Source organism: Felis catus, chromosome B1 (genome assembly GCF_018350175.1).
Source record: "Felis catus isolate Fca126 chromosome B1, F.catus_Fca126_mat1.0, whole genome shotgun sequence".
NCBI classification, from domain to species: domain Eukaryota; kingdom Metazoa; phylum Chordata; class Mammalia; order Carnivora; family Felidae; genus Felis; species Felis catus.
The window spans coordinates 5,084,390-5,228,568 of NC_058371.1; the positions used below are offsets into that span (position 1 = coordinate 5,084,390).

The 144,179-nt window shown below is 39.1% G+C and overlaps 2 long non-coding RNA genes across 3 annotated transcripts; one reads left to right on the plus strand and one right to left on the minus strand.

Moving 5' to 3' along the window:
• Positions 1-39,779: 39,779 nt before the first annotated feature.
• LOC123384726 lies at positions 39,780-81,240 on the minus strand. 2 transcript variants are annotated; one of them, XR_006596206.1, is made up of 3 exons: positions 80,162-81,240; positions 62,355-62,439; positions 39,780-39,979 (listed from the first exon to the last, which is right to left on the minus strand). It is a non-coding gene; the product is annotated as an uncharacterized LOC123384726 (long non-coding RNA). The 2 variants fall into 2 exon arrangements; XR_006596205.1 differs by lacking the exon at positions 39,780-39,979 and adding an exon at positions 57,765-58,147.
• LOC123384727 lies at positions 52,038-57,397 on the plus strand. Its single transcript, XR_006596207.1, has 2 exons — positions 52,038-52,519; positions 56,989-57,397. It is a non-coding gene; the product is annotated as an uncharacterized LOC123384727 (long non-coding RNA).
• Positions 81,241-144,179: the final 62,939 nt, after the last annotated feature.

Sequence of the window (144,179 nt, forward strand, 5' to 3'; positions counted from 1 at the left end):
GACAGAGAGAGACAGAGCATGAATGGGGGAGGGGCAGAGAGAGAGGGAGACACAGAATCGGAAACAGGCTCCAGGCTCCGAGCCATCAGCCCAGAGCCTGACGCGGGGCTCGAACTCACGGAGCGCGAGATCGTGACCTGGCTGAAGTCGGACACTTAACCGACTGCGCCACCCAGGCACAGGTTCCCTGGGTGGCCCCAGTTCCCATTAGTTTAAAATGTATATTGCAACTTCTAGGAAAACCATTAAAAATTGTTTAAAAGAAGTATAAATGGTATGCAAAAAAAGAATAAAGTTAGGTTATATAAATGCTCAATTAAAACTTAGAATGCATAAGAATGCATAAAAAAGGAAAAATAAAAGACTTGGAATAAAATGTTACAAGCATGGAAGATATTAATCAAACCATACCGATGTATTAATTAGTTTTCTGCTGCTGCCATAACAAAATTACCACAATTTCAGGGGCTTGGAAATAATATGATTTATTCTCTTACAGCTCAGTAATCCAACCTGTGTCTCATTGGGTGTCAGGGGCACCTCAGTGACTTAGCCAGGTGAGCATCGGACTCTTGATTTCAGCTCAGGTCACGATCCCAGGGTTGTGGGAGCAAGTCCTGAATCCAGCTCTGTGCTGAGCATGGAGACTTCCAAAGATTCTCTCTCTCCCTCTGCCCCTCTCCCCTGCTTGCACGTTTCTCTCTCAATAAAAATAAAAATAAAAATAATAAAATAAAACATTTTAAGAAAATGTTAGCAGGGCTCTACTCCTTCCTGGAAGGTCTAGGGTAAATTTTACATCCTCTCTCTTTCCAGCTTCCAGTGGGCGCCTATTTTCCTTGGCTTCTGTTCCCCCGGGAAGTGTTTGTCTGTGTCATCAATCTGTGATCACAGGCCATCTTCTGCCCCCCTCTTCCACCTGTGATTACATTAGCAAACAAACAATCCAGGATAATCTCACTTCTCAAGGTCATTGGCTTAATTCCACGTTCAAACTGTTGTTTGCCATGTGCATTAAGATCCCAGTCAAGAGGCACTGGGACATGGACAGATGTGGGGAAGAGGACATTATTATGTTTACCAAAGTCTGCCCTCTGGGCCCAAAGATTCACATGTGTCTCACAAGCAAAATACACTTGACCCTACGCCTAGTCTCTAAAAGTCCTGATCCTTTCCACCATCACCTCAAAGTCCCAAATCTCATCTAAGTTTCATTAGCCTCAAATGCCAAATTCTTTCGTCTCCTTCCTCAAGATTAGAGATGGTTCAGGCTCTGCATATAGTATATCCTGGACCACAATTCCTCTCCATCCACGGCTCTACAAAACCAGACCATAAATTGTCTGCTCCCCAAATAAACTGGGTCTGACTTAGTGTAACACTTGTAGACATTTCTGTTTGAAAGTAGAGAAAATGGAAGGAAAAAGAAATCTTGGAATCTAGGAACTTTTGCAATCCAGCTGGGCAAACTCCACCAGATTTCAAGACCAATAACCATTCTCTGGAGCTGGCAGCCCCAGCTTCTGTGTTCCATGCTCCACCCCGTCACCCTGTCCTGACTGCACACTTGGGTTATCCTTCATTCTCAATGAAGGGTATCCTATGTTTTATCACCCTATACAATTGTGCGTGTTCAGTAGCCTCATTTCACTTGTCCTCTCTCTGCCTCTTTCAGTACAAGCCGGCATTGTTTCTGCTGATATAAAATTATCAAAACCTTGTGAGTCTCATGTAGCCCATGGAGATTGACTCTTTTAGACAAGAGATTCCACCAGGGATCTTTCCTAAATACTCAACTGTCTGCTTTGGCTGCTGCTGAAAATACTGGGGACGTCTATGTGTTAAATGGTGAATGCATTCGAAAGGCCTTTCATGTGATTGAATATTTTGACTTTTGGATATTTCTGAGGATTCAGCAAAAGATTATCATCCATCCACATCTTCAGCTTTTCCTTTAGAGCATGTCTCCTGACCAGGAATCTTAATTTTCATGGTGCTGCAGCCATGTCAAAAGCGCACAAGACCCACACGGAAAAGCTCCTAGTGAACAAAGCTGGAAGAATTTAAGCATCAAAATAAAATGGTATTGGTCTAGAGCCAAAAGGAAAAAGAAAATAATAAAAATAAATATTCATGACTCCATATCAATATAAATTAATGATTAAATAAGTAAATAAATGTGGGAGAAGGAACAAATCTTTGCAGAATAATGCCAAATAGCTCCTAGAGATACTCTCCTGTCAAAGAGATGAACCATAGCTCCGCCTCCATTAGTGTGGGCTGCACACAGTGATTTCCATTCAAGGAGCACAGCATGGAAATAGGGAAGGAAAGGAATTCACCAGATGGAAACCTGACAACCACTGTCTCAGCAGATTGTCAAGGTCAACGTCAATAGTGATGTATCGTGTTGATAGCACGCATGGTGTGATGAAAATAATGTTACTTCTGAGGTCTCCCCCCTCCCTAAAAACAATTATAAGTCCACATGGACCTTGAGGAAAATATCAGGAAAATCCCATCTGAGGGACATTCAACAAGATACATGACCAGATCTCCACAAAATTGTCAAAGTTATGGAAAAAAAAGGCAATTATGAGAAACTGTCATAGTCGGGAACTTAAGGAGTCCTGAGGAGTCAAATTTAACGTGACATTATGAATGGGATGCTGAAATGGAAAGAGACATTATGTAAAAACTAAAGAATTATGAAAATGTTGTGAATTTTAATTAATAATAGTGTATCAATATCATTTCATTAATTGTAACAAAGTACCATGTGTATGTTATTATACCGAAGAGAGAGAAAACTTGGTATGGAGTATGTAGGAATGTTCTGTGTTACATAACTTGAAATTTTTCTATCAATATTTTACTCTTCTAAAACATAAAGTTTATTAAATAAAACACAGTGCTATTGGGGTTAGGAGTGGTGACTGAAATTATGAAAGCCTTTTAACCTTAAAACAGAAAATGGTACATTTTTTTAGAAGTTTTTGATCAGTTGCATAGGGGCACTTGTACCCCAATGTTCATAGCAGCACTCTCAACAATAGCCAAATTATGGAAAGAGCCTAAATGTCCATCAACTGATGAATGGATAAAGAAATTGTGGTTTATATACACAATGGAGTACTACGTGGCAATGAGAAAGAATGAAATATGGCCCTTTGTAGCAACGTGGATAGAAATGGAGAATGTGATGCTAAGTGAAATAAACCATACAGAGAACAACAGATACCATATGTTTTCACTCTTATGTGGATCCTGAGAAACTTAACAGAAATCCATGGGGGAGGGGAAGGAAAAAGAAAAAAAAAAAGAGGTTAGAGTGGGAGAGAGCCAAAGCATAAGAGACTCTTAAAAACTGAAAACAAACTGAGGGTTGATCGGGGGTGGGAAGGAGGGGAGGGTGGGTGATGGGTATTGAGGAGGGCACCTTTTGGGATGAGCACTGGGTGTTGTATGGAAACCAATTTGACAATAAATTTCATATATTGAAAAAAATAAAAATAAAAAAAGAAGTTTTTGATCACTGTCAGTATGTGAAATATACTTCTAGGTAAGAAATGTAAGGCGTGATTCTTTAAAAAAAAAAAAAACAAATTTATTTATTTTGAGAAAGAGAGAGCATGCGCAGAGGAAAAGCAGAGAGAGAGAAAGAGAGAGAGGGAGAAAGAGAAGCCCAAGTGGGCTCTACAATGTCAGCGCAGAGCCAGACATGGTGCTCTATCTCGCGAACCAACCATGAGATCACGAGCTGAGCTGAAATCAAGAGTTGGACGGTTAACCGACTGAGCCACCCAGGGGCCCCAAGAGAGGTAAACTGTGATTTCTAGGAAACATGCTGGTCTCAACAACACAGCACACATCTGACGAATTTTGGACAGATAATTTAATGGTTGGTCTATACTTGGTTCAAACACACAATTCCGCAATGCACGGGGCACCTGGGTGGCTCAGTCGGTGAAGTGTCCAACTTCGGCTCAGATCATGATCTCACAGTTCACGGGTTCGGGCCTGCGTGGGGCTCTGTGCTGACAGCTCAGAGCCTGGAGCCTGTTTCAGATTCTGTGTCTCCCTCTCTCTCTGCCCCTCCCCCGCTCACACTGTCTCTCTCGCTCTTAAAAATAAATGAACATTACAAAAATTAAAAACAGAAAGAGAAATGCATTTTCAGGGAAAATTAATAGAAAAAAATAGAGGAAGTGCTATCCGTATCACCAACTCAGGGTCTCAAGGTAGGAGGCAACCAGAGACATCGGGAGAAATGGTACTGACCAAATTAGCTGCTCTTTTCTACTTCTGAGGATTTAGTTATGAAAATCTCATCTGGATAACTGAAACGTGGGGAGGAAACATAGTGGGCAAAACTCACGGAGATCATGATAATCAGACCACAATAAATCTGTGTTTAGTTCCTCAGAATGAGATGGGTAAAGTCAACTGCTGAGGAAATCATTCATGTCTGGTGCACTTTGAAGGAGAACATTTGACACAGTTAAAGGAGCCACTCTAATAGAAAATGAGACTTTTATTCTCATTTATAAAGAAGTTTATAAAAACTTTACAAAGAACCAACAAGCACCTGGAGTCCAACCATCAGAACATAAGCAGAAAAGAAAAATAAATAGGAAAGCTGTCTGCTAGTGAGACGAGATGCTTAAAAACTCAGAATTCAGAGAAGGAGACTACGAAGGTAAATTATGACACAATAAATATAGTGGAAAGTCAGTGGAGCATACACATATTTTTCTCTGTTGGAAAGAATAACTAAAGTAGAATTTAAAGTGGTAAAATACACGAAAATAGGGACTCTTTTGGTACTAAAAGGAGAACCTAAATCCGAAGATGTTCAGAGACTCGCTTTGTGTCAGGTCCCATGCACAGTAGTGGCAAAATGAATCAATAAATTTGAAGGAAAATAAACGGTTTCTTGAAACGCCCAAGTGAAGAAAACAGTTTATCTAGAAAGGAAAAGAAAAGCAATTCTCCATTTTCCAACAGGGAAGCCTTTGCTCTAAATTTGCCAATCACATTCTTAATGCTAAATGAGCTTCAAAACCCACACACTTACTATTTTTGGGTCTGTGTTTTAAGAAAAAAAATTAGATCATCAGTGGCAGAGTGGAAACCTCATGACTCCCAGGTGAGGCTTCTGAATTTCCCACTCCCTCCCCACATGAGATCCAGTTGATTATTATAGTGGCCTCTATGAGGTGCGAACCACCTGTATGCAATGAAACTCTGGGGTCCCCTCAGATTTTATATTTTCCAGCCAGGTAGCAGCCACTCAGGTATGTGAAGAACACCCATTTCCCATTACAGATACGTGCTATCAGTATGACTAGGCAAGTGCAAGCTCTTAGTACTCAACAATGTCTACAATGAGTTACAGATAGCAAGTTTCCATAAGATTCTCATACCCCAAGTCTCCAATGGAACAATTTTTTAAGTGTTTATTTCCTTATTTGAGATTGGGGAGGAGGGAGGGACAGAGAGAGAGAGAGAGAGAGAGAGAGAGAGAGAGAGAGAGACATACAAAGAATACCAAGCAGGCTCCACACTGTCAGCACAGAGCCCGACACGGGGCTCGAACCCAGAGATCATGACCTGAGCCAAAGTGAAGCAACTGACACCTAATGGACAGAACCACCCAGGTGCCCCTGGAATATTTCTTTTAAGCTAGTCAGGAAAGTTGGATTCAACTCAGGCTCAAATCCTCACATATCCCAGATCATAGGGAAGAAAGACTGTGAAACATTTTCCTTCTGCTATAAAATTCTGAAAGGAAGCATTTGAATTAATTCATTGCTTTTTTTTTAAATTTTTTTTTCAACGTTTATTTATTTTTGGGACAGAGAGACAGAGCATGAACGGGCGAGGGGCAGAGAGAGAGGGAGACACAGAATCGGAAACAGGCCCCGAGCCATCAGCCCAGAGCCCGACGCGGGGCTCGAACTCACGGACCGCGAGATCGTGACCTGGCTGAAGCCGGACGCTTAACCGACTGCGCCACCCAGGTGCCCCAATTAATTGCTTTTTAATAAAAAAAAATGAGAGAGCATGCGAGCAGGGGAGAGGGGCAGAGGGTGACAGAGATTCTTAAACAAGTTCCATGCTTCGTGTGGTGCCCAATGTGGGGCTCAATCCCATGAGCCTGGGATCCTGGGATCCTGAGCTGAAATCAAGACATGGAGGTTCAACTGAATGAGCCACCCAGGTGTCCCTGAAGGAAAATATTTGGACAAAGAATCACCAATCATAATGTACAGACTTGTACATCACTGTGTTGCACACCTGAAACTAGTATGACACTGCATGTCAACTATACTTCATGAAAAAAAAATCAGGAAAGAGTATGCCCTGTTGACAAAGCCTTCCAAAGCAGGTTTGAGAACCTCACACCAGAAAAATCTCTTTGGCTCTGGTTCTGGAAGTATGCTGCTGGGGTTAGTTTGAAACAAAACAAAATTCTAATAAAACTGAAGCAAGGACTTTGATGTGAGAAAAAACAGACATCAATTTAAAAGTTACTTGTGCAAAAAAGCTCACATTAGGGTGATTCAACAAACACTCCACAGCAAATGTACAGATGTCATAATTTAATGTATGCCAAATAGAGTACAACTGAAATAGAAATTGCTAAGAATAAGAACTAAAGGAGAAATTTCTGTTGACAAATATTAATGGGAGAGCTGAGCTTATGCTCATGTATAAACATGTCAAGCCAATAATATAGAGATTTTTGAATAATATAATTAAAATTTGCATGATATACCCACATACACATATTTTTTTTCTTACACATAAGAGAAGCTCACTTCCTCTCAAGCACCTTGAAAAATTTACAAAATGGCTAGGTTTTGGGTTTCCAAAGCAGAGAGCACAGATGACTGCAAAATTTATCATTCGACATTTTCTGTGACAGCAGTGTAAATAACAAAGTACCTAGAATAGAGCAGGTGAAGAAAAATAGCATGCAAAAAAGGAGAGCCTTGCACAACAGATGAAGAAAGCTAATGGTGGAGGAATTGTGAGTTCTAAAAAGAAAAACGAACAGAGAGAAGAGTTCCAATTCTTGTTAATATTTTTAGAAGTAGAAGAAAATATTCCCCAGTGGCAATAAAAATAACACAAAAAAATGAAAACAGAGCTGTATTAGATTACTGCTACTAAAGATAATAACTATGGAAGCATAGTGAATCAAATGAAATAAACAACAGTTTGACAGCATTAAGAGTCAATAGAAGAGCTAAGCTCTGAGACAAAAGGAATTTATAATAAAGTGTACTCTTCATTCTCGAGAACATTTTTCTCCTTGGAATGTGTTGGTATTTTCAGAGCATTGAGACAGGAAAGAAAGCAGGAGCCTAGAATGGGTGACGGGCTCACCAGGCTAAAGACCTAACACACTTAATCTTGTGGATGCCAACACAGTCAATCCTGGAGAACCAATATGTCAGAAAAAAAAAAAAAGAGAGTGGAACTGCTATTCCCTGTGCAATTTTCCCTCAAATCATCTGCTCACTCACAACTTATATACGAGGAAGATAACCCATGGGTAACCAAGGAACAGGATGAGGCTCGTAAGCCAATAGCCAATTTTGTCACCTCCATGGATCTGGGGAGACCCAAATTGAAGATCATGGTTCTCCAGAGAGAAGTGGATCTGGTAAACACTGCACGGTCTTAGCTGGGAACACTGGAAAGGCTACATCACAGAGCTGGGTCAAATGGAAATGGAAAAGCCTCAACTGGATCAAGCCACCTAACTCATACCCGGATTGCCTGAAAGAAATTTAAATAAGCTCTGGGAAAAGATAGCTTTATCTATAAGACTATCATTTTCTATAATTGAATGATCTAAAATACTATAGTTTTTCATATGTAAAGTCTGATATTGAATGAAAACATACTGGGCACAAAAGGACACAGTAAACATGCCTAAAAAAACAAAAGAACAGAGGATCAAGACAGATACCTAGGTCATCCAGGGAGTGAAGTAATAAACACAGAAGAGCAAAATAGATATGCTGAATTTCTTTAAAACACAGGTGAAGAGAGAGAAAATTTCACCAGAGAACGTCAGGATGTTTTTTAAAGGAAATTCTAAAACTGAACATTTAGCCCAGCCATAAATGGACTCAAGTGCTTTTAAGACTAACACTTTAAAATATTGTCTTATGAGCTTCTACTATCACAGCAACCGTCAAGAGACAACCAATCCTGGACTCACATTCATTTCCAACGTCATTTAAAATGACAGTCAAAAGTAGCCTTTAAAATTTTCACACCACATCATAAACTTAAGGAATGTAATTGTAAAAACATATTTTTATAAAAAGAGGCTCTCCCTGGCCTAATAGTGACCTAATGATATTCAAAGAAGGCAGCTTTATTGAGGTAGGGAGGTTTGAGCAAAGGAAGCCAGAGAAGCCAAGCAGATGAATTATTTTTATTAATACAGACAGAATTACTCTTTTCTTCTTTAGTAGTTGCCTTTGTTGTCTATATTTGTCTTTTGTTTTCTCTTTTAAGAAGAAAGTAGAATTTTTACTATAATTTTAGGGCCATGTGAAAAACAGGGTACCAGACCTAGAGTTTAATCTGGGTTAGGAAGACGATCTTCATTCCCTCAAAATACCAGCAGACCTGGATTAGTATATTCCTTGATTCCTTCAAAATAATTGACATTTTTCATGCTATTTGAATTGTTATAAAACTTAAGTTGCAACAATCTTACTTCATGTAAGAAAATCAAATGAAATAACTCTAAAACAAAATCTAATAAAAAACGGCCAGAATAAAGACACTTTAAAATATATCTGAATTAACTGAGGTGGAAAATTCTAGAAAAATAATATTAAATAGAATCTAGTAGATTAAATAGTAAATAACTCCCTCTATGAATTCAACAGTTCCATATGTGGAAAGGTAGAAAGCTAATTTTGCACGTGCTTTTTTATCCTTCTCTCTTCTGTTATCGTCCTCTTCTTGGGGGTCAGACTTGTTTGCCCCCAGCATTTTGCTTTTACCATTTTGATGAGTATGACCCTTTGCAATTTTCTCCAAATCTTCTCATGTTCCGAAATTTCTCCAAATCAGAAAACCAGCTCCACATTGAGAAAGAGTTAAAATGCAGAAATGACCAAGGGCTCAAGACAGCAGAAAACAATACAAAAAGCATGTAGGTTGCATCTTAGGGGAGACACCTCCAGAGTACTGTGCCTGGGGCCCATTGTGCTTAGAATCTCCAGAAATTTTTTACTTCGTCTGAAAGCAGAGGAGCTAGGACACACTCAGAAACAATGAACTTTTACATTAGATCCAACAGCTTTGCCTCAATATTGCAGAAGAATTTTAATGAAAAAGAAAAAAACAGCAAAGGATAATGGGAAGAGGGAGCCTAAGAGCTCCCTGATAATGTGGATTTTCCCAATTTTACTCTGAGGGAGTGTGAGCCATCAGTCATCTGAAAGGTGATACCAGTTCATTGGTAAAAACTGAGTCACTTTGTGTCCTTCTTACAGTAAGGGTCAGTTAACAATGCAACATACAGGCAGCCAACGAAACCCTGAAGGACAGTGAGTACAAACTCAAAAGGATTTTAAAAAATCACAAAAAGGAAACTACTGCTGATTTAATTCAGCATTTGAGTTAAAATATTAGAAAGATATGTGCCCCTGAAAAATACTGTGTTTTAAGTAAACTGAAATAGAAAGGAAAATAGTAAAAGGATAGATAGATAGATAGATAGAGAGATAGATATCAATTAAATGGGCAGTACTTTTAAAGGCTAAGGAAGGTGAAAATGAATCCAGTAAATGTGGTCAAAATAATTTCAACTGGTAAATGATCTTAAAATTATTGAGAAAAACGATGGCTTGTACATTTTTATTATTCAATCAGTTTCACAAAAATATTAATCTCAACATTTCAGAAATAGCCTAAACTTCAACTTATGATAATTATAAATGATAACTTATAAACCTCATGGAAAAACATATTCCACCCCTGCATAACCTCTGATAAATAATAAATAGAATGCACATATATTACAGGGAACCAGTCATGTAAATTAATTTCCTTTCAAATTAGTTACAGGAATGACAATGTTGAATTATTGTCTTTCTGCATGTAAAAAAAAAAAACTAAATATAATTCTGAAATATTTACAAACTGGTTAAGACTAAATAGGAAGTTTTTCAAAGACCATTGGAAAGTAATTAAAGTTCAACTCCCTGAGATTTATCATAGGAACCAAAACTCTGCTCTCACCTGCAAATAAGTGATGTATTAAAAGCTGTGAAAATGTGCACATCTAACTAGGAAGCCTTAAAATACACAGGAACCAGTATGTTAAGCAGAATAAAGGAAGGTAAGGCAGTGTTGTGCCATGAAGAACACTCGGCTATTTCTAGAATGTTAAACTACTTGAACTCCTAAGAGATATAGGACTTATTTTGGTCTCAAGATCTAATTTTCCTAATTAATGTTTCAGAATTCCTTGTGGGGTTTTTGATGCAGTAAAGATATATCTACTTAAAATGAACAAATTGTTTGTGTCCCTAATTCCTTGTGAAACTCTTCAACAAATTTTGTCAAATTAAAATACCATTGAACAGACAGTGGTTAATGAGATTGTGAATTTCATTATTTTATTCTTAATTAGTGTCACTATTACATAATAAGTCTGGGTATTTAAGCTATGTATAAGCTTAAAATAATCATCTTATCTAGTTGTAGACCATGGGTAAATATTTAAGACTAGCCCAATATTTTTTATGGTTTCCATCAACTCTATCCTGAAAAAATTAATATAGATGCTTATATAGTACAAACTGTTGCCTGAGTGTAATAAGAAAAGAAAATCTAGAAGTGATTATGATGAGCAAATTTCCCTAAGGGGAACCTGACTAATAAACTGAGGTGAGTTTTCCTTCTGAGATTAAATTTTTAAAAAACATTTAAAAAAATTTTAGTACATTTATTTATTTTTGAGAAACAGAGCGAGAGAAAGCATGAGGAGGGGAGGGGCAGAGAGAGAAGGAGACAGAATCCGAAGCAGGCTCCAGGCTCTGGGCTGTCAGCACAGAGCCTGACGCAGGGCTCGAACCCACAAACTGTGAGATTATGACAGCAGAAGTCAGATGCTTAAGTGACTGAGCCACCCAGGTGCCACTTTTGAGATTAACTTCTACAAATCATATATATGTATATATGTATATGTATATGTATATGTATATATATATATGTATATGTATATATGTGTATATATATGTGTGTGTATATATATATATATATATATATATATATATATATATATATATATAACCACTAAACTAAATGTGTCTCCATGACAATTTTATTTTTTTTTTAATTTTTTTTCAACGTTTATTTATTGTTGGGACAGAGAGAGACAGAGCATGAACGGGGGAGGGGCAGAGAGAGAGGGAGACACAGAATCGGAAACAGGCTCCAGGCTCCGAGCCATCAGCCCAGAGTCCGACGCGGGGCTCGAACTCACGGACCGCGAGATCGTGACCTGGCTGAAGTCGGACGCTTAACCGACTGCGCCACCCAGGCGCCCCACCATGACAATTTTAAAAGCTGGTGGATTTGCTGAAAACTATGGTGAAGTACGTATCTCAAAGAACAGTGTGATCTTAGGTAATAAAACATAAAAGAGGAGTAAGATGTTATTTTCTTAAAGGAAAGTAAAGGCCAAATCTTTTGGCCAAAAGAGAGCAGACTTGCCTGCATCCTGCAGGACCCGGCAGAGCGCCTACAGGAAGCAGAAAGGTTCCTGTTGGCTCGCGTGGATTTGGTACAGCCGTATCCCACACTGGAGATTCTACTGGACCTTCCCTACCAAATTACTGAAAACATTAATGGGACGTGGCTACTTTTCCATGGCGACTGCGTGGGGTAACACAAAGCACAATGTGCTCCATTACATCACAGACATTTGCACCAAAAGTTGTACAGCTGTGTCACAATGAACCCTCTTCTTTACTTCGTGAGGGAAAGAACATTCTGCTTGAGCCAACCATACCTAGAATGTATTTGCAAATACCTCAAAGAACAGTTGAAAGGGAATGTGGAAAAAGAATCACAAGTGCAGTGTTTTAATTGAAACGCTTGCGATGTTTATGAATACAGAACTAAGGATATTTTTTTTTTTCACTTAAAGCTTTTCAGAAAACTCTTAAATCTCTTGGATACTTCCTGCTGGCAAATGAATTGCTATTTGAAAAGGTGAGTAGAAACAGATCATAAGCATCCATATTTACCCACTGTTTGAAACACACTGGGCATTTTAACCGAAGTTGCCCCATAAATGGTCAAGACTATTCCCCCAGTCAGTGGTGAGTGACAGTTGGGCCCTGAACTCAAGTGGTCTGGCTTCAAAATTTGTCATCATTTTTGTTGTTGTTATAATTTTTAAAACTATTTATGTCTTTATTTTGAGAGAGAGAGAGAATGAACATATACGTGTGCACGAGCTGGCGGTGGGGAGGGGAGCACAGAGAGAGAGGGAGAGAGAGAATCCCAGTCGGGCTCTTCACTGTCAGTGCAGAGCCCCAAGTGGGGTTTGACAATCTCACGAACCGTGAGATCATGACCTGAGCTGAAATCAAAAGCTGGACACTTAACCCACTGAGTCACCCAGGCGCCCCCAAAACTTGTCATCTTAACCATTAACACTTTCTACACAGAATTGTTTTCTTAATATTAAGGCCTTCTTCGGATGGTGCACTGCGGGAGTACAGAAACACAACTGATATTTACGTGCTGTTCACAGTGCCTTGGAACTTGAAACTTTGCTCAATTTTTCAGCTTTGGTAGTTTGTTTCTATGTGTGAATTCTTGTTATATTCTTACCTTTACAAATCTAATGCTATTCATTTCAATTAAGAATATCCAAGGTCTTAACACATATCTTTCATATTTTTGTATATATTTTTAATTTTAAATGCTACATACAATTTACCTTTTTATTTTTTTTTTGTGAAGTCTGGATTAGAGTATTTATATAACAATAAAAGACCTGATAATAAGGAAAATCTTTAGTACCATTTTCAAGCATTAAAGAAATTAGGTGTTAAAGGCAAACAGTGCTATCATCCATTAAGACCAAGTAGCGACAATACATTTGAGACAAAAAATCTCAAGCCCTGTATTTGTTTTATACTTTCTTTTCAATCCCCTCCTAATTGTACATAGTGCCATGTGAAATATTAGGCATCTTCTGTTTCTATATTACTTACAGTCACTATGAAGATAACTTTTTTTTCTTTATCTGGCAGTTGGTTTGGGCTGGTAATGACACCAAAAGAAAGAAATCATCTGGTAGTATATGCGTGACGGTAAATCCAGTGAGGTAGCACTTCAAAAATAATAAAAGAAAAAAAGAAAAGAGAGGGAATGACAAATTTGGACAATAGTGTAAGTGAACTCTTTGTAGGTCACTATGGAAAATGGTGCCTTAGTATAGTTTAAAAATGAAATATTTCAATAAATATGCTCTTGTGTTAGAGGACAGTAAAAGAAAACACATGACTTGAAATTGCAGCATGAATGTAGAAACATTTAAGAATTGGTAAAATTCTGCTGTATCTTCTCCCTCTTTCTTACCATGCTTTTCTTTAACAGAATGTCCCAGAAGTCCATTCTGAATAATCACATACGCAAAAATCCTTGGCCTAGGCTCTGTTCCCTGGAGAAGGTGACTTCAGTTGATGTCATAAGTGTCACCTCATTTGTCATATTGTTATCCCTTGTACTGTTGTTTTCCAATTTCTTGTATAAAAAATACACTTTCTTAGGTTTATCATCAGCACATAAAAGATTTCACATTGAAAAAAATCTAAATATTTCTTACGCGTTTCTGAAACTATGTTGATATCCTTTATTATTATTAAATTCACAAAGAATGGTGTTTCTCTTTCCATCACATATTAGAAGAGGGTTCTCTTTCTCCCTTAGCCGAATGTCCTGTACCCATGAGGATGAATGGTGGTGACGTTCATCTGTTGACATCTTTCTTGTATGAAGTCATACACTGTAAAATGCTTGAGGCCATATCTTTTGCATATCATTTTATCCTCGGCATCCAACACTAGCTTAATGTACAGTAGCTACTCAATATATATGAATGCCAACATCAGTGAGACTCAGGGTTTCATCAAACTTGGTTATTAAATATACACATAAATGCATATTTTACTGGATCACAATTATGTCTATTTTCTAATTCCATTGGAATAACAACTATTTTTGCCTTCAAATATCACTTTGATAATGATATGAAGTACAGCTTACCAAGTATGACTGATTCAGAAACCTCACTGATCTAACAAGTGGCATGGTACATGTGGAAAGTCACGTCCACTACAAGTATGTGCAATGTTTTCCACACTCCATATCCATAACTCTTACCCTGCATCTTGAGTTGCATTGGATGACCTATCCTATGACACCTACCCCCTTATAGTTCTGATCCTGCTGCCCAGAGGAGTCCTATCCTCTGAATGGATAGAGAGACTGCTTCTTACAGGAGTTTCTTGCTATCTTGAGTAGCATTTTTCATGCCATGAAGGTTGTGTCTGTTCAGTTTTTCTGGTTGGTATGGTTTATGTCATTTTGAAATCAGAACAAAACGAATGATAGATGGGGTGGAGAGGTCCAGTGTGGTTCTATTAGTCCAGAGGTAATACAGGTCAAAGCAATTCGTCTGTTATTCTTAATAGCGTTGGAAATTCCAATGCTCATGCATATCTCATTCTTTTCTCCAGTGGAACACATAGGAAGGTTAAAAGTCTTTAACCCTGTTACAGTGGGCAGAGCCATGAGAACAATTCTGCATAATGGGTTTTGGATGAAAACGATATGCTCCCATATGTACTGTGATCTCTCTCTCTTCTGTCCTTGTATGGAAGATCTAGGATCCTAGTGTTGAAACAGTAGAGGCCCAATAGGCAGCAACCAATGGCAAAAACTTATCTAACCCCATGCTCATCCAACATACACTGGAAAGGTAGAATAAGTGAGAAATAAGTTTCTAATTTTTTTTTATTGAGGTATAATTTACACATAACACGATATAGAGCTATATCACATAAAGATCACCTCAATAATCTAGTTAGCATCTGTATCCATATAAAGTCACATTCTTTTCCTATGAGAATTTTTAAGATTTATAATTTTAGTACCTTTCAAATGTGCAATATAATATTATTGACTATAATCGCCATGATATACATTACATCACTATGATTTTATTATCTTATAACTGAAATTTGTACCTCTTGACCTCCTTCATCTATTTGGCCCAGCCCAATGTCTCCCCTCTTGCAACCACCTGAATTTTGTGTCTACATATATGTGAAATCACATGGTACTTGTCTTTCTCTTTCCAACTTATTTCACTCAGCATAATACCCTCTAAGTCCATCCATGTTGTTACAAATAGCAGGATTTAATTATTATTTTGTGGCTGAGCAGCATTCCATTTTGTGTGTAGGTGTGTATATGTGTGTGTGTATGTGTATGCCACAGATTTATACATTCACCCACTGATGGACATTGGAGTTGCTCCCGTATCTTGGCTATTATAAATAATGCTGCAAAAAAATAGGGGTGTCATATCTTTTCAAATTAGTATTTTTGTTTTCTTTGGGTAAATGCCCAATGGTTGAACCACTGCATTGTACAGCATTACTGTCCTATAATCTTAATTTTTTGAGGAAGCTCCATACTTTTACTACAGTGGCTTACAATTTACATTGCCACCAACAGTGCATAAGAGTTCTCTTTTCTCGATATCCTTGCCAATAGTTGTTGTCTTTTTGATATTAGCTATTCTGACTTGTGGGAGAGCATATCTCATTGTGATTTTGATTTTCATTTTCCTGATGATCAGTGATGTTGAGCTTTTGTTCGTGGGTCAGTTGGCCATCTATATGTTTTGTTTGGAAAACCTGTCTACTCAGATCTACCCATTTTTAAATCAGGTTGTTTGGGGTTTTTGATATTCAGTTGCATGAGTTATTTATACATTTTGGATTTTATGGCCTTAATGGATATACAATTTGCAAATATCTCTCCCATTTAGTAGGCTGTCTTTTCATTCTGTTGATTGTTTCCCTTGTTTTGCAGAAGCTTTGTAGTTGGATGTAGTCCTACTTGTTTATTTCCACTTTTCTTCCCTTTGCTTTTAGAGTCAGATCCAAAAAATCATTGCCAAGATTGAATGTCAAGGAGCTTACCCGCTGTTTTCCTCTAACAGTTTTGTGGTTTCAGGTCTTACATTCAAATCTTTAAACGGTGACTTAATGTTTGTGCATAGTATAAGACAGTGGTCCAGTTTCATTCTTTCGCATGTGGCTTCCCTGTTTTCCCAATGCCATTAATTAAAAAGACCCTCTTTTCCCCATTGTATACTCTCATCTCTGTCTTAAATTAATTGACCGATTGTGATCCATTGATCTATGTGTCTTTTTGTGTGTGTGTGCCAACACCATACTGTATTGATTGCCATAGCTTTATAATATAGTTGAAATCAGGTAGTGTGAGGCTCCCAGCTTTGTTCTTTCATAAGATGCCATTGGTTATTTGGTGTCTTTTGTGGTTTCATACAAATTTTAGGATTTTTGTTCTATTTCTGTGAGAAATGTCATTGGAATGTTGAAAAGGATTTCACTGAATCTCCAGAATATTTTGGGTCCTATGGACATTTTAACAATATTAATTCTTCTAATACATGAGCAAAGAATACTTTCCATTTCTGCCTTTGTCAATTTCTTTCATTACTGTCATAATTTTCAGTGTACAAGTATTTCACCTCTTTGGTTAAATTTGTAAGTGTTTTATTCTTTTTGATGCAATTTATTCTTTTCTTTTATTATATGAAATTTATTGACAAATTAGTTCCATACAACACCCAGTGCTCATCCCAAAAGATGCCCTGTTCAACGCCCATCACCTGCCCTCCCCTCCCTCCCACCCCCATCAACCCTCAGTTTGTTCTCAGTTTTTAAGAGTCACTTATGCTATGGGTCTCTCTCCCACTCTAACCTCTTTTTTTTTCTTTTTCTTTCCCTTACCCTCCCCAATGGGTTTCTGTTAAGTTTCTCAGGATCCATATAAGAGTGAAAACATATGGTATCTGTCTTTCTCTGTATGGCTTATTTCACTTAGCATCACATTCTCCAGTTCCATCCACGTTGCTACAAAGGGCAATATTTCATTCTTTCTCATTGCCACGTAGTATTCCATTGTGTATATAAACCACAATTTCTTTATCCATTCATCAGTTGATGGACATTTAGGCTCTTTCCATAATTTGGCTATTGTTGAGAGTGCTGCTATAAACATTGGGGTACCAGTGCCCCTATGCATCAGTACTCCTGTATCCCTTGGGTCAATTCCTAGCAGTGCTACTCTTGGGTCATAGGGTAGTTCCATTTTTAATTTTTTGAGGAACATCCACACTGTTTTCTAGAGTGGCTGCACCAGTTTGCATTCCCACCAACAGTGCAAGAGGGTTCCTGTTTCTCCACATCCTCTCCAGCATCTATAGTCTCCTGATTTGTTCATTTTGCACACTGACTGGCGTGAGGTGATACCTGAGTGTGGTTTTGATGTGTATTTCCCTGATGAGGAGAGACATTGAGCATCTTTTCATGTGCTTGTTGACCATCTGGATGTTTTCTTTAGAGAAGTGTCTATTCATGTTTTCTGCCCATTTCTTCACTGGGTTATTTGTTTTTCGGGTGTGGAGTTTGGTGAGCTCTTTATAGATTTTGGATACTAGGCCTTTGTCCAATATGTCATTTGCAAATATCTTCCCATTCCGTTGGTTGCCTTTTAGTTTTGTTGATTGTTTCCTTTGCTGTGCAGAAGCTTTTATCTACAAGAGGTCCCAATAGTTCATTTTTGCTTTTAATTCCCTTGCCTTTGGGGATGTGTCAAGTAAGAAATTTCTGCGGCTGAGGTCAGAGAGATCTTTTCCTGCTTTCTCGTCTAGGGTTTTGATGGTTTCCTGTCTCACATTCAAGTCCTTTATCAATTTTGAGTTAATTTTTGTAAATGGTGTAAGAAAGTGGTCGAGTTTCATTCTTCTGCATGTTGCTGTCCAGTTCTCCCAGCACCATTTGTTAAAGAGACTGTCTTTTTTTCCATTGGATATTCTTTCCTGCTTTGTCAAAGATTAGTTGGCCATACTTTTGTGGGTCTGGCTCTGGGGTTTCTATTCTATTCCATTGGTCTATGTGTCTGTGTTTGTGCCAATACCATGCTGTCTTGATGATGACAGCTTTGTAGTAGAGGCTAAAGTCTGGGATTGTGATGCCTCCTGCTTTGGTCTTCTTCAAAATTACTTTGCCTATTCGGGGCCTTTTGTGGTTCCATATGAATTTTAGGATTGCTTGTTCTAGCTTCAAGATGAATGCTGGTGCAATTTTGATTGGGATTGCATTGAATGTGTAGATTGCTTTGGGTAGTATTGACATTTTAACAATATTTATTCTTCCAACCCATGAGCACGGAATGTTTTTCCATTTCTTTATATCTTCTTCAATTTCCTTCATAAGCTTTCTATAGTTTTCAGCATACAGATCTTTCACATCTTTGGTTAGATTTATTCCTAGGTATTTTATGCTTCTTGGTGCAATTGTGAATGGGATCAGTTTCTTTGTTTGTCTTTCTGTTGCTTCATTATTAGTGTATAAGAATGCAGCTGATTTCTGTACATTGATTTTGTATCCTGCAACTTTGCTGAATTCCTGTATCAGTTCTAGCAGACTTTTGGTGGAGTCTATCGGATTTTCCATGTATAATATCATGTCATCTGCAAAAAGTGAAAGCTTGACTTCATCTTTACCAATTGTGATGCCTTTGATTTCCTTTTGTTGTCTGATTGCTGATGCTAGCACTTCCAACACTATGTGAAACAACAGCGGTGAGAGTGGACATCCCTGTCGTGTTCCTGATCTCAGGGGGAAAGCTCTCAGTTTATCTGCATTGAGGATGGTATTAGCTGTGGGCTTTTATAAATGGCTTTTATGATGTTTAAGTATGTTCCTTCTATCCAGACTTTCTCCAGGGTTTTTATTAAGAAAGGATGCTGAATTTTGTCAAATGCTTTTTCTGCATCAATTGACAGGATCATATGGTTCTTTTCTTTTCTTTTATTAATGTGATATATCACGTTGATTGATTTGTGAATGTTGAACCAGCCCTGCATCCCAGGCATGAATCCCACTTGATCATGGTGAATAATTCTTTTTATAAGCTGTTGAATTCTATTTGCTAGTATCTTATTGAGAATTTTTGCATCCATATTCATCAGGGATATTGGCCTGTAGTTCTCTTTTTTTACTGGGTCTCTGTCTGGTTTAGGAATCAAAATAATATTGACTTCATAGAATGAGTCTGGAAGTTTTCCTTCCCCTTCTCTTTTTAGCTTGAGAAGGATGGGTATTATCTCTGCTTTAAACGTCTGGTAGAACTCTCCTGGGAAGCATCTGGTCCTGGACTCTTATTTGTTGGGAGATTTTTGATAACTGACTCAATTTCTTCGATGGTTATGGGTCTGTTCAAGCTTTCTATTTTCTCCTGTTTGAGTGTTGGAAGTGTGTGGGTGTTTCAAAATTTGTCCATTTCTTCTGTGTTGTCCAGTTTGTTGGCATACAATTTTTCATAGTATTCCCTGATAATTGCTTGTATCTCTGAGGGATTGGTTGTAATAATTCCATTTTCATTCATGATTTTATCTATTTGGGTCATCTATTTTCTTTTTGAGAAGCGTGGCTGCTAGAGGTTTATCAATTTTGTTTTTTTGTTTTTTTTTTTCAAAAAACCAACTCTTGGTTTCATTGATCTGCTCTACAGTTTTTTTAGATTCTATATTGTTTATTTCTGCTCTGATCTTTATTACTTCTCTTCTTCTGCTGGGTTTGGGTTGTCTTTGTTGCTCTGCTTCTATTTCCTTTAGGTGTGCTGTTAGATTTTGTATTTGGGATTTTTCTTGTTTCTGGAGACAGGCCTGGATTGCAATGTATTTTCCTCTCAGGACTGCCTTCGCTGCATCCCAAAACGTTTGGATTGTTGTATTTTCATTTTCGTTTGTTTCCATATATTTTTTAATTTCTTCTCTAATTGCCTGGTTGACCCATTTATTCTTTAGTAGGGTGTTCTTTAACCTCCATGCTTTTGGAGGTTTTCCAGACTTTTCCCTCTGGTTGATTTCAAGCTTCACAGCATTGTGGTCTGAAAGTATGCATGGTATGATTTCAATTCTTGTATACTTATGAAGGGCTGTTTTGTGACCCAGTATGTGATCTATCTTGGAGAATGTTCCATGTGCACTCGAGAAGAAAGTATATTCTGTTGCTTTGGGATGCAGAGTTCTAAATATATCTGTTAAGTCCATCTCGTCCAATGTATCATTCAGGGCCCTTGTTTCTTTATTGACTGTGTGTCTAGATGATCTATCCATTGCTGTGAGTGGGGTGTTAAAGTCCCCTGCAATTACCACATTCTTATCAATAAGGTTGCTTATGTTTGTAATTGTTTTATATATTTGGGGGCTTCCGTATTTGGTGCATAGACATTTATAATTGTTAGTTCTTCCTGATGGATAGACCCTGTAATTATTATATAATGCCCTTCTTCATCTCTTGTTACAACCTTTAATTTAAAGTTTAGTTTGTTTGATATAAGTATGGCTACTCCAGCTTTCTTTTGACTTCCAGTAGCATGAGAAATAGTTCTCCATCCCCTCACTTTCAATCTGAAGGTGTCCTCAGGTCTAAAAGGAGTCTCTTGTAGACAGCAAATAGATGGGTCTTGTTTTCTTATCCATTCTGATACCCTATGTCTTTTGGTTGGCACGTTTAGTCCATTTAAATTCAGTGTTATTATAGAAAGGTATGGGTTTAGAGTCATTGTGATGTCTGTACGTTTCATGCTTGTAGCGATGTCTCTGGTACTTTGTCTCACAGGATCCCCCTTAGGATCTCTTGTAGGGTTGGTTTAGTGGTGACGAATTCCTTCAGTTTTTGTTTGTATGGGAAGACCTTTATCTCTCTCTCTATTCTAAATGACAGACTTGCCGGATAAAGGATTCTTGGCTGCATATTTTTTTTCTGTTCATCACATTGACAATCTTCTGCCATTCCTTTCTCGCCTGCCAAGTTTCATTAGACAGATCGGTCATGAGTCATATAGGTCTCCCTTTATATGTTAGAGCACGCTTATCCCCAGCTGTTTTCAGAATTTTCTCTTTATCCTTGTATTTTGCCAGTTTCACTATGATATGTCGTGCAGAAGATCGATTCAGGTTACCTCTGAAGGGAGTTCTCTGTGCCTCTTGGATTTCAATGCCTTGTTCCTTCCCCAGATCCGGGAAGTTCTCAGCTATTATTTCTTCAAGTACACCTTCAGCACCTTTCCCTCTCTCTTCCTCCTCTGGAATACCAATTGTGCATAGATCATTTCTCTTTAGTGCATCATTTAGTTCTCTAATTTTCCACTCATACTCCTGGATTTTTTATCTCTCTTTTTCTCAGCTTCTTCTTTTTCCATAATTTTATCTTCTAGTTCACCTATTTTCTCCTCTGCCTCTTCAATCCGAGCTGTGGTCATCTCCATTTTATTTTGCAGCTCATTAATAGCATTTTGTAGCTCCTCCTGGCTGTTCCTTAGTCCCTTGATCTCTGTAGCAATAGTTCTCTGCTGTCCTTTATACTGTTTTCAAGCCCAGTGATTAATTTTATGACTATTATTCTAAATTCACTTTCTGTTATATTGTTTAAATTGTTTTTGATCAGTTTGTTAGCTGTCGTTATTTCCTAGAGGTTTTTTTGAGGGGAATTCTTCCATTTCGTCAATTTGGATAGTCCCTGGAGTGGTGCGGGACTGCGGGGCACTTCCTCTGTGCTGTCTTGAATAACTTGTGTTGGTAGGCGGGGCCGTAGTCAGACCTGATGTCTGTCCCCAGCCTGACCGCTGGGGCCACAGCCAAACTGGTGTGTACCTTCTCTTCCCCTCTCCTAGGGGCGGGATTCACTGTGGGGTGGTGTGGCCCATCTGGGCTACTTGCACATTGCCAGGCTTGTGGTGCTGGGGATCTGGCGAATTAGCTGGGGTGGATTGGCAAGGTGCACGGGGGTGGGAGGCTCAGTTCACTTCTCCTTCGGTGATCTGCTTTGGGAGGGGCCCTGCCGCAATGGGAGGGAGTCAGACCAACTGGAGGGATGGATCCGCAGAAGCACCGCGTTGGGTGTTTGTGGGGTGCAAGCAAGTTCCCTGGCAGGAACTGGTTCCCTTTGGGATTTTGGCTGGGGGATGGGCGAGGGAGATGGCAATGGCAAGCACCTTTGTTCCCTGCCAAGCTGTGCTCTGTCGTCCGGGGCTCAACAACTCTCCCTCCCGTTGTCCTCCAGCCCTCCTGTTCTCTGAGCAGAACTGTTAGCATATAACCTTCCAGATGTCAAGTCCCGCTTGCTGTCGGAACCCACTCTGTCCAACCCCTCTGCTTTTGCAAGCCAGACTCGGGGGGCTCTGCTTGGCCAGCGGGCTGCCCCTCCACCCCGGCTCCCTCCCGCCACTCCGTGTAGCACGCACCGCCTCTCCGCCCTTCCTACCCTCTTCCGTGGAACTCTCCTCTATGCTTGGCTCCAGAGAATCCGTTCTGCTAGTCTTCTGGCGATTTTCTGGGTATTTAGGCAGGTGTGGGTGGAATCTAAGTGATCCGCAGGATGCAGTGAGCCCAGCGTCCTCCTACACCACCATCTTCCCAGAAGCCTCTTTGATGCAATTTAAAATGGGATCATTTTCTTAATTTCTCTTTCTGATAGATCATTGTTAGTTTATACATACACAGATTATTTTTATATATTGGTTTTCTACCCTGCAGCATTTCAAAATTCATTGATTAGTTCTAACAGGATTTTTCTGGTGGTATCATTAGAGTTTTATAAATAAATCTTGTCATGTGCAAATCTCGACAGCGGTACTTCTTCGTTTCCAATTTGGATGCCTTTTATTTCATCTTCTTGACTAACTGCTCTGGCTATGACTTCCAATACTACGTGGAATGAAAGCAGCAAGAATGTGTGCCCGTCTTGTTCCCGATTTTAGAAAAAAAGCTTTCAGCTCTCCATTATTGAGGATGAGGTTAGCTGTGGTCATGTCACACACAAAACCATACATGACCTTTATTACATTGAGCTACATTTCCTATATGCCCCTGTGTTGAGAATATTTGTCATATATGGAGGTTGAATTCTGTGAAATGCATTTAGTGTATCTGTTGAGATAACCATATGATTTGTCATTAACTCATTTTGTTAATGTCATTGATCATGTTCTGCCATCCTCACTTCCTTATAATAAATCCCAATTTCTTATATATGATCCTTTTAGTGTATTGTTGAAATCATATTCCTAGTATTTTGTTGAGGATTTTTGAAAGTATATTCACCAAGTATATAGAGATATTGGCCTATGATATGTGTGTGTGTGTGTGTGTGTGTGTGTGTGTGTGTGAGAGAGAGAGAGAGAGAGAGAGAGAGAGAGAGAGAGAGAGATTTGTGTTTGGTTTTGGTATTGGGATAATGCTGCCCACCACCTCCCAAAATAAGTTTAGATGTGTTCCTTCCTCTTCAAGGTTTTGGAAAAGTTTGAGAAGCATAGGTATTAAATTTTACTTGAATGTTTAGTATAATTCACTAGTTAAACTATCTGGTCCTGGACTTCTGTTTGTTGGAAGGATCTGATTACTGATTCAACCTCCTGACTAGTAATCAATCTATTCAAATTTTCTATTTCTTCATGACTCAGTCTTAGAAGATTATTTATCTCTAGGAATTTATCCATTTCTTCTAAATTGTCTGAATTATTGGCATATAATTTTTTCACAGTAGTCTCTTATTATCCTTTGTATTTCTTCAGTACCCTCTGGAATCTTTCATTTCTTGCTTTATTTGACCCCTCTCTCTTTAATTTTCTTAGAGAGTGTGGCTAAAAATGTATATATTGTGTTTATTTGTAAAAGATAGTTAGATTTTAATTTATTTGATCTTTTCTATAGTCTTTTTAGTCTGTATTTCATTTATTTCTACTGTGATCTTTATACTTCTCTCCTTTTCCCAACTTTGGACTTTGTTTCTTCTTCTTCTCCACCTCTTCCCCCACCTCCTCCTCCTTGTCCTTCCTTTTTTAGTTCCTTTAGGTATAAACTTAATTGAGATTATTCTTGTTTCTTGAGGTAGTCCTGTATTGCTCTGACCTTCCCTTTTAGAATTACTTTTGCTGCATCTCCCAGATTTTGGTATGTTGCATTTCCATTTTCATTTATCTTCAAGGTATTTTTTGATTTCTCATTTGACTTTTTCAATGACTCATTGATTGCTGAATAGCATGCTGTTTTCTCCTTGTAACTGATTTCTAGTTTCATACCATCACGGTTGGAAAAGACGCTTGATGTGATTTCAACCTTCTTAAATTTTTTGAGACTTGTTTTGTGCTCTAACATGTGATCTGTTCCAGCGAATGTTGCATGTGCATTTAAGAAGAATATGTATTCTACTGCTCTGAGATGGAAGGTTTTGCATATACTAAATCCATCTGGTCCAATGTGTCATGAAAGGATGGTCCAGTGTGTCAGTAAAGGTTACTTTATTGATTTTATGCCTGGGATGCCCATTGATGTAAGTGTGGTGTTAAATTTCCTTATTATTATTGTGTTGCTATCAAGCTCTCTCCCTTTAGGTCTGTTAATATTTCCTTTATATATTTAGGTCCTCCTACGTTGGATGCATAAATATTTACAAATATTACATCTTCTTGTTGGATTGACCCTTTTTCAGTATGTAATATCTTCTTTTGGAGGTATGTTATTATAGTCTTACAGACTTTTTTTCCCTATAATTATAGCTACCCAAGATTTCTTTGGGTTTCCATTTTATGAAATATGTTTTTCCATCCCTTCACTTTCAGTCTGTGTGTGTTCATATATCTAAAGTGAGTTTCCCGTAGACAGAAAATAAATGAACCTTCTTTCATCCACTCAATCACTCTATGTCTTTTGATTGAAGAATTTAATCCATTTACATTTAAAATAATTATTAATAGTTATGTACTTACTACCACTTTGTTCATTGTTTTCTGGATGTTTTTTACTTCCTCTCTGTTCCTTTCCTTTTTCCTTGCTCTCTTCCTTGTGGTTTCAAGACTTTCTTTAGTGTTATGCTTAAATTACCTTCTCATTATCTTTTGTGTATTTACTATCAGTTCTTGTTTTGTGGTTACAATGTGGGTCATATATAAAAGCCTATATATATAAAACAGTCTATCTCAAGTATATAGAAAATTAAATTTGAGGGGCGCCTGGGTGGCTCAGTCGGTTAAGCGTCCAACTTCGGCTCAGGTCACGATCTTGCGGTCCATGAGTTCGAGCCCCGCATTGGGCTCTGTGCTGACCGCTCAGAGCTTGGAGCCTATTTCAGATTCTGTGTCTCCCTCTCTCTCTGACCCTCCCCCGTTCATGCTCTGTCTCTCTCTGTCTCAAAAATAAAGAAATGTTAAAAAAAATTAAAACAAAAAAAGAAAATTAAGTTTGAATGTATTCTAAAACTGTACATTTTTACCAACCACAGTCACATTTTATGTTTTTGATATCACATTCTACATTTATTTTGTGTAGCCCTTAGCTAACAGTTGTAGTTATACTTATTTTTACTACTTTTGTCTCTTAATCTACATACTCACTGTACATGTGATTAATATATGACCTTTATTATATATTTAGCTTAACCAGAGAGGTTCTTATTTTGACATGTTTTCTTATTAATAATTTACATGTTTTCTTTTCCACTTAAAGAAGCCTCTATAACATTCCTTATAAATCTGGTTTAGTGGTGATGAACTCCATTAGCTTTTGCTTGTCTAGAGAACTCTTTATCTCTCTTTCAATTCTGAATGAATCCCTGGCTGGGTAGTTGGAATATTTTTTACATTCAGCACTTTGAATATATCAAGCCACTCCCTTCTGGTCTGCAAAGTTTCTGCTGAAAAAAATCTCCTTGTACTCTTATAAGGGTTCCCTTGTATTTAAAAGTTATATTTCTCTTACTTTTTAAAGATTCTCAACTTCTATTTAATTTTTGACATTTTAATTATAATGTGTCTTGGTGTGGATTTCTTTGGGTTCATCTTATTTCTAACTGTCCAGGCTTTCTGATCCTGGATATCCATTTCTTTCCCCAGGTTAGAAAAGTTTTGGCCATTATTTCTTCAAGTAAGTTTTCTGCCTTTTTTTTTTCTATTTTATTTCTTGGACCCCTATAAGGTGGATGTTATTCTGCTTGATATTGTCCTATAGGTCTCTTAAGCCAAACTGGCCTTTTAAAATTCTTTATTCTTTTTGCTACTCTGACTGGGTCATTTCCATTGCCCTGTGCTCCAGTTTACTGACCTTTTCTTCTGCTTCATCCAGTCATCTAGTTGGCTAATGGACCACCCAAATGTGTTTTTCAGTTCAAGTACTGTATTCTTCATCTCTGTGACTTTTTATATAGTAGTTTCTTATACTTTTATCTCTTTGTGGAAGTTCTCACATTCTTCTCTCAATTTTGGTGGGCATTTTTTGGACCATCACTTATCTCTTCATAAGGTAGGTTACTTCTCTCTCTTTCCTTAAAGTATTTTTCTAAGATTTTATCTTATTATTTTGTTTGGAACTTGTTCCTCTGTTTCCTTATTTTGCTTGGCTCTCTGTGTGTTGATTTCTATGCATTAGATGAAACAGCTACTTCCTTTCCTGGTGTTTAGGAAGTGGAATTGTGTAGGATATTAACCTTATCATTCAACCTTGCCCTAGATTTAGGTTGTCTTACAAACATTTGTGATTATGTCACCGGTCTGATTTGCTCTTATTAAGTCCTAGCTGGAGGGTGTGTCAACACCTGTCAGTGTTTCAAAGGTGGGGGGGGGGGGACTTAGAACCTATTTTAAGGCTGCTTGGAAGTCTCATGCTCAACACCTTTACAGTATGCAAATATATGCAATCCTGTAGGACTGCAATCATAAACCCTGCGGTCCTTCAGACCAGGCAATCTAAAGGTGTTCCATAGCTGACAGATGAAAAACTCGGGGCTACAGACTATATTAGCTCCATTCATGGTGAGCTATAATGAGGTAATAAAGGGAGCAAAGATGCTGTGCACTGAGTATGTTCCATGAAAGAACTTCTGGAGCCTCTAGATGTGTGGCAAACCTGAAGAATCCCCTCTCAGAATGAAGCCCCAGGACAAGTACATAGGGCTTTTTCAAGTGCACACTGCGAGAGTGTTTCAGTAGGCCATCTGTGCAGTGCCCTGGGGAGGTAGCTGCCAAGAACTGTCTTTTTGATTGTTACAGTCTCCTGGAGCCCATGAACACAAGCCCTCCTGGCCACCAGAATCAGCTGATCAAGAGACATCCCCTGTGTAGACTGCATGAATATGCCACCTTCAGGAAGATCTGCTGGAGAGCCCGGAGGGGCACATCCACCTGTGTTAATGAGGCAGTGGGAGAGCCAGGACCAGACTGAGCATTCTCTTTAGCAGGACATTTGGAGAGTGCTGTTACTATGAATGCCCACCTGCACCAGCAAGGCAGAAAAAAAGAGTCGAAGTTGCACCCATCAGCACGTCCATCCCCAGAGAAATCCCAACCCGCCCAGCCCCTTTGCCAGATGCTCTAAGATTAGCAACTCAATCTCCTTGACATGCTGTCTAGGCACTTTTCAAACTGCTGCTCTTATGTTGGGCTTCAGGGCAAATGAGTCTGCCTGCAAACCTTTTAAAAGGAGAATCTCAGTTCCTTGCAGTTCTGTGGGTATTGGGGACACAAGCCCTATTTATTTTCAAAGCCAGGCATTTTGGAAGTTTGTCTCTGGGGTGCACATCCATAGGGTACATGTGCCTGATATAGGATATGAACCCACTGCTCCTCAAGGAGAAGCTCCCTATTTGTGAGTTTCCTCCCAACTGTGGGTTAACAGTGAGAGGACATCTCTGTCTCTCTTCTCCATCTTGACATGGTCCTTTTATCTTTTTCTCTGGAGAAACGGTTTAGTTTTCTCAACTTTTTCAAAGGGAATTGTTGCATGTGTAGCTACAGATTTGGTGCATCCTTGAGAGAAGGTGAGCTCAGAATCTTCCTACAAAACCACTCATAGATACCCTCTGTTTTACAAGCCCCTCAGATTTCAGGTTAATTTTTCTCCACAGCATAAATGGACTTATATAATCTAAGTAAAATAGGGCTTTTCCAATTTCTTTAAAATAAAAAAAATCAATTTCTTTATATTTGACAAGATATAAACAAAATTATAAATAAGAAATAAATAATATACAAGACAAGAAAGAAATGGAAATTGTGCTAAGGCTTAGAGAAATCATAGCTATCCAAATTCCAATCAAAACACCGAAGTTGTGACCCAGGGCAGTCTAGATAAATCCTTACTAGCTGAGAAAACCATCACTGTTGATAAGCCTCTTGGGGTAGTGTTTTTCCCTCTTTTGATGTGGAGATAGGCAGGTTGGGGCAAGTGTCTTATATTGTGAGGACTGTCACACACTGACTTTCCTTCCTTCAGGGTCATCTGATTTGATATCTATCAGAGTGAACATAGTAATTTTGAATTTACTCATTTTGTCTTAAGGCTTTCACTGTGGTACAACATGTGCAATATTGGGGTTCTTGTGGGAAAGTCAAGGACAGGGAAGGATAATAGGCATCTTATAGTCAATGCAAACATGAGGCAGAGAAGGGGTTTAGAGACAAAATGTGTGCTAAAAGTAGAAAACAGCTGGGTAACATTTATATAAGGTCTTACAAAATGGCCTTACGCTAGCAATGACCATAGCAGATACCAATATTTATGTGTAAAATTTTAAGGAGATGGTGGAATTTTGTGTCTATTTTATAAACATAAACTATAATGTAAGTTTCTTTAAATTCTTTTCATGTGTTTGCATACATTTAAAACTTCCAGGACATTTTTAATAATCCTATGAGATTTAATCACAAGATATTACTCACAAGAAGGATAATTGCAGGGTAATTGCAACTGATTTGATATATATTATTTTAGATTTATTTTCCATAACTATATTTGAATCTGCAGAGCAACTGAATTTATTAATTTATTAAACAGTATACACACTCTCCAATTCTCAACAGTGTACTAAAGTTAATGAATTTATATAAAGACAGACCTGCTGGAAATGAAAATATAAAATTGGATAAAGTCTAAAAATAGCAAATATATTATGGCTTATTTCAAAAATGTCAGTTTTTATCAAGCAGAGATGGTCATAGACAAAATAAAATCTATTTTAAAATGGCCAGTCATGATTGGTAAGACATGGAAAAAATAAAATTGTACCAAACTAAAAATAGTAATAAATTTATTTATTTGAAAATGTCAGTTTTTATCTAGCTGAGCTCTTCAGGCAAGGAAAATTACAATTTCCTAAGTAGTTTGTGCTTCAAAAACAACTTAGCACCCTTTGAATCTATACCAAATTAAATAATCCAAAGCAAGATATTTCCTCTTTAGCACAATTGCCCATCACTACTTACACTATCTAGTTAGATCTTAGGCAAATGAAAATTCAAATCATCCCAAACTCTGCAATCTACAATAAAGTAGCAAAACAAACAAACAAACAAACAAACAACCCAGACTTTCTGGTTACTATGAAACAGTAAAACTTCTGAAGAAAATCATTTGTAAAAATACTTTTTAGCATAGTGATTATAAAATAACAGTATGGTGATGATGTCAAAGCTCTGTATCTTGGACTTGCGGCACGATCTCTGGATACTCGAGGTTTATTCCAACATTGTAAATGAAACAAGACATCCTGATTTTCTCATATTTGTGGGCAATGCAGACCTTCCTTGTGTGGAAGTCAAAGGAAAGGTACTCTGTGTCCTAAACATATGCTACCTGACTTTTCAAAGTATCGCTAGTGTTTCTAAGATGGGAAGTGATAGACAGTACACATCCAGTTTTGGTGTGTGGGTTTTTGATTTTCTTGTTTTGGTTGAGAGTGAGGGCACTTTATATTTGTGACAGATACAAATATGTACCATTTACACATGACTAATAAAGTCACTAAATGGAGTAAGCAGACGTTGGATGAAATTTCCAACATTCTTAATTTCTCTCTTAAAACACTGGTGGAACATCTGTTTCTGAGGATATACAAGTATATGTGTTCAGAGGTTTAATTCCTGAAATAGGAGTTCAAGTAACAAATGTACTTTTTTAATTTTTTAAATTTAAATCCAAGTTAGTTAACATATAGCATAATAATAATTTCAGGAATAGAATTTAGTGATTCATCACTTACATATGATACCCAGGGCTCATCCCAACAAGTGCCCTCCTGAATGCCCATCACCCATTTAACACATCCCTGCACCCAACACCCCAGCAACAACCATCAGTTTGTTCTCTGTATTTAAGAGTCTCCTATGGTTTGTTTCCCTCTCTGTTTTTATCTTATTTTTGCTTCCCTTCCCTATGTTCATCTGTTTTGTATCTTAAATTCCACATATGAGTAAAATCATATATTTGTCTTCCTCTGACTGACTTACATCACTTATTAGTATAATACATTCTAGTTCCATCAATGTTGCTGCAAAGGGCAACATTTCATTCTTTTTGATCACTGAGTAATATTCCATTGTGTATGTATTTACATCATCTTTATCCATCAGTCAATGGACATTTGGGCTCTTTTGATACTTTGGCTATTGTCGATAGTGCTGCTATAAACATTGGGGTGCATATGCCCCTTTGATACAGCATTCCTGTATGCTTTGAATAAATACCTAATAGTACAATTGCTGAGTCATAGGGTAGTTCTATTCTTAATTCTCTGAAGAACCTCCATACTGCTTTTCAGAGTGGCTGCACCAGTTTGCATTACCACCAGAAGTGCAAAAGGGTTCCTCTTTCTCTGCATCCTCACCAACATCTGTTTTTGCCTGGGTTGTTAATGTTAGCCATTCTGACAGGTGTGAGGTGGTATCTCATTGTGGTTTTGATTTGTATTTCCCTGATGATGAGTGATGTTGAACATTTTTTCATGTGTCGGTTGGCCATCTGGATGTCTTCTATGGAGAAGACTATTCATGTCTTTTGCCCATTTCTTCACTGGATTATTTGTTTTTTGGGTGTTGAGTTTGATAAGTTCTTTCTAGATTTTGTATACTAATCCTTTATCTAATACGTTGTTTGCAAATATCTTCTCACATTCTATCAGTTGGCTTTTAGTTTTGCCGATTGTTTCCTTTGCTGTGCAATTTTTATCTTGATGAGGTCCCAGTCAGTCATTTTTGCTTTTGTTTCCCTTGCCTCCAGAGACAACATATCAAGTAAAAAGTTGCTTCAGCCAAGGTCAAAGAAGTTGTTACCTGTTTTCTCCTCTAGGATTTTGATGACTTCCTGTCTTATGTTTAAGTCGTTCATACATTTTGAGCTTATTTTTGTGTATGGTATAAGAAAGTGGTACAGGTTCATTCTTCTGCATGTCGCTGTCCAGTTTTCCCAGCACCATTTGCTGATGAGATTGTCTTTCTTCCATTGGATATTTTTTCCTGCTTTGTCAAAGATTAGTTGGCCATACGTTTGTGGGTCCATTTCTGGGTTCTCTATTCTGTTCCACTGATCTGAGTGTCTGTTCTTGTGCCAGTACCATACTGTCTTGATGATGACAGCTTTGTAATACAAATTGAAGTCCAGAATTGTGATGCCTCCTGCTTTGGTTTTCTTTTTCAGGATTGTTTTGGCTATTCAGGGTCTTTTCTGGTTCCACAGAAATTTTAGGATTGTTCTAGCTCTGTGAAGAATGCTAGTGTTATTTTGATAGGGATTGCATTGAGTGTGTAGATTGCTTTGGGTAGCACTGACATTTTAACAATATTTGTTCTTCCAGTCCATGTGCATGGGATGTTTCTCCAGTTTTTCATGTCTTCAATTTATTTCATAAGCTCTCTATACTTTTCAGTGTATAGATTTTTAATCTCTGTGGTTAGTTTTATTCCTAGGTATTTTATGTTTTTCAGTACAACTGTAAATGGGATTGATTCTTTGATTTCTCTTTCTGCTGCTTCGTTACTGGTGTACAGAAATGCAACCTATTTCTATACAACAAACAACCAATATGCTTTTAAATAAACAGTTCAAGAAAAATTCTTTAAACAATCTATGGTCTAAGCACAAAAAGGAGCTGGATATTCAATGTTAGCAGGGTCCTGAGGAAGGAGATGGGGACCCAACTAGTCATGACTCTAGAGGGAATGCTCTTGCCTACAGTGGGAGACAAAGCCTTGGGCTCACCCATGTCGTGGAGTTTGAACTCCAAAGAAATCCAGAAGTGCAAGAATGATACTGTGAGTGCAGACATGGAATACAAAAACGTAAGGTATGCCCACTAACCATACGCATATGGGAGAAATGACTTGGCTCAAGAGCTCTGGCAAGATATTTTTTAAACTTAAAACATTAAAAAATAAGTCTCTTGCCCTCATATGAAACTATGGATCCAATGTATACTACAGTGTGGTGTGGCAAAATATTAACCTGAGAAAATAATTTAGATTATGATTTTTAGTGTTCTGTAGCACTGAATGAATTTTCATAGGGAAGCCCATCCAGGCCCCTCAGGATTTTCACAGGTATAGCCCGACCACATATGAGTTCACAATGCAAATCTACAAAACACAAAAGGAAATAAGCTACTACAGGTGAATACAGAAATTTAACAATAAGTAAATAAACACACAAACAAATAAATAAATAAAGATGGCCATAAAAGCCCAGGCATTAAAATTATGGAAATCAGACTCTAAAAAGAGAATAGTACTTTATTTTCTCAGTTTTAAAAGTTCTTATAAGCTCTTTTCCTAAATATATCCTTCATTAGGTTTTGAAATTGTCTTGTTCCTTTCTTGTGTATTACAGTTGTTCCTTGTACAACATAGGCTTGAACTGCACAGATCCACTTACATGTACATTTTTTAAATAAATGAACTACAGGCATAAGGAGAGAGGAAGATGGTGGCATAGGAGAATGCTGCGGTCACCTAGCGATGCTGATCACTCAGATTCCACCCATATCTGCCTAAATAACCCAGAAAACTGACAGAAGACTAGCAGAATGGACTCTCTGGAGCCAAGCATAGACAAGAGGCCCATGGAAGAGGATAGGAAGACGGGAGGGAGCCGGGGCGGTGGAGGGGCAGCCCACCAGGCAAGACAGAGTCTCTTAAGTCTGGCTTGCAAAAGCCCAGGGGCCAGACTGCTTGAGTTCTGACAGCCAGCGGGACTTAACATCTGGAATATTAAAAATCAGCAGCTCTGCTCTCTGACAGCGGGGAGGGCTAGAGCACATCAAGTCCTCCCTCTAAAGAGACTGTGGGACAAAGAGCCCACAGGGTTACCAGCTGGAACCACAGTTTGAAAAACACCTGGGGCCTATAGGAGGGAGAGGTGTTGAGTCCTGGAAGGATAGAGTTTGTGGGGGATGAGGGAATACTATAAAAAATTCTATGCCAACAAACTAGACAACCTGGAAGAAATGGACAAATTCCTAAGCACCCACACACTGTCAAAACTCAAACAGGAAGAAATAGAAAACTTGAACAGACCCATAACCAGCAAAGAAATTGAATCAGTTATCAAAAATCTCCCAACAAATGAGTCTAGGACCAGATGGCTTCCCAGGGGAATTCTACCAGACATTTAAAGCAGATAATACCTATCCTTCTCAAGCTGTACCAAAAAATTTAAAGGGAAGGAAAACTTCCAGACTCATTCTATGAAGCAAGCATTACTTTGATTCCCAAACCAGACAGAGACCCAGCAAAAAAAGAGAACTACAGGCCAATATCCCTGATGAGTATAGATGCAAAAATTCTCAACAAGGTACTAGCAAATTGAATTCAACAGCATATAAAAAGAATTATTCACCATGATCAAGTGGTATTCATTCCTGGGCTGCAGGGCTGGTTCAATATTCACAAATCAATCAATGTGATACATCACATTAATAAAAGAAAAGAACCATATGATCCTGTCAATCGATGCAGAAAAAGCATTTGACAAAATTCAGCATCCTTTCTTAATAAAAACCCTGGAGAAAGTCTGGATAGAAGGAACATACTCAAACATCATAAAAGCCATTTATAAAAGCCCACAGCTAATATCATCCTCAATGCAGAAAAACTGAGAGTTTTCCCACTGAGATCAGGAACACGACAGGGATGTCCACTCTCACCGCTGTTGTTTCACATAGTGTTGGAAGTGCTAGCATCAGCAATCAGACAACAAAGGAAATCAAAGGCATCAAAATTGGCAAAGATGAAGTCAAGCTTTCACTTTTTGCAGATGACATGATATTATACATGGAAAACCTGACAGACTCTACCAAAAGTCTACTAGAATTGATACATGAATTTAGCAAAGTCGCAGGATACAAAATTAATGTACAGAAATCAGCTGCATTCTTATACACTAATAATGAAGCAACAGAAAGACAAATAAAGAAACTGATCCTATTCACAATTGCACCAAGAAGCATAAAATACTTAGGAATAAACCTAACCAAAGGTGTGAAAGATCTGTATGCTGAAAACTATAGAAAGCTTATGAAGGAAATTGAAGAAGATATAAAGAAATGGAAAAACATTCTGTGCTCATGGATTGGAAGAATAAACATTGTTAAAATGTCAATACTACCCAAAGCAATCTACACATTCAATGCAATCCCAATAGAAATTGCGCCAGTATTCTTCTTGAAGCTAGAACAAGCAATCCTAAAATTTGCATGGAACCACAAAAGATCCGAGTAGCCAAAGTAATATTGAAGAAGACCAAAGTGGAAGGCATCACAATCCCAGACTTTAGCCTCTACCACAAAGCTGTAATCATCAAGACAGCATGGTATTGGCACAAAAACAGACACATAGACCAATGGAATAGAATAGAGACTCCAGAATTGGACCCACACAAGTATGGCCAAATAATCATTGACAAAGCAGGAAAGAACATCCAGTGGAAAAAAGACAGCCTCTTTAACAAATGGTGCTGGGAGAACTGGACAGCAACATGCAGAAGAATGAAACTAGACCACTTTCTTAGACAATTCACAAAAATAAACTCAAAATGGATGAAGGACCTGAATGTGAGACAGGAAACCATCAAAACCCGAGAGGAGAAAGCAGGAAAAAACCTCTCTGACCTCAGCAGTTTCTTGCTTGACACATCTCCAAAGGCAAGGGAATTAAAAGCAAAAATGAACTATTGGAACCTCATGAAGATAAAAAGCTTCCGCACTGCAAAGGAAACAATCAACAAAACTAAAAACCAAGTGACAGAATGGGAAAAGATATTTGCAAATGACATATCGGATAAAGGGCTAGTATCCAAAATCTATAAAGAGCTCACCAAACTCCACACCTGAAAAACAAATAAACCAGTGAAGAAATGGGCAGAAAACATGAATGGACACTTCTCTAAAGAAGACATCCAGATGGCCAACAAGCACATGAAAAGATGCTCAATGTCGCTCCTCATCAGGGAAATACACATCAAAACCACACTCATATATGACCTCACGCCAGTCAGAGTGGCCAAAATGAACAAATCAGGAGACTATAGATGCTGGAGAGGCTGTGGAGAAACGGGAACCTTCTTGCACTGTTAGTAGGAATGCAAACTGGTGCAGCCACTCTGGAAACAGTGTGGAGGTTGCTCAAAAAATTAAAAATAGATCTACCCTATGACCCAGCAATAGCACTGCTAGGAATTTACCCAAGGGATACAGGAGTGCTGATGCATAGGGGCACTTGTGCCCCAATGTTTATAGCAGCACTTTCAACAATAGCCAAATTATGGAAAGAGCCTAAATATCCATCATTGACAAATGGATAAAGAAGTTGTGGTTTGTATATACAATAGAATACTACGTGGCAATGAGAAAGAATGAAATATGGCCATTTGTAGCAACATGGATGGAACCAGAGAGTGTTATCCTACATGAAATAAGTCATATGGAGAAAGACAGATACCATATATTTTCACTCTTATGTGGATCCTAAGAAACTTAACAGAAGACCATCAGGGAGGGGAAGGGGTAAAAAAACGTTAGAGAGGGAGAGAGGCAAACCATAAGAAACTCTTAAAAACTGAGAATAAACTGAGGGTTGACGGGGGGGTGGGTGATGGGCCTTGAGGAAGGAATCTGTTGCGAGGAGCACTGGGTGTTGTATGGAAACCAATTTGACAAATTTCATATTACAATAAATAAATAAATAAATAAATAAATAAATAAATAAATAAATAAATAAATGTGCTACAGTACTCTAAATGTTTTTTCTCTTCATTATAATTTTCTTGGTAACATTTTATTTTCTCTAGCTTAATTTATTGTAGAAACACTGTGTATAATACATATAACATACAAAATACGTGTTCATGGATTCTTTGTTATTGTAAAGGCCTCCAGTCAACAGTAATCTATTAGTAGTTAAATTTGGGGAAGACAAAAGTTCTGCATAGATTCTGGACCACGCAGAGGGTCAATGTCCCAACTCCACATTGTTCAAGGGTCACCTGTATTTCTCAATTTTATCTTATCTAGCATTTCATTTATTGAAATCAAAAACTCATGAATATGTTAGGAGCATTTTAGATACAGCTAAAAAGGAAAATTCAACTCACCAAAGATAGTTTTAAAGAACTTATTTAGGCTGTTGCACAGAGTTTAATACAGAATTAAATAAAAAATTATTGCAGAAGTGGAAGAAAGAAAGAAAGAATCTGACATATGATTAATTAGAGTGGCAGAAGAATGTGCTGAGAAATTCTTAGGTTTGATGGAAACATAAATCTTCAGATTCAAAACCGGTAACAGAGCAAGTGGAACAAAGGTTTAAAAACATACATGTAACTATAGTTGAATAATAGATTAAAAACTAATATAGAGCTAAAACCCCCTAATGTGATTAAAAAAACCCAGATAATCTATAAAAGAATAAAAATAAGACTAAAGAATAAATTCACCAGGCACACTAAAAGCAAAAACCACAATTTGAACAGACAGGGAGGGCATCAGATCCAGAAAGGACAGGAATGTTACAATTATCAGAACAGGAATTTAAACAGCCATGAGTAGTATGCTAAAGGTTATAATGCATGAAGTATACCATATTTCAAGAACAGATAGGCAACAGTAGCAGAGAGATGAAAATCGTAAGAAAGAACCCAAAATAAATGCCAGATCTTAAAAACAGTAACAGGAATGAAGCATGCCTTTGATTGGACTTCTGAGTAAACTGGACATGACCGAGAAAGAATCTCTGAGCTTGAGGATATCTCAACAGCAACTTCTAAAACTGAAAAAGTAAAGAAAAAATACTGGAAAAACGAAACAAGAGTATCCAAGGACTGTGGGACAACTATAAAAGGTGTAACACGTATATAAAGGGAATATTAGAAGAGGAAAGAAAGAAAGAAACAGAAGAAGTACACTAAACACTAGTGACTGAGAATTTCTTCAAATTAATGTCAGATGCCAAACCACAGATGCACTAAGCTTAGAGAACACCAAGCAGAATAAAGGCAAAAAAAAAAAAAAAAAAAAAAAAAGAAAGAAAAAGAAAAAAGAAAAAGTCACCTAAGCATATCATCTTCAGAAAAATCAAAGATAAGAAAAAAAATCCTGGAAGCCAGAAATAAAAAAAAAAAAACCTTTCCTACGTAAGAACAAAGATAAGAATCTATCTTCTCAGAAACCATACAAGCAAGAAGAAACTGGGGCATAGTATTTTAAATATTGTCATAAAAACACCAACCGAGAATTTTGTACACTGTAAAATTATCCTTCAAAAGCGAAGGAGAATTAAGACGTTTATCAGACAAATATAACCATAAATATAAGGAATTTCATGCCAAAGACTTGACTTACAAGAAATGTCAAAAGTTCTTTAGAGAGAAGGAAAATAACATAAGTCAGAAATTTGAGTTCACATAAAGAAAGGCAGAGCATTAAAGTAGGAATAAGTGAAGTTAAAATAAAAACTTTTATCTCTCTTATTTTTAATTGATCTGACAGGTAACAGTTTATTCAAAATAATACCAACGATTTATTCTTTTATGTATGCTGGGGTATGTATATATCACATATGTGTATGTATATGTACGCTTATATAAGCTTACATATAATATAAATAACAGCAATGATAATAAACACAGAAGGGAGGAATTTGGATTATTTTGTTAATATACGATACACTACCTGTTCAGTGGAACAGTGTTATTTGAAAGCTGACTTGGACTAGCTGCAAACATGTATTGTAACCTTGAATGAAACCACTATTTTTTTTAAAAAAAGAGGTATGACCAATATACTAAGAAAGATGACAAAAATGGAATCATACAAATGCTTCACAAAAACCACAAAAGGCAGCAAAGGAGAAGACAAGAAAATAAATAACTACAATAAACAGAAAACAGTAACGAATATGATAGGTATCAATACAATTACGACAATAATCACTTTGAATATCAATGGCCTGAGTGCACAAAATTAAAGATTAAGACTGCCAGGGTAGCTTACAAGACAAGACTAAAAATGTGTTGTCTACAAGAAATACTCTCTAAGTGTGAAGACATACAAACTTAAAAAATGAAGTGGAAACATACAGCAGAATAATATTAAAACAAAGCAAGAGTAGCTATATTAATTTCAGACAGAGCAAACTTCACAGCTGAAAAAAAAATTACCAGAGATGACTAAGGGCATTACATAAAGATAAGGGGTTAATCTCCAAGAAGATATAGCAATGCTTCCCACATAGGTGCCTAATAAGAGAACAGTGAACTATGTGAGGCAAAACTAATACGATTGCAGAGAAATAAATCAATCTGTTATCATAGTTGGAGACTTCAACACCCATCTATCAGAAATTGACAGATCCAGTAGGCAGAAAATCAGTAAGGACACAGTTGAACTTGAAGAAGTCATCAATCAGCTTGATATAATAGGCACCTGTAGACAACTTCACTCAAAAACAGTAGAGTACATATTCTTCTCAAGCTCACATGGAACATTCATCAAGACAGGCCACTTTAGGGGCAATAAACACATCTCACCAAATCAGAAAACATAGAAGTTATACAACTGTTCTCAGAACACGATGGAATTTAACTAGGAATAAATGACAGAAAAGTAACCGGAAAGCCTCCAAAATACATGGAGACTGAGACAACAAACTTAGAAATAACAAACGGCAGTAGAAGAAATGTCCAGTGAAAGTTAACATTTTCACTTTCAATAAATAAAAATGAAATACGTACGTTAAAATCTGTGGGGTATAGCAAAAGCAGTGCTTAGAGAGAAATGTACAGCTTCGTTTCCATTTGCAGGCATCCTCTACTTTTTTGAAAGTCTGTGTTTGCTGCTTCTCTTTTGCAAAAGACTGTATTAGTACCTGTGTTTGCTAACTGAGAGTTTCAAAGAGGATTTTGCTGTTATAAAAAAAAAAAAGATGAGAACTGAAAATAGCGCTCAGTATTTGTTTTTCCGTGAGCTGTTACAGGGGTGGCACGTACCATGAGCAGACAGAGTGGCACCGTGAAACCCCTTCCCTGGGAAATACACTCGCTCTCTCAGCATCAAGCGGCCATAGCTTTGAACTGTGTCTGTGAGAATCTGTGTTTCACCTCAATTTATTTTGTGCAACCATTAAGTATCAGAAGAGTCCAAGAGAGGTTATTTTGGGGACCTGGGAACACTCAAAAATTTTTCCATGGAAATTAGTGGTAACTGCTTCTTCACTTTATGTCGTTTGGGCTCACTACAGATTCCATGGGGATTCTCTAGTTTAGGATAGAAAGGGAAACCTGTAATAGAAAAGAAGATCTGATATCAATAATATAAGTTTCCACCTTAAGAAACTAAAAAAAAAAACAAAAAAAAACAAAATAGAAAACAAAAATCAAAAAACAAAACCAAAAGCAAATTAAAGCCAAAGAAAGAAAAAAGAAATACTAAAAAGGAGAGCAGAAATAAATAGAACTGAAAACGCAAACTCAATAGACAAACTAATGAAACCAAAAGCTGGTTCTTCGAAAAGATCAATAAAATTGGCAAGTCACTAATCAGATTACTTGAGGAAAACTAACATGGGACACAAATTACTAACACTGGAAATGCGATAAGGGGCATCACTATAAATGCTATGACATTTAAGAGATAATTGGGGCGCCTGGGTGGCGCAGTCGGTTAAGCGTCCGACTGCAGCCAGGTCACGATCTCGCGGTCCGGGAGTTCGAGCCCCACATCGGGCTCTGGGCTGATGGCTCGGAGCCTGGAGCCTGTTTCCGATTCTGTGTCTCCCTCTCTCTCTGCCCCTCCCCCATTCATGCTCTGTCTCTCTCTGTCCCAAAAATAAATAAATGTTGAAGAGATAATAAAAGAATACTACAAACAACTCTATTTCCATGAAGTTCATAGCCCAGATAAAATGGGGCAAATCCTTGAAAGATACAATTTGCCATAACTAACACAAGAAGAAATATGCAATCTAAATAGGCCCAAGTAAATAATTATGAATCAACAATTAATCACTTTCTGCAATAGAAAGAACCATGCCCAGATGGGTTCATTGATGAATTCTACCAAACATTTAGGATAGAAATTATACCAATTTTAGGATAGAAATTATACCAATTTTATACAATCTCTTTCAGAGAAAGGCCACAGAGGAAATATTCCCTGACTCATTCTATGAGGCCAGCATTAGCCTGATACCAAAACCAGGAAAAGCCATTATAAGAAATGAAAACTAAATACTAATATCTCTTATAAATATGGATGCAAAAATACTGTTTAAAACGTTAGCAAATTAAATCCAGCAATGTATAAAAAGAATTATACACTACAACTAGGTGGAATTTATCCAAGGTATGCAAGCCTGTTTCAATATTCTAAAATCAATTAATGTAATCCATCATGTAAATAGGAATAGAAAAGTCACATGATCATATCAATTGATACAGGAAAGGTATTTGACGAAATCTGAAACCTACTCTTATTAAAAAATCTTTGTAAGCTAACATTAGAAGGTAAACTGAGGCATACTCAATTTTTTTTTCCAAGGATTTATTGAGAATACGTTGATTCAAACTGAATAATGCAAAAGCAAATGTGGTTAGGGGTGATCCAGTGACAGGAGCCGGAGACAAGGCACTAGAGACAACACACTGAAGTAAAGCAAATAATCATAATCATAATCATGATAACAATAACTAGTTTTGATTGTTTATACTCTAAACAGGTACCTTATTCGGCAAAGCCTTGCTGGCTGTTTATGATTGGTTGCTCTTATGGTTCACTTCTCATATTCTAGTGAGGTGGCCTGATTTATATTTTGGTTTGTTTCCATAGGCAATAGGGCCATCCCAGTATAATGACCTCCTTATTTAAATATTTTTCACACTCAGAGGAAAAATTCTTCAATTTGATGAAGAAAATTTATAAAAACTGACAGCTAACATAATACTTGATGGGAAGAAACCTTTACCTCTGAAATGAGGCACAGGTAAGGGTGTTTCCTCTCACCATTCTTTTTCAACATGACATTGGAAGAACCAGCTAATGCAGTAAGATAAGACAAAAAAATTTAAGTGGTACAGAGTGGGAAGGAAGAAATAAAACTTTATTTGCTGATCACATGATCATGTATGCAGAAAGAATCAACAACAATAAAAAGTGTCTGGAAATAATAAACAATTATAGCAAGGTTGGAGGATACAAGATTAATATAGAAAAGTTAATGTCATTCCAAAACCAGCAATGAATAAGTGGAATTCAAAATCAGAAATTCAATACCATTTACATTAGCACCAAAACCCTGAAATACTTAGTTATAAACCTAACAAAATTTGTATAAGCTCTATATGAGGAAAACTTTAATGAACAAAATCAATAAAAACTAAATAAATGAAGTTCATGTTCTCGGATAAAAGAACTCAATATGTTAAGATGTCAGTTCTTTCTAAATTGATCTAGAGATTAAATGAAATCCCAGTAAAAGTCCCAGAAAATCATTTTGTGGATACTGACAAACAGATTCTAAAGTTTACAAAGAGAGGCAAAATACTCAGGAAAGCCAACAAAATATTAAAGGAGAAAAAGAAATTTGGATGACTACCTGTACCTGACTTTAAGACTTACTATAAAGCCACAGTAGTCAAGGTAGTGTGTAATTGGTGAAAGAATAAACAAATAGATGAAAGGAACACCATAAAAGCTCAGAAATAGACCCCGATAAATATAATCATTTGACTTTGACAAAGGAGCAAAGGCAATACATATAAGCAAAGATGCTCTGTTTCCAACAAATGATGCTATAACGACTGCATATCCACATGCAAAGGAAAGAAAGAAAGAAAGAAAGAAAGAAAGAAAGAAAGAAAGAAAGAAAGAAAGAAAGAAAGAAAGAGTAAAAAGAAAGAATGTAGACACAGACCTTAACACTCTTCACAGAAATTAATTCAAAATTAATCAAAGTGTTTACTGTAAAATGCAAAAGTATAAAATTACAAAAAGATAATATAGGAGAAAACCTAGAGATAACCCTGCATATAGCAATGAGTTCTTAGATATAATACCAAAGACATTACCCATGAAAGGAATAATTGATAAGTTCAATTTTATTTAAAGAAAAACTTAATAGTCTGAAAAAAGACAACGTGAAGGAAATGAGAAGACAAGCCAGAAACTGGAATATATTATTTGCAAAAGACATATCTGATAAAAAAAAACTCTATCAAAAATAAATAAGAAATTCCTAAAACTCAATAACAAAATAATTTTTAAAATAGGACAAAAATCTTTTTTTTTAATTTTTTTTCAACGTTTATTTATTTTTGGGACAGAGAGAGACAGAGCATGAACGGGGGAGGGGCAGAGAGAGAGGGAGACACAGAATCGGAAACAGGCTCCAGGCTCCGAGCCATCAGCCCAGAGCCCGACGCGGGGCTCGAACTCACGGACCGCGAGATCGTGACCTGGCTGAAGTCGGACGCTTAACCGACTGCGCCACCCAGGCGCCCCAAAATAGGACAAAAATCTTAACAATACCTTACTAAAGAAGACATATAGATGGCAAATAAGAAACAGAGGAAAAGCTGGTAGGAGTCAGAGAGGAGGGAGCTAATGGGGTGGGCAAAATAGGTGAAAGGATGAAGAGGCAAAACTTTCATTTATAAAATAAGTCACAGGGAGGAGAAGGACAGCATAGGGAATGTAGTCAATAATGTTGTAATAACAGTGTATAGTGACAGATGGTAAGTACACTTTCATGGTGAACACTGGGTAATGTATAGAATTGTCAAATCACTATGTTGTATACCCAAAACTGATGTAACATTGGATGTCAACTATGTAATAATAATAATAATATACACAACATACACCATCAGGGGGATGAAAATTAAAACAACGAAATACCATTACATGCTCATGCTTATTATACTGGCCAAAATCTACAACACTGGCAACAGCAAACACAGATGAAGACTTGTGGCAATAAGACCTCATTCATTACTGGTAGAATACAAAATGGCACAGTCACTTTGAAGATAGTTTGGTAGTTTCTTAGAAAATGAAATCCTACCAAGTGCCCTCCTTGGTTTTTATCCAAAGGAATGGAAACCTTATGTCCACAAAACTCTCTGTGCATGGATATTTATAGCAGTTTTAATCATAATTGCCAAAACTTGGAAGCCACCAAAATTGACTTCAGCAAGTGAATGGGTAAATAAACTAAAAAGAAATAGGTATTAAACCATGAAAAAACATGAGGGTACCGTAAATGCATATTACTCAATGAGAGAAGCCAAACTAAAATGGGTACAAATTTGTAATTCCAACTACATGATATTCTGGAAACAGGCAAAAGTATGGAGAAAGTTCAAAAGAAAATCCATGGCTGGCAGAAATTAAAGGGGAGAGAGGGATAAATAAGTGGAGAACAGAAGATTTAGGGGCTGTAAAATACTCTGACACCATAATGATGAAACACATCATTATACATTTGTTCAAACTCATACAACGTACCACACCAAGAGTGACCTTGATACATAGTATGGACTCTGAGTGATAATGATGTGTCACTGTGTGTTCATTGATTGTAACACATGTCCCACTCCGGTAGGGATGTTGATAATGGGAGAGGCTGTGCCTATGTAGGGGCAGGGAATCTATGGGAAATCTCTGGACTTTTCTCTCAGTTTTGCTGTTACCTGAAAATGTCTCTAAAAAATAAAGTCAAAAGGTTTTTAAAAATTAGGCTGACAGCAGCCTTCTCAACATCACACAATTATGGAATGTATGAAATAAGAGTTATATCTAAATAAGAATTCTATAATGTGTAAGAGTCCAAATAAAGACAGAAGTAAAGGTGATTCAGAAAATAGATCATTGCCAACATATTTCTGTTAGATAAACTTTTAAAGTAATAAGTGGAAAAAGACAAAGAAATATTGAGTAGAGAAAGGATGGTTATCTAATATACGGGGATGGGAAAAATAAGAGAGAAGCAAATCATTGGACAAAAATAACATATGGGATGAAAGTCAGTGATCGGAATTAATATATTCTCAATTCATTTTATAGGTTGCGATTGTAAAAGAGGTACTGAATAACTTTGGATTTTTACATTAGTCATTCTTAAATAATATTAAAATATTACATTTGAATAGGATTATAACTTCAATGAGAACTAAGGCATTTGAAATGAACAACACTTAAATTTCCAGATATTGTTATCTCAAACAATATTTCTATTGAAATCTGCTAGAAAATTTACATTTCTTGTATAAATATTGTATTTTACGTTGCATTACTAAGTTGGTCAAAATTGAGTGACTAAAAATAAAGCAGAAATGTAGAGGAGGTAGATGTAACTATGTGCTGGGTTTTTGGTTTATTTTGTATGCATTGTTTAATTGTCCTGGGAGTACTGATGTGTCCAGTGATCACCAGGTATTCCTTTGAAAACTGAGTGGGTTGGAAGGACCTCAAAGGCAAAGTCCATGCTCTGTGAATATGGTAATTCTAATTAAAGACTCTCTATATGGTTGGGAGTGTATAAGTTAGCCAATGGAAGTTTGAAGCTAACACACAGAAGAAAGCAGAAAAAAATGCATTTTGACCTTGGTTACTTGTAAAGCTATAATTTTTTGGTGAGAGAATCTGTACTCACAGGAGAATCCTGTATGGATTTGCAGGTATAAAGCATACTACCAGTATAGAAGGAAAACCATAGGCTATGAATATTTTAAGTGGTGCCTCACAGAAGCAAGTGTAAATCCTCCCTCTAGAATATACCTACAATCCTGGATTCAGAGATTGCAACAAATAAACTTCACACATGTGTGCGCGCACACACACACACACACACACACACACACACACACACTCTGTACCAGAATGGGAATAAGTGTCAGTTCTTATATGTTTTAAAATCAAAGAAGAAGTGAAAAATATGAACAGGAAAATAAGTGTTTTAAAGTTTTTGGAAAAAAAATAACCATGCTCCTTGCACAAATGAAAATATCTGCAATCAATAGCATTAGATATTAAGGGGTAAAATTTTTACTTCTGCTCTGGACAAAGAGACCCTAATAAAGAGTTTCTCCTGAAAATGACTGCTCTAAATATTGTACCTAAGCAACAACAACATAAATCTGAGGATGTTGGAAGCTGAAAACTGTATGTATATTTTAGATAAGATGTGCAAGAGGAAATGGCATGGAGTGAATGCCCCATTTTTAGTGGCTTTTCCACAAAAAGACAAAGAGGTGGCAATTGAGAGTAAAATTAATCTCTTTCCCCAAGACTGGGGGTTCTATGCAGGCAGGATTTACATCTGCTTCCTACATTCTCTTATGTCCACTACTCAAAACAGTACCTGGTACATGGTAGTTGTCCAATAAATCATTTTGGATGGACATATGAATTAATTAACTAGGAGGAAAATAATACTAATTATGCAGGCTATCAATCGGATTTATAGTGAGTACAGTAGCTAACAAATATCTGTTGTGTACTATATGCACTTTTAATGTGATGGCATTGAATCCCCCTAACCCTACGAGTCAGACAGTCCTTAAGTCCATTTTACAGATAAGGATACTAAGGTAAAATAACTTCCTGCAAATGGCATATCATAGACAGGAGTGGGTTTTGAATCCATGTAAAGTCTGCATTCTTCACCAATATACCATATGATACTTCACTTATATATATCCACATAGATAATCCATTGTCCAAAACCATTGCCTGATTGGACCATCCCCTCCACATTGATTTAAAAACCCACCTCTGTTTCCTAGTATGTATGAGTTTATTCCTGGGCTTCCCTTTCTGTTTCACTAGTCAGCTTGTCTTTCTCAGCAAGGAGTCTCAGAGTCTGAAGTCCTAGTATCTGGTAGAGTAAGTTTTCAACCATATTTTTCTTCTAATATATCTTTAGTATCATTGATCCTTTGGTTTCTAACTTGAATTTTAAGATCTAATTGTTGAGACAACCAAAGAAAAAATGTAAAAACCCGCATTGACATCTGTGTTGGCAGTAACAATGAACATACAGGTTCAATGAAGTAATTAAGAATTTCCATTACTGGGTTTTCTGAACTGAATCCTTTCATAACAAAAAAATAAAGAACATCTCCTCTTTTCTCTGCTCTTATTTAAGTGGCAATCAATAGAAAGCACACATATGCATATGTAAACACATACCTATATATTATATTAATACATGTATGTGTGTTTATCCTTAGGTACTTTAGAGTCTTGGTCAATATTGCAATTGAAACCATGTTAAAATTAGTTTTAGTTGGATTCAATGGGACAGAATTTTTTTTTCCTTTTTTTCTCTTTGATCTCATATACTAAGGTGGGAATAAATCTTACTCAGTTCACAGTACATTAGTATTTATCCATGCCAGGCCCCTTTCTATGTCATTTATTTATTGCTTTTTGTCACATTCTCTATCATAGTTCTTTTCTCTCTCATTATAGACCACTGTATTAGTCAGGATTCTCTACAGAAATAGAACCAATAGAAGGTAGGTGTGTGTGTGTGTGTGTGTGTGTGTGTGTGTGTGTGTGTGTACAGTGATTCATTATAAGGAATTTGGTCATGTAGTTATGATTCATTCCATGATTAGTTGTCTCCAAGGTAGACACCCAAGAGAGTCAGTGGTTGAACTCCATCCAAAGTCAAAAGCCTGAGAATCAGGGGAGCTGAAGATAGAGATTATAGTCAGGATCTGAAGGCCTGAGAGAGATTCAGAAGCATTGAGAAGCATTGAGAGCATTGAGAAGATCCACATCGCAGCTCAAGCAACCTGACAGGAAGAATAAAGGGAGAATTCCTCCTTCCTCCACATTTTGTTCTATTCAGGCCCTCAAAGGATGGGATGACACTGACCCACACTGGGGAGGGTGCTTTACTGCGCCCACCCATTCAAATGCTAATCTCACCCAAATATATCCTCAGACACACAAATAATGTTTAGTGTGGACACCCTATGGCCCAGTGAAGTTGACCCACAAGATCAACTGTCATAACTCCTACATTCATGAGAACGGGAGATGGGAGTCTGTTCCCCATCCTCCTGGTGACAATTGCACTATCCCCTTGCCAATGGGCACTGTGGAGGTGTCTCTTGCAGACTTCTGTGAGAATTTTTGGGGACTTAGATCTAAGAACAGATCATTTAATAAACGTGGCAGAAAGGTGGCCTCTACACTCCCAACAGTCACACGGAGGGCTCAGCCTTCCCAAATCCTCTCCAACACTCGATGTTGTCAAGCTTTGTGGGTTTTTGCCAGTTGAATAGGCACAGTATGATATAGTACTTTTGTTGTATTTTTTTTATCTGAAAGCAAATAATTTTGAGTTTCATTAATATGTTTTCATGTTTTTGAATTTCAAACTCTGCAAATTCCTTGTTGATATCCTTTTCCTATTTTTTTTGTTTTATATTGTTCCCATGCATTTCCCTCTCCTAGCTCTCTTGCTTACCATTTTACATGTACTACTTTATACACATATTAGCTACTTGTCAGTTTTCAATAATGAGAATGACATTCATTACTGAATCTCCATTATTGCATAACACATTATTGCATATAGTAGGTACTCACTAAGAGTTGTTAACAGATAACAAATGGATGAAAATACATACTTGACGTTCAGTGTGTTTGTTGAACTAAACTGAAATCAAAAGATGAACAATTAACGATATTTGGGGTTGTATTCCATGTGACTCAAATCGTAATACAGATTTCTGAGCAGAAGTCTCAGATGACTCATTCTCTCACCTTGATACATAAAACTGGGAATTATCCAACACAGTTCAAAAATCTGATTAAATACTTTCTTCCTGGTTTTCAGAAACGTCGACTAATTTATCACAGAAAGTTTTACAAAATGTCATAATATTCACGTCTAGCAGCGTGACAGCGGACACTCTTTGATTCTCAGTTCTCTGATCCACAAAATGAAAATAATATTCATCTCAAAGAGTTTTGGAGGTATCACATAATAATATGTGAACTGCCTATCACTGTGCTGGACACAAAATAACTACTTAAAATTGTTGCATCCGTTTCCCCCTTGGATGTACATAACAGGGAAACACTTTACACCTTAGCTTCGTTTACTGGTGTCTGAATTTAACCGTAAAATAAGAAACGTAGTTTCTTCAACATTTCAATTCTCTAAATAGGAATTGAATGTGTTAGTTTTCTGGGGAGAAAATCCAGTCCACAGAGATTTCTTATTCAATTATTTAAATTGTGCTTGGTTTCTTGGAATCTCACGTTTAGGATCCTGGGGAAAGTTCTTTGCTCACCTGATTACCCCCCTTTTATTATCAAATAAATCCCAGGGACAGTGGGAAATCATTGCAAGCACAGTGCTGAGATTTAGCCAGCACCTACTATAAAAAACCATGTGCCCAAGTCCTTCAGCAGGATGACAGAATAACCAGCAATGAATAACACAGATATAAATGTAGCCATCATCTTCAATTATTAGAGAGAGACATAGGTGCCAAGCCTACTTTTATTTTTTTTTAACTAGATTTTGTGCTTGGTATTTTTTCAGTCATAAACTACCCCCTATTGTGGGGCCCAGTTTGGGGTAATGGTTGAGAATTATATTTGGGTTCAGATCCTGGCTCTATTAAAGGATGCATTGTTTTAAAAATTTTTTACAGGGGCGCCTGGGTGGTTCAGTCGGTTGAGCGTCCAACTTCGGCTCAGGTCATGATCTCGCAGTTGGTGGGTTCAAGCCCTGCGTCAGACTCTGTGCTGACAGCTCAGAGCCTGGAGCCTGCTTCAGATTCTGTGTCTCCCTCTCTCTCTCTCTGCCCCTCCCCACTCATGCTCTGTCTCTCTCTCTGTCAAAAATAAATAAACATTAAATTTTTTTAAATTTTTATAGAGCCCTAGATACTCACTCATAAAACATGTAACAGGTCCAACATGAAATGAGTAGCTAGAAGGTAGATGTAGTTTTGTTGGGGTAATATTCAGTTCACACTTACCCCATTAGGGTGAGTCACAGAGCAACCTCTCAGAGATAGCCTCATCCCAGTTGATTCCCTCAGCAATAAATATTCTGATCACATGTATCCCAACTCCTATGTAATTCTACTTGTCCTAGGACTTCCTAGAGAGCCCTACACTGTATGCCTCATCTTGCACGTCCATACTTACAATGAAGCCTCTGACTCAACTGTCTTCTTCCATTCCCGGGGGGGGGGGGCAGCAGAACAGATATGGTGGCTGTCCCAATCCTTATCCCACACCTACTATATCAAGGATTTTTTTTTTTACTTTTAAAGACTATTATTTTAGAGGAACTGAAGTTAATGGCAAAATTAACGAGATGCTGCAAAGATTTCCCATATATTCCCTGCTCCCCACCATGCATAGCTTTCTCCATCAACAACGTCCCCTCTGGGATGATGCATTTGTTATAATAATGAATGTACGTGGACACATCACTGTCACCCAGAGTTCAAGTTTACATTAGCATTCACTCTTGGTGTTTTATATTCTATGGGTTAGGTGAATGGATAACAACCTGCATCCATCATTATGATGTCACAAATAGTTTCACTGCCCTAAAAATCCACTGTGTTCTGCCCCACTCCAACCCCCCACCCACCATCCACAGCCTCTGGAGACTATTGATCTTTTCATTGTCTCCACGGTTTCGCCTTTTCCAGAACGTCATACAGTTGGAACCATATAGAATGTAGCCTTTTCAGATTGACTTCTTCCACTTAGTATATGCATTTAAAGTTCCCCTATGTCTTTTCATGGCTTGGTAGCTCATTACTTTTTAGTGTTGAATATATGCCATCATCCGGATATAATAAAGCTTGTCTATCCATTCACTACTTACTGGTGGTTTCCAGCTTTAGGAAATTATGAATAAAGCTGCTATAAACATCCACGTACAGGTTTTTGTGTGGACATGAATTTTCAATTCCTTTAGGTAAATACCAAGAAGTATGATTACTTTATCATAGAGTAAGAATATTTGTATTTTTGTGAAAAACCACCCAAGTGTCTTCCAAAGTGGCTGGAGTGTTTTGCATTCTTGCCAGCAATGAGGGAGAGCTCCTGCTGCTCTGCAGTCTCACCAGTATTTGATGTTGTCTGTGTTCTTTATTCTGGCCTTTCCAATAGATGTGCAGGGGCATCTCATCAGCTTGCCAAGCCTCTTTGTAGGCATCGCTGGCAACCTTATGTCTTCTGACATCTGTGTACCAGAGTGGGCACCTGTCCCTTGTGCACACACCCACTCATTCCTCCGGAGATTAAGCCTGGCTGTCTCAAAACCTCCTTAATCCTTGTTACCCACGGGAGAAGCGCCAGGTTGGGAATGTGAACATCATCTGCGTGACAAGCTGCATAAGATTCCAGCCACCCCTTGCACGTGTGTCCAATCCTGACTGAGGATTCTTTGTGGTCTCTTAAGGTTACATGGTTGAGCGTGTCTTTTGCAAAGGACAGGGAGTAACCTACCAGGTCACACGGCAGTCCCTCACGGCTCTGTTTTCATTGCTGTATATATTGGGGAGGAGATAGAAATGGAGACCATTTCCACTACCTCTCAGCTCTTACTCCAGGGGACTGTTTGGTAGCTTGAATGTTTTTCCTTAGAAAATGAGTGTTTTAAGTTCTTATTGTTTTTAGCCTGGGATCTTAGGCTCAATACCATAAGAAATAGGAAAACTCTTATTTAATATTTGCATATATATATATATATATATATATATATATACACACACATACATAATTTTGTACATATGTGCATTATATGTGTGTGCATATTTCTCCAGATCGATCTATAATCAGTTATTTACATATATATGTATACACACACACACACATCAGTTTTTCTCTCCAGCTCGTAGCCTAGGGCTCAGTATATTATGGCTTTATTCATCCATTAAATTGCAACATGTATACTCACTATTCAGTATCTACTACATACTTAGCCCTATTATATTTGTCATCTCATTCAGTCCTTATATTACCACGCTGACAAATAGGAATTATTACTTCAAAGAATGTGCATGAAGCAAGGAGGTTGAAATTTTCCTTTTATGAATTGTCTTTGATTTGTCATGCTTCTCAACCGATCAGGTTACAGAGAATAAAACGAGGCTGAAGGAGATTAAGGAATTGCTCAGTGAACACAGCCTGATTCATAACTAGAACCTATTAAGAAATAGGACGAGTGTGAGACACACCCCTCCTGATGGAACGGCCAGCTCGTAATGAAAATTCTCCTACGCTGCTCTCCTTTATCACTGACTTCAGGTGGCCAAGAGGAAGCCTAGCAGAAGTCGGTGGCAGCTGTCACTCCTGCAGCTTAAGGGATGTGTTTTGGTCTTCTGAACAACCTACCTGAGCTAGCTCATCAAAATTCCACCCACCAGCTGCTAGGGGAAAAAATAGCACGCAAATGGCTGTTTGTGGCATCAGGTTCATCAGAATGTCGCTAGAACTCTGAGCATCATAGGGGAGCGGTGGAAGGAGGCTTCGTCCTTAAAAGAGAAGTCTTTCTTTTCTTATCAGAGCACACAGGAGCTCATGGTCTCACGTGAGGCATCTGTGATCATTCTTTCATCTTTTAGAGTTGGCCTTTAAAAATATCTGTCTATGCCTAGACGGGACGGACACCCATTGACATTTAAACGTCAGAAAACGACGCAATATGAGGAAATAATTACTGATACATTAGTGGCTCTGCTCAATGGCTAACGAAGCAGCTTCTATCACAGCCTGCTAGGGAGCTGCCCATCACTGTTTCTGAAGGCTCGAAACACTTTCACAATAAGGTACGTTCTGTATGTTTAATTCTCCTTTACTGGAAGCCTCCCTCTTTACATATGTAGGTATGTGAGTGTATATACACATAGACACACATTTTTGCATCTGTATGGATAAATATATGTATATGTGTTTATATATAATTTACAGATATATACTTATATATTATATATCATATATTTAGTATGATATATGTATACATAATGCATGTTTCATATACCATATACACGTATAATTTATATTCTACATGTTATACTAGGATACTGTTTAAAAGAAAAGGAAAAGCTTATCATTCGAGATCCTTTTCAGAGACACAACAAATCCCAAATGAGGATTTTAAAGAAAATTAATACAGAGGCCATTTTCAGAGGTGGGGAATCATAACATACCGGTCAGGTTGCCGGGGACCAGCGGCAGTGGGAAGACATTACTACCCTCTGTCACGGGGTCAAGTGGACTGAAAGGTTGCACTGGGGACAAAGGTCAGGTGGAATTCTGGAAGGAGAATATTCAGAGTGAAGGTAATACTTGAGGAAAACGAAGGAAAGAGAAGGTCCCGAACTCTCCCTTCACCGACCGCCTGTGCTTCTGATACTGTTTCCCATGGGCTGACGTCAACAGAACGTCTGACGGCAAAGGAGTCCAACGGAAGCAGGATGTGCGGCAGCCCTACCCCTGAACCGGGGCACAGGGCAGCGTGCAGAACAGCAGGGCAAGACAGGGCTGGAAAGCGATGAACAACCACATCTGCTTCATACAGTTAACCAGTACGAACGCTTTCCTCCCAAATCAGACAGAGGTATTAATATCTGCTTCCTAGGGAAGCTGTCAGGATGAACTATGGCAAGCTACGTTTTCCGAAGTCACAGAAGAAAATGAATGGAAAAGTAAGAATGTGAAACCAAGAGCTGTGTGAAATCCCACGTCCCCGCTTCCTGAACAGGAGCACCACACACGATGGCTGCATCACCGCCGCCTGTCTGGTACGTGAGGAGGAGAAGTGTGAGAAGCCCTATACTCTGGGATGTCCATACCCAAGGGATGTCCCGACCAGGCCTGATTTAGGTGAAAATGTTACAGACTTTAACCTGATATTCTATACAGGATGAGACTTCTGAGGGTCATGAGAAGGAACAAGTCTTCTAGTGGGAGGGACATGAAACATTAGAAGACAGAAGACAGACAAGACAGTGTAACTAGCCTCCAAGATGTCCCCTAATGGTCACTGACACCTGGTATTCAAGCCATCTTATGCTCCCCTCCCAGAGTGGACCAAGAATGGTCTGGGTAACCAATAGAATGTGGCCGATACGGTGGTTTACAATTACAGACATTAGGATACAAAACCAAACCAACAAGCAAAACTTCTTTCAGGTTTTTTCTCTCATTTGGATCACTAGCTCTGTGGAAAGCTAGCTGCCATCATGAGTATCCCTTATGGAAAGAAACCATGAAGAGTTTGTGATTGAGCCTGGAGGTAGGTGCTAGTCCCAGTCGAATCTCGGATTATCACAGACCCAGTTGGCGGCCCCATTAAGAGACTCTAACCCAGAATCCTACAGTGAAGTTACTCTCAGATTCCTGCCCTGCACACTATGTGAGTTACTGTTTGTTGTTTCTAGCCGCTAAGTACTGGGATAATATGTAATGCAGCAATTTATAACTAATATATTAATAGATATACATACATGAGTGCTCTTGCAAAGGTAAAGTAACTGAAAGGAAATTTCGGCTGCCATGCAACACAGATAATCCAGAATTTGCTATTTGAATGTAATCAAGGTAAGCACCAGCTAAAATATCAGTACTCATAAGAAACACACGACATAAGCAAAAGTATAATGTATCATTCACAATATGAAGAATACAACCCAAAATTATACAACACAGGAAGGACTAGGAAACTCTATTCTCAGAACAACCCCCCAAAAAGTTTAGATATTGGAATACACAGAAAAGGATTTTTAAATAGTTTTTATTACCATAGTTATATATAAAGAAAACATAACGAATGAAACTCATAATGAATAAAAAAGGAACTTTCAGCAGTACAAAGAAAACTATAAGAAACAACACAATCGAAATTCTAGAATAAAAATGAATTTAAAATAAAAAATTAATAGCAAATGAGACATAGAAGAATTGATACATTTGAAAATGGCTTATCAGAAAAACCTAAATTGAAGAACATAAAGAACAATGATTTTAAGACATAACAGAGTGTCAAGGACATCTGTGACAATATCCAAAGGTCTAAAACAACAGTTGGAGCCCCAGGAGGAGAGGAAAATGGGAAAGTGGCTGACAGTATGGAAGAAATAATGTCTATCACCCATATCGGGGGAATGACATAAACCCTAAAGTTCAAAAAGATAACTCAACCGCAAGGACGATAAATAGAAAGAAAACCTGACTCAGGCATCTCGCCGTCAAAGTGCTGAAAGCCAAGTACGAAATGAAAATCATGGCTGCCGCCAGAGACAAACAACATGTTATGTAGAGGGGAACAATCTGAATGCGTGCTGATTTCTCATCAGAAACAATAGAACACTAACTTTAAAGTCCTGAAAGAAATACAAAATAAAGAGCTGCCAACACAGAATTCTATTTACATGGAAAATATCATTGCAGAATGAAGGCAAAATAAAGCATATTCAGTAAATGAAAACGCAGAGAATTCACTGCCAGCAGCCCTTTGATGTAAGAAGCTCTAAAGGATGTTCTAGCTGAAGGGAAAGAATATTGGATGGGCTACAAGTGACGAGCACTGGGTATATAAATATAAGGGCAGATGCATAAGACTGTGTTTTTTCTCGTTAAGTTCTCTAGCATACAAATTATTATCTATTTTTTTATCTATTTATTTATTTAAGTTTATTTATTTTGAGACAGAGATGGGGGAAGGGCAGAGAGAGAGAGGGACAAAGGGAGAAAGATGATCCCAAGCACGCTCCACGCTATCAGCGCAGAGCCCGATGCGAGGCTTGAACTCACCAACTGTGAGATCATGACCTGAGCGGAAGTCAAGAGTCAGACGCTTAACGGACTGAGCCACCCAGGCGCCCTCAAATGATTATTAAACAGACATTCTAACACAGCTTTATGACGATTACAACATATGTAGATTAACCACGTACTGCATTGCTACAGTAAAGGCCACAACAGGGTGTACACAAACCTCCAGTGTTGAAAAGCCTCCTACTTTATGCATAGCAGTGAAATGTTAACTCCAAGCATTCTGGAAAAAGTTCATGTGTATCGTAATCCCTACAGTGACTACCAAAATTCTGTAAGGAGTGCTAGTTATAAAGCTAATAGATAAAACAGATATCGAAAAAATAACAAAATAATTGTTTTTAAAGATTTTTTTTTTTTTTGGTAACCTGCACACCCAGTGTGGGGCTCGAACTTACACCCTCGGGATCAAAAGTCGCATGCTCTACCAACTAATAAGCCAGCTAGGCACCCCCAAAGTACTGTTTGAAAGGCAGGAAAGCGGGAACAGCAATGACAAGAGACAAGGATATGTTTGATTTCAGTATTTTAGCTTGCTATCTGTCTGTATGAGCTTATGTGACTGGCCCTGGATGTAATGGCCCATATCTTCAGGAGATTCGTAAGGATTCATGGGTGCCGGGCTCCCCATGGGAAAGTCCTGGCAAACTCCACAAAGGCACCTGAAGGGATTCTGAGAGACTGAGGAAGATGTGGGCAGGGTTGAGACGTAGCACCTGGGGACTCAAAATAACAGAAGCGTGTTCCTCCTCTGGGCCTGCAGGAGAGGGGTGCTGCACAGAAGGAAGCATGCGGAAACTACCAAACCGAGTTCATCGCGGAGGGAATGAACACCCCTGCCTCTCTGTTCTCTTGCCCTGCATTCCAGGGCTTCTCCACAGGGGTTGCAATGATGCACTCTGGGGGCCGATATTCCCAGGGCACAGAGCCGGGCAGGGAAAGCGTGAGCACAGATGTGGAGGAGAAAATGGAACAGACGTCCATACTGCCCGGTGGACTCCTAGCTTGCATTTGGATTCACAACACGAGGCTACCGAGAAGGAAGCTGATGGACATACGTGTCTCTGTTGTTTGATGTAGAGAAGTAGTTGATTTTTCTAATCCTGGCAGGCCCTGAATTGCTGGACATTTAAATATCTTAGATTGAAAGCCGAGATGAACTGGAACACAGCTCTATTAAAGAATTTTCTCTGCCTACAGTCTACAAACTGGCTAACATTTCTCTAATTTTAATTTTCTTTCAGTTCCAGGCTGGGGACATCAAAGAGCGGTCCGCATGCAGCAATGTTCTATAGTTTTTGTTTGATTGTTTTTGTTTTGTTTTGTTTTGTTTTTGATTTCTATCCCAAAGCCAAAAGCTTGGATGGGAAGGAATTTACTGAGGCTGGCAATTTTACCAAATATTTGCTAGAGCAATCAGTCCCAACACTGCTCTTTACCTTCTGATTCCTTCCCTTTCCAGTTGCTTCAGTAATTACCCCACCGGACATTAAGCCATCCATCCTTGGTGCTAAAGACCTCGCACGAGAGACCGCTCAGCGCAATCTTTATGGCTGTTAAGGATGAACTGAGCTAATGTATCTGAAGCAAGTATAAAAGTGAAAATGGATGTATCTGCACAATCCACAATCTCTTTTGATAAAAAAAAAAAGAGAGAGGAAATTCAAATCCCTTATATAAAGCAATTTCAAGCCTACAGAACGAACAGAAATAAACACATGCGATTCCTGAAGGAGAGATAAGAAAGATGTTTATTTCCAGGGCACAGTCCTGTCCTAATGGAGCCTTTATGAAGATCAATGTTGGAATTTAATCTTGGTTTGTCTTACCTTCCATAAGTGAAATAAAATTGGATTGTCATTGGAGGCTTACACAATTATTTCATTATGAAAAATGATTTGACTGTATATTTTCAGCAGACCTATATCTGCCCCGCTACGTGCCATGCCTTATGATAGGCACTGTCTTGTATATATGAGCCAGAGACAGTCTCTGTAGGTTGGTCCCTGCGTTACTTATATTTCACAGCAGGCAAAGACCCTTGAAGCTCAAAACCCTGATCACACTGAATTTAATTTTTTTTTAATTTAATGTTTATTTATTTTTGAGAGAGAGAAAGAGCGTGGGGGTGGGGGGCGGGAGGGATGGGGCAGACGGAGAGGGAGACATAGAATCTGAAGCAGGCTCCGGGCTCTGAGCTGTCAGCACAGAGCCTGACACGGGGCTCAAACCCATGAGACCACGACCCGAGCTGAAGCTGGACGCTTAACCAACTGAGCCACCCAAGTGGGCGTCCCCCAACTGAAAATTTTATATGTCCAGTTGTGTTAAACATATCCCAGATAAACAGATACTTAGCCATTTATAACTATTTTGCATACTTTACAAAACTGCAGCCTGTATCTACGGGGCATAAATAAGATAGTCTGTGGTTGTGTAGGTTCCCAGCCAGTGTTGTCATTCAGACCCTGACACAGAGCTCTGCCATGAAGGTGAGAGTCATCTCCAACACTCCTCTTCTCCAGGAGTGCCCTTGCCCTCCTCCTCTTCGGGATGTTGGCCTCTGAGCATATAGCCTCGGGACAGACACAGCCTGTGAGGGATGTCCCTTCTCGGCACACCTGTCAAAGCAACGTTCAACACCGCTGGTGTGTACTACCGTCACCTAGCGGGGGATTTCAATCCCCCCTGAAATCCTTGAATCGCCTCGCACACTGGGGATATGAAGACAAGTATTACAGGGCCCTTGCCCTCAAGTATCCTACAGCCTGATGAGAGGGTAAGACTGATCTTCATTTAAATATGACTTTTATAAAAAGTCAAGAAAAAGAAAATGCAAGTCATTTACATAACCAATGTGAATTACATCAGAGGTCTTTCCAATTCTCTTTAACTTGTACATACGACAGCTTTGGAGACGATTTTTCACCTCACACAGAAAACATCCATGATCTTACATCAGATCAAATACATTTCAGGCACGAGGCTGGTGGGTCAGTAACATCCGTGTAATTCCAAAGTACAGATTCAGAGATTAGGACTACAGATACTAATACTCAAAAATATTCTAAAAATCATTTAACGTTTACAGAACAGATTCCTGATTTTATGACACTATGGGTTGAGAAAATCTGGATAACTGCACAGGTTATATTTTTTCCCCATATAGATGATTATGTTTACTTTCATATCAAAAATCCCCTATTCAAAAATATATTTGGATTGACTTTTGCCAGTTGTCGTCTTAAAAAACTCACATTTAAGACAGTCTAAAAACGATCTTAATTTTACTCTTTGCAAAGAATGCATACTGATTTAACTTTCACTTTACTGTATCCATTTGTAGGGAAAATAAGATCCGGATGCATTTTTCTTTTGGGAGAAATGGCTGCAATTATAAGCAGCGAGAAGAGCTAATGGCATGTTGGTTAATTGCATGCGTGTTATTTAACTTTTTCAACATGTATATCTGAGAAGCACTTTGCTTCTAGATTAAAATAAAACATAATTTTACTACCACCTGAAATGTTATTGTAGGTGTACAATATTTTAAGAATTCTACAACTAACACGGCTTTAATAAGTGCTGATTCCACTATTTGTTCATGTGACTGTATTCAATTATACAGACAGCCAGAAGCAGACTCTTTCTGCCCCATGTTCTTTACCTGAAGCTTTGAGAAGAGTCTCGTTATGGCAAAGGTCTTGCAGACAAATGCCAGTTCTTCCCCACTTGCTGTAGCTTGGATGTAACAGCTCAGGGTATTATGTGAGCGGTTCTTCCAAATCACTAGAGCCCCCAAAGATTCACAGCCTTTGTGTATTCTACAGAATGCCGTTGTGCTGTGCTAACATTCAGGAAGATTTTCATCCGATAGAATGCGCCCACACCACTCATTATTAATTAGATCTCATGAAATGTTGAAAATACACCATGGGGAGTCCTCAGATCCTCATAAAATTTCAAGAAATATATCAGAATTGGGATATTAATGTATCTAAATGAATTTATAAAGGAAGACAAAAATACATGACATAAATAATACTTTGCACCTAACCGATAAAAATGCCACCTACAAAAATCAGTGTAATTTCAACTGAAAAAGTACCGTTCAGAAGCAAATATTTATTGAACTTAACGTATAAAATTCGTGTTTTATTATCCTTAAATATAATAAAACAAACAATCCCAGAAGAGGCGAAACCTGGATGTACTACTGTTTAAATAGAGAGGGTGTCACAAATGGATGAAGGCAGTATCACTTTCAAAAATAACAAAGCATTTAAAAGGAATTCACACCTTAGAAATTGTACCCATGTACAATTGTACCCATGTAACTGACCCATGACCTAATTTGAGTTTTGCCCCCAAAATACTATGGAATTTTTCTGATGAAAACACTAAGCCTCCTGAATATTTATCAAATTTTAGCAACAATTATAACTCGAAATAGCAAGTTGAGCCAATAACCAATCAATAGGAAAGAAAGATGTTTGGAACACTAGAGGAGGGCAAGATAGTCTCCAGTAGGCGACTAGAGAAAGGTGTCATGGAACAGCCGGCAAGAGCACTCTTTGCTGCCAGTTAAGTGAGATCGGTTATTTGGATTTGAGAGAACAGGTTCAGAGGGCACACGAACGGGTAGAGGTGGACAAGGCAGTAAAGTGAAGCAACTCGGGATTGAAACTAGGAACATGTGCACTGAACCCATCTAGAGGACACCTGAAAAGCCACTATCAGGTCTGGGCTTTCTTTAATGAGAAATCAAAGTGTGCTTTGCTTTGCCTTTTTTTTTTTTTTTAACTTAAATAAGGAAGCTGCACTATAACATTGGTGCTTTAGAAAGTTTATTGCCGGGCACATAGAGAATTAAAGAAGAAAGACTTAACTTCAGGGAGATCAGCTAGAGAAGCCTGTGTGCTATTTGATGCCGTAAGTAACGAAAGCCTGCACTTCGGTTCTGAGAAGACAACTGTGGACAACAGTGCGGAGACACCCCGGGGAGCTCTGATACTGGATGCAGCAGGAGAGAGGCAAAACAAAAGGCTGGACCATAAGGAATCCACAAGTCTGTGGATAGACACCATGTGTCTACTGCTGTGCTGAGGCTAAAAGTTCTTTCTTTCTGATTCAGAAGTCTCAGGTCTTCTTGCTAGACCCATGGTATTCAGGCAGACTAAATTATTAACTTTGCAAAAATGGCGAATTATCAGACTCTTCAGAGCTCCTGACTCCCAAAGGTGCAGAGATTTTAAACTCATCAGAGAGACATCACTAAAAAATATTTATCAGCTATCTTAAGATGTTGGTTCTTTGAGTAATAATGTATAAGCACAAAAACTGGCTCTCTGTCCTTCATGAGCCTAAGCGCGACATCCTTTTTTAACATAACACAGGTTTCGGATAATATACAATCACGCATAAGTATTAGACCGTGTTGGACTGCATTTTGTGGTTTTGCTGATAAATCTAGAACTGAGTCTAACACTCTGGTCCATTGGGTTAGCTGCTTGGTTGGATTGGAGCATTTAGGAAAGCTGAACATGTATCTAAAGTGATAGGAGAAGGAAGACATTCAGGAAATAGGATGACTATTCTATTTTGGTGAGTCTACAGGATGCAGAGACACGAAGTGACTAAAGCATAGAGCACTTTTTGGGAAACAGTGACAAATAAGTGAAGAGACACAGCTCAATTCAAGAGCGAAGGCATAATGCTTCTTAAGAATGTTGCCCTTGATCCAATTAAAAACACTGTAGTTTGAAATATTATTGTGAAAAAAATACCAGCAGGATTGAGATGCAGAGAGATTGTAGTCATTTAAATGTTCAACCTACAACCAGGAATTTTGGTATTTTGTATCCTATGTTATCAGCAAGCAGCCAGCCATGTAGCAAAGACCTCTTGAATACTTCAAAACTTATTTATACATAATTAGAGAACTTTTGTCATATTATAATTCATCTGATTAGCTTGCCTGCCCAAAGCAACAAGACCCCCATTGGCTGAGACATTCTGCCATTCTTCTATGGATACTTGCATATGTCCAACAGATTCCTAGGCTGATCAATAAATAGACATATTCAGTCCTCGGTGTGTACCTCTAAAATACTTCTGTAAGGTTTAGTCTCTCCCCAGCTTCCCTCAACTTCAACAAACAGGTCAATTACTCTTAGGCAGGAACTCGTTTGAAGCCTCACTGAAAGCCATATACTCTTATATCTAAATACTCACTTATTTTCCTCTCTAAACATTTCACAAGCTTCAAGCATTTTTTTACACAAAAATACCAACCAGTTTGATGAAAGTGGAAAAAAAATCCTGAAAATATTTAGTTAGTTGAGAGAGAGAGAGAGAGAGAGAGAGAGAGAAAGAGAGAGAGAGAGAACGAACATGAGCAGGAGTGGGGCAGACAGAGAGGGAGACACAGAATCTGAAGCAGGCTCCAGGCTCTGAGCTGTCAGCATAGAGTCCCACGTGGGGCTCAAACTCACAAACCATGAGATCACGACCTGAGCCGAAGTAAGCCGCTCAACCAACTGAGCCACCCAGGTGCCACCTATTTTATTTTATTTTTTAATGTTTATTTATTTTGAGAGAGAGAGAGAGGAAGGAAGCAAGCAAGCAAGCAAGCAAGCAGGGGCAGGGCAGAGAGATAGAGAGAGAGAGAATCCCAAACAGGCTCCACACCATCAGCGCAGAGCCCGATGTGGGACCAAACTCATGAACGGCGAGGTCATGACCTGAGCCCAAATCGAGAGTCAGGTGCTTAACCAATGGAACCACACAGGCGCCCCCTGAAAATGTTTATATAAATTCAGTACTCACATGCCACGATGCTGTTGAGGAGGTCAGGGACAGGCAGGAAGAGCACGTTGCTCCGGGGTTCACAAAGGCACTGCTCGTGGGAAATCTGCACACAAGGGGAAAATCAATACCGCTGATGAGGCAATGCAAATGATTACTGAACACAATTACCAGGAATGCTTATAAATCCAACAGCAAGCCTAAGGAAAGTAATGGCAGACACGACATCCATTTGTGTACAATGGGAATCACACTAAAGAAAAGAAAACAAAACAAACCAGAAGACGAGGGTGATACTGGGGATTTTGTGTAAAGGGATAAAACCTGAAAAGAATCCAGAACTACTCCAAAACAAAATTTATAAGGGGAATGAAAAATGGATTGCTTAGATGTATTTTAGATCTACATAGCAGAAAAACAATCACACAAAACACATAGCTTTTCAAAAGCCTGGAAAGAATTAGGAATGGTTTAGTATATAATGTCTTTACAGATCAACTATGTCCTTCGGATTATTCTCAGTAGGGGTTTATATTTAATCATTTTCCAGCTTGACACAGTACTTAAATAGACTGAAATTAAGATCAACACATGCTGATTTATTTATGTCTTTTTGCTTTGTGTTTGCATATTTTTCTTTTATTTTGTGACTTCATTCCACTTAAAAATATATGCAATATTACTGTCAAGTTTTATGGGAAATAATGACTACATGAAGATGAATCATTGGATAAATTACAGCCATTTTTTTTTATTATTAGATCCTTTCTAGAGCTCAGTAAAACGTAGTGATCAAGATGTGAAAAAGTACTAACTTATGCTAGATATAATCAGTCAGTGATTACTCTCAAGTACAATGGCAAAAAGAATCATTAAAAAGTTCATCCATAAGAGATTCTTCCATAGAGAACAAACTGAGGGTTGCTGGAGGGGGGATGGGTGGGCAGATGGGCTAGATGGGTGACGGGCCTTGAGGAGGGCACCTGTTGGGATGAGCAGTGGGTGTCGTATGGAAGCGATGAATCACTGGGTTCTACTCCTGAAATCAATACTACACTGTATACTAACTAACTTCAATTTAAGTAAATAACTTTTTTTAAAGTGAATATATAACAAAGAGGTAAAATACTTGACAAATGCAGAAGGAGCCAATAATCAAAAGAAAAGAGAAACAGGCAGAACAAATATCAAACACAATTTCAATGAGGTACGTAAACCCAAATATATCAATAATTACATTAAAAGTAAATTAACTCAGTACACTAAATGATAAAGACTTTAATATTTATTTAAATAACATGCTCCACTTCATGCCTTTTTAAAGTGACATATCTTAAATACAAAGACACAGAAATGGTGAAAATGAAGAAAAATGCAAGACAGAAAAAGATATTCATTGCAATCGCCAATCATAACAAAGCTGGTGGGGCTATGCAAACCAGACTATAAAACACAAAGCATTGAACAGAAATAAATAGGGACATTTTAGACAACAAACAGGAAATACACCAAACATAATATTTCTATAATTACAAGCAACTGTAATATAGTATTACATAAAGCAAAAAATGACAAACTAAAAAGAAAAAATACAAATACAAATACAAAATCACAATGAGATAAGAACAAACTAATATCCTTCTCTTTGTAATAGAAGGAAAAACTAGGAAAAAAATAGAGCTAGAATTTTGAATTAATTAAAAAACACATTTGACTTGATTGACTTAAAGCTGCACTCAACTGAACTCAATACAAGTAGAACCTACTTTGAAATGAATATGCATAATTTTCCCAAATGAATCATATCTTGGGGAAATAAATTAAGTCCTAGAAAGTTTCCAATAATGGATTTAAACATAGCATGTTATCTGACCACAGCACAAATAAACTAGAAATCGGTAATAAAAATGTAATTAGCAATCATCAATTTAGAAATTAAGTCATACACCCATAAATAATACAGTGGTTAACAAAGAAGTCAGGCTAGATCAGGATAGATATAGAGAGCATTTTAAATAAAATGATAATGAGAATATGGCCTGAGTTTACTGGTGGAATGTAGCTAAAGTTATGCTTAAAGAAAAGATTTAGTGTTGAAAGGATACTTTGGATCGCTAACAGTTTCCCCAGGAACTTGGGAAAAATAGTAACTTAAATTTGAGGACAGGAGAATGAGGTTAGTAACATGTGTGAGAATAAAGTTATTAAATAGAAAAAAATGCAAAAACGAAAGGTAACATAGCAAAAGATAATTTCTTAAAAGTAACAAAATATATAATAATCAAGAGAAAACAAGAAAAGTCATCAAAAAAACCAGAAGAAAACAATCGGCTAACATCCTGTGTCTTGCAGACATTTAAAATAAGAGGAGATTATCAATTATATTTATGCCACAAGGTTTTCAAATTTAGTTGTAGACATATTCCCAGAAAAAGCACAAATGAAGAAAACAAAGTAATAAATACAACTGAGGAGCCCAATAATCTGTGAAATGGACAACGCAGTTTAACCTCCTCTACAGGTGTTGCGACTTCACTGGTGACTTCTTTAAACATTTTAGGAAGACATAATATTCCTTTTACACAAACTTTTCTAGAACCTAGCAGAGGGATAATTATTTTTCAACTTGCTTTATGAGAACAACCCAATTCTCCTGCCAAAACCTAACAATTACCTTATAGAAATGAAAATGATAGGCCAGGTTGCTGATGAACATAGGTATGAGAAGCACAAAGAAATATTAGCAAAACATTTCAACTACATATAAAAAATAATTCATTAATACCAACTGGGTTTCAGTCACAGAAGAGAGAACCCTATTGAAAGAAAGAAAAGGCCACTGAAACATAGAACGTATCTTTAGTGAACATAAGGAAAAAGGATAGTATGTAGAATATAAATATCACTCTTGTAAAACAACAACAATAAAACAGTCAATCTACCAGAAAAGTGGGTTAAAGACCCAGATATCACACGTACATATGCATCTGTGTGGGTACATACACAACATCCACATGATCAAGAAGACATAAAAAGTGCTTCAAATCATTAATAATCGAGAACACACAATTAAAATCCAAATTGGATATCACTACAAACTCACCAGAACTGTGACATTTAACAAAAAGAACATGGTAACACATCTCAGTAAGGATGTGGAGAAACCAGAAGAGTCATGTGATGTCAGTGGACACGTAAACTGGCAAAACTACTATGTAGGGAAATTTTAGTGTGCCCTAGTTCTGAATATATGATCATGGATGCCCAGTAGAAATGTGTGAGTAAATGCACCAAAGGCAATTTCATGAACGTTCAGTACAGCATTGTTCGAAATAACCATAAACCATAAACAAATCAGGTGTTCATCGTTGTTATACCAGCAACAAAGAATTGTGGGATATTCATGCAAAAGTGTAATGGCTTTCACAAGTACATTTTTCATAGAAGCCAGAATAAACAAGAAAAACATAACAAAACAAATGGAGGGAGTTAGAAGTTAATTGCATCGTTATCCTTTGGAAGGTGGATGGGATAATGGGAGGGAAGAGATGTATGTAAATGGGTCACAGGATAATGTTCTGGTAATTTATTCTGGGTGTTGGTCATATGGGTGTGTTTGTTTCATGAATATTTATAAGACATGCTCTTGTAATTCACGAACTTTTCTGTATATATTTCCACAGATGTATGTATTTCACATGTATATGTATATATTTAGTGACATGGTTAACACGAGAACATAAGCACTGAGAAGGCAGAAGTCAAAAAAGCGTTTGCTGTTACTTTTCATACACAAAATAACAATATTTCAACAACACTGTCTACAAAACGCTTTTCCACACTTTATATGAACCACACAGATATATTTCTCCCAGGTGCATCCTTTCGCTATAATTTTGAGGTAAAATTTATGAGAACAAAACGTGGTGATGTATTGTTGATGCAAACAAAAAACACAACAAATAGATAGCCTGTGCTCATAACTAGCATAGTTTGATGCTCGAGAATAGATAATATATTACTTAAATGGGCTATCATTTCAAATGATATTTGAATAAACATACATGTATATGAATATGTATATATTGCATCTATATGAAACTATCCAATAATCTTTCTTTGTTTTGTTGTTTTTGTGGAAAGAAATAACATGTTAGCTTTGAGTTCTCCCACCCTATGCCTTTATCCCAAAAGGTTTAGAATATTATCAGGAGCCTCATCTTGAAAACAGCTGGATGTTTGTATATGAATGCTTTATTTCCTTCTGCAATGACTAGATTTCTTAAAAACTGTAAACAAAGGAAATTTTCACACCACCCGCAATCTGCATAAATGAGAAAAAAGCAGATGGTGGTGAGAAATACCTTAGATTGAAACTATGGCCTAGCAATGCACGTTGTATCACGTGAGGTATATATGGCCGCCTGAATTCGTTCTTGATGTCTCTGTGTAACTGAGGAATAGTATAGACCCTATATATGTGCCACGCAAGGGGTTCCCTTCCATTTATACAAATCAGGTATTGTCACTCCACAGTGCTTTGAACATTTGGAGAAGAAAGGGACGGAGAAAAAAGTAATACTTCTTTTTTAATACACATACATTCCAGATGATTGAACTTGGTGCACCTTGATGATGGTGAGCTTTCTGTATTGAATTAAATCTAATAATTGTTATCACGTGTTTTTAAAAAAAATTAACAAATGTGTATCAGGTAGTAAAGAGGACAGGGAAGATACCATATCCTACTAAACTAGAGCAAAGGAATCAAATGTTTTGGTGACTACTCACAACATAATAGACTTGTTACATAGTAGATTTACTTTTTAAAAATATGATAAAGTATGTTTTTCTCCTCCTGGGAAGAGAACATTGGGATCTAGGATTATTAAATATGTCGCCTAAGGTTAGAAAACCAGTAAGTAGTCAAAGTGGGTTTCAAACTCAGTTTTATTTCAAAGCCATATTTTCCACTGGTATCCCACTGACTTTAAGGTTAATGTATAATTGACTAACTCACTGAATGAATGAATGAATGAATGAATGAAAAGTGAATGAGTTACTCACCTAGTAGTAAGAATATTATGACTGGAAAGTTTTACCATTGTCATTTTGAGTCACCATATGAAATGTTTACACATAATTTTATCCTTACCATTTCCATCATATGATATGTTGGGTGCCTCTTAGATGTTTATAGTCTAGCTGGCCAGAATAACAAGGCAAAGTAAAGTGACGCTGACTGGAACCTGCGTGAGAACTATAATGTCACTAAGGACACCTATGCCCAAGGGAGAAGAAGAGACCAGAGCTCAAACCATGAAGACAGGTAGGTCAGCCAGTATAAGTGCTTCCTGGTCAGTTGTTCTAAAAGAAAAAGATATGGAGAAAGAACGTTCCCCGCCAAGGGTTTGCAAGAAATAATCGACTTCCGTGAAAATCACATTCACATATCTTTAACACAAAGAGAAATAAACCGTTGTTCATTGTCAGGCATACGGGATTTGACAGTTTTCCTACCACAGAATTAGGAGGAGGGGATTACTCATAAATAATAACATGAAGCAACTTATTACTAAATCTGATGAAGAGAGACTGGTTTCTTCAAACACTGAAAAGATAAACATGAATCAACATTGTCAGACACCTAACAAAGTTCTTTCCAAGTATGCTTGTATTGTTCGTAAATAAAGCATTTTCAAAACTGCAACTGATAAAAATTATGTTTGGTTCAATATATTTTATTAAAATGTAAAACAAAAAAATTGCAAATCAAGGACACTGGGAATGTTGACTTCTTTTATGAATAATTATTTTTTGTTCCTTAGAGCACTAATAGAAATATAGTTATATTCCCTGGTTTCACGTTGAATAAATATATGTATTATATATAATATATACAGCATGTATATGTTATATATGTTAAATTTATATTTGTATAAACATGTATATGTTTAATTGTTACTATGTACAAAGGTCTTTGTTAAACCTTACTGTGAATTTCAGGATGGGTATGAAAAAATTCATCTCTTTAAGCTGCTGAATACCACATTAGGGTATGATAAAATATCTATGTGCATGTATTTAGATATATATGTATTAAATATGGGTATATTGAATACAGGTATATAAACTGCTCATTATTATTGTGATTTGTGATTCAAGAAAAATGTAAGATGTACAAAATAAGATGTGCTTGAATTGGCTTCCAAAACTACCCTCCCATTAATGCTAACTCATATTTCCACGCATGGTTTCTGAAACTAAATATTTGGAAGTATTAGTTACTAATTGAGAATTCTGTCTTCATCCCATTTTCTGATTGGGCATATCCAGGACAGGAATGATAACCACAATTCTTTATAATTCTGCCTCCACTCCTAAGTCATGGATATTGGTATGAGTTACGTGAATTAGGTATGTGGCGATGAAAATGTGGTGTTACAAACAACGGTCTTTGTGGCTACAACACACTTATTTCTCGTTCACAAGTGTTTAGCTAAATGCCAAAGTTTTCACTAAATGTGGCTGACCCTCAGTTCAAGTTTGCTCTGTGTGTAAATGAATCACACTATCATACTCTATACAAGTTCACATCTATGACTCAGTGCAGAGGTTCTGCAGGGGTTTAAAGAGATGGCTGTTATTTAACTGCTGAGCAAACTTTTGGTATATTAAAAAAAAACAGGAGAAACTTTCAGATATTCAAAACCATTATCATCTGCTATAAATGGAGAGTCTAGCCTTTGGGAAAAGAAAAAATAATTCAGAAGTCAAACATGCATCAAATGCCCTCCCTCCCTCCCTGCTCTTGACCTTTTAAATGCATATGTGTACTTTGCATCCAGAGAACAGGTTTCTACAATGAACACAGAAACCCTAGTAGAGATAGGGTACTTAATGTGCTATAAGCAAATATCTTGTCATTTGTAACTGGAAAAACACACTGCAAGGAATGCTGTTTCCATTATTTGCGGAGGGGGGGCTTCATGTACAGTTCACACACAAAGACAGCAGTCAGTAGGAGACTCTATCCTACTCCAGAGGAAGGCAGCTCTGAGAACAGAGGCTGTTACTCCTGCTCCTGGGAGAAAGACTTGGAGGTTAGACTGCATCTTCTAATACACTTTCTAGCTCAAACAGCAAATTTACCTATAAAAACTGTCTCCAATCTTCAAGGAAAGTTCAGAATTTAGAATTAGAAAGTAATTTACATATAATGAACTCCACTATGTTTTTCACCAGATAATTCAATTTGAATCTCAGATTTTTAAGAAAATGTGCCTATATGTCCCATGCAATACTTATACTAAAAAAGTATTTGTGAAACACAGAGGGAAAGCTTAATGATATTGGTCTAGGCAATGGTCTCTAGGATATCTATCACACCAAAAGCACAAGCAATTAACAGCAAAATAGACAAGAAGGACTATATCAAAAACTGGAATTCTTCTGCACCGTGAAGGAGACAATCAACAAAATGAAAACACAACCTGCAGAATAGGAAAAACTGTACTGGCAGAACATATATTTGATAAGGAGTTAATATCAATGTGTATGTGGAACTGTTACAACTCAATAGGTAAAAATGACGTAGCCTGTTCAAAAAATGGACAAAGGTCTTGAGTAGACATTTCTCCAAACAGGACACAAGATGGCCGACATACAGAGATGCTCCACATCACTGATTATCATAGAAATGCAAATCAAAGCCACAGTGAAGAATCCCTTCACACCTCTTACGACGGTTATTATCGAAAACCCAAAATAAGTGCTATTGAAGTGGTAGAAGAATTGGAATCCTGTGCACTGTTAGGGGGAACGTAAAATGGTACAGCTCCAGTGGAAAAGAGTATGGAGATTCCTCAAAAAAACTAAAAATGAAACAACTAAATGAGCCAGCAACCTCACTGCCGGCTATACATTCAAAAAAAACTAAAATTAGGATCTTATAGAAGTCTCCATACTCCATATTCACCACAGACTCATTCATAATAAGCAAAATAGAGAGGGGCACCCGGGTGGCTCTGTTGGTTGAGCGGCTGACTTGGGCTCAGGTCACGATCTCATGGGGTTCTTCGCGGGTTCGAGCCCCGCATCAGGCTCTATGCTGACAGCTCGGAGCCTGGAGCCTGGTTCGGATTCTGTGTCTCCCTCTCTCTCTCTGTCCCTCCCCTGCTCGCTCGCTTGCTCTCTCTCAAAAATAAACAAAAAATGTTAAAAAAAAATTAAGCAAGATAGAGAAACAAGCTAAATGTCTATCAACAGGATAGATAAATGGATAAATACAAGTTATATACACACAGTAGAGTATTATTCAGGCTTAAAAAGACGGAAACTCGTTTACAACGACACGGATGGACGTGGAAGACATTATGCTGAGTGAAATAAGCCAGTCACAGAAAGACTGATACTACACGATTTCCCTCACATGAGCCATCTACAATAGTCGAATTCATACAACCAGAGTGGGATGGTGGCTTCCAGGGGCTGGAGAAGATGGGGAAGGGGAGTTGCTGTTAACCAGCGTGAAGTTTCACTTATGACAGATGAGTACACTTGTACTTTACAGTATGGTACCTCCAGCTAATAAATGTTGAATACCAATCGTTAATTTAAATACTTTAATATTTATTTCATAAATATTTACTTATAAGTATTAAATATTTATCAAGAGGGGAGACCTTATGTTAAGTATTCTTACCACAATAAACAAGGAATAAAGTAGGCTGAAAAACTGTGCTTACTGTGTCATTAGCTACATAGCCAAAAATAAACCAACCCAAACTACATTAAAATATGACGGAAATAAAGTCACCAACCTGTTCCCTGTGATGCAGTTAGGTGAAGAGAATTTAGGAATTCCTTTTTAAGAACTTTTTTCTATGCTTTGATATATTCCCATTGTGGACAATAAGCATTTATTACTTTTAGGATTCATCAAAATATTTATGAATAAAAGCAGGTTGAAAAAAAGGCTTTTGTGAAATCACAAATGATCAACTGTTGAAGACCCTTCTTAGTTATATTAATAAAAAGTAAACATTCAGAAATAGTGTTTGTGCTTTCCCTGAGATTCCTCTATTTTACCTGGCACCTCCTCAGGCTGGACCCCAGGAGTAAGCCAGGGTCACCTGACTTCTAAGTTCTGCAATGTCTTCCCAGTGCTCTCAAGATTTGATCTTGACCCCTTTCCCTAGTTTCTCTTCCTCTGCTTTCTTTCCCAGAAATGGCTCCTCCCATTCTGTCCCACCCTCTGTTCTCTTTGCTTCCTTTTACTACAGCCTGTTTGGAGATAGCTTCCTTTCCCAAGTTACAACTGATGCTGGGAGTACTGAGGATTGTGTGGCTAGCACTCAGAGCGTAATGCTTCAGTTCCTTGGCATGTCATCGCAGGAACTTTAAGGTGGGTCTCTCAATTCCCTTTGAGCCGCACCCCCCAACATGCACACAAAAATCCTAACTGTGCTGTATTTGTTCCACGCCTGGCTTTGGGCAGGGTCTCTGGAATACTCTGAGTCACAGAATAAGAACACATAACAAGCATTCAACTGAAGCCAATAGGAAATATTTATTGAGCACTTACTTACCATATACTGAATTAACTAACCAGTGACAAAAAGGAAAGAAAATATAACTTTGTTTGGGTATGTCACAATTAATCCTCCTTTTCTGTTCACACAACCGAAACACTGATTTCTTTCTACACTAATAAAGATATTGTTCACATGTCTTTGACTCATATTTTAATCTAGATGACCTTTTCATATGCTCTTGCTGGGAATAGCTTTGGTGAGATTAACCCTGAATTGCATCCCTATTTCCAAGAGAATTCATTTACTGAATATTTACTGTGTGTTAGACGTATACACTAGAGACAATATCGTGAATAAGACAGAATTGGCCACTGCCTCAGGTTTTATAATTTTAGTATTTCTGGACTGTCATCAGTTTTTTTTAGATTTATTTTTCAGAGACAGAGAGAGACAGAGCATGAGCAGAGAAGGGGCAGAGAGAGAGAGGGAGACACAGAATCCAAAGCAGGCTCCAGGCTCCGAGCTGTCAGCACAGAGCCCGACGCAGGGCTCGTACCCACAAACCGTGAGATCATGACCCGAGCCAAAGTTGGACGCTCAACCCACTGAGCCACCCAGGCGCCCCTGGACCGTTATGTTTTTGAAATAAGCCCTTAAAAACACATCTATAAAATTACCAAACATATACCTAGGATAACACGGGCATTAATAATTTCAGAATCCCATAGAAATTCTATCTAAAGATCAAACCTAGGAAAAATCTTCTAATCATGGGATAAATTTCAGAAAAATCACTAAATTATTATACTTCAATTTCAAATGTTAATCAAATGGTTTTAAAAGTACCTTTTGCCATTTAGAGTAAAAACTGAAGATTAATAATTATCTGTTTGAGTTTCAAATTGATGCAGTTTTTTTTTAATTTTCTACAAAAACATCAATCTCAAAATTTTCACATCTTTTTCATCTGGAATTAAAAATCTCTGTAGTACTCTTATGTGGATCCTGAGAAACTTAACAGAAGACCATGGGGGAGGGGAAGAGGAAATAAAAACGTTAGAGAGGGAGGGAGGCAAACCATAAGAGACTCTGAAAGACTGAGAATAAACTGAGGGTTGATGGGGGGAGGGAGGGAGGGGAAAGTGGGTGATGGGCATTGAGGAGGGCACCTGCTGGGATGAGCACTGGCTGTTGTATGGAAACCAGTTTGACAATGAATTTCTTATAAAAAAAACATCTGTAGTAAAGACAAAAAGAATGGCCATCTTTCCTGTCTCTCTCCCTCTCTCTGTCTCTCTCTCTCACGCACACACACGCATCTACATACAAAATTTCTATTTGTCATAACTGTAATATGGAGCCAGTTAGGCTAATTTTCTATCAAAAGTCAACTATAAGATTAATCATTTTGTTTCAAATGCTCTGGTTCAAAGTGTTTATTAAACTAATATTTAATATTAATGATATTAATCTATTAATAATTTACTTTCTGCTGAACTCCCCAAGCCACATGCGGAATCTGCCAGCTCACTCGGGGATCTTTGGAGAACTTTTCACTTCCTTTTGACTCATCTTCATTATATTTATCCCGAAGAAGTGACTGCGGTCCACATGTCACCTCCATTCAGAGGCAGCAGAAATGAATGGGCTGGTCCCGAAAAACAGCCCTTAGGAGAGAGGTGTGCTGCGGTCCACTGGGCGAGGTGGTACTGGCTTCCCCTTCACAAATACAGCACAGTACAGCCTTGGATCGTGAGCAACTCGTCTGGCAAGGCTTCTGCAAGACGAGCAAACATTTCTAATAAATTTTAACTTGACAGACGAGCAGTGTCTTGCAATACGAGTCTTACCTGCTGCCAAACGTGATCACCACTGAGCCAATGGCTCCTTCTCGTTCGCGCGCTCTCTCTCTCTCTCTCTCTCTCTCTCTCTCTCTCTGCGGGACTGTGGGTGATCGTCTCCCATACTCGGATGCTCGGTCTCAGGCTGCAGTGTTTGTAGAAATCATTAATTTTTCAGAACGTTGGGAGGTGCCCACAACGGGCACTCGTGTATTTTCTGTCACTTCCAAGCACCCGTGGACAGGCCTTGGCTTTTCCATCCAAGAGGGAGCTTAGGAATGCTCTGCTTCATTCTAGGTCAGGCGCCTGCAGGTATAGACCCTTTCCTCTGCTGCCTGATTGCCGGTTCCATTAAACACAGCGTACGACGAGAGTTTATTAACACTGGTCTGTAGTCAACATCCGTGAGAGCGTATACAATGGCCCCCATGCAGAAAAAGATCCCATGGAGCCAGTAGACAGCCGTGATTCTGTTAGTGAGAGTGCAAGTCGTCCTACCCAGTGACCCTCCTCTTTCTGGCCTCCCTCACACGAGCCACGAAGGTTTCCAAACGGAAGTGCAGGTTCATTTGTTTATTTCTCTTTGTATTTTGTACTTTCTTTATTATTTTGTATTATATTACTGTCTTGTAATCACTTTTATACAAGTGATTTTGGGTTGTGGAACAAATTGTCTGAGTTACCATTATTTCTTATGGGGAGTTTCACTTTGATTTACAAGGGCTTTGGATTACAAGCGCGTTTCCAGAACGAATTATGCTCACAAACCAAGGTTTTCCTGTATTTCCTTCGGACTCTGGCTCATCAACAGGAAGCACCTAGGAGCTGCCTGTACCGCTTGAGCATCCTACCTCGTGATTACGTCCTACAGTGATTAGACCCACAAAATACAATTTTTAAAATATGAAGATGTTGACGTGAATGGGGCATTAAAAATGTAATTATGGCAAAATGGCCACAAGTAGACAAATGAGAAAAATAGAAAAGTCAGCGTGTTTTATCTTCGCACACCCGGCACCTAGTCAGAGCTTACAAAATTTAATTTTTTTTTCAATAAAGAAAAATAAGCTAATAAAAGAAATAAATTATTTTAGAAAGAAGATAATATTTAACAACCAATTATTATGCAAAAGTTGTTTTACATATTTCATCTGAAATTTTTGCTTAAAACATAACAGCAATCATTTTTGAAATTTAAATGCTAGGCAAACCAAGCCTCAAAGCACAGACAGACAGGCACACACACATATACAATTTTTTTTTAATTGAAAAAAATAGAAGATGATGGCATAGACTTTTCAACAAGATTTCTCTGATATAGGAGAATACATCCTTTCCCCTATACGACACTATTTACATCACTATATAGACAAAGAGATTATTAAAATTTATTAATTTTTTAACTTTAAAAACATCTTTGCGGGGCGCCTGGGTGGCTCAGTCGGTTAAGCAGCCGACTTCGGCTCAGGTCATGATCTCGCAGTCCGTGAGTTCGAGCCCCACGTCGGGCTCTGTGCTGACAGCTCAGAGCCTGGAGCCTGTTTCAGATTCTGGGTATCCCTCTCTCTCTGACCCTCCCCGATTCATGCTCTCTCTCTGTCTCAAAAATAAATAAACGTTAAAAAAAATTTAAAAAAAATAAAAAAAAATAAAAACATCTTTGCATTTTTGATGCTATCCTTCATAATCTGTAAACTGCAAAAGTGTCGACTTGTCAAGAAAACAAGAAGTTATGCATTTATCCAATATTTGGAGTGCTTACCCCTGGATTATACGTACGCCTGGACTCATGCATCCCTACAGTACCGACCCTATATCACTCCACTTGAATTTCGAATTTCTAAATCACTGCCAATTAACGTATACATGGCAGGGCTGAATCATTTCAAGTTGCAGAAGGTAAGAAGACCATGAGATCTACAAACAAAAATCATAAAAGGCTAAATTCTAAAGTTGTTGATTTCTAAGCAACTAAACCCTAAAATTGTTGATTTCTAAGCACTGAGAGATACAACTGCCTCGTGGCCCACACAAGTTTGCAGGTCTACTGTGGCAGCAAGAGAAAAAGCCATGAGCTCAGGTGACTCTTCAGCAATTGCCTTAAATCTTTATCTTTTTAAAATAATCTCTGCACCCAACGTGAGGCTCGAACTCACAACCCCAAGATCAAGAGTTGCGTGCTCCACCAACTGTGCCAGTCAGAAGCCTTTCTTAAATTTTTATCTTAACACTTCTATCATGATTGCAATAAGAATTTCATCACGAACCTAATAATTTCCTCTCTGTGCAACATAGTCTAAGGCTTAACAAGTCAAAAGAAATGACAGAATGCCGTGGACGCCTGGGTGGCTCAGTTGGTTAAGCATCCAACTTTGGCTCAGGTCATGATCTCATGGTTCGTGGGTTCAAGCCCTGCATTGGGCTCTGTGCTGACAGCTCAGAGCCTGGAGCCTGCTTCAGATTCTGTGTCTCCCTCTCTCTCTGCCGCCCCCCCCCCTCCCATCACGCTCTATCTCTCTCACAAAAATAAATAAACATTAAAAAAAAAAAAAAAAGAAATGACAGAATGCCTGGAAGGATTTGCAAGATAAAAATATCAGGGCTGGTTTTAAGCAAAAATCAACATAATGCAATATGGAAGGGTTTTGTTTCCCAATTAGAAAAGACCATCCAAATTCAACATTTTGAGGAGATTTGGGAGAAACAGGGACTGAACTATTAAATCATACAAGGTGTGGCTGTACAGAAGAAAGCTCAGTTGCTTAAACCCAGAACCTGAGTCACCGTGCAGTTCTGTAACACTGGTCAAGCTACTTCCTGGTGTTAATTTCCTATTTGGAAAGTGGAAGATTGATTTAGGTGACCTGAAAAACCTCTAGCAACACTGGATGTTTCATATTTAATATAAGGTCAAGAAGTGTCAGAAAAGCAAAGTTAGAATGTGTAATGGCCACACAAATGTCAGAATCTTTATACTTAAACAGATGCTTTGGAATGCTAATTTGTCTCACTGACAATTTAGAAATTTTGGTTGGAAAAACTAAGAAAGAGAGATTACAATAAGGACACAGTGTGCTTCCCTTCAGATATGCAGAACAGAGGAAAGCCTAGATGAATTTAGTATAGCTTTAAGAGAGAACTTCGATTTAAATGGTTATTAACAAAATAAATGCATTTGACAGTGAAACACTGTTGCCCAAAGTGCTACCCATATGTAATCATACCAGAAGTGATACTAGAGACCAACTGATTGTAAAGCAACTGGACACAATTCAAGATTAAAAAAAAAAAAAAACGAAAAATAAATACATAAATAATGTAGCAATTAGAGAGGGTTTGCACGCACCCACCTGGATTGGCGAATTTACTGTGCAATCTACTCAAACATTTGAGCAGCTAGAACGAGAATTATACTGAGCTGAGCTACATTAAATATTTGGTCATGGAGCTCACTGAAATTTATACACAATTACCAACCTTCAAGGAAACCAACTCTAATTGGAGAGATAAGATACGAGTGTTAAATTAAAAAATAATAAAAGTAAATAATAGCAAAGATGTCCTGGGACATTTTGGTATTGATTTCTTGAGCCACATGCTAAGTGCTTATACTGCCTTTTGGAGAGCGGTCACGTGGCCCACATGCTGCAGACACCGGCGGAGGCCTTAGGAAGCAGACAATCGGTACTCCGTCTCGGTCCCCTTGTTGGGTCCAGGTGTGTTCCACTCGAGGCAGCCAGCCACCAAGTGTTTGCAGGACACTCAGCTCAGACTTGCTGGACCCCACCCGCCTGTATACAAGGAGAGCTGGGACGGCTCCCCCTGCTGGCTTCTACCAATGATTCCCAGATGCAGAGGCATCACATTCCATTTTCCTTCCTAATGACTTGAATAAGTATCTCCTAGGTTGTCAGGAGTTCTCGCCAGCATTAAGCCAAGTTTCTGTGGACTGGGCATAACCTTGTATCCTTGTTTGGCTGTCTCTGCTTCCCTGGCCCACTTGCTCACGTCTCTACTGTTTTCTCCTAGGAAATCTTCCTAATAATTCCCTTTCACAAGAAATTTTCTTTTAGGGTTTCCTTCTGGGGACCCTAGGACACCTTCTCAATATCCACTGTTTTAGGGGGAGACACACAGGAGAGAACATGCAGCACTAAAAACCACAATTTACTGCTTCTATTAGCTGGACGTGGCCATGTGACAAGGTTCCAGAAAATGAAAGGTAAGAGGGACCCTGTTGGATCCTTGAGGGGAAGTTCTGCTTTCCCGATGTAAAGGTTGTCCCTTTCTCCCTAAAGCATCCTTCTTTTTCCTGCCCCGTGTATCTGCAGGAGGCTCGAGGCAAGCAGCCAAGAGGTAATCATCAAGACCAAAGGAACCCATAGACGAGCACAGAGCAGAAGGCGAGAGGAACACAGCCCAGCGCTCAGTGCCACCAAGGATCCTGGAGGACCATCACCTCCTGTCTAGACAGCCTACCTGCAGACACAAATAAGGTAAGCTAACATAAATACAACTCTTTTTAAAAGCTGCAGACTGTTCTATTTCCATGTCAGTGAATACAATCTCTCAATGACCCTGTGCCGATGGACACAGAGGACTCCACGACACCTGTTGGTTTTTTTCAATAAATGAAAATGATTTTTTCAATTTTTTCAATGGAATAACAAAGACCCACCTCCAGTGATGTGGGCTGGGATGGAACCATGCTGAAGTAACCCTCAGGAAATCTGCTTGAGGCTGCAGCCTGGCTTGGTTTCCAGGCCCCTCTTGAACAACTCCCCCTGAATTAGCAACAGGCATGTTCACCACCTCTGAAAACCCTCAAAGTCAACCAAAATCAGAATGACTAGAAGCGAATCTCAGCTCGACACCTTACTAGGTAACTGATCTTGAGCAATGGTGCTATGTTTCATCAACTGCAAATGGTACAGAATATCACCTCCACAAAGGTTGGGTGTATGGATTAAATGTAAAGTACTTAGTCTGTGTCAGGCACATGGTGTTAATTTTAGAAGAAATTAAGTTCATTAATTTGAATTTACTACAATTCAGGATTCTGATTAGAGCAAGAAGAGAGGCTTTTCAGATGTAATGAGAGTCTATCTCAAGGGAAATTTTAAACCTATAAGATGTCAGAAAATTCAACATGTATTAATGTTTATATACTGATACTTTGGGGTCATTCAAAGCCTTACATCAAACTGTAAATATTCCAATGAAAAGCAATATTTTAAAGTTTGAGAGAGAGAGAATCCTAAGCAGGCTCTGCACTGTCAGCGCAGAACCTGACATGGGGGTTGATCCCACAAACTGTGAGATCATGACCTAAGCGGGATGCTTAACTGACAGAGCCACCTAGGCGCCCCAAAAAGCAATATTTAAAAGACATGCACAGACTTCCAGCTGACAGTATGGTCCTGGCCACGGAAGGAGAAACTTCTGATACACCAGGAGATCAGCAATGCTAAGGTACATACACAGAGCCATGCGGGTTGGGCATCTCAGTCGTGAACAATGCGTACCTGCAGATTGCTACCAGGAGGATATTTTGAGCCTCCACGTAGGCAATCCGTTGCTGTTTGTCTGTGGCAATACTTTTGCTTATCTTGGCCCAAAGGTAAAATTGCTTCGTCACTACTTATCTCTTCCATAGGTCCATTTAGTCCTTCACGAGAGAGGGGGAATATTTCTGCAACCCAGATGTTGGTACTGGCCCCAGGGACTAGGAGATTCCTAAACACAGCTCTTGGGGCTTTCATCGTGCAGATTTCCAACAAGTCAATGGCTCTGAAATCTTCCCCTGGACGCTCGACACTAAATGTTGGGGCTAAATTATGAAAACAAAAGGGCTTTCTTAGTTAACACGTTTCAATAGCTACCCCTAACGTGCTTGGGGTTCTTGGAGATGGAAGGAGACTCATCTCCGGGGAAGAGATTTACAAATTTTGACCTATGGAACCATGGCAGATGATTGTGAGGGATCGTATTTAGGAAGATCTATGCCCATCTCGCTCCCAACTCCCCACGGGTGAGGTTCTTAAAAGACACATCTTCCTCCTGAAATAGGGTCACAGTGATGAAAAACTAGAGGGCCAGGTGTGAGCCTCTGTTCATCAGGTTCATTACCCAAACTTGCTGATTGCAAGTCATCAGCAGACAGGTGATTTACAGAAAAAGCAGAGATGTGATGAACATGATAATGCACAGAAAGTTCCCAGGCAGCTCCTTGCCTGGCCTATAGTATCAGCTCCATAAAAGCTAAGTAGCAAGATTATGCACGGAGTCCTAATATGTTACTAATATTAAACAGAGTAAAACAAAACAAAACAAAAAACGAAACAAGGCAAACAATAAAAGAAACACACCTGAATTAAGCAAAGATGAAGGGAGGCAGGGGAAAGATTTGACAAAGGAAAGCTGTAAGGAGGAATGAGTTATAAAAACCTACAGTCCTAGGGCGGCTTCCTTTCCTGCAGAGACAGGCGCCCTCTGAAGCGTGGGGTCCCTCTTCTCTGCGGCTGGAGGTGGAGGCAGGGTCCCGAGGGAGTCTGCGTTCAGGGACTTCCTTTTATACCCGTGGACTCTCCAACAACCTTCCCCAGGTCCCCGAGCCGTTGATGAAGAAGTATGTCAGCACCAACAGTAGGTCATCGACCTGAGCGGCAGTCACCCAGTTTCCGCAGTCCGGGCAGTGGTTTGTCAGGTACTGGACTCCCTTCTGGGGAACCAAAGAGAGCCCCCTGGAAGGCCCCTCCTGCTTGACACGGAAGCTTCCCAAGTCTGAACTGCAGCCCCTGACCTTTACTACAGGTGTCAGGTCCGCAGGTTAATTTGCCCCTTACTCCCCACTTCTGCTTTCTTGAAGACTGAAGTTAGGATCATGGCAACGCCTCTCTCATGGGGTGGCCATGAGTATTAAAAACGGCGGTTTAGGCCGAGAACATAGCAGGAGGACTGTCCCACGGTAAGCCCTCCACCAACGCTGGCCAGATGTACCCCCACTTGCTTGCGTAGACGGCTTGGGAGAGAGAACGCAGGCAGGGGAGAAATGGATGCAGCTGTTCCGGATGGGGCAGGGAAGGTCGGAACTAGAGTGAGCTTTCCCACCGGGAAACAGGCCTTGTTGGCCAGCTGTGCCCCATCAGCAAGGGAACGCCACCAAATCACAGAAAATGATGGGGCCTCATGAGCACGCGTGGCTGGAGGTAAGGAAAATGGATGCACGGAGCACGAGGCACCTGAGATTTGCCGGTTGACTCTGGCCTCCGGAGACTGCAGGAAACCAGGAAACATTTAATACTGCAAATATCCCCATCACATTTTAGGAATCTGCTTTCCACTTGGGGACCCAGTGCGTGTAGTATTTCTGCACATTTCTTTTTCTGGTACGTAATCACTTTGCCTTGTAACTTACTTTTATACACTCAAGTTAAAATGGATTCCAAGGACACTACATATTGCCAATAACAGTCCTGTTGAACTGTTTTATGGGACAATAATCTAGCATCCTGGTGGTGAAAGCCAGCCATCAACCTCACAGTTAATTCACTGGGGAGGTGTATTATTGCTTCATAAAACATTGCTGGGGTATTATTATGAATAAAAGCTAGGTAAAGCTTTTTGGTATTTCAATTGTTATTTAACAAATATATATAGAGATATACATAAATATATATATATATATATATACACACACACACACATATATATATATATTTAAAGGATATCTGCTACCCTGTCATATATTATGTATATATAATATATATATTTCCCCTCTAGTGGGTTTAAAATACTGAAGCCCCAAATAAACCTGTAGTTTATGCCTCCAGCAAAGGTAATTAAGTTGTAAATGCTGATCTTGCTAATGCTAATGAGTGGTTTACTAGAAATAAATTGCACTTAACTGCATTTAGAAAGCAATCCACACAGTCAGAAATGACTGGCAAATTAGCACCAGTCAAAGCTATCAGCATACAGTAAGGATGGCAAGTAAAAAAAAAGAAAAAAAAAAGCTCTTGTCGAATTCATGCGTGTGTATAAGAAAATATCAAATCTGAACCCCTCAAGTGGTACAATGAGTCTAAGAGACCATTTCCTTCATGCCCCTGCTTCCCTATAAACCATGCAATTTCATGAGCTCTCTTGGCAGTGCAGTCTGGTGGCTCCGAGTCTTGATAAAAGAATGTTCTTTTTTAATGTGTAATCTAAATCCCCTCTCCTGTAATATAAGCCCATCTCTGATTTGCAGTCTCTCAGCAGAAATGAACTTGAGCTCTTCACCTCCAATCCCGTGCGGCTTCCTGCCGCCTTCCAAACACTCAATTCCTTATGAATAATATAGAACCATGGAGCATATGCCAAAAGAGGTAAAGCGTAGGTGACGGAAACGTCAACAGAGAGCTTTTATTTTATTCTATTCTTTGCTTCGATGCCTTCGAGTTTTAACTAGTATTGCTTATTTTTTGAAATAATATCCTTTTGACATAACATCTGGAATGTCACAGATATGGCTTGGCTTTATTTTGATGCTTATTAAGATCTAGGTGGTTTTTTTTTCTTAATTTTTCAGATGCTACACCTTAAGAACATGGCTGGAACATGTGCAAATGTACTGACAGGCATGTCATTTTCTGTCGATGTAAATAGGACACCTGCCCCTGTGTGTGTGAAGAGGGAGACAGGGCCAAGCAAAAGAAAAAAAAAGGCTGAGGAATCTCCATCTTCCTGCGAAGTACTGGATTATATTTTCAGATGTACACTTAGCATGTCTGAAATTAATTGCAGTGAATTACTATATTTATTTTGCAGCATTCAGATGCAACATGTAACTATTAAAAATTAATCCTTTTTTATTTATTCAAATCTAGATCCTGGTGAAGTTAAACTTATCAGTGATCTATTTCTCTCTGCCATGCACTCATATTCTGTAGAAATGCATGCAGTATCTCCTGTGAATCGCATGCTGCTCGGTGACTCCCGTTTAAATACAATTCTCTAGGGGCAGCTGGTGGCTCAGCTGGTTAAGCATCCGACTCCTGGTTCCTGAGTTTGAGCCCTGCATCAGGCTCTGTGCTGACATTGTGGAGCCTTCTTGGGATTCTCTCTCTCCCTCTCTCTGCTTCACCCCTGCTCATGTGCACACACACACACACACACACACACACTCAAAATACATAAACTTAAATTTTAAAAAATGCATAGAATTCTCTAGACTAGTATCACCTACTAGTACTCATTCTTAGGATCACATGACTTCTGAAACCTTGTTGCTATTTCTTGTGTGTGTGTGGGTATGTTTACCGTTTTTTGGGGGGTATAAATCGCAAACCATAAAATTTGCACACTGTAAGTGTACAATTTCAGTGATTTTTAGGATATTTGCAGAGTTGTCGGGCCATTGTTACAATCTAACTTTACAACATTTCCATCACTTTAAAGGTACCTGTTTTATACAGTTGGTAGTCTGTTTAACATTGTTTGCATTGTGTAATGACTTCTTTTTAAAACTGTTTCATCCAAGGGAAAATTGGAAGCTGTCCAACACATTAATTCAGCATGTGTGATACTGAATATATTTTCTTACAAAAACAAAGCAATTTTCACATCAATAAAAGTGTCACATAAAGCATATGTATGTGTCTTAGGTCGTGCGGACAGCCGTAACAAAATCCCATTGGCTGGATGGTTTATAAACAACAGAATTCTTTTGCTCCAAGTCTTGGAGGCTGAAAGTCTGAAATCGAGGTGCCAGGATGACTGGGTTCTGGTGAGGTCTTTGTTCTGCCGTTGCAGACTTATTGTATCCTCACACGGCAGAGAAGGCTGGAAGTTTGTGAGGTCTTTTTATATGAGAGCACTAATCCCAATCATGAGGGTCCCATTCTTGAGGTCATCTAATCACTTCCTGAAGGACCCCTCCCAGTACCATCACCTTGGGGGTTAAGATTTCTGTGTAGAAATTTTCAGGGAGACACAGACATACAGACCATAGCTGTATATTTTGATAACAAAACCAAAAAAAAACAAACGCTCATTATTTCAAATATACTTCAAATAAAAAAAGATTGGACACAGATTGTGACCACGGAGAGATCAATGACATGGGAGAATATTCAGTTAGACTGTGGTCTCAATCTATAGATTTCTCTGCTCCATCTTGAAAATGGGATCTAGCTGGCCAGGTTTTCAGGTCCCCAACCCTGCTTTGTTAGTGACCCCAAAGTCACACTTATGTACACTTTTCACAAGAAAGTCTCTGATGCTAACCTCCATGGGAACAGAGACAGCCCCATTAACCCACTTGAGGATATTACAAATTCTAAAGCGACTTACTATGTTCCTACGTTAATGGTACATACTCTCTAGTCTAGGGCTATGTAATTTAGATGGTGTTACAGCTTGTACTTTAAACTAAAAAAGGCCATAAATATTACATAGTTTAAGTTGTTTCTCTGGATGAAATTAGGTAAAATTAAATATAAATGATGATCTCAAGCATCTTTAAAGCATACCCCAGTTATTTTTCTATATATACTTAATTAAGTTCAATCTAGGAAAACTAGGTTGTAATCTTTACTGGAAAAGTTCATATATATACATATATATATATATGTATATATATATGTATATACATATATATATGTATATACATATATATATACATATATATATGTATATATATATATATATATATATATATATATATATAATCTGCATTAGTGAAGAATATGGACTCAAGAAATCTACAAAAAGGAAGTCAGAGAAGTAAGCATGATGAGTGTGTTCCTAGAACTATCTAGGGTCAAATGTGCTAGCGATTTTGTGTGGCAGATATACAAATGCCTTTATTAAGAAGATTTGGGGGTTTTTAAACTTTATTTTTGAGGGCGGTTGGGTGGGGAGGGGAAGAAGAGAGAAAGAGAAAGGAAATCCCAAGTAGGCTCAATGCTGTCAGCACAGAATCCAACATGGGGCTTGGTCTCATGAACCATGAGATCATGACCTGAGCTGAAATCAAGAGTCAGATGCTTAACTGACTGAGCCACTCAGGCACCCCTATTAAAGAGAGTTCTCATGTAGAATGCTTTGATGTCATTGGCCAATAGGATCATACCACTAGTACTCTGATATGATTTTGTGGTCACCAACCAATCTTTTTCATAACTTTTATCATTTACTTGGTATCTATAAAGAGAGACAATATGCCCATTGGTGAATAGAAGTTGACATTTGATAGTTATCATTTTCAGTATCAATTAAGGAACAATATTCACATATTAGTACAAAAGTTTATTTGGTTATGCCAAATCAAACTCAATAACCAGATGATTTGGGAGATCATGAATAATTAAATTTCTAAATCTAAATGCTAAAGAGTAGTCTTTGGGAAGTCCCGAAATTATCAAGAAAATTCCTTGGAATATGGTTATCATATTATGATAATACCACCTGAGGCGATCTGTTGAGGTAACACTGCTCTGCACTCACCAATTTCAACTTTCTTTCATTTCAAAGTTCAATCATTAAAGTGGAGTGCTCGGGGCGCCTGGGTGGCGCAGTCGGTTAAGCGTCCGACTTCAGCCAGGTCACGATCTCGCGGTCCGGGAGTTCCAGCCCCGCATCAGGCTCTGGGCTGATGGCTCGGAGCCTGGAGCCTGTTTCCGATTCTGTGTCTCCCTCTCTCTCTGCCCCTCCCCCATTCATGCTCTGTCTCTCTCTGTCCCAAAAATAAATAAATAAATAAATAAATAAATAAATAAATAAATAAATAAATAAATAAAGTGGAGTGCTCATCCATGCAGAGGAACATATTCCTTTCTTATGTGGGCATGGGAGATTAAGGGACTCCACTTCTAAATCCTCTCCTCCCCAACTTTGTCTTTCCTAACCTGAGTTCTCAGTTTGAAGTTCTTCTTCCAACATCCAATCTCCCATTCCCATTTCCACTTTCCAAAGGTATGCATGCCTCTCACTCACCTGGAATCTTATTACGGTTCCTTGCCTAGAGTGGAATAATACACAGGCAAACCAAAGAGGGAAACCTTTCAGAAATCATTGTTCCTAAGGGAGACCCCATTGAGAGCAAAACAAAGAGAGATTCATGTACAACATAGAAATGGAAAGTGGTTGAGTGTGGTACTGGCACAAAAATAGACACACAGATCAATGGAACAGAATAAAGAGCCCAGAAAAAAAAACATGATTATATGGTCAATTAATCTTCAACAAAGGAGGTAAGAATATGCAATGAGAAAAATACCATCTCTTCAACAGATTCTGTTGGGAAACTGGACAGCAATGTGCAAAAAAAATGAAACGGGACCACTGTCTTACACCACACACAGAAATAAACTCCAAATGAATTAAGGGCCTAAACGTGAGACCTGAAACCATAAAAATCCTAGAAGAGAACACAGGCAGTTATTTTTCTGACTTTAGCTGCAGCCACATTTTTCTTGATATGTCTCCTGAGGCAACGGAAACAAAAGCAAAAATAAACTATTGGGACTACATCAAAATAAAAAGCTCCTGCACAGCAAAGGAGGCAATCAACAAAACTAAAAGGCAAACTACAGAATGGGAGAAGATATTTGCAAATGATATATCCCAAAAAGGGTAGTATCCAAAATATACAAATAATTACACAACTTAACACATGCGTGGACATGCGCGCGCGCACACACACACACACACACACACACAATAATATAATTAAAAATGGGCAGAAAACATGAACAGACATTTCTCCAAAGAAAACAAACAGATGGCCAACACACACATGAAAAGATGCTCAACATCAACCATCATCATGGAAACACAAATCAAAACCACAATGAGATGTCACCTCGCACTTGTCAGAATGGTTCAAATCAAAAACCCAAGAAACAAGTGTTGGTGAGGATGTGGGGAAAAAGGGAACCCTCATATTCCATTGGTGGGAGTGCAAACTGGTGCAGCAACTATGGAAAACAGTGTGGGGTTCCTCAAAATAATGACAAATAGGACTACCATATGATCCAGGAATCCAACTACTGGGTATTTACCCAAAGAATATGAAAACACCAATTCAAAAGGATATACACACTCTTATGCTTATTGCAGCATTACTTACAATACCAATTATGGAAGCCGCTCAAGTGTCCATTGATAGACAAATGGGTAAAGAAGATACACACACACACACACACACACACACACACACACACACACACACACACTGGAATATGACGCAACCGGCAAAAAAGAATGGAATCTTGCTATTTGCAATGACATGGATAGACCCAGAGAGTATAATGCTAAATACTAAATGAAATAAGTCAGGGAGAGAAAGACAAATACCATATGATTTCACTCATATGTTGAATTTAAGAAACAAAACGTACAAAGGGAAAATCAAGACAAACCAAGAAACAGACTCTTAACTATAGAGAACAAACTGATGGTTACTAGAGGGGAGGGTGGTAGGGTGACGGGTGAAGTAGGTGAAGTCCCCTTCACCTTAAAAGCAGACTTATCATGATGAGCACTGTGTAATATACAGAATTGTTGAACCTTTATATTGTATACCTGAAACTAATATAACACCATATGTTAACTATACTAAAATTAAAATTGAAAGAAAATAAATGGAAAGTAGTTTATTTTATGTAGGCAATGGGGGCTTGGATTTCTTGCAACGACTCATTCATTCACTCATTCAACAAATATCTGTGTCTACTATGAGTCTGTCTCCATTCTAGGCATGATAGATTCCTCCTTTCCTCCCTCTCTCTGTCCCTACTGTCCTTCCTTCCTTCCTTCCTTCCTTCCTTCCTTCCTTCCTTCCTTCCTTCCTTCCTTCCTTCCTTCCCTCCTTCCTTCCTATGTTTAGACCCATGGTTTCTGATCTCTCAGTAAATATATTTCATTTCCTTGAAGGGAAGTCTGAATTGTGAGTGCCTCACAACCAAGTCAAACACATTTCTATTTCATAAGCATCTGATTTTAGGAAGCATAGGGTTTTTGCCACAAGGCTGTGCTCCATTAAAAAAGTATATTTTAGTTATCATTGTAAAAACAAATAATTACATTTTCATTGCTAAACTTTTTAACTTAATTTATGATAGTACTTAGAATGTTTTTACATTCAAAAGAATGAACTACAAAAGCATTACCTTATTCAGTGAATTGAATGAAAAAGAGGAAAATTATTGGAATTAATGGATACAAAACTGACATCACTTAACTGTGAAGTTATTCTTCTAATGGAGTCAACATATTAGCATCTGTGACTTTAATACTTTTTGTATATGCACAGGAAAACATCAACTCCAAAATGAGGAACATTAATTTAGAACAATCTTTTGATCTAAATGAAATATGCTTTCCAGAGTACTGGGCAAACATATTTTATGCAGCTGCATAGGCCATATAATCTTTTGGGCACAGACTTCTTAAAATAATTACCAACCTCTAAAGGTGGAATAGAAAATGGAATCTTATTAAAGGCACACCAAATTATTCTCTTGCAGCTATTAATACATACATCATTAAACACTGAGAAATCCTGAGAAAATTCTAAACCTGGCTGTGTACTAGGACAATGGTTATAAACCAAGTGATATGGCCAACATAGGTAAAAACTTTATATCGCTTTACCATGTTATCATGGCGCTATGTGTTTGATGTTTTTCTTAAGTCCGATTATATTATTGCCAGAAAATAACTCTCATTTGGATGACAACTCTCACAATTAGACTAGCTTTGTCAATTAAATTACCATATTAACTCATGTGTAAGGTGTACTTTCTCTTTTTAAAAAAAAATTTTTAATGTTTATTTATTTTTGAGAAAGAGAGACAGAGCGTGAGCAGGGAGGAGCAGAGAGAGAGGGAGACACAGAATCCAAAACAGGCTCCAGGCTCTGAGCTGTCAGCACAGAGCCTGATGCGGGGCTTGAACTCAAGAACTGCGAGATCATGACCTGAGCTGAAGTCAGACGCTTAACTGACTGAGCCACCCAGGCGCCCTACTTTCTCTTCTTTCCCAGTTTCTCTGATATCTATATTGTGTCTTACTAACTGCTCAGGTAGACAGCAATAGTTGTCAGTGGGCTGAGGTGGGAAATCACTTGCTATCCCTGTATTATGACTGGAAAACTACATGATGGAGTCAACAATTTAGTATCATTTTAGGAAGGGCTATAATAATTGGATTGTCTAGATTTGCTCCATTGACACTCTCTGGGAAAAATCAAGTCCATGCAAGCATCAGCTAACCACTCAGGAGGAATCTTGGAGTTGACTATAGAGCACTCTTAAGAAATTCCACCTCACTATGAATGCTTTGAATATAGCAAAGGATGATACACCATGAAAAAGAAAAGAAGGAGATGGCCCTCAGTGGAAGGATAATTGGATTTGTGTTGAGACGGTTGCACAGGGAATGTGGAAACTTACAAACAGTAAGTGTTCATATCACTAATACTTTCTTTTTGATAAAGCACCTGAGAAATAGATAATATATAGGTAATTTTAAGAGATCGCTCTCAAAGAACGTAAAGATTCAGATGAAAAGAAGTGATGGCATCATTATTTTTCTTTCGTCTTAACATATAAACATGTGTCTCCTCTTATCCTTATGGTAATATGTCAAATTTACTTTAAATCCTCGCTAGTAAGTGTGGAATCTGAATGTAGTGCTCCAATGATAGCAACTTGCAAACTTTTATTTGCAGTGCCTCGTAAGGCCCCAGAAACATAAGTTGTCACTTACTAATAGTTCTTAAACTAAAGGGAAGACACACTCAGGATGAAGCAAGACATGTAAACCAGAGTTTGTAAGAATTCCCATTTCTGTTTATAATACTTGGCTTTTTTGTGTATTCATGTTTTTCTTCTACATTTTTCCTCCTCCCGTCTTTTGTTTCTTCCCTTCCTTCGTCCCTAACTTTCCATAAATTTGTAATTTATCCTATAAGGCAATGCATAGGAAGTGGGCAACTTAAATTTCTGGAGAATCTACTGAAGTAATAATATGACAGTGTTTCCTATATGGCACCAGCATGGCAGGACCTGTCCTTCCTAGGCTTTCCCTGAAGGGATAAAGGAAACTCCAGCCTGGCCATCCATGTCAACCAATGAGGTTGTAAAGGCAACTCAGACTCTGTTGCCCACTCTTTCACACTGGGAACAGCTCCCAGAATTAACTGTTGGATGGCAAACATCTTTAAACTCATACAATTTTATGTGTGTATAACAATCTAATACATTTTCAGTGCTGATAAGTTTCAGTCTTATAAATGTACTAATTGGGATATGTTTGAATTTAAAAAGGGAAGAAAACACAGGGTGCCTGTATGGCTCAGTCGGTTAAGCAACTGATTCTTGATTTAGCTCAGGTCACAATCTCACAGTTTGTGAGATCAGGCTCCAAGTTGGGCTCTATGTCGATAGTGCAGAGCCTGCTTGGTTGGGATTTTCTCTCTCCCTTTCTCTTTCTGCCCTTCCCCTGAGCTCTCTCCCTCTAAATAGATAAATGTTAAAAAACAAAATAAGATAAAAAGGGAAGAAACTGATTTCCTTGCCTCCTGCTCCTAATCAGATATGAACCAATGGTGGCCATTTTAAATCAAGGTGTAGCCTTTAACCCCGTAAGAGGAAACCCCCAAGTAAATCCATCCGACTTCAGATAGGCTTGCTGGTGTGTGAGAGAAGAAAGTTGAACATGTTCAAGACTTGCATAAAATGGGCTGTTTGGTTGTTCAGAGTAAAACCATTCTGAGCTGCTGCTACATAGAAATATAACATCAACCCTGTTTCTGATGATCTGCATGGACAAGTATGACAAAGTCTATGAGGTGTAATTCTAGGAGGAGCAGATTTGTTCAGAGGAAACACTTGGACAGGAAAATTACCACAAGAGAAATAAAGAGTTCTTAAAAAGTGAGAACCCTTACTGGAAATGGCCAAGGGAAAGTGGAGCTAAATGGCTGTAATTAGCTCTTCAGAAAACACCCTCCGTGTCTTCTTACTCCCTGACCTCCTCTTGCCCCCATGTTCTTGTCATTTCTCCTAATTCTTTATTCACTGGGTTTGCCTTCTTAATATTCAAACGCTCACCCAGGCTTTCTTTCTCCTTTCTTTGCAGAGTATAATTACTTTGCGAAATTTACTGCATTTTGAATATACACAAATGGATATTTATAACTGTGTCAGATTTCTCCCATTTTCCCTTCACATTGTCCTATCCCCAGGACCTTTCTGGGATTCATAGTCAGGGCCTCTGACCCCTTGGCTTCTAGCTGTATTCCACCAAGTGGAAGCCCTATGAAGAGATCGGGCAGAGGAAGGACATTTAAGACAGGCTGCTTATTCTGCTAGTTCCTTCCATGTGATGTTGCTTTTGTCCCTTGACTCAAAGACACGGTACTTCTCATGGTAGCTCCTTTCCTTGTCTCTATGCTTTCAGATTTCACCTGCTGATCTTTCCCTCTTGTCCTTCAGGGATGGTAACAACTTAGCTACCACTAGGCTAAATCTGTGCTATGTCTCATGGAGAATCCATGCCCATGTCATTCTAGAGAGTTCACTCACAAACACTCCCGGTCTGAGAGATCTCTATCTCGGTATCAAGAAATCATTGATAAAATGAACCCCCTTCTATAAAAGATACAAAATGTACCTTTAAAACCCCACCCCAGCCCTCCTCCTCCCTCGCATAGCAGAGGAATTGTATATACCATACATCATGTATCCTTTATACTGTTGATGAACATCTGGACTGTTTCCATAATTCGCCTGCTACATATTTTCCAGCTATGACTCTGCTAACACAGGTCCTCTCAGCTAGTGTCTCTCTAAGCTAAGATGGGGACATCTTCAATTTTACCAGACAGTGACAGGTTTTTTCCCAGTAACAAAGCCATTTTTTAAAAAAACTCATCTGAAGGACAGAACAATCCAAGAATCCTACCTCTTTGCCACTACCTGATACTGTCCAACTTTTGAATTTTTACACATTTCGTCCATGTTTTTATTGCAGATTTAATTGGCAGTTCCCTTGATAACTAATTAGGTTGCAGATTGTTTCATATGATATTTCTTCAGGTCTCCTGCGTATTTTTTTTCTAGTGAATTGTTGACACTCTCATTGATTTGTAAGACTTTTATTTTTAATGTCCTGGATATAAATCCCTTTGTAAATCATGTTTGATGGTCTCCTCTTATGAAACTTTACTTTTTCCTCTCTTTATGGAAGGTTTTGATGAAGCTAAGTTCTTAATTTTAATGTAGTTGAATTTAGAACTCTTGTTCATTCATGGTTTGGAATCTTTATATCTGACTCAAATATATATATTTCCAATCATAACATAGTCTATTTTGTATTCTAAAATTTTATAATTTTGCCTTTCTTTAACCTTGAGAATTTTATTTTTATTTTTTTATTTTATATATGAAATTTATTGTCAAATTGGTTTCCATACAACACCCAGTGCTCATCCCAAAAGGTGCCCTCTTCAATACCCATCACCCACCCTCTCCTCCCTCCCACCCCCCATCAACCCTCAGTTTGTTCTCAGTTTTTAACAGTCTCTTATGCTTTGGCTCTCTCCCACTCTAACCTCTTTTTTTTTCCTTTTTCCTTCCCCTCCCCCATGGGTTCCTGTTAAGTTTCTCAGGATCCACATAAGAGTGAAACCATATGGTATCTGTCTTTCTCTGTATGGCTTATTTCACTTAGCATCACACTCTCCAGTTCCATCCACGTTGCTACAAAGGGCCATATTTCATTCTTTCTCATTGCCATGTAGTATTTCATTGTGTATATAAACCACAATTTCTTTATCCATTCATCAGTTGATGGACATTTAGGCTCTTTCCATAATTTGGCTATTGTTGAGAGTGCTGCTATGAACATTGGGGTACAAGTGCCCCTATGCATCAGTACTCCGTATCCCTTGGATAAATACCTAGCAGTGCTATTGCTGGGTCATAGGGTAGGTCTATTTTTAATTTTCTGAGGAACCTCCACACTGCTTTCCAGAGCGGCTGCACCAATTTGCATTCCCACCAACAGTGCAAGAGGGTTCCCATTTCTCCACATCCTCTCCAGCATCTATAGTCTCCTGATTTGTTCATTTTGGCCACTCTGACTGGCGTGAGGTGATACCTGAGTGTGGTTTTGATTTGTATTTCCCTGATGAGGAGCGACGTTGAGCATCTTGTCATGTGCCTGTTGGCCATCCAGATGTCTTCTTTAGAGAAGTGTCTATTCATGTTTTCTGCCCATTTCTTCACTGGGTTATTTGTTTTTCGGGTGTGGAGTTTGGTGAGCTCTTTATAGATTTTGTATACTAGCCCTTTGTCCGATATGTCATTTGCGAATATCTTTTCCCATTCCGTTGGTTGCCTTTTAGTTTTGTTGGTTGTTTCCTTTGCTGTGCAGAAGCTTTTTATCTTCATAAGGTCCCAGTAATTCACTTTTGCTTTTAATTCCCTTGCCTTTGGGGATGTGTCGAGTAAGAGATTGCTATGGCTGAGGTCATAGAGGTCTTTTCCTGCTTTCTCCTCTAAGGTTTTGATGGTTTCCTGTCTCACATTCAGGTCCTTTATCCATTTTGAGTTTATTTTTGTGAATGGTGTCAGAAAGTGGTCTAGTTTCAACCTTCTGCATGTTGCTGTCCAGTTCTCCCAGCACCATTTGTTAAAGAGGCTGTCTTTTTTCCATTGGATGTTCTTTCCTGCTTTGTCAAAGATGAGTTGGCCATACGTTTGTGGGTCTAGTTCTGGGGTTTCTATTCTATTCCATTGGTCTATGTGTCTGTGTTTGTGCCAATACCATGCTGTCTTGATGATGACAGCTTTGTAGTAGAGGCTAAAGTCTGGGGTTGTGATGCCTCCTGCTTTGGTCTTCTTCTTCAAAATTCCTTTGGCTATTCGGGGCCTTTTGTGGTTCCATATGAATTTTAGGATTGCTTGTTCTAGTTTCGAGAAGAATGCTGGTGCAATTTTGATTGGGATTGCATTGAATGTGTAGATAGCTTTGGGTAGTATTGACATTTTGACAATATTTATTTTTCCAATCCATGAGCAGGGAATGTCTTTCCATTTCTTTAAATCTTCTTCAATTTCCTTCATAAGCTTTCTATAGTTTTCAGCATACAGATCCTTTACATCTTTGGTTAGATTTATTCCTAGGTATTTTATGCTTCTTGGTGCAATTGTGAATGGGATCAGTTTCTTTATTTGTCTTTCTGTTGCTTCATTGTTAGTGTATAAGAATGCAACTGATTTCTGTACATTGATTTTGTATCCTGCAACTTTGCTGAATTCCTGTATCAGTTCTAGCAGACTTTTGGTGGAGTCTATCGGATTTTCCATGTATAATATCATGTCATCTGCAAAAAGCGAACGCTTGACTTCATCTTTGCCAATTCTGATGCCTTTGATTTCCTTTTGTTGTCTGATTGCTGATGCTAGAACTTCCAGCACTATGTTAAACAGCAGCGGTGAGAGTGGGCATCCTTGTCGTGTTCCTGATCTCAAGGAAAAAGCTCTCAGTTTTTCCCCGTTGAGGATGATGTTAGCTGTGGGCTTTTCATAAATGGCTTTTATGATCTTTATGTTCCTTCTATCCCGACTTTCTCAAGGGTTTTTATTAAGAAAGGGTGCTGGATTTTATCAAAGGCCTTTTCTGCATCGATTGACAGGATCATATGGTTCTTCTCTTTTTTTTTGTTAATGTGATGTATCACGTTGATTGATTTGCGAATGTTGAACCAGCCCTGCATCCCAGGAATGAATCCCACTTGATCATGGTGAATAATTCTTTTTATATGCCGTTGAATTCGATTTGCTAGTATCTTATTGAGAATTTTTGCATCCATATTCATCAGGGATATTGGCCTGTAGTTCTCTTTTTTTACTGGGTCTCTGTCTGGTTTAGGAATCAAAGTAATACTGGCTTCATAGAATGAGTCTGGAAGTTTTCCTTCCCTTTCTATTTCTTGCAATAGCTTGAGAAGGATAGGTATTATCTCTGCTTTAAACGTCTGGTAGAACTCCCCTGGGAAGCCATCTGGTCCTGGACTCTTATTTGTTGGGAGATTTTGGATAACCGATTCAATTTCTTCGCTGGTTATGGGTCTGTTCAAGCTTTCTATTTCCTCCTGATTGAGTTTTGGAAGAGTCTGGGTGTTTAGGAATTTGTCCATTTCTTCCAGGTTGTCCAATTTGTTGGCATATAATTTTTCCTAGTATTCCCTGATAATTGTTTGTATCTCTGAGGGATTGGTTGTAATAATTCCATTTTCATTCATGATTTTATCTATTTGGGTCATCTCCCTTTTCTTTTTGAGAATCCTGGCTAGAGGTTTGTCAATTTTGTTTATTTTTTCAAAAAACCAACTCTTGGTTTCGTTGATCTGCTCTACAGTTTTTTAGATTCTATATTGTTTATTTCTGCTCTGATCTTTATTATTTCTCTTCTTCTGCTGGGTTTAGGCTGCCTTTGCTGTTCTGCTTCTAGTTCCTTTAGGTGTGCTGTTAGATTTTGTATTTGGGACTTTTCTTGTTTCTTGAGATAGGCCTGGATTGCAATGTATTTTCCTCTCAGGACTGCCTTCGCTGCATCCCAAAGCATTTGGATTGTTGTATTTTCATTTTCGTTTGTTTCCATATATTTTTTAATTTCTTCTCTAATTGCCTGGTTGACCCACTCATTCGTTAGTAGGGTGTTCTTTAATCTCCATGCTTTTGGAGGTTTTCCAGAATTTTTTCTGTGGTTGATTTCAAGCTTCATAGCATTGTGGTCTGAAAGTATGCATGGTATAATTTCAATTCTTGTAAACTTATGAAGGGCTGTTTTGTGACCCAGTATATGATCTATCTTGGAGAATGTTCCATGTGCACTTGAGAAGAAAGTATATTCTGTTGCTTTGGGATGCAGAGTTCTAAATATATCTGTCAAGTCCATCTGATCCAATGTCTCATTCAGGGCCCTTGTTTCTTTATTGACCGTGTGTCTAGATGATCTATCCATTTCTGTAAGTGGGGTGTTAAAGTCCCCTGCAATTACCACATTCTTATCAATAAGGTTGCTTATGTTTATGAGTAATTGTTTTATATATTTGGGGGCTCCGGTATTCGGCGCATAGACATTTATAATTGTTAGCTCTTCCTGATGGATAGACCCTGTAACTATTATATAATGTCCTTCTTCATCTCTTGTTACAGTCTTTAAAGTCTAGTTTGTCTGATATAAGTATGGCTACTCCAGCTTTCTTTTGGTTTCCAGTCGCATGATAAATAGTTCTCCATCCCCTCACTCTCAATCTAAAGGTGTCCTCAGGTCTAAAATGAGTCTCTTGTAGACAGCAAATAGATGGGTCTTGTTTTTTTTATCCATTCTGATACCCTATGTCTTTTGGTTGGTGCATTTAATCCATTTACATTCAGTGTTATTATAGAAAGATACAGGTTTGGAGTCATTGTGATGTCTGTATGTTTTATGCTTGTAGTGATATCTCTGGGACTTTGTCTCACAGGGTCCCCCTTAGGATCTCTTGTAGGGCTGGTTTAGTGGTGACAAATTCCTTCAGTTTTTGTTTGTTTGGGAAGACCTTTATCTCTCCTTCTATTCTAAATGACAGACTTGCTGGATAAATGATTCTCGGCTGCATATTTTTTCTGTCTAGCACCCTGAAAATCTCGTGCCAATTCTTTCTGGCCTGCCAAGTTTCAAAAGAGAGATCAGTCACGAGTCTTATAGGTCTCCCTTTATATGTGAGGGCACGTTTACTCCTTGCTGCTTTCAGAATTTTCTCTTTATCCTTGTATTTTGCCAGTTTCACTATGATATGTCGTGCAGAAGATCGATTCAAGTTACGTCTGAAGGGAGTTCTCTGTGCCTCTTGGATTTCAATGCCTTTTTCCTTCCCCAGTTCAGGGAAGTTCTCAGCTATTATTTCTTCAAGTACCCCTTCAGCACCTTTCCCTCTCTCTTCCTCCTCTGGGATACCAATTATGCGTATATTATTTCTTTTTAGTGTATCACTTAGTTCTCTAATTTTCCCCTCATACTCCTGGATTTTTTTATCTCTTTTTCTCAGCTTCCTCTTTTTCCATAACTTTATCCTCTAGTTCACCTATTCTCTCCTCTGCCTCTTCAAGCCGAGCTGTGGTGGTTTCCATTTTGTTATGCATTTCGTTTAAAGCGTTTTTCAGCTCCTCGTGACTGTTCCTTAGTCCCTTGATCTCTGTAGCAAGAGATTCTCTGCTGTCCTGTATACAGTTTTCAAGCCCAGCGATTAATTTTATGACTATTATTCTAAATTCACTTTCTGTTATATTATTTAAATCCTTTTTGATCAGCTCATTAGCTGTTGTTATTTCCTGGAGATTCTTCTGAGGGGAATTCTTCCGCTTGGTCATTTTGGATAGTCCCTGGCGTGGTGAGGACCTGCAGGGCACTTCCCCTGTGCTGTGGTGTATAACTGGAGTCGGTGGGCGGGGCCGCAGTCAGACCTGATGTCTGCCCCCAGCTCACCACTGGGGCCACAGTCAGACTGGTGTGTGCCTTCTCTTCCCCTCTCCTAGGGGCGGGATTCACTGTGGGGTGGTGTGGCCCGTCTGGGCTACTTGCACACTGCCAGGCTTGTGATGCTGGGCATCTGGCGTATTAGCTGGGGTGGGTAGGCAAGGTGCACGGGGGCAGGAGGGGCAGGCTTAGATCGCTTTTCCTTAGGTGACCCACCTCAGGAGGGGCCCTGTGGCAGCGGGAGGGAGTCAGATCCGCAGCCGGAGGTTTGGCTCCGCAGAAGCACAGAGTTGGGTGTTTGCGCGAAGCGAGCAAGTTCCCTGGCAGGAACTGGTTCTCTTTGGGATTTTGGCTGGGGGATGGGCGGGGGAGATGGCGCCGGCGAGCGCCTTTGTTCCCCGCCAAGCTGAGCTCTGTCGTCCGGGGCTCAACAACTCTCCCTCCCTTTGTCCTCCAGCCTTCCCGCTTTCCGAGCAGAGCTGTTCACTTATGACCTCCCAGACGCTAAGTCGCGCTTGTTGCGGGAACACAGTCCGTCAGGCCCCTCCGCTTTTGCCAGCCGGACTCGGGGGCTCTGCTTGGCCGGCGAGCCGCCCCTCCGCCCCGGCTCCCTCCCGCCAGTCCGTGGAGCGCGCACCGCCTCGCCGCCCTTCCTCCCCTCTTCCGTGGGCCTCTCGTCTGCGTTTGGCTCAGGCGACTCCGTTCTGCTAATCCTCTGGCGGTTTTCTGGGTTATTTAGGCAGGTGTAGGTGGAATCTAAGTGATCAGCAGGACGCGCAGTGAGCCCAGCGTCCTCCTATGCGCCATCTTCCCTCCTCCCCTCCTAACCTTGAGAATTTGAAATGACCCCACAGTAACTGCTATTTGTGTTGTGTAGGAGGAATCCAATGCCTGTCATTTTCTTTCTAAATGAATCATTTCTTGTGACGAGATAATTTACTGAATAAAGCTTTCTCTCTTCACTGCTGGGCAAAATAAACCATCGTCCATCCAGGTCTCCTATATTCATGGTCTATTTGGGGGTTATCTTTTGGTTTCACTGGTCTATTTTTCTATTCCTGCAACACAGCCATGCAGTTCTAAAAAATACTTTTTATTAAAAGTCTTGATATGTGGTAAGATAAGTCCCCTCAACATGATCCTAGTGACTTATCTATTCTTGGAACTTCGAGCAACCATGTAAATTTTAAGGTCAGCGTGGGTAGTTACACACACACACACACACACACACACACACACACACAGACACACACACATACTATTGGTGTTTTAATTGGAATTTTATTAAATCTAAAAATCAATATGGGAAGAACTGTTATCTATATTGATTTCCTAGAGCAGCCATAACAAAACACCACAAACTGGGTGGCTTAAAACAATGGGAATGTATTCCACTAACAGTTCTGGAGGCTGGAAGTCTGCAATCAGAGTGCCAGCAGGTCCATGATCCCTCTGACCTAACGTCTCTAGAGCAGGATCTTCTCTGCCTCATCCAGGCTTCAGTTAATTGCCACCAATCTTTGGTGATCCCTGGCTTGTAGATGCCAACTTTTTTTTTCATATGCTTATTTGCCATCTGCATGACGTCTTTGGTGAGGTCTTTGGTCCATTTTTAACTGGGTTGTATTTTTATTGTAGAGTTTCAAGAATTCTTTGCCTATTTTGAGTAGCAGTCCTTTATCGGATCTATCTTTTACAAATATTTTCTCCCATTCTGTGGTTTGCCTTCTCATTCTCTTGATATTGTCTTTTGTGTAGCAGGAATCTTTAATTTTAATGAAGCCCAGCTTATTAGTTATTTCTTTCATGGCATGATGTGATCCATTTTGAGTTAAATTATGTGAAGCCTTCAAGCTTCAAGGTCGTTGTCCTCTTCTCTTCATCCTCCTCCTCCTCCTCTTCGTCCTCCCCTTCCCTCCTTCCTTCTTCCTTCTCCTTCTTCTCCTTTTTTTTTTTTTTTTGCATGTGGATGCACTGTTGTTTCAACACCATTTGTTGAAGACAAACTTTGCTCCATTGTGGACTATACTTATGGAAGTCTATTTCTGGGCTATATATTCTGTTTCACTGATCTATTTGCCTGTTCTTTTACCAATAACTGCTTGTCTTGACTACTGTAGCCTTATAGTAAGTCTTGACATCAAGTAGTGTTGGTCCTCTGACTTTGCTCTCCTTCAATATTATGTTGCCTATTCTGGGTCTTTTCTTATTAGTTTTTGTCATTGTTTTGCTGTTACTGTTTCTCTCAGCACAGTAAAGGCATCATTTTCAACATAATTAGAACATAATTACATTACTGAACACATAATTTTCATGAAAATATAATTACTACTGAAAAGCCATTTATCCGTTTTTCTTTACAGAAATTGTTCATTGTTCATGTTTTCAGTCTTCTCCGCTGGGATTCTTAAAATTTACTACTATGTGCCTACATATGGAACTTCTTTCCCTTCACCTATGTTGGTACTCACTGGGCTTGCTAGATCATTTAATTGGTATTTTTAATCCCTCTCAAAATTCTTAGCCAAAATGTCTTTCACTATTGCTTATATCCTTTCTCCTTTTGGAAATTCAGGTAGATATCTACGATACCAGTTCCCATCACCCTTCAGAACTCTACTTCTCTTTCATATGTTTCCACTGTTTGACTCTCAATGCTAATGCACTGAGACTCTTTCTCCAGATAGCTTCCCAGTCTGCACATTCTCTTTCATAGTGTCCAATCATCTGTTTAACCCAGCCCCATATTTTAATTTAGGGTATTCTACTGTATACTCTTAGAAGTTTTATTTATTCACTTAAAATACAATTGTTAATTTTACAACCTTATCTTTACCTTCTCAAAGTACTTATTCCAGATGTATGACTAAAGTTTAAACACTTAAAACCACTGTAAATGCATTCTGGTGTGCATCCTTTGGGTGATTCTTGGCTTGTGCCATATTTTATTTTTGTTTTGTTATTACTATGAGCTAGTGTTTTTTAAAACTTTATCTTTAGGGGATATTTGAGGAAAGAATTAAAAGAAGCCTACTTTGAACCTCCATGCCTTCACCAACAAAGATCACCTGCATGTAAATCTGGGCGTTAGATCTCCCCGGAAAACACAAGTTACACAGATGAGGAACACAAAGTCATGTGAAGGTTGGCTGTGGTGACAAATTCCTAAGGGAATATTTCCCCCTTCTCTCAGTCTGTCTCAGAAACACACAGACATCCTTGTTGACCCATTGTGGTGAATGTGATGGCTTAGTCAAGCCTTTGATTTTTTTTTTTAATTCAGTATTTGAATGAGTATCACATTTAGATGGATCAAAGTTCATCAAGATGCAGAGATACATGCACTGGAAAGCTGTCTACCACTCTAGTCCTCCAGCCTCTCAACACCCCCTCCCCACAGGAAGTTCAATCTGTATGCATCTTTTTGGAGACATTTTCTGCAAATGTAAGCAAATACTCCAAAAGATTATCAACTTGCTGCCTTTTACACAAATTCCACCATATGCAATCCATCTTTTTAACTCACTATAACTTGGAGATCTTCTTTGGTAGTAAAGAAAGAGCTTCCTCGTTCATTTTACACAGCTGCATAGTATTCCACTGTGTGGATTCATTCATTCATTCATCTAGGCTCCTACTGATGGGTGTCTAGGGTGTTCTCAGTGTTTTGCCATTATTTAAATGCTTCATTGGATAACCTGATACATCTTTCTGTACATGTGTGTCTGTGTTCATTCATGTGATTACTTGATCTTATGCATAAGGGTGCAGCTCTTTGGGCTCTTTATTCTGGGGATCTCATGTGAGGCTCCTAACTTGGTGAGGCACCTGTCTAAGTCAACAGAACATAAGCTTAAATTCCCTGACCTTTAGCCTATGTAGATGCTTCCATGTGAAAGCGGCTCCAGCTGTTCCCGAACACTCTGGATTCCTTCCTAGCTTGTTGTTCTTTTTTCTTTCCCCTTAAAGATTTTCTATTCTCTTTCCAGTTAAATGGAGCCCTTAAAAGGTTTTTAAAGACTTTTACCATTTTATTTGCTTTAAAGTGGAGAGCTTTTTTTTAAATTAATGTTTATTTTTGAGAGAGAGTGACAGAGCACGGGCAGGGGAGGGGCAGAAACAGAGGGAGACACAGAATCTGGAGCAGGCTCCAGGCTCTAAGCTGTCAGCACAGAGGCCGACGTGGGGCTCGAACTCACAGACCCCGAGATCATGACCTGAGCTGAAGTCAGATGCTTACCCGACTGAGCCACCCAGGCACTCCTAAAGTGGAGAACTTTTTAACGTATCAGATAAATAATGCTAGTAACAGATGTCTAAACCTTTATTTCAAACTGCAAAAAACCCATGTCATATTCAAAGAATGTATATAATATTCATATTGAAAGAAAATAAATGACACATCCCTATATTCTACCTATTTCTAAATGAACTTGGAGTATTAATTAGAAACTGATTCTTTCATAAGTCAGTGTGACAAATAGGTTTTCTACCAACTTCTTTCTTTTCATCAGCTCAGGATCAGGTTTTGTTGGCTGTCTAAGTGGTTGGCTTAACCTTGAGTTTTAACAGTCAATTTGGAAGATGAGAATTTTGAAATAAGTTTTATTATTTAGAGAAATACTATCACACAGGTTTTTGCCAATAATTTATCATAATTCCCACTCATTTTTTGGGATATTGGTAGTTGTATCTTAAATATTTCATTGGACTGACATTAAAGGAAAATCAATAACTATTACTGTTAAACTGAAAAGAAACATAAATGATCAAGACTCAGTGAAATTAAAAAAAGACACCATAAAACAAATGCTTTTCAAAATGCACAGGTGTGTCTCATATTTCTGCATATAATAAACTTATAATTCTTAGAAATGAAAGGAACTTGTAAATTGTATACTCTAGCTCTCTCATAATTAGTGGGCACTGTTTTTAGGGTGAGAGTCAATCATGAAGTAATCTTAACCCTCCTGTGTCCCAAGTGACATTATCTCTGATATGGTCAGAGGTGAATAAGCTGGATAGATTTACAACACACACACACACACACACACACACACACACACACACACACACCCTTTACTTCAGTCAACAACCAGGTTCTCGGGTATTTATTGAGAATCTAGTGTGTGCCTGTCATGTTACCAGACAGGGTTATCGTGGTGGCAACTCCAGAGAGTGAACAACTTAGTTGTTAACTACCTAGTTGTGTCCCACTGCGTGCACACACATGTCAAAATAGACCCTGAAAGGAAGGAAGTCTGCAGCTAGGGACATTAGCGAAAGCTTCAAGAAATGCAGGGTTAGGGCACGCAGATGCCAGACATATGGGGAAAAGAGGCATGCAGGTAGAGAAAACAGCGGGCACAAGACTGGAGCTGAAACAGTCCTGGGGATTCGACCCCATTTCTGCTAGATGCCCCTTCCTAGAGTAACTGGACGCATTTCATGGCGATTCGTTGTTCCTTGCTCCACCTACCTTTCCGTGCACTCCATTCTCCAGCTGTGAATTACCCTCTACTCCCTCATTCTCACATTCTGCATTTCAGCAAATGGCATTATTTTGTTCAACAGAGATAAAACCCTACCCACTTTTCAACAACCTACTCCACACCCTGACCAAATACCAGCTCGGTTATGAAGTTATCACTCACTCCTCACTGTGATTGTTTTTCCCTTCAAAAAATCTGCATGCCATGTTCCTATAACTTGGCTCATGTAGCTTAAAGCATTCCCCATTCATGGAAAGAGATGTGGCAGAAAACAGCTCGACATTTTGTTTTACTCCCTACAGTAACTTGCAGAGCATCTCAAATAATTTAGAAAATTTTAATGTTTATTTTTTTGGAGAGAGATGATCATGGGAGGGGGAGGGACAGAGACAGAGGAAGAGAAGGAATCCCGAGTGGGCTCTGCACTGACAAGGGGCTCGATCCCACGATGCACGAGATCATGATCTGAGCTAACATCAAGAGCCAGATGCTTAACCAACTGAGTCACCCTGGTGCCCCTAAAATAAAAAGTTCTGAAGGACAAAGAGACATAACTGGTGATAAAATGTAGTTTTTCCCCCTTTTTTCTGTATGCCTCATGATTTGATACTTCATGTATGTTACCTTATTTATATATAGTTTCATTGTAATTAAGCTCTAATTAGGTATTATTATTTTTTTTCTTCCACATGAGAAACAGATACATGTCACTTATCCAATCTCAAAAACATAACAAGGCAGCAAAGCTGGGATTAGGATTCAGACCAGACTCTGAAGTCCAATCATTCCCTGTAATAGCATGAACTACAAATGACTGACAGAGCATGGCCCTTGCATAAGGTTCCTTGCCTTGACCAAGAAGGCAGAAAATCTAGAACAGTATAGTTTTAGTATATTTAAGCCATCTTAGATAAGGGGGACCCACCAAAAAGAAATAGGCTTTTCTTGAATGCACACAATGTATTCCTATTGTGTCAGGTTCGTGATTCTCAGTAGATTTGAAGGCGACTTAGCGGATTTGGCTACAACCACCAAGAGACAAGTTGAACCATTCATGATGAATCATAGAATATTAGGCATTGCATGGGTCCCCAATATTTGTTGAAGCAAAGAAACAATTTAGCAATAATAATGCTGTTTAACATTAAAGACCAGACTAACTAGATGACAAATAACCAGAAAATTAACGTCTCCTTTTTAGAAATTAGTATTTCTTGTAATACCCATCTGAGGAAATTAATAGGTTAATTTAATAAAGTACAGTAAAAACATACAGAGGCCCGATGTGAAGGTCATTTAGCAAATGGAAAAAAGTTTAAAAACTGTCAAGAAATCCTCAAGCCATTCACATTTTCTGCAACCGTAACCCTCCTCACCTGTTGATTAATTCCACACTTTAGCTGTCATGTCACTCCAAGAGTTAGTTCCAGTTACACGAAGTGTGACAGTTACCCGAACGCTAAAGAAAACATCTTCTAAGCAACCTGAGTGATATTCAAGCTTCCTCATAGAAATGAAATGGGCACACAGTCTTCATAAGATGCTGCTTTTCTTTGATGTGGACATCTAAGTGCCATCTACAAAAATTCTAAATAATTCTTAATTCTCTGATGAAGTGGAGGACGTCAGGCTTCGTTTGCTTAAAACTGATACCGCAATTTTCAAGTGTGATTAATTTTTTTCTGGCATTTTATCATCTTTTATCGATCAAATAGTACTTTGAACATAAAACTCTATTTTTAATAGATGAATTGACCATTTTGCTTCTCAATCAAAAGTTAACCAAAGCAATGCCATTTAAAAAAAAAAAATGGGACTGACACGAGAGAAAATGTTACTGGGTTTTTATACAGTGGTAACTGAATGCACCTTGAGACTTTTTTCCCCCATGCGATGCCACCATGCTATTCTGGTTTTGTTCTCATTGCAGAAGAGAAGGTTGAATGTAAAAGATATAAAAAAAAAATGCAATGTCTTCTCAACAATGAGAGCCAGTAGAAGGAAGTTTCGGGATCTTTTTTTTTTAACCTATTACTGATGCTCTTTCCAGTACTTTCCTGTTATACATATTCCATCATAAAATGCAAACACAATACTATGAACGCTTTTTTTAAAAAGTAGGAAAAACTAATCAGGCAAACATTCCCCATGATTCACAATTTAAAAAGTAGAAACACTCCTAGCAATTTATTCATCTTTGCAATCCTGCGGTTAGCTGGAACCAACTCCCAGGATTCAAATCCATTTTCAACTGTACCATGCCAAATGCTACATGCATAGACTATTTGTACTTTAAAAAAAACTACTCATCTATTTAAAAGTAACCCAAATGCTCCTGGAGCAGTAACCAAGGTATGTAAAAATGCCAGGGCTAAATTTGGACCTCAGAGGGAGAAGCTCTTGGTGTTAGTACTTCCTATAACACTGCAAAGGCTTCTGGATAGAACATAAATATTAGGAGAGAAGTGGAAATATCTGCCCCCAGAAGCACATTCCTCTTCTTTCCCTCAGTGCAGTTACTTTCAGCACCTGGGAGAGCTCATCCCCCTCTACACCCTTCCCCCTCTTTCTGATGATTGTTGCAGGAACACTTCTCATTCCCCTGCCCCACTTCCTACAACTGCCACTGTTTCTGGGCTATTCTGTTCAGTTTCCTCATGCACTATGCCTTCTACCCAACACTGTGACATGGGCCTCCAACAACTGTTCCTTTGTGGGTAAATTCATTTCTCATCTTATCCAGGAAAGTGTTGCCAAATCCATTTTACATAACTTAGAACTCAACTCAGCCTCTGCTGGGAGAATTGTTATTTTCTCTTTTATTTCATGCAGTGCATAATAGGAACTTAAGAAAGCACTAATACTTTCCAAAATAAAATTCAGGACTCCATGTCCTGGCAAACAAACAAACAAACAAACAAACTATATATAAATATAGATATAGATATAGATGACATATATATATAGATAATATAGATATAGATGATATAGATATAGATAGATACACATATACACACATACATGTAGGTGTATATGTATAATGTGTGTGTATATATATGATGTGTGTGTGTATTCCCTATTTTGAAGCTTTTAGATTGATGCCTTGCCAGTTTATATAGGCCCATCCATAATATAATATAATATAATATAATATAATATAATATAATATAATATAATATAAATCAGCTCAATCCAGACTATAATATATAATATATATAGTAATATAATATAGACATATCATTTTATATAGCTCTATCTAGATTATATGTACATATATTAAATATATATATATGTATATATGTGAGTGTGTGTATGTATGTGTATATATACATTACTGTAGATCTCAGATTTAGGTATCACTAAACAAATGCTGGGTGTTCTGATTCCAGAATGATTCTTTCAATTTGTTTTTACTTAATAACTTTTTAAGATTTGCAAATGTGTACTCTAAGACCCAGTACTTTTGGGGGCAAATGAGTATAACAGAGATCTACATTACATAGTTATTTCAATGATTAAATTGAGATAATGCATCCAAAACCATATTGTAAGAACTGAAGGAATGCTATCTTTTATCATTAGTAAGTGTTGCAATAATGAAGAATATATACTACAAACCACATATAGAACTTAACTTTTTAAACATTTTATTTAATTATTTTTAAGTAAACTCTACACCCAGCATGGGCTTAAACTCACAACACCAAGATCAAGGGTCTCATGCTTCACCGACTGAGCCAGCCAGGCATTCCCACATGGAGGGCTTTAAATGTATACCTTAATAAAACTGCAAGTTTGGTTGATTACATGTTTCAATTATATGTCACTCAAACCCATTCAAGCTCCTGACTCTGAAGTGTATGTTAATCCAGGTTAAAAACAAACAAACATGATGTTATTTTGTCTCTATCAGTGAGCTACAAGAAGAGAACAGATATAGAAACAAAAGAGTGAGATTTTAGGTGAATGCCCCCTTTCTCATTTTGAAAATCTGTTTCAGAAAAAAAAAAAGTGTGAAATAAAGATCTGTTAATTTAGTTTCTTCAGAGGTGAAATGCAGTGTTTAAGGTCACTCAGCTAGTTCATAACAGAATTTTAATTGTATCCTATCTGTCCTGATTCTGAAATTAATGGTATAATTTTGGTACCAACTTCTATAACTCTTTTAATAGATTTAGGCTGCATGGAAACATGCCTGAGTTTTTTTCTTTAAGAACCAAGAACTGGAGGGGTTTTATAAGGACCTTTTAAAAAGTCTTCCAACAGGGCGCCTGGGTGGCTCAGTGGGTTAAGTGTCCAAATTCGGCTCAGGTCATGATCTCACGGTTCATGAGTTTGAGCCCCGCATCAGGCTCTGTGCTGACAGCTTAGAGCCTGGAGCCTGCTTCAAATTCTATGTCTCCCTCTCTCTCTGCTCCTCCCCCCACTCATGCTGTGTCTCTCTCTCCTTCAAAAATAAATAAAAATATTAAAAAAATAAAAGCTCTTATAACTAGGGTGCCTGTATAACTAGGGTGCCTGGGTGGCTCAGTGGGTTGAGCACCTGACTTTGGCTCAGGTCAGGATCTCACAGTCTGTGAGTTTAAGCCCCATGTCGGGGTCTGTGCTGACAGCTTCGAGCCTGGAGCGTGGTTCAGATTCTGTGTCTCCCTCTCTCTCTGCCCTTCCCTCTTCCTCCTCTTGCACTCTGTCTCTCTCTCTTTCAAAAATAAATGTTTTTAAAAAAAGGTCTTATAACTACTGTAAAACAAAACTCACAGCACACACTGCTTTCCTATCCATCAGGGGTTGCTTTGTAATCCATCATAATATTTAATACAGATTTGTTTCTATAAATTATGTTTCAGTGCGATTCATTTTTACCTTTTTGTATTATCTTCTGCACAGAGAAATAAAACTTTGTGTCACCCAAGATTCACAAAATAACAAGTATTCAATTCATGAAAATCCAATGTGCTGGAAAGGTTTTCCAAAACATTCAGTTAAGATTCGCCATCATTGGAAACACCGAGGCAAATCCTCTCTTTCTGTGATTTTTAATTTAATTACCAGCATACATAATTTATACACTCAGACCACTTACAACTACTTCTTCATACGGTTTTATAGCTTCTCACAGAATGGCTTCCTCCTGGCCTGACAGCCTCACTGTTGTGGGAGGATTTACCGGACAACTTGATAAAATATGGCCAGGCTCTGCAGAAGCCGGAGAATTACAGTGGTGCTAATGGCCTGTCTATTGTGAAGGCTGCCATGGCGTTTCCATGATAAGCTCCGATTAGCAGGGCTGCACATATAAACTATTCCAAATTGCACGGGCTGAACGCTGGCATCAGGGCAGCAAATCTTTCTGGGAGGCTCTGGAAGGGCTGTGTGGGTTGTTTTGAGATTTAGATCTCGGAAACACAGCCACTGAGTTATTGTCTCAGTACTCCAGAAACAGCCAAATGCACTCTGAGGATTGGTGAGCGGCAGCTCTGTGGTCCTTCCCCTCAGGTAATGTCCCCTGTTGGGGCCACCCAACAGGGTGAGAGTAGCACCCAAAGGCTCAGACACATGGACGGAAATGTCCACAACTGTCCATGTGCACAGAAAGTTAAAGAAGAAAAGAACCCCATGCCCTGGGCTGAATAAGACATCGATCAGGGACACCTGGGTGGCTCAGTCGGTAAAGCACCTGACTTCAGCTCAGGGCATGATCTCATGGTTCATGGGTTCGAACCCCACATTGGGCTGTGTTGACAGCTCAGAGCCTGGAGCCTGCTTAGGATTCTGTATCTTTCCCTCTCTCTCTCTCTCTGTGCCTCTCTCCTGCTCATGCTCTGTCTGTGTCTCTCTCTCTCAAAAATAAATAACCATTAAGAAAAGACATCGATTGCCAGCAGAAACTTTTTACTTATCAGTATCTCATAAGGACAGACCTGTTTTCAAGAAAATTATCATTCATATTTATTTTTCAACAAGAAATATTTTTTCGGGTTGATACACTACCTGCCATTAGATACAATGGTCCCCACCACCATCACTGTGTGAAGAAGTATCTGGTTAAATACTGTCCCACAGGGCAGGACTCACCAAAATTATACTGCATGAGTCTTCAATGACTGATATATTGGTTACTCAGTGAAGACCTCCAAATTCGTTACATTCTTTATAGCCACTAGTTAAGGCCTGAAGGGAGGAGAAAGGGCACAGTCTTATCTTCCCAACAAATCTGTAAATGAAATATGACTAAATAATGTAAAAGAGTATGTAAGGAGGGAAGAGAAGAAAACAAGGATAACCAGCTAGCCATAGGTTAAAAGAAAATGTGAATGATACAAAAATAAATGAAATAAAAAGCCAGGGGGTGCCTGGGTGGCTCAGTTGGTTAAGCGTCTGACTTCTGCTCAAGTCATGATCTCACCATTCGTGAGTTCAAGCCCCGCATCATGCTCTGTGCTGTCAGCACAGAACCCGCTTTGGATCCTCTGTCTCCCCCTCTCTCTCTTCCCCTCCCCTGCTTATGCTCTGTCTCTCTCTCTCTCTGTCTCTCTCAAAATACATAAACTTTAAAAAAATGTTTAAAAAGTAAATAAATAAAAAGCCAGTAGATAGCAAGCATGTAAAAATCACATATCACTTAGACAGCTATAGATTTTAATTCCACTTACTATCTAGAGTTGTATGTACATGTGCATACACTGAATCATTATATGTTGGCTTCTGGCGCTCATGATGGGTGATGACAGCAATAATCTAGAGCAATAGAGACTTGCCAATGACCTTCACATCCGAACAGGTACATATCACCATAAGTATGCCATAACCCCTGGCTAATGTGTTCATGTCAAAGCTGTTACAAAATAAAAATGTCTTGTATTTGATGAACTGAGCTGAATTACTTTGAGGTTGGAAGTCTCTCTAGTTTAAATGCAAATCCTGAAGTTAATTTTAGAAATGTAAAGGATCACAGAGATCATGTAATCAAACGCTCTCATTTTATAGGAGGCGATACGGAATGTCTAAGACAGATTTAAAATATTGCAAGCCACAAACACATTCAATACATTTAACCTACCAACTATCACAGTTTAGCCTAGCCTACTTTAAACATCCTCAGAACACTCAGAACAGCCTAGAGTTGGGCAAAATCATCTAAAACAGAGCCTATTGTATCATAAAATGTTGAACCCCTCACATAGTTATTGGATACTGTACTGGAAGTGAAAAATACAATGGATATGTGTAGTAAGTACTGGGAGCTAAGGTTGCCATGGCCCAGCACTGAGAGAGTCTCTACTCCCTATCACTAGCCCAAGATCAAAGTTCAAAGTTCAAAGTACATCTTCTACCGACCGTGTATCACTTTTACACATTGTAAAGTGTAAATGCACACACTGTACATATATATATATATATATATATATATATATATATATATATATATGTAAGTTGAACCATCATAAGCTGGGGACCATCTGTACATAACAACGAACCTCCAACAAGCATCCAATGTTGTGCCAATTCATCTGCATTTCCCGATCAATTTCTTCTTCTATTTTCCACAACTCTTACAAACCACTTATTCTTCTCTCTAAAAACCTTTGATGTTTCCCTAATCATTCTTTTTTTTTTAAATTTTTTTTCCAACGTTTATTTATTTTTGGGACAGAGAGAGACAGAGCATGAACGGGGGAGGGGCAGAGAGAGAGGGAGACACAGAATCGGAAACAGGCTCCAGGTTCTGAGCCATCAGCCCAGAGCCTGACGCGGGGCTAGAACTCACGGACCGCGAGATCGTGACCTGGCTGAAGTTGGACGCTTAACTGACTGCGCCACCCAGGTGCCCCTCCCTAATCATTCTTAAGTGGTAATTTTATCTAGTACTACTGTGAAAAACTGAAGTCAACTTGTTCGCTCACATTATCAATATAGTCTGTCATCTACCAGCCCCTCCTTCCCTCCCTCCCTCCCCACCTATGTCTTCACCTCTGTCTGACCTTTGTCTGCAGTCATTCTTTTGTCTCCTGATACGAAAAGCAGTTTTGACTTCTCTCATTTAGAGCACTATTTCCTCCTGCACTCTGAAAAAATCTTACATTAGCAATGGTGTCTTCTGTATTTATATGTACTTACAGCTTATCATAAATCCACAATCTGTACCTATCTTAAAGACACACACACACACAGAGACACACATTCCTCTGAGTCAACAAACCCTTCCATGCACCACAGTATATACCACCTTCTTTTTATAGCTAAGTTTCTGAAGTTTTAAATATTCTGTTTTACATTCTAAACCACCTACTCCCCAAACCACTCCAATATCCCTTCTGATCCCCATCACTCCAATGAGTTCTTGAGAATCACCATGAACTCCGAGATGATTATTCCAATAAATAAAGTCCTCATTGTACTTGATTCTTCAGCAGTATCCTAGGCCTCCTCAATACACAAATTAATCTCCCAAACTTCCAAAGAGTCACCTCACTTGAACTCATCTCTTTGTTCATCTGTCACCCTATTTCACTACTCCCTTTCTGAGCAAAAGTTCTTGAAATGGTCAAACGTTATTGACCACTTTTTACATACCATGCTTCCATCCAGTATAATCTAAATTCTGTCTCCACCATCCAGTGCAAGGTATTCTTCCTCAGTCAACAGTGATGTCCATATTGCAACTTGTAAGAGGTCTGTAGGGCACAGTACTGAAATACTCTATTCAACTCTGCATGTAAAAAATAGCCTTGGATGGGGTGTACAATGAGATTACTTGGCATTGAAGCTTTTTATCATCTTGATCAAAATGGCGTAGGTGGTGGTGGAATGAACATGGGAGTGTAGACATGAGAGGTACGAGAGAGAGAGAGAATGAGAAGGTAGGATTAGATGTTATCAGCCAGGAATAGAACAGAGTCAAGATGCTATACCAGATACTTACACTGAACAACTCAGCAAATGGTAGCGGTACTTACTAAGATATTGCACAGTAGAAGAGAAGTAGGTATAAAAGGGATGGGGCTTTAGACATGGAGAATTTCATCCTGGAACGGTAATATCTAGTAAATAGCTGGATATTTATGATGGAGATCAAAACAGAAGGCTGACACGGAACCATATGCAGGTGTCCCTTGGCATCCATTCATTCATTCGAAATTTGTTGAGAACCTAATTACCGCATAGCAGACAAATTTGTAAGCTCTCAAACATAATTTGTGTGTGGGGGGGGGGGATGGGGGAATTACAGATTTTACATTTGACTTGGCGAAATAAACATAGGACATATTAAATAAGTAAATTATATAGTGTGCTAGAAGAAGACATGCATTATGGAATAAAAGTGGATTGGTGTACCTGATCGGTTGTGATGCCATTTATAGACACATAGACACAGAGAGGAAAATTACAGCCATAAAAGCTCATAAACCGAAGTTTTCAGCATTCTGTAGAGAAGAGGAACTAGGGGAACACTCATGAACTTTCCTATCAAGGAGAGAGGGATCCTACAGCTCTGGTGGCCAAGATAAAAATGTGGCTAAAGAGAAAAGAGCTTTCAACTATAGAGGAGCTGGAGGCATCACAGTTAAACTAAAGACTAAATAATAATAGGCTTCTCAAATTATCTTTTAATGAAGCCCAATTTCCTTAATGTGCAAGTTCTTAATTGGCAAGATCTAGCCGGTGACCCCCCTGCAGCCTCATTCCGTGCTGCTCTCCTCCTCACTCGGTTCCCTGCAGCCGTCATACACCTCCCTCGACATTCTAAGTTCAACCGTCCACTGTGTTTACAGCCTTGGATCCTGTGAAGTTGGTTTGCTCACGCCCACCGCATCACCCAGCCGCCGTCTGCTCAGTTGTCACCGGCAGAGAGTCACATGTGCTTGCTTAGCTTAGAACTGCTTCTGCAGGGGAGCCCTCTCGGACTCTCCTAGGCTGGTGAGCTGCTGGACATAAGCCCCTATCTTGACATGAAGATCTCCTCCTCCGATTCATCGCTCTTCTTCGATTGTTTTTATATTTCCGTTAGTACCGTAGCACTTTTTAGGGGCAAAGTGTGCAGCCATTTCATCTGGTTCAATCTACTTAATCAGCTACTTTTTTTTTTTCCTTCTTGAGATCACAGACTCTCGTCCATCAACCCCTCGTATTTCCGTATGTCTTTCCTATGAAAGGAACACGTCCCTTGTTCTGTCCTATCTGATGGTTTCTGACTGAATTGTTTAGGAAAAGATAGCAGAGGGGAAGACGGGGAAGAGGGGAAAGAGATAAACAGAAGAGGAGGGAGGGGAAGAGAAGGGAACGTAGAGACAGAAAGAATACAAGCAAGAAGTAAAGGCATTCTTTACAGTAAAATTTTTCACAGAAAATGTCTCTATTTAAAAAATATATAGATTAGGGGCGCCTGGGTGGCTCAGTCAGTTAAGCGTCCATCTCTTGATTTCAGCTCAGGTTATGATCTCACGGTTCGTGATAATGGAGCCTCGCACTGGGCTCTGTGCTGACCGTGCGGAGCCTGCTTGGGATTCCCTCTCTCTTGCTCTCTCTCTCTCTCAAAATAAATAAACTTAAAAGAAAGGAAAAAATATAAACAGGAAATTTATAAACTCTACGTTTCATTATTTTTTTATTTTTTTTAATGTTTTATTCATTTTTGAGACAGAGAGAGACAGAGCATGAGCAGGGGAGGGGCAGAGAGAGAAGGAAACACAGAATCTGAAGCAGGCTCCAGGCTCTGAGCTGTCAGCACAGAGCCCGATGTGGGGCTCGAACCCACGGACCGCGAGATGATGACCTGAGCCAAAGGCGGACGCTTAACTGACTGAGCCACCCAGGCGCCCCTCTACGTTTCATTATTTTCTTTTTCTTGAAGTGCAAGAATCAAGAAAAACATGATCACAAAATCAGTGAGCGAAACCGAGATATATATCGCAATAGGAGAAATCCATGTTACAGCAGGGAAAATAAGACCTACGGCCTATGTGCGGAATCTGTATTTACACTGACGGAGAAGGACAGCAGAGGGGGAAAGTTAGCAACTACCTCCATCATTACAAGAATTAGGCTCAAAGAACAACTACAAAGACTAAAACAAACAAACAAACAAAAAAACAATTCTTGCTCTTGTAAAGTTATAAAAGTAGAATCAAATGGACTTCCTTTTCATTCATAACACCAAAGTTTCACAGGAGCTGTTATCCAATGCACTCCCCTCCTCCAAGCCCCCAGACCAGTGGCCCATAAGAAGTCCTGAGGACACAGAAGTCACCTTCCTGGAGCGGCCATCTCTAACACTTCAAAGCAAACTTGAACACTTACTCATCCGTGGTCCTATCACATTCTCTTAAGTAATTTGAGACAACTGAGTCTGACAAATAAGTTTTGTTTAGCCATCAGGGCTTCTAGAGGGCAAGAAGCATAACTCTCTCTCTTTTTAAATGTTTATTTATTTTTGAGAGGGAGATCATGAGCAGGGGAGGGTCAGAGAGCAAAGGGGACAGAAGATCTGAAGCGGGCCCTGTGCTGTCAGCACAGAGCCCAATGAGGGCCTTGAACTCCGGGACCGTGAGATCATGACCTGAGCCAAAATTGGACACCCGACCGACTGAGACACGCAGGCGCCCCAAGAGGCATGACTTTTCATGCCTGGAAGAAGCCAGCTCAGCACGTGTCCCAGAATGTCCCCACTGTCCCCCAGGCACATATTCACATGCATACTCATCCATCTAAGTACCCTCGGAGAAGTCGATGGGTTACTGCATGACTCTTTGAGTAGACAAGAACATGAAATTTGAAATCAGAGAACATGATGCCATGTTTTACAATGGGGAAGCACACGATAACACTGTGTTGTCACAAACAGCTGCATTCACGCTCCCCTCTCTTGCGCTGTGCCTTGCTGCCCACGCGACTTCTGACGGATTGGCATTCTCTGCTGATTCCGGTGTCAATTAGCAAACACCCTTTTTATACACCTTGCTTTTCCCCTCCTCCTCCAAGTTCACATACGCACTCAGAGGAAAGGGTCTACTTCCGCTTCTACTGTATTCTCTAATCACCTGCCCTTGTTGTCTGCTGGATACCAGTGAGTGGGAGGCACGAGTCATCGGTTTTTCTTAGCCCCTGAGATCCTCAGACTGAGGGTTTCCTCTAAACTACAAAAAGGCTATGCAAAAGCTTCCAAAAAATGAAATTTTATATTAAGGAATGACACCTATTTTAATACCTTACAACATTGAGCACCAGCTCGGGCGTCACCTGTAACATTAGCAAAAATAAGCACTGTTATCGGATTGCCTAAACCACTATCTAGACTCACACTAAATGTACACAGGAAAGGAAGGGTGTGCATACTGGAAACACTCTTCAACTGATAGATAAAGTACATTTTTAAAATTGCTGCAACAGGGCAGCGGGGTGGCTCAGTTGGTTGAGCATCTGACTTCAGCTCGGGTCATGATCTCACAGTTTATGAGTTCGAGCCCTGTATGGGATTTGCTGCCATCATTGTAAAGTTCCCTCCGGATCTTCTGTCCCCCTCTCTTTCTGCCCCTGCCCTGCTTGTGCTCTGTCTCTCTAAAAAAGAAGTAACACAGTAAAAAATAAAAAATAAAAAAAATAACGACATAACTCCTGGAAAACTGCAGGGCTGTTCTTTTCTAACATGGTTGAAATTTCTGGAGACACAGAAGGCTTCCTCCTGAGGCAGGGGATGGCCCAGGGAGCAGAGCTCATGCTCAGCATGAACGTACCCTGTGGCTCGGGGTCAGCCCTTTCTCTAGTTGTTACATAACATTTCTGAAGCTGTGGGCACAATTGTGCATGTCCCTACCAACTGCACTGAGTTCTGTGAATGAGCATGGTAGGAGACTATAATTTCTTCTACTGTACTGAAATTCTGATTCAAAGGCAAACATAATAGCATGACAGCAATTCATTTATGTCACAAAGGCATAACAACAGCAACAAAAAACCCTGGAAAGCCACTCACATTAACCCTGTGTGTGCTCCAATACGGTGTTTTATGTCTTTTAGACTAAACATGGATGTCCTGCAATTACGATGAAGAGAAGGAAAATGCCCAGGCAACACTCTGGCTCTCTCTTTCTCCATTCGAGAACTTCTGAACCTGGTATTGTTTAAATGAGGGTGCATCAAGATAGAAAATGCCAGGTACAAAGAGTCCAGGGTAAGATGACTTCACAACGCCATAAAAGCCTGAGTGCCTAGGATGAATTCTCCTTGTGTCCTTGAGCTGAGTTTTTCTGACTGTATTCACTTCTAGGATTTACCTGTGAGTTCTCCATAAGGCTGTTTCCTTTTCTCCAAATATGCATGATATAAAAGGTGCCAGGGAAACTTCAGTGTCCCTACCCTATGATATGTACGCCCATCTCCCCAATTTTAGGGCCTCCTCCCTCCAGCCTGAAGACCTGATTTCACAAAAGGTGAAAATCCTTTCCATTAGAGAAAATGCTTTGGGTTATTATCACTTGCAAATGAAGGCTGGTAACCCATATTTACATAACACTTCCACGTTATTTGTTGCAATCAATCCCTACAGAAACTAAGGAGGTGATGACAATATATTTATTTTACAGAAGACATTCAGAGAAATTGTAATTCTCCAGAGTCACTAATCGACTACTAATTGGCAGAGGCCGGATGAGAGTAGATCTGCCCAATTAATCTAGCTGGGATCCCATGGTGTTTTCAGAATGGAACGTGCCTCCCCTATAGGTCTGAAAAGGGTCACAGGAAGGTCTTGGCTAGAAGAAGAACCGTGTGTGGGGTGGAAAAGAAATAAAAAGGGGAGGGTGGAGATTATTTAATACCACCTCTAGAACTAGCTTTGTTGCTTTACTGGCAGGACAAAGAGGACGTGAATGGAGCTGACAAATGAGAGTGAGATACCCTTTCGTTGTAAAGTTAACCCTTCCCCAAGGTCATCCCCCGTCCACCAGACAGGTGAGGACAGGTGTCGACGTGTCCCAGCCAACAACCACCCAGCCAGCTGACTGTGTGACAGCACACCATGATGTCCATGAGGCTTGGAAGTCACGAGACCCACTGAATACATTCCTGCTGTCAGTGACAGCACGCACTGTACTTTCTAGAACTTGTGAATGCTGACATATTAAAAACAAAAACAAAAACAAAACAAAACAAAAAACCACTTTGCTTCCCTGAAGTTTGTTCCTGTGACAGCACCTAGACCCCATTACCTGTGGTTATGGAAATGGGGCTTTCCAGTCACTTTGCACCTAAGAAAATTAAAATATCAGGGATGATTATCCTACCCACCATTGGCTATTAATTCTCACAGCTTATAACATAAATTTTACTCATTCGACATCACAAAATTCTGTTGCTCATTGAAAGTGGCTCATTTAATGGTATTGGAAACCAGTGTTTCAAACAGGACTGTGTCAAGCGCATAGTAAGTACTGACTGTGTGCTCTCTGTAGAGGATAATGTGATAAGATTGAAAACTATCTCTGTAGCACAGTAGAGAATGTGAGATCTGTGATTAAAATATTGAAATAAAAGCTGTATGATTTTTTAAAAAAATTCATAAGGTAAATGATTTTTACATGGATTTCTAACGAGTGAGTGGATTGGTTTAAAACCAACTTCTACAACACGTAATAATCTAGTCAGTGTCAATAATAACGATAGGTAACAGTTGCCTGGTCCTTACTGTGTGCCAGGCTCTATTCTGAGTGCGTTGCATGCATGAGCTTATGTAGCTCCCTTAACAGACTTTTTGGAGGCGGTTCCATCGGAGGAACAGAGTTCCTGTGTCCTGGCCGATTCCGCACTCACAGTAAATGGCGAGCCAGGGTCTGACCCAAGGGGCATGGCTCCAATTTGGCTCCAATTTGCACTTAAGCAATTTTATCCTCACTACAACTTGGTAAAGCAGACTCTGGTGTTGTCTTTCTCTAACCTGGGAGGAACTGGGACCCTGAGACGGCCAGCAGATAGCCCCGCCCGATTTCAGACACAGATGTTAGGAGGCCAATCTCAGGTTCCTCCACCACGGAATTGTGGCATCCCTTAAATGAACAAATGCCACGACTCCATCAAGGAACACCTAAGAAACAACTATACGAACAAATCACAAGAGTCAAAGGGCTCCAGCTGCACCTACAACATGTAACACATAACCTTCCAAAGGCGCGTCTCCTCTCAGCACTCGTGACCCTACCCTTCAACAGTAATCCTCGTTTGTGTGTGCTTTCTTCCACACGTGGTCATCCTTGGAACTCCTCCCAACACAGAATCTTGAAGTTGGCCACACAGATCCTCGTGACGTTTTGATAACATTAAAATTAAACGTGTGTATTTTTCAAGGGAATAACAAACTAGGTGAAAATTCAAGAATTTCTTTATAGGAGGAGGTCACATCTCCTTTGGATTTGAGTTTCTCCAGCAGTGAGTTAATCAAGGTTAGGAGGAGAGGGCGAGTCAGAAGGGAGGGGATAGTTAGAAATTACGTTGTACATTTCCCCTTGCTTTTATCTCCTCATTGCGTGGAAATATATATGTACATATGTGTGTGTGTGTGTGTGTGTATAATATATATACACATTTATTTCCAAATAGAATTTTATAATATATATATAATTCCTAAGACCCTTTTCAGACCTGTAGGGGAGGCACATTCCATTCTGAAAACATCCAAGCTAGATTAACTGGACTAGCTTGGATATATATATATATATATATATATATATATATATATATATATAGTTGATTTCTAACTAGAATTAGGCCTGTAGAATAAACTCTCACATTGGTGTTCCATGGGACATAGTACAGACTGCTCTTTGACCCCATTCTTTCATTTGAACTTGGCAACACTTTTACGAGTGCTTCAGGATAAGGATTATCATCCTCACTTTGTAAGTGATAAAGTTGAACTGGACGATGTTCAATAATTTATTGCCTGTAAAGCAAAGTGGTCAGAGTGAGAACCAAATGAAACCAAGTATCTTTGTCCCTGTGCCAGTGGCCTTTCTGTTGCCCTGATCCACCTGCCTCTTTGGTAAACAGAGAAAGGTAAACACTTTCCAGAAAACATTTAACAAAGGGCACTCTTCCTTCCTTCTCTCCTTCCTTTTCTTTTTCTTCCTTCCTTCCTTCTCCCTTTCTTTTCTTTTCTTTTCTTTTCTTTTCTTTCTTTCTTTCTTTCTTTCTTTCTTTCTTTCTTTCTTTCTTTCTTTCTTTCTTTCCTTCCTTCCTTCCTTCCTTCCTTCCTTCCTTCCTTCCTTCCTTCCTTCCTTCCTTCCTTCCTTCCTTCCTTCCCTCTCTGTCTTTCTTTTTTTCAGTTACATGGGCCCAGGACATCAAACCAGCAATATTACTGACCATATGAATGTAGGTAAAGTTGACAAAAAGTGTGGAAAGCAATCATTCATTTAATTTAATGTATTCAAGCTGCCCCTATCTCCCTTGAGGGTAAAAATAAGTTCACTGGTACATTCAATAACTGTGCACAGGATGCACCAGTGAATGTAACAGACCAACAGAGCCTGTTCTCATGATGCTAATGTTCAGGTCAGTGAGACAGATTGTAAAGAGCACCTGCATAGAAAGTACTGCTAAGTACAGAGATAAAGCAGAGAGGGGAGGGAGACAGCTTACAATTTTGAACAGAATGACCAGGGGAGGTCCCACTGAAAGTGTCAAATGAAACTAAGAGCTGGACTGTGGACCAAGGAAAAAAGCCATTGGGGACTTGAGCAGAGCAGTGACATTAACTGATGTGTGGTATGAAAAGAACTCACTGGCTGCCATTTGGGGGGATGATCTGATCGGTCCAAGAGGAGAAGCAGGAATTTCAACTAGGAAATATGGGGGATAGACGGCAAGTGTTGATAATGGCTTGAACTACCGTTGTGGCAGAATCTATTGTGAGGAGGTAAAAAAGAAAATAGAGTCCACAGGATTCCTGATATAGTGGATGCAGGTATGAAAGCAACATTATGTCCAAGATGACCCCAAGGCTTTTCCTTTGCATATCTAGCAGGACTGAGTTACCACTTTTTTAATAAGAATGGATGAGAAAGGGGTACACTGGGGTGGGGAAGGGGAGGCCACAATTTGGGGCATGTCAAGTTTAAGAGTTTTGTTGGACTTCCAAGTAGAGATAACATATACACACACACATATGTATAACATGTTATTACATATGTATAACATATATAAGTATGTATAACATACTTATATAACATATATAACATGTACAACATATGTATAACATACATATAACATATATACATATATATATGACAGGAAATTATGGCTGATTTTTTTTTTAAAGTGATGGTCAGAAGTGTGCAGATGATGCTTCAAGTCCTAAGAGAGGAAGACCTAGGGAGTGAAGAGAGAGGAGACTCCAGCGGCAGCCCTGGAGCACCCCATCACTTAGAGCCTCCTTGTCTAATGTGCTATTGTGCCAGTGTCCAATGAAATATTCAGTTCCTCAGGCACACTGGCCACATTTCAACTGCTTACTAGCCATGTGTGGCTAGTGGCTACTAAATGGGGCAGCACAGGGATCATTCCCATTACTGTAAAAATTTATCTTGGTCAATGTCACTTTAGAGAATAAAGAGATAAGGAAAAAATAGCAAAGGAGACAGAGGCAGATGAGACAGTCAAGGAAAGAAGGATGATGTCCCAATGTAAGCATCTTAGAAACCAAGTGTGAAACTTGCTTTACAAAAAACAAGCAAATAAATAAATAAATAAATAAATAAATAAATAAATAAGTGGGTTGAACTCTGCTATTAGGTCAATTAAGATGAGGGCTAACAATTGGCTACTGCATTTAGTCACGTGGAAATGATTCTCAGGCTCAACACACATACCAGTTTGCTAGCGTAGACCTGGTCTGAGCTTGTATAAGATCTATTAAAGCCAGGCAATGACTTTAGAACCCTTTAAAGTGTCAGGATTTAAACGATAAGTTGCATAGTTCTCTTAGATTGATGATCTTTACAAGATCAATTTAACTAAAGGAGAAGGAGAAGGAGGAGATGTTGATTTAGATTTGGGAGACAATAAGAGGAGAGAAATTAGAACCAGAAATAATATATTAACTTTCCAAGTAGTTTTCCTCTAAGGGCAGTAGAGAAATGACACAGAACACAGAGAAGGATGTAGACCCTAGAGGGAAACTATTGTTTGGTTTTTGGGTTTTGTTTTACGATGGTAGAAATAGCAGTGTGTTTGTATGCCTAAGTGAAGCACTCCATCAAGAACTGAGCAGGATGGCCTTATTATTCCCCTCATCTTGAGTTATCCTTTAGACAGGTTTCTTCCTGGTTTTATGACTGGACCTCCCTTTGCTTCGAGCATTTACTTTAGAAAACCTGTAACTATAAATTGTTTACCTGCCTTCTGCTCCCTTGAGATTTATGTAAATCTTTTAAAAAGACTCATCAGATTTACAACCCAATAATATATTTCTCAAGGACCTAGGGGCCATCTTTTGAAATGTAATCATTAAGGAACATAGTACCCCTGTCTCCCAGTCTCTGTGGGAGCCTCACCTCAGTGCCCACCTGCTCCAAGCTTCAAAACTACCTCTGGTCATGAACAAAGTTTACTTTTCCATCAAATAAAGCCAACAAATAAACTTAATGAATGATCTCCTAACACGAGCTCTTAAAAACCCTCCTCGCAAATAATAACAAGTAAAAGAATGAATGGAAACTTTGGAGGTCATGAATAGGTTTATGGCCTGGATAGCGGTGATGGTTTCATGGGTGTTGTCTTAATTCAGGGTCTTTAACCAATTGACTGGGTGGCTTAACCATTATTTTTCACAGTTCTGAAAGCTATAAAATCCAAAATCAAGGCTCCAGCAGATCCAGTGACTGTTGAGGACCTGCTTCATGGTTCACTGTGGTTCACATGGCAGAAGGGACAAGGGAACTCTCTAGGGGTCTCTGTGATAAGGGCACTAATCCCACTCATGGGGACTCTACCCTCAAGACCTCATCACCTCCCAAATGCTCCAGCTTCAAATACCATTACACCGAGGGTTAGGTTCAACATACGGATTTGGCAGGGAAACGGTCAACAGCAGGGATATATTAGCCTCCAAACTCATCAGGTTGTATACATTAATTATACATACAGTTTATCGGGTACTAATACACTAAAATAGAAAAAAAAAACTTTCTACCTTTAGTTTCAGTGGAGTTGAGCTCTGGCTGAATTCTGGTCTCTCTCCCCTCCTGCAATAGTGTTGAAAAAACTCCTCCTTGCCTAACTTTGTCTGGAGCAACGTTTGTTTTGACAGAAGGGAAAAATGATGAAAAAGGAATCAGGGAAAAATCAATATTGTTTCTTGCTGTTGGTGGAAAAGCAGAGAAATTAAAACAGAGGTGGCAGGGATCATGAGATAGCAGGATGGGTACAAAGAGGAGAATATATATCAAGGAGACAGTCATCTATGAGCACAGGAGAATGACAGTATGAGGGAAAGGGTCACAAGTCCATCCTCAAGAGCCCACTGTGGTGAATGGTCATGGCCTCGAGTCATTCTAATTAGCATGATGGCACATTCTCCCCAGTCATGTGCAGGTGTGTAGGGAGAAGGCCGATATTTGGATGTGACCAAGAATGGTACCAAGGTTGCATATGGAGGGCAACCCAGAGATGGGAGCGATGCTGAATGTAAGAAGGTGACAATAAGGGTCAATTGTGGCATGTAAGCAGAGAGTGAGGACCACAGATTGAGAATGGTGGGGAACAGTGAGAAATCGGGAGAATCAACAGATTACAGGTACAGAGGAAACTGAAAAATTGTTGAAGTGAAATGAATGAAGCTGAGAGTGTGTAGCTCATTGTCTAAAACCTTTCAAACTGAGATTGTAGAGGAGATGACGTTTGCAATTACACAAGTGTATGCTATGATGTGACGGAGGGAAGGAATGGCTGAAGACAGACAACACAATCATTGGCATAAAGGTCAAGGGCTTCAAGAGCTAGGTTTTTAGAAAGAGTATTTTTATGGATACTAAACACTCAAAATATTATTGGAGGATTATTAATGGAGAAAGTAAAGACGGACCAGGATTGAAAATTTTCAAGAACAAGGGGAGATGATTATTTAAGGCTTCACTACTCATAAAATAATGAATTACAAAAGTAAAAATATTAAGGAATCTCACATCCCCATTATCACTTGGCTTCTTCTAAGATGCAGCAAATCTAAGATTATTAACTCACTGACAGTCATTTTAACTCAGGTTCCCCAGAAACACTGAGGTGAATAAGTAATAACTGTGGATACTGTATTTTGCAAATAGGATTCTGGGGCAGTGTTCACGAAGAAAAGGGAAGTGAGGTGGGCACATTTATTTTTATTTTATTTTATTTTATTTATTTATTTTTCAACGTTTATTTATTTTTTGGGACAGAGAGAGATAGAGCATGAATGGGGGAGGGGCAGAGAGAGAGGGAGACACAGAATCGGAAACAGGCTCCAGGCTCTGAGCCATCAGCCCAGAGCCCGACACGGGGCTCGAACTCACAGACCGCAAGATCGTGACCTGGCTGAAGTCGGACGCTTAACCGACTGCACCACCCAGGCGCCCCAATTTTATTTTTTTAATATATGAAATTTATTGTCAAATTGGTTTCCATACAACACCCAGTGCTCATCCCAAAAGATGCCCTCTTCAATGCCCATCACCCACCTCCCCTCCCTCCCACCCCCCATCAACCCTCAGTTTGTTTTCAGTTTTTAAGAGGCTCTTATGCTTTGGCTCTCTCCCACTCTAACCTCTTTTTTTTTCCTTCCCCTCCCCCATGGGTTTCAGTTAAGTTTCTCAGGATCCACATAAGACTGAAAACATATGGTATCTGTCTTTCTCTGTATGGCTTGTTTCACTTAGCATAACACTCTCCAGTTGCTACACTCCACGATGCTACAAAGGGCCATATTTCATTCTTTCTCACTGCCACGTAGTACTCCATTGTGTATATAAACCACAATTTCTTTATCCATTCATCAGTTGATGGACATTTGGGCTTTTTCCATAATTTGGCTATTGTTGAGAGTGCTGCTATAGACATTGGGTTACAAGTGCCCCTATGCATCAGTACTCCTGTATCCCTTGGGTAAATTCCTAGCAGTGCTACTTCTGGGTCATAGGGTAGATCTATTTTTAATTTTTTGAGGAACCTCCACACTGTTTTCCAGAGTGGCTGCACCAGTTTGCATTCCCACCAACAGTGCAAGAGGGTTCCCGTTTCTCCACATCCTCGCCAGCATCTATAGTCTCCCGATTTGTTCATTTTGGCCACTCTGACTGGCGTGAGGTGATATCTGAGTGTGGTTTTGATTTGTATTTCCTGATGAGGAGCGATGTTGAGCATCTTTTCACGTGCCTGTTGGCCATCTGGATGTCTTCTTTAGAGAAGTGTCTATTCATGTTTTCTGAGGTGGGCACATTTATGATGCAACTCAAGGTGCAATGTCACCAGCTGGTCACAGCACCACAGAGATTTAATAGAGACACTGTTTACCACCCAGGAGGTGCTTGCTATTTGGCCCCCTGAAGTCCCTGAAAAACTACACAGGGGAAGTTTGCCTGGGACAGTCCATGAGAGGGAGGAGGAGCCATGCTGTTGAGCAGTCTACAGAAGGGAGGAAGGAAAGGAAGTTTGTCTGCACACAGGCCCTTTTTTCAGATTTCCTGATAGTCAATGTTTTTCTGCATTTCCAGGCGACATCTTCTGGCTCTTTGGCACTCTATGGGAAGCCAGATTTTATATCACGTGGTATAGCATTTCTTCCAACTCCAGAAATGGCACAAGGAGTCAGAAAATCAGGACACAAAGCAGCAGTCAAGGAGAAGGGTCTAGGAGTCCAAGATAAATAGATGCTCAGCCCTGAGGGCCAAACTGTGTGAATATTTATGAGAATGATTTATAAAGAGTAACATACATAAATGCCAGTTATCATTTTTGTGAATTTTCCCTGATAATATTTATTGTCTTTGCTTGTTCAAGACTTTAGCTTAAGTGGGGCGCCTGGGTGGCTTAGCTGGTTAAGCATCCAACTTTGGCTCAGGTCATGATCTAGCAGTTTGTGATTCTGACCCCCATGTCAGGTTCTGTTCTGACAGCTCAGAGCCTGAAGTCTGCTTCATATTCTGTGTCTCTCTCTGTGCCTCTCTCTGCCCCTCCCCAGCTCATGCTCTGTCTCTCTGTCTCAAAAATAAATAAACATTAAAAAAAACTTTAAATGAAATTTAAAAAAACCCTCTAGCTTAGAACTTCAGGAAGCATCTCGAAAAAATTCATATATGTATACACCTTCATATTACATAACAGGGAAGTGCTTACAGAGGAAAGTCCAAAGAAGAATGATGGGAAAAAATATTGTAAAATAAACTATTCAGAGTTCTCATTTCAGGTCTGACAGGTAAAAGAAACAAAACAAAACAAAAACAAAACAAAAAAACAAAAAAAAACCCACACACAAAAATCACACACACAGACACACACACACACACACACACACACACACACACACAACACTTGGAATTTGCCATTCTTGGTTCCTACAACAAGAAAAGTATAAATAAACTGTTAATCAGTGACTATTCTTGGGTACATCAGTGAATTGAACAGCTAACCCCCCAAATCTGGAAGGACAGGTGAATCTAGAGAGTTTCAGGAGATACATGCTTCACTCGAACAGCCGTTCCTAAAGCCGTAAACTGGAAGAAAGTGTGAAACAATAATTTTGACAAATTTTCCAGGCTAAATTTGTACTAGCATGGAAGAGAAAAACATATAGGGGCTACAGCCTTAAAAACAAAACTTGTATGGTTATTATCTCCAGAACCCCCCCCCCCTCCACATTCTTGGGAAGATCAGAGAAATATCCCCTCCTGACTCTGGCAGGCTGAGGGAGGAGAAATCCTTATGAAATTCACCCAGAGCATTCTTCACAAACATGCCTACTGAGCAGGGAAATGACTTCACAAGGGCTTTGTACCAGCTGGGAGAAGGACACTGCTCCCAAGCAGCAACCCTAGACTTCCTAGCTCACCAAATGGGTTAAAAATAGAAGTATTCTGCTGAAGCAATACTTGTAAAGATCACAGGCCCACTAAAACACTAAGCTATAATCATAAGATTACATGACATTTCCTCCCCTAACACCTCACCTCCATGCCAGCAGGGAACCAGTATACCAGTGGATTGCAGCTGGAAAGCTACAAAACACAAATGCTCTCTGAAGAGGAGTTGTTAGGGAATCCCAAGTTCAATGGCGAGCACAAAGACAAGGTCACTGGAAGAATGAAAGGTCCGAGAGCTATGGTAATGACAAACTTTAAACGTGGACCAACTCCCAGCCAGATAAACAGAGAACCTCACACAGATCCTCTTACTACCTCGCACGTCATGTCTAGTCCTCAAGAAGAATTATAACACAGCTAAGAGCCTGAAAAGACAAGGAAAGCATCAGACACAGACTCAGATGTGGGAGAAATTTCAGAGTTATTAGACAAAACTTCAACTAATTATGATTAATAGGCTAAGGGTACTGATGGAAAAAGTGGATAACATACAAGAACATCGTGTGACATTGCAAGAAATGTAAGAGACATGGAGACTGTAAAAAGAATCAAAAGATTATACTAGAAATCAAAAACACTGTAACACAAATGAGGAATGACTTTAATGGACACACCTGAAGACTGGGCATGGTCAAGGCAAGAGTCAATGAACTTGAAGATATGTCAGCTGAAATCTCCACACTTTAATGCAAAGAAAAAAAAATGTATGATGCAAGGAAGAAGAGAGTGAAATTAATATCTAAAATGTTGAAAGTAAAAAAAAATAATAAATATTCCCCACACTAGAATTCTGTACTCAGTGAAATCATTCTTCAGAAAAGGAAAAATAATGGGGCGCCTGGGTACCTCAGTCGGTTAAGCGTTTGACTTCTGCTCAGGTCATGATCTCACAGTTCGAGCCCCATATCGGAGCTCGAGGCCTGGAGCCTGCTTCGGATTCTGCATCTCCCTCTCTCTCTCTCTGCCCCTCCCCCACTTGCACCCTGTCTCTCTCAAAAATAAATAAACATTAAAAATTTATTAAAAAAGGAAAAATAATAACTTTGTCATTTCAATAACAACTGAAGGAATTCATAATTCTAGATCTGTCCTATGAGAAATGTGAAAAGAAATTCACAGGGAGAGGAAAGATGATATAAGAAAGAAACCTGAATCTACATGAATCAAGGAAGCCCAATTGAGAAGAAATTATTGAAAGTAAAACACAATCTTTTATTTTTCTTATTCTTCATTGTTATAAAAGAGAGCTGTTTAAAATAATCATAGCAAACACATACTAGGTAATATAGCACATGAATAAGTGAAATGAATAAACGAAGTCATAAAAGACCACAGAGAGAGACTGTCAATAATATGTTGTAAGACACCTGCCTTACACATGAAGTACTATGGTGTTATTTGGGGGCAGACTTAGGTTAGTTATAAATGTATGTCGAAGAACCAATAATTTTTTTTAAAAGGAGTAGACTTTGATATGCTAAGAGAAAAAAGTGTATGCATATAGAATACTCAATTAAATTCAGAGAAGACAGAAAATGAAGGGAAAAAGAAACAAAGAACAAAACGCAATGGATAGAAAACAGTGACAGACATGGTAGTTACCAGTCCAAATATATGAAGAATTACTTCAAATATGAATGTTCGAAATACAGCAATGGAAAAACAGATTGTCAGAAGAGATTTAAAGAGGGGCCCCTGCGTGGCTCAGTCCATTAAGCGTCCGACCTTGGCTCAGGTCACGATCTCGCAGTTTGTAAGTTTGAGAGCCCACGGGGGCTCTGTGCTGACAGCTCAGAGCCTGGAGCCTGTTCGGATTCAGTGTCTCCCTCCTTCTCTGCCCCTCCCCCACTCATGCTATCTCTCTCTCTCTCTCTCTCTCTCTCTCTCTCTGTCTCTCAAAAATAAGTGAAAGCATTAAAAAAGTTAAACACAATAAAAAAAGGTCTTTAAAGAAGAAAAAGAAAACAAAACCCTAGAACAAAAATAAAGCCCAACTAAATGTTGTATAAAATATTCTTTTTAAATATAAATAATCTCAATAGGTGAATAGTAAAAGATAGGTAAATAATAAAAGGATGTATCATGCTAAAATTAATCAAAAATGATATGGAGGCACCTGTGTGGCTCAGGTGGCTAAGCATCTAACTCTTGATTTTGGCTCAGGTCATGATCTCACGGTTCATGGGATTCTCTCTCCCTCTCTCTCAGACCCTCTCCCTGCTCATAAGTGCTGTCTGTCTGTCTGTCTCTCTCTCTCAAAATAAATAAACTTTTAAAAAATGACATGAATGAGTTATATCAATCTCACACAAAAACAGACATCTGGGATATAAAAGGATACTGCATATGACACAGAGGATCAATTATCCACGAGTGCATGGCAATCCTAAACATGTGTCCACGTAAGAGCAGTGTGTCTGATAGGTGAGGCAACACCTTACAGAATTAAAAGGAGAAATGGAAATTATTATCGTAGGAGACATCAACAGTCTGTTCCTAAGAAATGATAGATCACACAAGCAAAAAAAAGATCAATAAGGAAATAGATAGTCTTAAGATCAGTTCTCATTCAACTTGAACTATAAATATTTACAGTACACTCCATCCCACAAAAAAACAACACATGTTCCTTAAGATCACATGTAACATTCATCAAAATAGGTACAATAAAGGCTATAAAACACATCTTAGATTTAGAAGAATAGAAATCAAAGTACCTTCACATACCACAGTGGAACTAATCTAAACGTGATAGCATAGAAAGAACTAGAAAATTTTGAAATATCTGAATATTAAAGAGCACACTTAAAATGACATTGGTCAAAGAAAAAGTCCCAAGGACAATTAAAATATTTCATACTAAATGAAAATAAAAATAAAAGTTATCAAAATATTTAGGATGCTATGAAAATAGCATGCAGACGGATATTTATAGCACTAAACATACATGTTAAAAATTTTTTTTAGGGGCGCCTGGGTGGCGCAGTCGGTTAAGCGTCCGACTTCAGCCAGGTCACGATCTCGCGGTCCGTGAGTTCGAGCCCCGCATCAGGCTCTGGGCTGATGGCTCAGAGCCTGGAGCCTGCTTCTGATTCTGTGTCTCCCTCTCTCTCTGCCCCTCCCCCGTTCATGCTATGTCTCTCTCTGTCCCAAAAATAAATAAAAAACGTTGAAAAAAAAATTAAAAAAAATTTTTTTTAATCTAAAGTTAATAAATTAAGCTTCCTTTCTTGGAAACTAGAGAAAGAAAAGCAATTTATGTTAAAAGCAAGCAGAGAAAAGATAATCAAATTCAAAGAAGATATAAATGAAACTGAAAACAAGAAAGCAACAGAGACTATTAACATAATTAAAGTTGCTCCTTGAGGGGCGCCTGGGTGGCTCAGTCGGTTAAGTGTCTGACTTCGGCTCAGGATCTCACAGTTCGTGGGTTTGAGCCCCACATTGGGTTCTGTGCTGCCAGCTCAGAGCCTGGAGCTGCGTCGGATTCTGTGTCTCCCTCTCTCTCTGTCTCTCCCCTACTCGTGCTCTGTCTCTCTCTGTCTTTCAAAAATAAATAAAAGTTTAAAAATAAAAGTTGCTCCTTGAAAAGAGCAGTAAAATTGACAAACCACTTAGCTATGCTAACCAAGAAAAAGAGAAAAGTTACCAGTGTCAGAAATGAAAGAGACATTTCTACTGATCTCTACTCATCCCATGTGTATTGAAAATGCCGTGAAGAATATTATGAGCGAAGTGCCTGGGTGGCTCACTTTCATAAGCATCTGACTCTTGATTTTGGACCAGGTCATGATCTCATGGTTCGTGGGTTTGAGCCCCCAGTAGGCTGCACACTGATAGCAGGGAGCCTGCTTGGGATTCTTTCTTTCCCTCTCTCTCTGGCTCTCCCTCTGTCACTCTCTCTCTCTCTCTCTCTTTCTCACTTTCTCTCTCTCTCTTTCTCTCAAAAATAAACTTAAAAAAATAAAATGTTTATTTTCTGAGAGACAGAGAGAAAGGCATGTGAGGGGCAGAAAGACACAGGGACAGAGGATCCCCTCACTGACATCAACAAGCCCAATGAGGGACTCAAACTCACGCACCATGAGATCATGACCTGATCTGAAGTCAGACTCTCAGCCAGCTGAGCCACAAGGTGCCCCCCAAATAAAATATTTTTAATATAAATACATGATTTAGGGGCGCCTGGGTGGCGCAGTCGGTTAAGCGTCCGACTTCAGCCAGGTCACGATCTCGCGGTCCGTGGGTTCGAGCCCTGCGTCGGGCTCTGGGCTGATGGCTCAGAGCCTGGAGCCTGTTTCTGATTCTGTGTCTCCCTCTCTCTCTGCCCCTCCCCCGCTCATGCTCTGTCTCTCTCTGTCCCAAAAATAAAAAAAAAATTAAAAAAAATAAAAAAATAAAAAAAATACATGATTTAAATATGCTTATTATCTTCATTTTTGTCTCAAGTCAGATAACCTCATAGTTCTTTATATATCTTAAAGTTTCAAGGAGTGATAGAAAAAGCTTTATAATTGGTGGGTTTAAATTTTTTTTTAATGTTTTTATTTATTTTTGAAAGACAGAGAGAGAGAGAGAGAGAGAGAGAGAGAGAGACTGAAAGAGACAGAGCGTCAGCAGGGGAGGGGCAGAGGGAGAGGGAGACACAGAATCCCAAGCAGGTTCCAGCCTCTGAGCTGTCAGCACAGAGCCTAAAGTGGGGCTCAAATCCAGGGACTGTGAGATCATGACCTGAGCCGAAGTTGGACGCTCAACCAACTAAGCCACCCAGGCACCCCTTTACTTGGTAGGTTTAAGCTCTACCCCTACCACTCTCCACCTGTGTCATTACATGCAAATCCCTGTTTCCTCATTTTCTACCTCATGGAAATGAAGTGCTGACGTGTTTAGATCCTATCTAGCTTTCCTTCTATCTATGGCAGCCATGACTTCTAACTTCATTCTCTAAAATTATTAGAGGAATACTACTTTCATTTGGATAACTAGTATACATTCATCAAATGAATGCTGTACTTGTCTTTTACTTTTCATAAAGCCTGATGAATTGACATTATTGATATAATAATAAAAGATCATTTACACGGCTGATTCAAGACGACTTAAATGATGGGACGTGCTTAATTTTTAAATCATAGAGTCATAGGCTATCAGGGTGGAAATGAGCTATTTTATACACAAGTTGGCTGAGTTCTACAAAGAGAAGAGACTGACAAAGTCTTTAGTTGGTGGTATAAATCTTGAGGCATGCCATGCACCTGCCAAATTTTAAATTGAGAATCACCCATGTATTTTTTTAAAAATATTTCATCACATGCCTTTTAAATCCTTCCCCTTAAGATAGCAAAGAGGCTAGGGGTGCCTAGGGTGGCTCAGTTGGTTAAGTGTCTGACTTCGACTCAGGTCATGATTTCGCGGTTCATGGGTTCGAGCCCCACGTTGGGCTCTGTGCTGACAGCTCAGAGCCTGGAGCCTGTTTCAGATTCTGTGTCTCCCTCTCTCTCTGCCCCTCCCCCGCTCATGCACGCATGCGCGCGCACTCTCTCTCTCTCTCTCTCTGTCAAAAAAAAATAAACATTTAAAAAAAGATAGCAAAGAGACTAATGAGCCATTCTTTGACAATTACCTCTATATGTGTATACACACATATCCATTCGTATATGTACGTACACACACTTCAATACTTTTCTATGAAAACCCCTGTTTCATTTGCTTATCATACCTCTGACTATGGCATTCCTGTGCATGAAACAATCACCAGCTCCTTCCTGGTTACTCAGAGCTGAAGCATTAAGATGACTTCAGCTTTGACCCCAGAAGGTACTTGCCTCTCCAGGGTGTGGTCTATTTGACGCCACGCTGGGGAAGCACTCTCTGGGTTTGAATACAGGCCATTGTTGGACTGCGTATGACTGTATCCATCAACCACATTTTCCCACTTGAAAGGGAAGTAATGTTCTTGAGGGAATAAAGGCAACAAAAGATCCATGTTTTCTCATTAAAGAAAACTACCCCCCTCCAACCTAGAGAACACACACAATTACATGCAAACGATACGATTTTAAACTTCTGGGATAATCTGTTCTTATAATTAAACACAGTACAACAATATTTTAAATAGTCCTCACAAATCACCATGAATCATACGGACCCTGGAGTACACTGTCAAAAACAAAACTCCAAGGACACAATATTATTCTAAGCTTTAGGGGCAGAAGGCTGATACAACAGACCAGACATATACAATTTACAGAAGCATGAGAAAGTACTCAGTGCCTGCTTCTTTTCTTTCCTTTCCTTCTTTTTTCTTTCTTTTTTTTTTTTTTTACCATTATAGGAAACCTTGGGCTTTCATTATCAAATGTGTGCTCCCCTGGAGATACAGTGTTTAATATGTTTTTCAGAATCTGGCACTGGTCCAGAAGAACTCTCACTTAAAATTCCTACAATTAAATCGGGTAATGAGAATCATGTTAGCACAAAACTGCTCATGCTTTCTTGTGGAGAAAGGATCTTCACAATCCTAGTTAATGGAGGTTAAGGAAAAAAAAAAAAAAAGAACAAATTAATCCAATTACCTTGTTTTTTCTTTCCTTATTCCACGGAAAAAGAGTAAATTTCTTCACAATCAACATTCAGCACATTTCCCTAATTAATGCAATTTGATAAAATGAAACAAATTCATGATGTCATTAGCTGAGTTCTGCCTAATGAACTTGGGTTATATGAAACATTAACTGCAGAGCAAAATCCATTTCTGTGGCCAGGGAAACACACATTTATCATTTCAGTACATTTACTTTGGAAGTACCAATCATGAAGGCTTATCACTACAATCATCATGTCTTGATAAATCAACATAAATTTACATTTTGATCAATGCCATCATTAAGCCCGGGATGTGAAAAAAAAGGAGCCCGCTGCTTGGTAAAGTGACATAAGTTAACTCCGACGCTTGACATAATGATAACGGAATGCTTGCTGGACAACCATCCTTTTCTTCATTTGAAACTGTACGTATCTTAGCAGGTTTGACAATAACCATCAATATGCTTCAAATCATGGAAAACACGTTTCCCTCCATACACACACCGTGGTAGTGTTTTAAGCATAAGGTAAAAGAGGTGAAAGTTGCCAAAAATTATGTGAAACCTACAAATGTCCTTGTTCATGCATAATATGTCCCATGTAGCACTTTGTACTTTCCAAGCAATTTATACATTTCACATAGGAGATGATATATTCACTGGCATTATGAGAAGATAAATATTTCTAAATTTTTTACCTTCTAAAGGAAAAACAAATATCATTGCAAATTCCCTTTATCTCTTGTCAGGTGATTACAAACCCACTTAAGAGAAATATTCCTTTTTCTTCCTTCCAATTCTTTTTCTATTGTTCGCGCATACATGACGTTCCTAGCCTATCGCTTGTTGCCATTTTTACTATTATTGGCAAAAGTCAATACTTTATTCGGACTGTCTTAGTTTTTAACTAACGCTATTTTTCTGCTGCGTTATCTCACTCAAGAAGCCACATCACAGCTAGCGGTCATTATCTCAGCATTTCTTGGCAGTAGACAGCTTTTCAGTTTAATTGACCTTGGCAGGTTTGAAGAAAAGTGGCCAGGCAAATTGAAGAATTCTGGAATTTGATGTTTTTTCCCATGAAAAACATGGGAGTAATGAGTTTTCAAGAGGAAGACCACAGAGGTAAAGTGCCATTTTCACCACATTTTATCAGTTTATCACCACTGATTCAGTAGAACTGTTTCTTACAATTCATATAATTGGGGTGCTTAGGGGTCTCAGTTGGTTAAACATCCAAGTCTTGATTCTGTCTCAGGTCATGATCTCATGGTTGATGAGCTCGAGCCCCGTGTTGGGCTCTGTGCTGACAGTGCGGAACCTGCTTGGGATTCTCTCTCTCCCTCTCTCTGCCCCTCCCCTTTTCATGGTCTTGCTCTCTTTCAAAATAAATAAATAACATTAAAAAATTAATATAATTGAATTGGCTAATGAGAATCACGTTAACAGAAAGTGGCTTATGCTTTCACGTTGAAAAAGGATCAGCATGATTTATCACTAACAGCATGGTTCATTCCTATTGATGTTAAGTTTGAGAACTGGCTGCTGTCCATTTTCTCGACTCAAAAGTTACATCCCCTCCTTTTCTATGCTGTGCTCTCTGGAAATAAGCCAATGGATGTGCCTCAAACTTAAGGAGTAGAGAGTTGCAATCCACCTCCTTTAGGGGAACGTATCTATGTGAACTATTCTGATTTTTTCCATACGTGAGATTTGTCTGTCCTCCCCCATTAGCTGGTTTATTCAATCTTATTTATATCAGTCATGGATATTTATAGTGACAGACTATTACGGTATTTATTTTGTTGTTCAAAATGTTCTAGTTTTGACCATTAACCAATTCTTTCAGCTGGCTCTTACGTCCCTTTGACGTGGCCTCATCATCAGTGTGTGCGCATGAGTGTGCAGGCATGTGTGTGTGTTTTAGCTCTCCCTTTTGGGCACGACAAGATGCTCCGGACTCACCAGGCATGTGCCACATAGCCAGGTACTTCTCCAAGGAGAAACTCAGATTAGAGACCAGGATCAGGCAGAGATGCACATCGGCACTATACTTTCACCAAGTTCAAGGAGAAAGCTGACCTGGCATACTGCTCCCTCCCGTGTCCTCCTCTACTGCTCCCTCTACAATTAGAAGTTTGCCATGGTGGCAACAGCCATACCAAGCATTCAAATGCATATTTGAACTGTATTATTTTCCCAAGTACCTCCGTTATGAAAGGCTGACTGCTGACTTCTATCCGCTGTGTACTCTTCTTTTCAGCTTCGAATGCAGCCACCCTGAATGTAGTTTTCAGACTCTATTATGTGGGCAAGACCGTGTGACTACCTTCTGGCCAACAAGATAAGAGAAGAAGTGATGTGTCCATTACTTCTAGGGAAGGTATTTGCCTCCACTTCCCTGTCCTAATTCTTCTGGTCAGACTGTAGAAGAGGTGGAGAACGACCTTGGACTATCTAGCATCCTGGCATGGGCAGAGGACCAAAGGAGAGGTAGCCCTGGTGCCTGACTGCAAAAAGTGCCAAACTTGCCCTGTGTTTCTAAAACTCTCTTTTATGTGTTACAGCAGGTGATGCACGACCTTGACTAATTTCCCCGAGTTCATGGCACTTCGATGCTACATTAAAGTAGCTCTACCTAGCTCTCTGATCTACACAGTATCCTTCAGGCAGCCATTTCTAGTCCTATGCCAGTGGCAGTGCCTCTCACTCCGGCCGAAGATGTGCTGAGGCTTCTGAATGCCTCCTAGAACTCTCTCCTTCTTATCTAGTTGATTATGCCAAATCAGGTGGAGACCCCATAGTTGCGCTGACACTAAAGCTGTTGTCAAAACTGTCTGAACATTAGAATCATCAGAGGCTTTAAAAACGATAGAGTCAGGCCAAGATCCCACCCTCAGAGATTCCGATTTCGTTGTGTGGCTTGGACATGAGTATTTTTTTCAATATATGAAGTTTATTGTCAAATTGGTTTCCATACAACACCCAGTGCTCATCCCAAAGGTGCCCTCCTCAATAACCATCACCCACCCTCCCCTCCCACCCCCCATCAACCCTCAGTTTGTTCTCAGTTTTTAAGAGTCTCTTAGGCTTTGGCTCTCTTCCACTCTAACCTCTCTTTTTTTTTTTCCTTCCCCTCCCCCATGGGTTCCTGTTAAGTTTCTCAGGATCCACATTAAGAGTGAAACCATATGGTATCTGTCTTTCTCTGTATGGCTGATTTCACTTAGCATCACACTCTCCACTTCCAACCATGTTGCTACCAAGGGCCATATTTCATTCTTTCTCATTGCCACGTAGTACTCCATTGTGTATATAAACCACAATTTCTTTATTCATTCATCAGTTGATGGACAATTCGGCTCTTTCCATAATTCGGCTATTGTTGAGAGTGCTGCTATAAACATTGGGGTACAAGTGCCCCTATGCATCAGTACTCTGGACATGAGTATTTTTAAAAGTTCCTCAAGTGATTCCTTTGTGCGGCCCGTACAGACGACCACTGCTCTAAGTGCTGGGACAACCTACATGACTGCCGGATGAACCCCCAAATTACCAACTTTACCTTGCACGGAGAATGGTAAGTGGGGCAGGTGCTGTAACACTGGCGCTCAAGGACCAACAAGAACAGCCCATTCATGGGCTGTACCACATCAGGGCTTAGCTGTTTTGTGCTTTGCCCTATAATGAAATTCCAGTCTTATCCCTGCCTGCTTTTGACACGCTATGATGATGAAATTTAACAGCAATCGCAGGCAACTGGAAGCAGTCATGTCTGTTCTGCAGGGCGCTCGCACATCTGCTGGTGATGAACGAATCCTTGCCATAGCTCTGTATGCTCACTGACACCTGCTCCTTCTTCTGGGGCTTTCCTGCACTGCTCTGCTCCCTCCCCTTAGGTCCCTTCCTAAATAGATTTGTCTAGAAGAAGAGTAAGGAGAGAGAACATGCATCATCAGATATCAACACTGTCACAAAGCTCTGATAATTAAAAGACTCTTGTTTAAGAATAGGTACCTAGACCACGGAAATAGCCTAGACAAATCCCAACAGATCCTTCCATAAATGGGAGCTTGTAGGAATCGATATGGTGGTACCAGTGGGAATGAACTGAATTACTTACAGTGGGTGGATTGGCTAAGTGGCAAATAGAAAATTAGATTCCTATGTCACTTGACTCAGAAAATGCATTTCTAACGTATTAAAGATCTAAGTGATCAATGCAGAACTTCAAAAACATTACAGCAATGGAGAATATGATAATGAGTACATTCCAAATATAGAAGAATTTCTTGGGCAAATCAGAAAAAGCACAAAGAATAACAAAAACATGGATATGTTATGATACATTAACACTTAAACAGTTTTGGCAAAATAAATGCATTAGGTAGGAGCTATCTGAAATGCATGCATCAACAACATACGAGTAGCATAAGCGAACAAAAAATTAGTAGACAAATAAGTAACATGTAACTATACCTATCTTAGGCTCTTTTATGTTAAACAAAAAAACAAAATATCACAAAAGGTAGGTCCAATGAGTTGCCATTTTTTGTACATCTTAAAAGAATAATAAACCCCGTGTTGCAAAAGAAGTACACTTACAGTAAGCTTCGAAAGGCATGGTACGGAAGGACACGTGATCTCAGAAACAGCGCTAAGATGGAATTCAGGAGGGTTGCAAAGGACATTTCAATAATGTACTTGAAGTTTGATTCAGTAAATCATTATTTGAAGCAAATAGAGAAAAAGGCAGTGAATTGTAGTAGGGGGACGAGTGCCTTTTTTTAGTCTGTATTTTTCTCAGAATATTTGCAATTATTTGAGAAGTTTTAAAATGAATTTGAAAAGAAAAAAAGTGAAAGAAATATATAAAATACATAGGGTATGTCAGAGGGCTTAGATTATTATTTTATTCTTTCTAATTCCCATATCTTCCAAACATACAATAAAGAAGACAACTATTATAAGAAGGAAAGATGTATCTTTCAAAGTGATTTTTTTAACATTTTCCATTTCTTTAAAATACACTGAAGAAATAACTAAGCCAGTTCTTTTCTCTCCCTCCTCACTGTCTATCAGTCTGTATCTCTCTATCAGCTACCTATCTACCATCTGTCTGTCTCTAAAAACAAAGGCACAGGCAGGCTTACAATTTAAAGCATAAAAATGTATTTCGTAGGCATTAGCGTTTTCATGAGAACAAATATACTTTTCATTGCCCTGTTTTGCATACGACCATAGGTCATTCTGACTTTCATATTCTGTAGAGAAAACTGTCTCCTGTATTTGAAGTGCAGATTAATTAACTGTATATTAAGAAAACCAATTACTCCCCAAAAAAGTCACCAGTGTGGCTGAAAGGACAGTACCAAACTAGTCTTTGTTAGAAACTCGACAGTGGAGCTCTAAATTAAAGAAGCAGTATGATTTCCACTCACTGAAACACAAATATGAAGAATCACTACTCTTTTCCTCTTATCACAACTGTTTCTTTTCTAGAATTATAGGGACATAGACAGCTATTCAGTAGTCACAGGGTGAATTGGACCAACACGTACAAGTCAGAATGTCTGTACTACATTAGTGCAGATATGTCGGAATGGAACGGAGCCCGTGGGTCAGAGGTGTGGGGCGGTAAAGCATATAAAAGATAAATCTCATCTATCATGTCCTTTCTGGGCCGCTCAGTCTTAGAGGGAGAGAGGTTTCTGCTTCCAATGCATCTCTGTCTTAAACTAACAATACCTGCTTTAGGCAGAGAGGCAGTGAAAAGTCTGGGGGCAGGGAGAGGTCCGATGAAAACACCAGACCTCGCCCACTGAGACGCACCAGAACACAGCTGATCAGAGAGCGCCCCTCTGCACAGTCACATGACACTCATCACCACCCAACCTCAGAGCTCTGACCTTCATTCGCTTTCTCCTCACGAGGACTCTTGAAATGCTGAGCTTTGCTGAGCCATGAAATGACTCTTCAAAGTGTCCATGTCAGATTTCTCTGTCTTGGCAAATCCAGCTGATCATTGTCTGAGGGACACCTGAGACTGTTCCATACAGTCTCTTCAGGTCAGTCACTTCATTTATCGAAGACTTTCATTATATTTTCGCTCAGTTCTCACTGATTTTTTTTGTTTACTAATAAAGATATTTTTTTTTAAATTGCACCAAGAGTTTCATAAATTGGGTGGCTGGGTACGGATTATTTGCTTCAAATAATGTCCTTCAATTCAGGCAGCAAAACCACGGGCATGATTTAGTTGTCACAGAAGTCGCTTCTGGGTCAGATCACGTGGTCCTGAAGTTTTGCTTTGCTTTGTGTGTTTGTAAGTGTTGTCTGTTTGGGGCCTTTGTTTTGCATTTAGCATGTGCACAAAAGGATCAGGCACTCCTAGAGGTTATTCCCGCTAAATCTTCCATTGATATGAATCCAAAGTAAAGTGACTTGGTTCTTTAGAGTCTAGCAGTTGCTCTCTTGTTGAATTCTGCCATACTCTGGGGCACCTGGGTGGCTCAGTCAGTTGATTTGACTGAGACTCAGGTCATGATCTCATGGTTCACGAGTTCAAGCCCCATGTGGGGCTCTGTGCTGATAGCCCGGAGCCCACCTTGGATTCTGTGTCTCCCCCTCTCTCTGCCCCTCCCCTGCTCATGTTCTCTCTCTCTCTCTCCCTCTCTCTCTCTCTCTCTTTCTCTCAAAAATAAATAAAGATTACAAGAAATTATGCCATACTCAGAAATAGGTGCATTTTCAATGAATGGTGTATGTGTTTATAATTATTTTTTCTACATTCTATATGTTTTTATTAAATTTATTGAAAGGTAATTTTATGGCTGGTGAATCTTATCACACAATTTGGGTTTATATTTTGTGTTTTTATTTAATTCTCCAGTAATTAATCTTTATTGTAGTTTACAAAATATCAGTTGAAATGCATCAAAATTAGAACAAAATACTGGTCGATACACCACAGTTAGTTTGAGAAGCAATGCTCTATGACACAAACTGGATTACTCACTTTTACTCCTTTCCCAAATGTCCCCATTTATTTAAAAAGAATATCCTTTGGGGGCACCCGGGTGGCTCATTTAGTTAAGCCTCCAACTTTGGCTCAGGTCATGATCTTGCCTTCTGTGAATTTGAGCCCCACATCTCTGCTGTCAGCATATGGTCTGCTTTGGATCCTCTGTCCCTCTCTCTCTATGCCCCCTCACTGTCTGTCTCTCAAAAAAAAACATTAAAAAAATAAACATAAAAAATACAAATAAGTCATTGAGGTGCCAAGTACCTTACCTTTAATGTGGCCAAGAGCAGTATTTAAGAAATGCTCAGACTGTCTTAAGTGAAAGGTGGGGTTCACACAGACCATATCCCTTGCCTAGTTCAATGTTCCACCCCAAATTAGATCATCAGTATTTACCTGGTCTCAATGGCAAACTTCTGGAGAAAACAAACCGTGATAAGAACAGGTAGGTTGGATGGGGGCTGAATGAACACGATACATCAGTATTAGATGGGTAAGGAGGGGAAGAGGAAGAAGAGTCAGCAGAAGCAAAGGACACTGAATAGCTCTGTCTCTCATCACTTGGAACAACACTGGGCAGGACGAATGTCCTCACGCAGTGGTTTTCACACATCTCGCTCTCCAGCTGCCTTTCTAAACATGCAGACTACTATCCCCCCTAGCCACTTTATTGGTTTGGAAAATATTAATTTTTTTCTTTATTTTCCCTGACTTATGAGTAATACTTCTGCTAGATATTTAGCTCCAAACTGGGGTCCCTTCCCCAGAGTCCTTGTATTTTGTGTGCTCCTGTTTTGTCTGATGAGATGCACTGGTTCCATAACTAGAAGCCTGAAGCTCCCTCTCCCCTTCCCACATTTTCCGCACTCTTCACCCCTTTCCATGTTCTCTGTGTTTATGTCTCATTGTGCCCTTTGCTATGTGTTTTAAATTCCACTTATAAGCGAAATCATATGGTATTTGTCTTTCTCGGCCTGACCTACTTCATTTAGCATAAAAACCTCCAGGTCCATCCATGTTGTCTTAAATGACATGATACCATACTTCTTTATGGTACACACACACACACACACACACACACACACACACCCCATTTGTCTATGGATGGATACTTCAATTTCTTCCATATCTTGGCTATTGTAAATAATGCTGCATTAAGCCTAGGGTTGCATATATCTTTTCAAATTAGTGTTTTCATTTTCTTTGGTTAAATAACCAGTAGTGGAATTATTCAATCATAAGGTATTTCTATTTTTAATTTTTTGAGAAACTTGTATATTGTTTCCACAATGGCTGTACTAATTTACATTCCCACAGGACACAAGGGTTTCTTTTTCTCAACATCCTTGCTAATACTCGTTACGTCTTGTCTTTTTGATTTCAGCCATTCTAACAAGTGTAAGGTGAAATATCAGTGTGGTTTTGGTTTTCATTTCCCTAGTGATTAGTGATGCTGAGAAGTTTTCATGCGTCTGTTGGACATTTGTAAGTCTCCTTTGGAAAGGTCAATTCAGGTTCTCTGTCATAAAGAGCTTTTGCACAGCAAAGGAAACCATCAATAATAATTGGGAAAAAAAAACACAAAAAACCTCTGGGTGGTCAGTCAGTTAAGCGTCAGACTTCCGCTCAGGTCATGATCTCAGGGTCCATGAGTTTGAGCCCCACATTTAGCTGTCAGCACAGAGACTGGAGCCTGCTTCACATTCTTTATCTCCCTCTCTCTCCGTCCCTCCCCTACTCTCACTCTGTCCTCTCTCTCCTTCTCTCAAAAATAAATAAACATTAAAATTTTTGTTTTAAAAAGACAGCCTACTAAATTGGGGAAAATATTTGCAAAGGATATATCTGATAAGGGGTTAATATTGACAATATATACAGAACTTATAAAACTCAAGACCAAAACAAAAACAAAAATAAACAATCTGATTTAAAACTGATCACAGGACCTGAATAGACATTTTTCCAAAGAAAACACATAGAGGGCAAGCAGACACAGGGAAAGGTACTATTTCCTTGACTCTTGATCTCAATTTCTCTCTCACTGTCTCCTTCTCTCTCTCTCTCTCTATTATATTCATCATCATCCATAAAAGTTAATTTTAATGAAGTTTCACTGTGAAAAATACAGATATATTTTTAGTTCCCTTCTGCTAAAGCTGTAAGAATTTTTCCAGTTTTAGATATATTTCTCTTTAATATTTTTAATGTGTATTTATTTTTTTGAGAGAGAGACAGAGCATGAACAGGGGAGGGGCAGAGAGAGAGAGGGAGACACAGAATCCGAAGCTCCAGGCTCCAGGCTCTGAGGTGTCAGCACAGAGCCAGATGCGGGGCTTGAACCCACGAACTGAGAAATCATGACCTGAGCCGAAGCCGGACGCTTAACCGACTGAGCCACCCAGGAGCCCTGGTATATTTTTCTGCTTTTTTTTTTTTTTTTTTTTTTTTTTTTAAAGTGATTACACCATGCAGAGGCTCTAAATTCTGACCTTCTGTGAGCTAACAGCAATCTAGGATTTTTTGGTTCTGGCTACTTACTCAGTTTCTAGCTGTGACTCTCATTTGCTTGGAATTTTCTTCCCCCTTTCTAGGGATGGTGTTCCCACTTCAGTATTAATCCTGTTCCTAGTTCCTCCACATGAGACCTAAACCTCTTTCTGAAAATACTTCGTTTGTTTTGAATACACACTTGAAAAATACACTTGAAAAAATACTTTATTTCTTGGGGTGCCTGGGTGGCTCAGTCAGTTAAGCGGTCGACCTCGGCTCAGGTCATAATCTCACAGTTCATGGGTTCGAGCCTCGTGTTGGGCTCTGTGCTGACGGCTCAGAGCCTGGAGCCTGCTTCGGATTCTGCGTCTCCTCTCTCTGCCCCTCACCCACTGATGGCTCATTTCCATCTCTCTCTCTCAAAAATAAATAACCATTAAACATTTTAACTAAAAAGAAAAAAATATTTTATTTCTTTTGAACTCCACTATTTCATATTTCATCAAGAATTTCTGTGTGTTTGGAAGAAAGAGTGACCTGTCCACACCAGCTTAGTTCATTACACTGACCTATATCATGTGGAATACATCACTCTCCAAAATATGCAGACAAAATATTGAAACTATTTTAAATAATTCTCTTTAATAAAGACCTTTTCTCTTATAATATGACCTGCAGAATATGTGGGTTTTTAACAGGCAGGAAAAGGAAACTGAACGGTTAATCTCATGAAGCTCTCCAGAAATGCTAGAAAATTGCTTATTTTCTTCTTCACACATGACTGAGCCGCCATTAACAGTGTGACTGATATGTCTGCTTTGTCTTGGGAGACTGTCTACTTGTGAACAGTTCAGTTTCACATTGATAATTACATCCAGCAGAATTTGTTTCTTTCCGAAGGTGTGAGCCACCGCGCTCCGTTTTCTGTGTCTGTTGAGCAGCAACAGATTTCTTCTAACAAACAATATGACTGTTCTTGTGTGAGATCCATTCATGACTGGCCATGTCATTTTTCAATTTTCTCCTTTCATCTCTTGAGCAATTGATCCATTATGATTATGTATTATTTTACTCTATCCTTATAACGTATGGGTGTAGGCATGACATCGTCTGTATTTTCCAAGTATAGGGCTAAGCCCCTTGTATGTATTAATGACAATTTACAGGCAATTTTGCAAACAAGGTATTAGCAGGTTGTACAGTGGGGAAAATCGATGTTCCCAGGGGCGGAGGACGGCATACGTGATCTGAGATCTACAGAATACGTGGGAATTATCTACGAGAAGCAGAAAGAAAAGAGGGCACGAAGCAGAGGGAACAGCACAGGCAAGTAATCACAGCGATGGTGGCCAATGCGTGGCATGCGGGACAGCCTCCGTGTTGCTCAGCAGAAGGCGAGGTTGACGTGAAGACAGAGAGATGCAAAGAGGACATCACGCCAGCCTCCGTAGGGCCTCTGGAGAAGTTCTGATGTCCCGGGAAGAGAAATGGTATCTCATACAGGACCGAACTGGCAACAGTGCAGAAAATGGGTTAGAACACGGGCCACAGTGAAGAGGGTTAGAGACCAGTGTGGTGGCTCTTCCAGCCGCCCAGGGAAGAGACCATGGAAGCAAAGCGCTTCAGCCCTGGAACCCTGAGCCACCGGCCCTGAGTACACAGAGACACTGCTGTAGTCCTCCCAGGCTCGGCTGAGTATGTGGGGAACTAGGCTCTAACAGGATGCCTGGAGGCCAGCAGAGAGGACATCATGGCCAGCTGGTGGGAAAGACAGAGCCCTGTCCTGCAGCATGCTACAAGAAACCGGATCAAACCAGACAGGCCCAAGATGGCAGGGGCCGGGCCAGGAACTCCCTGACCAAATAAGGAAGAAAAGGCAGGAAACCTGGCTTCCCAAGAAATCCCTGCCCCAAGTAATGAATATTCCACTCTTTTGTTAACAACTGTCGATAAAAGAAACCCAACCCCCAGGGAACAGAGTTCTCTCTCTCTTAGTCTCAGTCTCTCTCTCTCTCTCTCTCTCTCTCTCTCTCTCTCTCTCTCTCTTTCTCTCTCTGTCTCTCCCCCTTGACCTCACTAGCTCGGACATCTCAAGAGTATACTTTTACTTTAAGAACCTTTCTCCCTTGTGTCACTTGTCGGCTGTGTTCTGTGTCTTTAATTGAATTATTTCTCATGATGACACCAAGAGGTTTCAGTGACATCTTTGGGATGGGCTGGGTTGAGACTTCAGGGCCTGGGGTCTCCCCAGTTCACCCGGCAA